This window comes from Oryctolagus cuniculus, chromosome 11, assembly GCF_051225735.1.
Source record: "Oryctolagus cuniculus isolate XC-2025 breed Fujian yellow rabbit chromosome 11, ASM5122573v1, whole genome shotgun sequence".
Lineage (NCBI taxonomy): Eukaryota > Metazoa > Chordata > Mammalia > Lagomorpha > Leporidae > Oryctolagus > Oryctolagus cuniculus.
Window position 1 is genome coordinate 58,657,564 of NC_142877.1, and position 118,504 is coordinate 58,776,067.

General features: G+C 49.2%; 6 protein-coding genes across 26 annotated transcripts; 4 read left to right on the forward strand and 2 right to left on the reverse strand.

Annotated features, from left to right (window-relative positions):
- The first annotated feature begins 16,414 nt into the window (after positions 1 to 16,414).
- On the forward strand, positions 16,415 to 18,779 carry LOC127489568 (heterogeneous nuclear ribonucleoprotein F). The gene has a single exon (XM_051841148.3). It carries the CDS (start codon positions 16,727 to 16,729, stop codon positions 17,972 to 17,974), a length of 1,248 nt encoding a protein of 415 aa, XP_051697108.3. The 5' UTR covers positions 16,415 to 16,726; the 3' UTR covers positions 17,975 to 18,779.
- Positions 18,780 to 26,010: 7,231 nt separating this feature from the next.
- On the reverse strand, positions 26,011 to 49,581 carry PYM1 (PYM1 exon junction complex associated factor). 5 transcript variants are annotated; one of them, XM_089308476.1, is made up of 5 exons: positions 49,403 to 49,581; positions 47,019 to 47,055; positions 46,452 to 46,504; positions 27,221 to 27,321; positions 26,011 to 26,934 (listed from the first exon to the last, which is right to left on the reverse strand). In XM_089308476.1, the coding sequence occupies exons 1-5, from the start codon at positions 49,437 to 49,439 to the stop codon at positions 26,929 to 26,931; spliced, it is 234 nt and encodes a 77-aa protein (XP_089164602.1). In that variant the 5' UTR covers positions 49,440 to 49,581; the 3' UTR covers positions 26,011 to 26,928. The 5 variants fall into 5 exon arrangements, with proteins under 5 accessions (XP_089164602.1, XP_089164599.1, XP_089164600.1 ...); XM_089308473.1 differs by having other exon boundaries at positions 27,228 to 27,321; positions 49,403 to 49,454; XM_089308474.1 differs by lacking the exon at positions 49,403 to 49,581 and adding an exon at positions 48,738 to 48,896 and having other exon boundaries at positions 27,228 to 27,321.
- A 3,085-nt stretch (positions 49,582 to 52,666) lies between these two features.
- DGKA (diacylglycerol kinase alpha) lies at positions 52,667 to 76,886 on the forward strand. 12 transcript variants are annotated; one of them, XM_089308478.1, is made up of 25 exons: positions 52,775 to 53,070; positions 54,995 to 55,218; positions 57,159 to 57,303; positions 57,696 to 57,769; positions 58,064 to 58,196; positions 58,434 to 58,508; positions 59,422 to 59,471; positions 59,758 to 59,832; positions 60,005 to 60,124; positions 60,238 to 60,352; positions 60,687 to 60,775; positions 60,908 to 61,027; positions 61,788 to 61,886; positions 62,092 to 62,175; positions 62,401 to 62,474; positions 62,630 to 62,704; positions 63,404 to 63,489; positions 63,574 to 63,663; positions 74,614 to 74,774; positions 75,022 to 75,086; positions 75,329 to 75,419; positions 75,722 to 75,920; positions 76,019 to 76,139; positions 76,240 to 76,300; positions 76,555 to 76,886. In XM_089308478.1, the coding sequence occupies exons 3-25, from the start codon at positions 57,240 to 57,242 to the stop codon at positions 76,636 to 76,638; spliced, it is 2,205 nt and encodes a 734-aa protein (XP_089164604.1). In that variant the 5' UTR covers positions 52,775 to 53,070; positions 54,995 to 55,218; positions 57,159 to 57,239; the 3' UTR covers positions 76,639 to 76,886. The 12 variants fall into 12 exon arrangements, 9 of the variants coding, with proteins under 9 accessions (XP_008254842.1, XP_089164605.1, XP_089164604.1 ...); XM_008256621.5 differs by lacking the exon at positions 52,775 to 53,070 and adding an exon at positions 53,540 to 53,670; XM_008256620.5 differs by lacking the exon at positions 54,995 to 55,218 and having other exon boundaries at positions 52,667 to 53,070.
- A 76-nt stretch (positions 76,887 to 76,962) lies between these two features.
- On the reverse strand, positions 76,963 to 86,586 carry PMEL (premelanosome protein). The gene is given in 11 exon segments (NM_001297728.1): positions 76,963 to 77,213; positions 77,991 to 78,078; positions 78,178 to 78,383; positions 78,464 to 78,548; positions 78,787 to 78,906; positions 79,605 to 80,306; positions 80,516 to 80,677; positions 81,052 to 81,186; positions 82,609 to 82,755; positions 83,505 to 83,615; positions 86,483 to 86,586. Coding segments are annotated over 11 exon segments (1,974 nt in total). The 5' UTR covers positions 86,559 to 86,586; the 3' UTR covers positions 76,963 to 77,071.
- Positions 86,587 to 87,312: 726 nt separating this feature from the next.
- CDK2 (cyclin dependent kinase 2) lies at positions 87,313 to 93,506 on the forward strand. Of its 5 annotated transcripts, none has more exons than XM_002711062.6 (8): positions 87,315 to 87,667; positions 88,354 to 88,431; positions 88,536 to 88,656; positions 89,892 to 90,062; positions 90,783 to 90,884; positions 91,440 to 91,583; positions 91,882 to 92,085; positions 92,308 to 93,506. In XM_002711062.6, exons 1-8 carry the CDS (start codon positions 87,552 to 87,554, stop codon positions 92,410 to 92,412), a joined length of 1,041 nt encoding a protein of 346 aa, XP_002711108.1. In that variant the 5' UTR covers positions 87,315 to 87,551; the 3' UTR covers positions 92,413 to 93,506. The 5 variants fall into 5 exon arrangements, with proteins under 5 accessions (XP_002711107.1, XP_002711108.1, XP_089164615.1 ...); XM_070052372.2 differs by having other exon boundaries at positions 87,372 to 87,770; XM_089308487.1 differs by lacking the exon at positions 87,315 to 87,667 and adding an exon at positions 87,754 to 87,880.
- A 1,200-nt stretch (positions 93,507 to 94,706) lies between these two features.
- Positions 94,707 to 115,888, forward strand: RAB5B (RAB5B, member RAS oncogene family). 2 transcript variants are annotated; one of them, XM_002711064.6, is made up of 6 exons: positions 94,707 to 94,768; positions 110,458 to 110,720; positions 112,829 to 112,980; positions 113,217 to 113,339; positions 113,896 to 113,989; positions 114,325 to 115,888. In XM_002711064.6, the coding sequence occupies exons 2-6, from the start codon at positions 110,558 to 110,560 to the stop codon at positions 114,438 to 114,440; spliced, it is 648 nt and encodes a 215-aa protein (XP_002711110.3). In that variant the 5' UTR covers positions 94,707 to 94,768; positions 110,458 to 110,557; the 3' UTR covers positions 114,441 to 115,888. The 2 variants fall into 2 exon arrangements, with proteins under 2 accessions (XP_002711110.3, XP_089164616.1); XM_089308490.1 differs by lacking the exon at positions 94,707 to 94,768 and adding an exon at positions 95,174 to 95,328.
- Positions 115,889 to 118,504: the final 2,616 nt, after the last annotated feature.

The window sequence follows — 118,504 nt, forward strand, 5'->3', positions numbered from 1 at the left end:
TCCCTGGCTGAGTGGGCTGGAGTTCTCCGAGCTGTTATCCTGGAAACCTCTGTTTTTAGGAGGACACCCCGCCCCGTGTGCATACGCACGCGCACACGCACACGCAGTTAGTCATGAGTTCCTAGAAGCCATATGGGAAGTATCGGCCAGGACGGCCTGCAGCTGGAACTGATTAGCGACCAGGGAAGTGGGAGGCGCTTGGGGATGACTCAGGACCTGCGCCAGCACATTCTGTTCCCGCGATGCCCCAGACTTCCTCAGCCCCTGTGGCCAACACTTCCTGGCGTTCCCACCTGCCCACTGCAGCTGCCGAGGGCTCCCGACTCTGGCACTGGCCTGCAGCAGCTCTGTCAAAAGAGCATCAGTCCCCAGCCACAAAGTTCTCCAGTCCCTGTCAAAGTGTAGGGGAGGCCACGACCCATTTGCTCCCCCCTCCAGTTTGTAGAAAAAGGTGCTAACCCCCAGGACTCCCCTAGAAGTTGCTGGAAGCTTCTGCTGGCAGCGGCTGCGCTGTGGCGCGTGCAGGGAGAAGTCCTAGCTCTGGGAGCAAGAAGAGGAGACGGGCAGAGCGTTTCGTTGTTGTCTCAGAAACTGGATCGTGGGGAAATGATGGCAGCACGGCGGGGTGTGCTTCTTCCACAAAGGGTAGATTTAACCAAAACCAAACTGATTTTTGTTGCTTTTAACAAGGGAGCTGAGATGTGAGAGGGCGCTTCAGCCTCCTGTCCTCGCTCTGTGACCCCAGGAAACGGATCTGCCCTGATGTTAGGGGACTCCCATGAGCCTGGAAAATCTGTGTGTGTGTGTGTGCGCCAGTTTTTTGTTGTTGTTGTTGTTGTTGTTGCTGGCAGAGGGCCTGTTAGGTGGTTGGCAAGGAAAAGAGCTGAGTGCCGACTTCCCCTTTGGAAGAGAGGGTTGGGAGTTGGATGGGAAAGACCAGCCCTGCTTCTGCCAGGCCGCCAACCACACAGGGGACTCTGGGGCCGAAAGAGCTGCCTGTCACGTGGATGAGACGAGGTTCCCTCCCACCCCCAAACGGCCCCTAACTGATGGATAACGGCCGTTCACCAGTACGGTTTGTTTTGTCTTTTGTTGTGCTTTGTTTTGTTTCAAGAGGTAGAGAGACAGATAGCGCCTGTCCACTAATTCAACTCCCCAACTGCCCACAGGACCAGGCTGGGCCAGGCCAAAACCAGGAGCCAGGAACTCAGTCCAGGCCTCCCATGGGAGAGGCAGGGCCCCAGCTCACCTGCTGCCTCCCAAGGTGCACACGAGCAGGAAGCTACTGGCAACAGCCAGAGCCAGGAATCCAACCCCAGGAGCTCTCCTGTGGGACACGGGCATCTTAATCAGCATTTTAACTGCTAAACACCCCCACACACACCCACACACACCCACACACACATATCAGTGTGTTTTTGGTTTTCTTAAACTGAGTCAAGAAAGTAGACCCTGAACACGGGGAGGAAGAGCAAGCAAAGGGTCGCAGAGTGCTGGAGGGGGCCCGTTCCAGTTTGAGAAGGAGCTGTGGCAGCTTGTCCTGGGTTCTTCTCCTCAGCAGGGAAAGCAGTTTTTGAGATGGGAAAGAGGAAAAAATAACTGGGAAAGAAGACCATCAGTCCTGGGGCCAACGCTGTGGCATAGTGGGTAAAAACTGCCACCTGCAGTGCCGGCATCCCATATGAGCGTCAGTTCGAGAGCCGGCGGCTCCACTTCCAATCCAGCTCTCTGCAATTGCCTGGGAAAGCAGTAGAAGATGGCGCAAGTCCTTGGGCTCCTGCACCCACATGGGAGACCGGGAAGAAGCTCCTGGCCCCGGGCTTCGGATTGGCCCAGCTCTGGCCACTTGGGTGGCAGGAACCCAAAACTCCACCCTAATGACCAATCTCATCACATCTCAAAGGCCCTACCTCTAAGCACCATAATTGGATTAAGTTTCCACCCTCTCAGAACATTCCTGAGTTCAGAGGTACAAATGCTGAAACTGTGGCACCACCCAAGGGGATTTTAGCTCTTTTGGCATCAAAGGTGATTTGTCACAGGTGCTGGCGCGTCACTTTGGTGGAGAAGCAATTTTCCTGTCTACCACGCCGCAGAGCAAGACCACTCTTCTCTTCCAGCGTCTAACACCCAGAATTTTGCCCACAAAGAAAACTGGAGGCCGGCGCTGCGGCTCACTAGGCTAATCCTCCGCCTAGCAGCGCCGGCACACCGGGTTCTAGTCCCGGTTGGGGTGTCAGATTCTGTCCCGGTTGCCCCTCTTCCAGGCCAGCTCTCTGCTGTGGCCTGGGAGTGCAGTGGAGGATGGCCCAAGTCCTTGGGTTCCTGCACCCGCATGGGAGACCTGGAAGAAGTGCCTGGCTCCTGGCTTTGGATCAGCTGAACTCCAGCCGTTGCAGCCATTTGGGGAGTGAACCATCGGATAGAAGACCTCTCTCTCTCTCTCTCTCTCTCTTTCTCTCTCTCTCTCTCTGCCTCTCTGTAATTCTACCTTTCAAATAAATAAATATTTTAAAAAAGAAAGAAACTTAAAATTAAGGCAGGTATTTGACCTAGCAGTTAAGACTTTTTTTTTTAATTTTTTTTTTTTTTTGACAGGCAGAGTTAGGCAGTGAGAGAGAGAGAGACAGAGAGAAAGGTCTTCCTTTTTCCGTTGGTTCACCCCCTAAGTGGCCACTACGGCCAGCGCGTTGCAGCCGGCGTGCTGCACCGATCTGAAGCCAGGAACCAGGTGCTTCTTCCTGGTCTCCCATGCGGGTGCAGGGCCCAAGGACCTGGGCCATCCTCCACTGCACTCCTGGGCCACAGCAGAGAGCTGGACTGGAAGAGGAGCAACTGGGACAGAACCCAGCGTGCTGGCGCCACAGGCAGAGGATTAGCCACGTGAGCAGCGGTGCTGGGCCACAGTTAAGACTCTTGCATCCCACATCAGAGTGCCTGTGTCCAATGCCCACTTCCAGTTCCTGACTCCGGTTCCGGCTTCTTGCTAATACAGACCCTGGGACATAGCAGTGATGGTTTAAGTAATTGGGTGGTAGTGCCCAGGTGAGAGACTTGGGTAGAGTTCCTGGCCTGGGGCCTTTGCAGGCTTTTGAAGTGTGACCCAGGAGACAGATTCTCTCTCTCTCTCTCTCTCTCTCTCTCTCTCTCTCTCTCTCCCCGTCTCCCTTTTATTTATTTATTTTTTTAAAAAAGATTTATTTATTTATTTGAAAGAGTTACAGAGAGAAAGAGAGAGAGAGAGAGGGCTGGTTCACTTCCCAAATGGCCACTTCAGCCGGAGCTACGCCGATGCGAAGCCAGGAGCCAGGAGATTCCTCCGAGTGTCCCACGTGGGTGCAGGGGCCCAAGGACTTGGGCCATCTTCTACTGCTTTCCCAGGCCATAGCAGAGAGCTGGATCGGAAGTGGAGCAGCCAGGACCTAAACTGGCACCCATATGGGATTCCAGCACTGCAGACTGGGGCTTTAACCCACTGCACCACAGCACTGGCCCCTCCCTCTCCCTTTTAAATAAATTTAAAAAATCGGAGGCTGGCACCTGTGGCACCGGCATCCCATATGGGCACTAGCTTGTGTCCCAGATGTTCCACTTCTGATCCAGCTCCCTGTTAATCATCTGGGATAAGGAGTGAAAGATGGCCTAAGTGTTTGAGCCCCTGCCACCCATGTAGGAGTCCTGGATGAAGCTCCTGGCTTTGGTCTGGTTTGGCCCTGGCCACTGCAGCTATCTGGGGAGTGAACCAGCAAATGGAAGCTCACTCGCTCGCTCTCTCTCTCTCTCTCTCCTTATTTCTCTGTAACCCTTTCAAAAATAATTATATATTTTAAAAAAAGATGCTCACATCCTGTATTGAAGTGCCTGGGTTCCATCCCTAGCTCTGGCTCACAATATGAGCTTCCCACCAATGAACACTCTGGGAGGCAGCAGGTGATGGCTCAAGTAATTGGGTCCCTGCCACCCACATGAGAGACGGGTGACATATGGTAGCTAGGGGGACAGTGAAATTTAGGTGAGCTGGAATTCTTACAACCCTGCATGGTAACGCCATTTCTTTGCCCACTTTCCCAGGAAGCACATGTCTCATCAGGAATAGTCACAGGAGTGGAAAAGCTAGAAAAGTCAAGTGTCAATTGAAGAGATTCACTGTCAGAAAAGGAAAACAGAGGAAAAAGAAGACTCTATTAAGTACATTTCAAAAATATTTCCCAGAACTGGGGGCCGGCGCCGTGGCTCAATTAGTTAATCCTCCGCCTGCGGTGCCAGCATCCCATATGGGCGCCGGGTTCTAGTTCTGGTTGCTCCTCTTCCAGGCCAGCTCTCTGCTGTGGCCTGGGAAGGCAGTGGAGGATGGCCCAAGTACTTGGGCCCCTGCATCCAAGTGAGAGACCAGGAGGAGGCACCTGGCTCCTGGCTTCAGATCAGCATAGCTCCAGCCGTAGCGACCATCTGAGGGGTGAACCAATGGAAGGAAGACATTTCTCTCTCTCTATCACTGTCTAACTCTGTCAAATAAAAAAAGAAAAAATTAAAAAAATTTCCCAGAACTGAAGGATGTTGTTACTCTCCAAATTAAAAAGGTCTACTAAGCCTCCAGAAAAATAAATCAGAAAAAAAAAAAAGAAAGAAACTAAAATATACCAATCCCACTATCAAATAAAGGGGTGGATCCCAGGGTTGGCAGTGTGATGTAGTGGGTAAAGTCACTGCCTGTGATGCCAGCATTCCATAGGAGTGCTGGTTCAAGTCCCGGCTGCTCCACTTCCGATCCCGCTCCCTGCTAATGGCCTGGGAAAAGCGGCAGAAGATGACCCAATTGCTTAGGCCCCTACTAGCCACAGGGAGACCTGGATGAAGCTCCTGGATATTGCAGACATTTGGGGGTGGGGGGTTAACCAGTAGATGGAAGACCTTTCTCTCTGTGTCTCTCCCTCTCTCTCTGTAACTCTACCTTTCAAATAAATAAGTAAATAAATCTTTAAAAGAGAGAGAGCGAGGATCCCAAAAGTTTTCACAAAGAAGATGCAGGTTACATGCAAAGCACTGCCAGTTAGAGGACACCTGTTTTCTCCACACACCAATGAAGCCAGAAGTAATGACGCAGTGTCACCACATTCTGAAGGAACTGATTCTCCTCCAAGTCAACACCCAGCCAAAATATGTGGGAGACGGGAGTAAACATACCTTCAGAAGCGCAAGTTTACATGCTGTTCACCTCCCATGTGCCTTTCCTCGGTACATGTAAGCCAAGGAGGAAGAATGGAGATCAAGGAAACCGTGCTGGACGTGTGAGACAGGGGAAGATCGTTCCGGGATGATGGCAAGGGGAAGGCCCAGGGTATCTCCCGCACAGCAGGCCCTGGAGAGCAGCAATCCAGGCTAAACGACCTCAGAGGGAAGTCACCAGGGGGCAGGAACTACACCTACACCTATGGGTTACGTAAGGACTGGCAGCGATGGCAGAGTTGGAAGTCCTGGGAACTTGTCTCCCTCCTCACTTCCTCGCCCTCCTCCCTCCTTGCACTGGAAGTCCCGCAGCTGTAACTGTCTTGGAAGTCTGGAGAGCAGAGATTTGCTGCTGAAAGCTTGGATTGCAAACTGCCATTCTTTCCAGTCAATTTCAGCTCTTAGCAAGTAGCAGCTACCCCTCCTCCACCTTTCAGGCCCTGGCACGCAGCTGCATGTCCGTTCCTGGAGCAGCTTCCACATAGCTTGCATGAGCCAAGGAAACTGTTCTCAAGACATCAGGGCCTTGTGCTCTGATTGCACGGTGCTGCTTCTAGGCACAGAGCTGCAGACCAACAGGCAGGAGGCCGCTGTGGCTCCTCTCTCCACTCTTGCAAGCCCCTCCTCCTTGGGTTGAAAGGGACTGCCAGGGGATTGAAGGAGCCAGCACCCTGTGGCCTCCCTTCATTTTTCTCTTCTCTCCTGTAAGCACCAGAAGTGAAAGACTAAGTCATTCAGAAACAAGTGCCGATGCCCGGGAAAAGCAGGAAGTGATCGTGCAGCGTCAGGTGTTGGTGTGCAGTGGGCGAGGCCGCCGCTGGCGAGCTCCACACCCCATACTGGAAAGCCAGTGGCATCCCAGCTGCTCTGCTTCCACCCTGCCACCCACGCTGGGGAACCCCGCTAGAGTTCCTGGCTCCTGGCTTCTGTCTGGTGCAGCTCTGGCTGTTACGACCATTTAGGGAGTGAATCAGTGGATGGAAGATCTCTGTGTCATTCTGCCTTTCAAAAAATTTTTTTAAAAAGAAAATAACTGTTCATGCCCAGAGAAAGGCTCAGAAAAGACCTGAGAAGACCTTAGGTTTTTTTTTGTTTTTTTTTTTTTGTTGTTGTTGTTTTTGTTTTTTTAAGATTTTATTTATTTGGCCGGCGTTGCGGCTCAATAGGCTAATCCTCCGCCTCCGGCACCAGCACTCCGGGTTCAAGTCCCGGTCGGGGCGCTGGATTCTGTCCCGGTTGCCCCTCTTCCAGTCCTGCTCTCTGCTGTGGCCTGGGAAGGCAGTGGAGGATGGCCCAGGTGCTTGGGCCCTGCACCCCATGGGAGACCAGGAGGAAGCACATGGCTCCTGGCTTCGAATCAGCACAGCGCGCCGTCCGTGGCAGCCATTTGGGGGAACCAACGGAAAAAGGAAGACATTTCTCTCTGTCTCTCTCTCTCTCTAACTCTGCCTGTCCAAAAAAAAAAAAAAAAAAAAAAGATTTTATTTATTTATTTGAGAAGTAGAGCCACAGACAGTGAGAAGGAGAGACAGAGAAAAAAATCCTCCATCCATTGGTCCACTCCCCAAATGGCTGCAACTGCCAGGACTGGGCCAATCTGAAGCCAGGAGTTTCTTCCGGGTCTCCCATGCAGATACAGGTGCCCAAGTGCCCAGGCCATCCTCCACTTCCCACTTAGGCCACAGCAGAGAGCTGGATTGGAAAAGGAGCAGCTGGGACTAGAATCAGCACCCATATGGGATGCCAGCGCTGCAGGTGGAGGATCAACCTACTGTGCCACAGCAGGCATACCCTCAGCACAGAGACAGCCTGCAACAATCAAAACAACACCAGAGGGGCCAGTGCTGTGGCATAGCCGGTAAAGTCGCTGCCAGCAGTTCCGGCATCCCATATGAGTGCTGGTTCGAGCCCTGGCTGCTCCACTTCCAATCCAGCTCTCTGCTATGGCCTGGGAAAGCAGCGGAAGATGGCCCAAGTGCTTGGGCGCCTGTACCCACATGGGAGACGGAAGAAGCTCCTGGCTCCTGGTTTTGGATCGGCACAGCTCCGGCCGTTGTGGCCATCTGGGGAGTGAACCAGTGGATGGAAGACCTCTCTGTCTCTCTCTCTGCCTCTGTTTCTCTCTGTGTAACTCTGACTTTAAAATGAATAACTAAATCTTTAAACAAACAAACAAACAAACAAAAAACCCAGAAAACAAAACAACACCAGCAAAACACAGCAAACTCTGGGAAATGGGGAGATTTTGATTTTCAGAGGCAACACATTATAAATTCAAATATCTAGTTTCCAACACACAATCAGAAGACATACAAAGAAACAGAAGACAGAACTGTCCCAGAAAAAGATCTGTTGGGAGATATTCTAGACAAAGACCTCAAAACACGTGTATCAGGGGACACTGTGTGGCACAGTGGGTACCGGGTGCTCCACTTCTGTTCCAGTTTCCTGCTAATGCACCTGGAAAAGCAGAAGCAGACGGCCCTGCTGCCAATTTCCACGCCGTGCTTGGCTGGAAACTGCGCCCTATGAAACGATCTCATCTCTGAAACTCTGGAGGATGCCTGCGTGACAGAAAGGAGGTGGGCAATGTCTTGCAGGTGTGATTTGGTTAAGGATCCTGAGATTCTGTTATCCCGGGTTACCTGCATGAGCTATAAACACATCGTGTGCATCCTTGTAAGACACACAGAGAGGAGAGGATGATGTGAGGACAAAGGTGGAGGCTGCGGTGATATAGCGACAGGCCCAGGAATGCTGGCAACCTCTGAAGCTGGGGAGGTGTGGATTGGATTCTCCCCTCACGTCTGGGGGAGAGCGCAGCTTTGCCAACACATTGATTTTTTCTCCAGCGGTACTGATTTTGGACTTCTGGCCTCCAGAACTTAGAAAACAGATTTTGCTATTTTTTAAAACTTCCTATTTTATGTATTTTTGAGATAGCATATTTGAAATTTATATTGTAGTCAAAGGCTTAGTGACTCCACTAAATTAAAAGCTTAGCGAGGCTGGCACCGCGGCTCACTTGGCTAATCCTCCGTCTGCGGCGCTGGCACCCCAGATTCTAGCCCCGGTTGGGGCGCCGGATTCTGTCTCGGTTGCCCCTCTTCCAGGCCAGCTCTCTGCTGTGGCCCGGGAGTGCAGTAGAGGATGGCCCAAGTGCTTGGACCCTGCACCCCATGGGAGACCAGGAGAAGCACCTGGCTCCTGGCTTCGGATTGGCATAGCGCGCCGGCCGCAGCGGCCATTGAAGGGTGAACCAACGGAAAAAGGAAGACCATTCTCTCTGTCTCTCTCTCTCACTGTCCACTCTGCCTGTCAAAAAAAAAAAAGTTTAGCAAATAAAAAGTCCAAAGTCCAGCAGGAAAGCAGGCAAGGGCTATAAACAATAATTGAACAAAAAAAATGTCCAACTTTACTCACATAAAGTTGGTTTTAAAATAGTTACAAAATCTTTAACGCTGTAGTAGTATGTAATTCATAGCAATTTGTTTGACAAATATTTAAAACGAAGTTTAACAAAACCCTGTATTTGGAGCAAAACTGATACACACAGACAGTTATTTTTTAAAAAATGTTGGGGGCCAGTGATGTGGCATAGTGGGTAAAGCTGCCACCTGCAGGCCGGCGCCGCGGCTCACTAGGCTAATCCTCTGCCTAGCGGCGCCGGCACACCGGGTTCTAGTCCCGGTCGGGGCGCCGGATTCTGTCCCAGTTGCCCCTCTTCCAGGCCAGCTCTCTGCTGTGGCCAGGGAGTGCAGTGGAGGATGGCCCAGGTGCTTGGGCCCTGCACCCCATGGGAGACCAGGAAAAGCACCTGGCTCCTGGCTCCTGCCATCGGATCAGCGCGGTGCGCCGGCCGCAGCGCGCCGGCCGTGGCGGCCATTGGAGGGTGAACCAACGGCAAAGGAAGACCTTTCTCTCTGTCTCTCTCTCTCACTGTCCACTCTGCCTGTCAAAAAAAAAAAAAAAAAAAAGCTGCCACTTGCAGTGCTAACATCCCATAATGGCACGGGTTCAACCCCCAGCTCTACCACATCTAATCCAGCTCTCTATTATGGCCTGGGAAAGCAGTAGAAGATGCCCATGTGTTTGGACCCCTGTACCCACATGGGAGAACCGGAAAAAGCTCCTGGCTGAAGATCAATTCAGCTCTGGTATTGCAGCCACGTCAGGAGTGAACCAGTGGATGGAAGACCAATCTCTCTCTCTCTCTCTCTCTCTCCTCTCTCTCTCTGCCTCTGTCTCTGTCTCTGTCTCTCCCTAACACTGCCTTTCAAATAAATAACTAAATCTTTAAAAAAAACTTTATTAATAATAATTCACTTTAGGGGCAGGCATTGTGGCAGAGCTGATTAAGCTGCCACTTGGGAGGCCTGCATCACATGCTGGAAAACCAGTTCAGGTCCTAGCGCCTTCACTTCTGATCCAGCTGCCTGTTACAGCAGTCTAGGAGACAGCAGATGATGGCTTGGACTCCTGGTTTGCCCCAGCCCCCAGCCCTGCTGTTGTGGGCATTTGGATGAGTCCCTCTCTCTCTCTCTCTCTCTCTCTCTCTCTCTATGTGTATATATATATATATATATATACACACACACACACACACACATATATACATATACATATATATGTATATAGAGATATATATTTCAAGTAGATAAAAGTAAATAAACATTGACAATAGTAATAATAAATTTTAAGAAAGGTCTCAAAAACTCTTCAAATTCATTATCTTATTTACTTCCTCTAACAATGTTAAAGACCAAGTTTTACAATTTCAATTTTTTATAGTGAAGGAAAGTAACATTTTTAATGTCCCAAAGATGCCACTGATGAAATATAATATGATCTGCGGCCAGCGCTGTAAGCGCAGCGGGTTAACGCCCTGGTCTGAAGCGTCAGCAGCCCACATGGGCGCCAGTTCAGTCCCAGCTGCTCCTCTTCCGATCCAGCTTTCTGCTATGGCCTGGGAAAGCAGTAGAAGATGGCCCAAGTGTTCGGGCCCCTGCACCCAGTGGGAGAACTGGAAGAAGCTCTTGGCTTCCATCTGGCCCAGCAGATGGCTGTGGCCATCTGGTAAGTGAACCAGCAGATGGAAGATCTCTCTCTCTCTCTCTCTCTCTCTCTCTTTGTAATTCTGACTTTCAAATAAATAAAAATACCACACTATTGTACATGTAATTTGAAGTACTGGAAAAGAGGGGGACAGAAAGAATATTTGAGAGCCACGTGCTGTGGCCTAGTGGGTTAGCTTTCAACACCCACGTCCCATATCAGGGAATCAGGTCGAATCCCAGCTGCTCCACTTTGGATCCAGCTCTCTGCTAATGCACTGGGAAGGCAGCAGAAAATCACCTGAGTTCTTGGGCTTCTGCTACCCACATGGGAGACCACGTGGAGTTACTGGCTCCTGACTTCAGCCTGGCCCAGCCCTGGTTGTTGCAGTCATTTGGGGAGTGAACCAGCAGATGGAAACTCTCTCTCGCCCTCTCTCTCTGTAACTCTGCCTTTCAAATAAACAAAATAAATATTGTTTTAAAAAGAATAAAGAGAACAGAAATGGCCGGCGCCACGGCTCACTAGGTTAATCCTCTGCCTTGTGGTGCCGGCACACCGGGTTCTAGTCCCAGTCGGGGTGCCGGATTCTGTCCCAGTTGCCCCTCTTCCAGGCCAGCTCTCTGCTGTGGCCTGGGAGTGCAGTGGAGGATGGCCCAAGTGCTTGGGCCCTGCACCCCATGGGAGACCAGGAAAAGCACCTGGCTCCTGCCATCGGATCAGCGCGGTGCGCCGGCCGAGGCGGCCCTTGGAGGGTGAACCAACGGCAAAAGGAAGACCTTTCTCTCTGTCTCTCCCTCTCACTGTCCACTCTGCCTGTCAAATAAATAAATAAATAAAAGCACAGAAATAACATATGGATAAATGTAAAAGATGTTTAAAAATTATCTAGGGGACCAGCACTGAGGCAAAGCAACTTAAGTCTCAGTCTGCAGCGCCGGCATCCCATATGGGCGCCAGTTCGAGTCCCCGCTGCTCCACTTCCAATCCAGCTCCCTGCTATGGCCTAGGAAAGCGGTAGAAGATGGCCCAGGTCCTTGGGCCCCTGCAGCCATGTGGGAGACACAGAGGAAGCTCCTGCCTCCTGGCTTCGGACTGACCCAGTTCCAGCCATTGCAGCCATTTGGGGAGTGAATCAGCAAACGGAAGACCTCCCCACCCTCTCTCTCTTTGTCTGTAGCTCTGCTTCTTTTAAAAAATTACCTAAAAGATAATTGAGTCTTGGGCTGAGCGTAGTGTCACCACAGGTGAAGCTACCTCACAGGATGCCTGCACCTGTGTGAGTGCAAGGGATCAAGCTTCCTGCTGTTCCTGCTACTGCATACCCTGGGGGGCGGCAGATGATGGCTCAAGTACTTGGGTCCCTGCCACCCATATGGGAGACCAGGATTAAGTTTTTTTTTTTTTTTTTTTTTTCCAAAGAAACCTTTTATTTAATGTAGGATTAAGTTCTTGTATCCCTAGTCTTGGCCATTACAGATACTTGGGGAGTGAGCCAGTGGATGGAGGATCCCCCTCTCCAACCCGCTGCCTCTCAAATTTTAAAAAAGAAAGGTATTTAATGGACTCACACAGTATAAAGTGTTTTTTTTTTTTTAAACCCTGTCTCAGGTTTATTTGTACAAACAGCACAGAAGGACACTAGCCCCATGCACACAGCAGCCTGGGAGTCACCAGGCCTTCTGCCCTTGCATTCGCCGGCAAAGGCTGTTACTACAGGGCTATCATAGGGGGGCTGGGCACCTCTAGGAGGAGCCTGAGCCGGAACTGGGGCTGCAGGTACAGCCTGGGCCTAGGGCTTGATTTGAGCCTTGGTCTTGGCCTTTGCCTTGGTCTTTGGCGGGGACAGCCTAAGACTCCTGGCAATGCAGGCACATGCACGTGTCCCAGGCTTGGGGTGGCAGGCTTGGGGTGGGTGATGTAGGCAAGTCGATGGAGCTCGCGGCTGACAGCCTTCGGGGCCGTGGGCTCAGCTTCCTTAGGCTTGACAAGGGCCATGATAGCTTCTGCACAGGCACTCACAGCCTCGGCCTTGTTGGCCTGCATCTTGTTTGGGCTCTTCTCGTGTGCTTCTTGGCAAACACATGTCCCTCAGGAACCCAGGGTCCACCCCTTTAATAGATTCATATCTTTGTGACTGGCGTTTCCTGGTGCCATTCCTGTGCCATTTCTGGGACTGGTTGTGTATGGTGTAGTTTTGTGGTTTTTTTTGTTTGTTTTTGTTTTTGTTTTTGACAGGCAGAGTGGACCGTGAGAGAGAGACAGAGAGAAAGGTCTTCCTTTTGCCGTTGGTTCACCCCGCAATGGCCGGGGCCGGCGCACCGCGCTGATCCGAAGGCAGGAGCCAGGTGCTTCTCCTAGTCTCCCATGGGGTGCAGAGCCCAAGTACTTGGGCCATCCTCTGCTGCACTCCCAGGCCACAGCAGAGAGCTGGCCTGGAAGAGGGGCAACTGGGACAGAATCCAGCGCCCCGACCAGGACTAGAACCTGGGGCGCCGGTGCCGCAGGCGGAGGATTAGCCTATTGAACTATGGCAGTGCCGGCCTGTTTGGTGTAGTTCTTGGACTTGGCCATGTCTGCACTGTAACCCACAGTTGCTGAAGTGCCTGGGACTGAAAAAAGAAGAGAACAGGGTATAAAGTTGAAAGAGTGATTTCAGAACCAGAATACGTGTGTGGATTACTCACCGGCAGGCTTTGGTCTCCACTGGGTAGATCAAAGGGAAATCATTCTTCAGCCAAGTGATACTATCCACATGGGGCCCTAGGCAGGCAACCCGGTTAAGATAAAAATGTTGAGAATATGCTGGGAAAATGAATAGTGTAGACAGATCTAATTTGGAGACCAGTGAATGAGATTTTGCAGTCATCCAGACAAGAAGTAATCAAGATACCCAAGATATATGATACTATAAAAATCCACAGCTTTCAGGCTAGCGCTGTGGCATAGTGGAAAAAGCCGCCACCTATGGCACCAGCATTTCATGTGGGCACCGGCTTGAGTCCCAGCTACTACACTTATGATCCAGCTTCCTGCTAGTGTGCCCGGGAAGGCATCGGAGGGTGGTCCAAATGCTCGGACCCCCGCACCCACACGGGAGACCCAGAAGAAGCTCCTGGCTCCTGGCTTCTGATCGGCCTGGCTCCAGCCACTGCAGCCATTTGGGGAGTGAACCAGTGGGTGGAAGATTCTCTTTCTCTCTCCCTCCCTCTCTCTCTCTTTGTAATTTCAAATAAATAAATGCATTTCAAATAAATAAATAAGTCTTTTAAAAATCATATTGAGAAGTACTTAAAAAAATCCATAGCCTCAGGCTTCTTTCAGTACTTGGAATTAGACAAGTTGGATTTGAAGCACCAACACCCAAATAGAAGATTTATTTTATTTAAGATGTATTTATTTGAAAGGCAGAGTTATAAACAGGCAGAGAGCGAGAGAGGTCTTCCGTCTGCTAGTTCACCCCCTAGATGGCCTCAGTGGCTAGAGCTGAACGTATCTGAAGCCAGGAGCCAGTTGCCTCTTTTGGGTCTTCCACATAGGTGCAGGGGTCCAAGGTCTTGGGCCATCTTCTACTGCTTTCCCAGGCCATAGCAGAGAGCTGGATTGGAAGTAGAGCAGCTGGGTCTTGAACCGGTGCCCATACAGGATGCCGGCAGTGCAGGCGGTGGCTTTACCTGCTACGCCACAGCGCTAACTCCAGATTTCTGATAGGCAAGTTTTTTTTTTTAACTTTTATTTAATGAATATAAATTTCCAAAGTACAGAATATGGATTACAATGGCTTCCCCCCAATAACGTCCCTCCAACCCGCAACCCTCCCCTTTCCCTCACCCTCCCCTTCCATTCACATCAAGATTCATTTTCGATTCTCTTTGTATACAGAAGATCAGTTTAGCATACATTAAGTAAAGATTTCAACAGTTTGCTCCCACACAGAAACATAAAGTGAAAAATACTGTTTGAGTACTAGTTATAGCATTAAATCTCAATGTACAGCACACTAAGGACAAAGATCCTACATGAGGAGTAAGTGCACAGTGACTCCTGTTGTTGACTTAACAAATTGACACTCTTGTTTATGGCATCAGTAATCAACCTAGGCTCTTGTCATGAGCTGCCAAGGCTATGGAAGCCCCCTGAGTTCACTGAATCTGATCATATTTAGACAAGGCCATGATCAAAGTGGAAGTTCTATCCTCCCTTCAGAGAAAGGTACCTCCTTCTTTGATGACCCATTCTTTCCACTGGGATCTCACTCGTGGAGATCTTTCATTTAGGTTTTTTTTTTCCCCCAGAGTGTCTTGGCTTTCCATGCCTGAAATATTCTCATGGGCATTTCAGCCGGATCCGCATGCCTTAAGGGCTGATTATGAGGCCAGAGTGCTGTTTAGGACATTTGCCATTCTATGGGTCTGCTGTGTATCTCACTTCCCATGTTGGATCATTCTCTCCCTTTTTTATTCTATCAGCTAGTATTTGCAGACACTATTCTTGTTTATGTGATCCCTTTGGTTCTTAGTCCTATCATTATGATCAATTGTGAACAGAAATTGATCACTGGGACTAGTGAGATGGCATTGGTACATGCCACGTCGATGGGATTGAATTTGAATCCCCTGGTATGTTTCTAACTCTACCGTTTGAGGTAAGTCAGCTTGAGCATGTCCTGAATTGCACATCTCTTCCCTCTCTTATTCCCACTCTTATATTTAACAGTGATCACTTTTCAGTTAAGTTTCAGCACTTAAGAAGAATTGTGTATTGATTACAGTATTCAACCAAAAGTATTAAGTAGAACAAACAAAAAAATACTAAGAGGGATAACATATTAAGCTGCTCATCAACAGTCAGGGTGAGGGCTGATCAAGTCACCGTTTCTCATAGTGTTCATTTCACTTTAACAGGTTTCCTTTTTGGTGCTCAGTTAGTTGTCACCTATCAAGGAGAACAAGTGGTATTTGTCCCTTTGGGATTGGCTTATTTCACTCAACATAATGTTTTCCAAATTCCTAACAGGGAATTCCAACAGCCTTTGTATACACAGACAATGCCATGGCTGAGAAAGAACTTCTAAGATCAATCCCATTCACAATAGCTACAAAAACAATCAAATACCTTGGAATAAACTTAACCAAGGACGTTAAAGATCTCTACGATGAAAATTACAAAACCTTAAAGAAAGAAATAGAAGAGGATACCAAGAAATGGAAAAATCTTCCATGCTCATGGATTGGAAGAATCAATATCATCAAAATGTCCATTCTCCCAAAAGCAATTTATAGATTCAATGCAATACCAATCAAGATACCGAAGACCTTCTTCTCAGATCTGGAAAAAATGGTGCTGAAATTTATATGGAGACACAGGAGACCTCGAATAGCTAAAGAAATCTTGTACAACAAAAACAAAGCTGGAGGCATCACAATACCAGATTTCGGGACATACTACAGGGCAGTTGTAATCAAAACAGCATGGTACTGGTACAGAAACAGATGGATAGACCAATGGAACAGAATTGAAACACCAGAAATCAATCCAAACATCTATAGCCAACTCGTATTTGATCAAGGATCCAAAACCAATCCCTGGAGTAAGGACAGTCTATTCAATAAATGGTGCTGGGAAAATTGGATTTCCACATGCAGAATCATGAAACAAGACCCCTACCTTTCACCTTACACAAAAATTCACTCAACATGGATTAAAGACTTAAATCTACGACCTGACACCATCAAATTATTAGAGAGCATTGGAGAAACCCTGCAAGATATAGGTACCGGCAATGACTTCTTGGAAAACACCCCAGAAGCACAGGCAGTCAAAGCCAAAATTAACGTTTGGGATTGCATCAAATTGAGAAGTTTCTGTACTGCAAAAGAAACAGTCAGGAAAGTGAAGAGACAACCGACAGAATGGGAAAATACATTTTCAAACTATGCAACAGATAAAGGGTTGATAACCAGAATCTACAAAGAAATCAAGAAACTCCACAACATCAAAACAAACAACCCACTTAAGAAATGGGCCAAGGACCTCAATAGACATTTTTCAAAAGAGGAAATCCAAATGGCCAACAGACACATGAAAAAATGTTCAAGATCACTAGCAATCAGGGAAATGCAAATCAAAACCACAATGAGGCGTCCTTCCGGCTCCGTCGTGGAAGCAGGATTGCGCCGCGTCTTCCTGAAGAAGGTTAAGAACAAAAAGATGCACCTGGAGTTTGCCTGGAGCCCTCTGCGCGTCTAAGCTCGGGTGGGATCTGGGGTCCTTCGCTGGAAGCCGCTCTTGCTGAATGCAAATAGAAACCAGGCCAGCTCTCCTCAGTGGACAGTTGGTTACCTACCAGAGGTGTCTCCTACTGAAGGTATCCTTGGCGATACTCTAAGCCATAAAAAGACAACTTGCACCCAAGTTTGTCTGACATCTACCCTGTCAAGTGTCCATGATGCTGGGTCCCGAGGGAGGTGAAGGCTTTGTGGTCAAGCTCCGTGGCCTGCCCTGGTCCTGCTCTATTGAGGACGTGCAGAACTTCCTGTCCGACTGCACGATTCATGATGGGGCCGCAGGCGTTCATTTTATCTACACTAGAGAAGGCAGGCAGAGTGGTGAGGCATTTGTCGAACTTGAATCAGAAGATGATGTCAAAATGGCCCTGAAAAAAGACAGGGAAAGCATGGGGCACCGGTACATTGAGGTGTTCAAGTCTCACAGAACCGAGATGGATTGGGTGTTGAAGCACAGCGGTCCAAACAGCGCTGACACCGCTAATGATGGCTTCGTGCGGCTTCGAGGACTCCCGTTTGGATGCACAAAGGAAGAAATTGTTCAGTTTTTCTCAGGGTTGGAAATCGTGCCAAACGGGATCACTTTGCCTGTGGACCCCGAGGGCAAGATTACAGGGGAGGCCTTCGTGCAGTTTGCCTCTCAGGAGCTAGCAGAGAAGGCGCTAGGGAAGCACAAGGAGAGAATAGGGCACAGATATATTGAGGTATTTAAGAGCAGTCAGGAAGAAGTGAGGTCATACTCAGATCCTCCTCTGAAGTTCATGTCTGTTCAGCGACCCGGGCCCTATGACAGGCCTGGCACAGCCCGGAGGTATATTGGCATTGTGAAGCAGGCAGGCTTGGAGAGAATGCGGCCTGGCGCCTACAGCGCTGGCTACGGGGGCTATGAGGAGTACAGTGGCCTCAGCGATGGCTACGGCTTCACCACTGATCTGTTCGGAAGAGACCTCAGCTACTGCCTCTCAGGAATGTACGACCACAGATACGGAGACAGCGAGTTCGCAGTGCAGAGCACCACCGGCCACTGCGTCCACATGAGAGGGCTGCCATACAAAGCGACCGAGAACGACATCTACAACTTCTTCTCTCCACTTAACCCGGTGAGAGTGCATATTGAGATCGGCCCAGATGGAAGAGTGACGGGCGAAGCTGATGTGGAGTTTGCCACCCATGAAGAAGCTGTGGCAGCGATGTCAAAAGATAGGGCCAATATGCAGCACAGATACATAGAACTCTTCTTGAATTCCACCACAGGGGCCAGCAACGGGGCCTACAGCAGCCAGGTGATGCAGGGCATGGGGGTGTCCGCGGCTCAGGCCACCTACAGTGGCCTGGAGAGCCAGTCAGTGAGCGGTTGTTATGGCGCTGGCTATAGTGGTCAGAACAGCATGGGTGGATATGATTAGTTTTGTAGAAGCATTTGAGTTAATTTCAATCAAATTTTCAGAGGCAGCCAGCAAGCAGTGAAAAAGCAGTTATTACCCTAGAGGAAGCTGTGGGACCCATTTTGCACCATGAGTTTGTGAAATCTGGATTAAAAAATTACCTCTTCAGTGTTTTCTCATGCAAACTTTTCTTCTAGCATGTGATATTGAGTAAACTAAAACTATTTTCCGCTTTTCTCGATTAACATTTTAGTAGTATCCTTCCGAGTGATGTTATCTGAGTTAAAGTAGTTTAAGTATGTTAAATTGTGGATCTTTTACACCACACCACAGTGAACACCTTGGGGAGATGTACTTTTTTGGAAAACTCAAAGGTGCTAGATCCCTAATTCAAAGAGAAACATTTCTCATGTTTGTTCATTCTAGTTTCTATTTTCATTTAAATCTTTTAGGTTAAGTTTAAGCTTTTTAAAAGTTAGTTTTGAGAATTGAGACACAATACTAATACTGTAGGAATTGGTGAGGCCTTGACTTAAAACTTTCTTTGTACTGTGATTTCCTTTGGGGTGTATTTTGCTAAGTGAAACTTGTTAAATTTTTTGTTAACTAAATTTTTTTCTTAAAATAAAGACTTTTTCACAATGACTGGCACAGATTATCTGCTAAGCAAAAAAGGTGGCAAAACTGGGTGGTTGAAAGGAATTCATTTTAATCGTAATGTATTTTGGTGTGAATTTAAATTTAGTAAATCTATGATCTCCCTTATATTCTTACAATGAGGCTAAAATAAAAGTCTAATAAAAGATTAAAAAAAAAAAAAAAAAAACCACAATGAGGTTCCACCTCACCCCAGTTAGAATGGCTCACATTCAGAAATCTACCAACAATAGATGCTGGAGAGGATGTGGGGAAAAAGGGACACTAACCCACTGTTGGTGGGAATGCAAACTGGTTAAGCCACTATGTAAGTCAGTCTGGAGATTCCTCAGAAATCTGAATATAACCCTACCATTCAACCCAGCCATACCACTCCTTGGAATTTACCCAAAGGAAATGAAATTGGCAAACAAACAAGCTGTCTGCACATTAATGTTTATTGCAGCTCAATTCACAATAGCTAAGACCTGGAACCAACCCAAATGCCCATCAACAGTAGACTGGATAAAGAAATTATGGGACATGTACTCTATCGAATACTATACAGCAGTCAAAAACAACGAAACTTGGTCATTTGCAACAAGATGGAGGAATTTGGAAAACATCATGCTGAGTGAATTAAGCCAGTCCCAAAGGGACAAATATCATATGTTCTCCCTGATTGGCGACAACTAACTGAGCACCAAAGGGGAAACTTGTTGAAGTGAAATGGACACTATGAGAAACAGTGACTTGATCAGCTCTTGTCCTGATGGTTGATGTACAATGTAATACTTTATCCATTTTAGTATTTTTTTTGTTCTAGTACCATTGGTTGAACTCTGTAATTAACACACAATTATTCTTAGGTGTTTAAATTTTAACTGATAGGCAAGTTTTAGAGACATGACTGGCTGATAGGGTTTTTTTTTAATTTTTATTGTATACACATTGTTAAATAAAGATTGGGTGTTTTTAATTTTTTTTATTTATTGAAAGTCGGAGAAAGAGAGAATGATCTTCTATCCGCTGGTTCACTCCCCAAATGCCTGCAACAGTTGAGGATGGGTCAAGCTGAAGCCAGAAGCTCAAAGTCCAATCTACAAGTCCCATGTGGGTGGCAGGAACCCAAGTACTTAAGCCAAAACCAGCTGCCTCCAGGGTGTGCATTAGCAGAAAGCTGGAGTCAGCAGTGGAGCCAGGACATCTAGACCAGGTAATTTATAAAGAAAAGAAATTTGCTTCTTAATGTTCTGAAGCCTCAAAAGTCCAAGGTCAAGGGGTTGGTGTTTGGTGCATTTCTTTGTGCTGTTTCATCCCCAGGTAGAAAGAGGAGAGACAAGAGAGCATGTGTGCAAGAAGCGGCACCCACATTTTGATAAGTAACCCACTTCCCCAGCGGTGGCTTTCCCTTCTGAAAGGTCAACACTGCAAGACCTGGCCACCTCTGAAACATCCCACGCTCAACGCTGTTGTATTGGAGATTAAATTTCCAACACACAGCTTTGTGGACGCATTCAAACCTTAGCCCCAAGGAAGGGATCCTTTAACACTTCCTCTCCCTTGGGGCTGGCATTGTGGCACAGCAGACTGAGCTGACACCTGCAACACTGCCATCCCATATCGGAGCACCAGTTCAGTTCCCTGCTGCTCTACTTCTGATCCAGCTACATGGGAAAACAGTGGAAGATGGCCCAAATTCTTAAGACCTTGCCACCCACATGGGAGGGAACCTAGATGGAGTTCCTGGATTCTGGCTTTAGCCTGGCCCAGTCCTAGCTGTTGTAGCCATTTGGGGAGTGAACCAGTGGATGGAAGAGAGAAAGCATACTCTGATACTGTGTCTGGCTGAAGCCAAGGGCACAGAACTCAATCAAGGGCTACCATGTGGGTAGCAGGGACCCAAACACTTGAGCCATCATCTGCTGCTTCCCAGGTGCCTTAGCAGGAAGCTGCATCTGAAGCCAAGGTGAGACTCCATCCAAGGCACTCTGGTATGGGATGCGAGTGTCAAAAGTGGCAGCTTAAGCCACTGCACCACAACACCTGCCCCTACCACCGTCTTTTACTCCCCAGGGGAGACTGGAATGCAAATGTACCCTCGTGATGCCAGATTCTCTAGCTTCCTCAATTTTTTTCACCTACAGTCTATTTAGGGAGGAAAGAGAGATCTCGATACCCTCTTCTCCAATGCTTGGGAGCTTAAAGAGAGATTGTGAAGCAGAAAAAACCTGTCGGCTACTCGGAAAACAAGTTGCAGTCTAGGGGCCGGGCACCTTGCCAACATTAGCTCCTCCTAGTTCCACCTAGTGGACAAGAAGAAACTGACACATGGGCTCCAAGCCAACCAAGGCACATCCAGATCCTTGGCATCTTTGCTGTTTGCACATTAGGAGCCCTTGTGCGCAATGAAGCTAGAAATGCCAGATAAATAACAGTACAGCCTCAATAATAGAAAAGAAAGCCAAGGGCTAATTTATGTCACCATAAGCTTCAAGTTAGTAATGAATATCCTTCTACCTCAACCATCCCAAATACAGGAACCAGGAGAATGTGTGATGCTGCAGCCCTTCCACGCTGATTGTATTAGTGGCTTTCAAAGGTGTTTTTTTTTTTTTTAAGAGATTTATTTATTTATTTGAAAGGCAGAGTTACAGAGAGGCAGAGAAAGAGAGAGACATCTTCCATATACTGGTTCACTTCCCAAATGGCCACAATGGCCAGAGCTGGGCCGATCTGAAGCCAGGAGCCAGGAGCTTCTTCCAGGTCTCCAATGTGGGTGCAGGGACCCAAGGACTTGGGCCATCCTCCACTGCTTTCCCAGGCCAGAGCAGAGAGCTGGATCGGAATTGGAGCAGCTGGGACTTGAATCAACCCCCATGTAGGTTGCTGGCACTGCAGGTGGTCACTTTACACACTATGCCACTGTGCATTCATATGGGTGCTGGTTCTAGTCCCGGCTGCTCCTTTTCCAGTCCAGCTCTCTGCTACGGCCTGGGAAAGCAGTGGAGGGTGGCCCAAGTCCTTGGGCCCCTGCACCCGCATGGGAGACCTGGAAGAAGTTCCTGGCTTCAGGTTGATGCAGCTCTGGCTGTTGTGGCCATCTAGGGAGTGAACCAGTGGATGGAAGCCCTATCTCTCTCTCTCTCTCCGCCTCTGTCACCGTAACTCTGCCTTTCAAATATTAAATGCTAAAGTCTTCCCCCATTTCCTCCATAACAGAACTTAGAGTACCAGCAAAGGGTGGTCTGACCCATGCTTCCCTGTAGGCTACGGATTTGGACACAAGCAGAGTGCGTGCGCCACCGGTACACATTCAAGTGGGGGGGGGGGGCAGGAAAGCAAAGACAGGCAATAGGACCTCTCCAAACTTGGAATGAGAGCGCAATCCCATTCCGTATTCTCCAGTCTTCTTCCTACTGACCTTCTCTGAAGGGCCCTAGCTCTGAAAACTGCAGGATGAGGAAACCCTTGCTGTTGTCAAATTCTAATTTCTCGTGTGCTGAGAATGGTAGGTCCACCTCAGCTCCCCTTCAGGGGAAGCAAACTAGCAGATCGGGGACAGTGGAAGTATGATCAGTAGATCTGGAGCGACAATGAACATCCGGGACCTGTCTCTGGTGCTGGGGTTTGTAATGCAAGGCTACTTTATCAGAGGTCCCCTCTAAGATGAAGTGTCGCCCAAATCCAAGCTCTCGGTACTACAGCGCTCCCACTCAGGGCTGTGCGCTACTCTCACCTCGCGTCCGTGTGAGCCACAGAGGCCACCATCCAAGCAAAGCAGACAAGGCAACTTTGTAAAGGTGCTGTGCTATCCACTTCCCAGATCATAGCTCATTCTCGCATGGTGGGGACGGAGCACCCTCACGCTCCAACTCAGGTCATCTCAGTGCCACAGGACAAAAGCAAAGTGAGCAGAAGCCGTCTGTAGCCCTTGCGACATCAGCACTTCTCAACTTGGGCTGCTCCTTGGCAAGTTTCAGTAAACAAGTAAGTCTTTAAAAAGAAATGGTAAGGAAGGACAGTACTTTAAAAGAGTATTTATCCTTGGGCCCTGCACCCCATGGGAGACCAGGAGAAGCACCTGGCTCCTGCCATCGGATCAGCGCGGTACGCCGGCCACAGCGCGCTGGCCACGGCGGCCATTGGAGGGTGAACCAACGGCAAAGGAAGACCTTTCTCTCTGTCTCTCTCTCTCACTGTCCACTCTGCCTGTCAAAAAAAAAAAAAAAAGTATTTATTTGAAAGGCAATGTGACAGAGAGCAAGAGCGAGCTTCCATTCACTGGCTATGCTCCCCCAAATGGCCCCAACAGCCAGGGCTAGGCCCAGCTAAAGCCAGGCGCCTGGCATTCCACCCAGATCTCCCACATGAGTAACGGGCCCAAGAACCTGAGCCATCTTCCACTGCTTTCTCAGGTGCATTGGCAGGAAGCTGGATCCCACGCGGACCAGAAGGGACTCCTATGGGACGGCCATGTCACAGGTAATGACTTAACTGCTGTAGTGCACCACCAGTTCCTCAACTGCAGTTTTTTACTGGACGTTTTGAGTTCTCCATTTCTCAGATTTGTTTGGCTCCTCTTCCAGATCTGTCAATGCCGTTATGCATTCATTCCCTAATTTCACTTAACCATCTGGAGTCTCTTGCATCTCCTTAAGGATCCTCATAGTCATTCTGTTTTATCAGGCCTTTCACAGTCTCGTCTTCATAGTCTCTACTAAAGCTTCACTGTGTTCCTTTGGGGACAGCACACTGCCTGGACGTCCACACTTGTGCCCCCTGTTGATTTCCCTGCAGCTGGCAGATCATTGTTTCTACCACTTTTTTTTTTTTTTTTTTTTTTTGACAGGCAGAGTGGACAGTGAGAGAGAGAGACAGAGAGAAAGGTCTTCCTTTGCCGTTGGTTCACCCTCCAATGGCCGCCGCGGCCGGCGCGCTGCGGCCGGCGCACCGCGCTGATCCGATGGCAGGAGCCAGGAGCCAGGTGCTTTTCCTGGTCTCCCATGGGGTGCAGGGCCCAAGCACCTGGGCCATCCTCCACTGCACTCCCGGGCCACAGCAGAGGGCTGGCCTGGAAGAGGGGCAACCGGGACAGAATCCGGCGCCCCGACCGGGACTAGAACCCGGTGTGCCGGCGCCGCTAGGCGGAGGATTAGCCTAGTGAGCCGCGGCGCCGGCATGTTTCTACCACTTTTTAACATCTGGCGTGTGTGGCCCGAAGGCCTTTTTCCAAAGTTGTGTCTTATGGGGTCAGTTTGGTAGGCTACTTTGGCGTTAGCTCCGGTTGGACTCTGCAGTCTTTGTAGAACACCTTTTTTGCTGTAGTGGATGGTAACAGTTCTGGAGCGCTAGGGCACTCATAGAGCCCTTTGTTTTGTTTTTAAAGATTTATTTATTTTGAAAAGCGGAGCAACAGAAAAAGAGAGAGGTTTTCCATCTGCTGATTTATTCCTCAAATGTCCCCAATGGCTGGGGCTGGGCCAGGATGAAGGCAGGGACCCAGAACTCCATCCAGGTCTCCCATGTGGGGGGCAGGGACTCAAGCACTTGGGCTATCATCTGCTACTTTCCCAAGCACATTAGCAGGAAGCTAGATCAGAAGTGGAGGTTGGACTTGAACCTAGACACTTTGATACAGGATGTGGGCATCCCAAGTGGTGACTTAAGCCCCCAGTGGGCTTCTGATCACATCTAGTTTCATGGAGTGCCACAATACCAGCCCTGAAATGAGGTTCCGTCTCCCTTCCACTAGAGGGTGCACTCTTGCCAGCAGCCTTGGGAGCCAGTAGGTTCCTAGGTGCTTTATCACGGGTCAGTTTGCAAGCAGTCTGCTTTGTACAAAACAGGGCATAGCGAGTGACTGCCTCTCTCTTTTGGCTGGAGCTCAGTGAGCTGGAGGCAACGCTGGAGTTGAAGTGCAACAGCCACACATGGCAGATGCAAGCACAATTCACTCTGAATCCTTTGGAGAGCTCACTCAGCCAGCTTGCCCTTCTCTTGCTCTCTACGTTAGCAGCTGGCTAGAAAGAAACACTACGGCCATTGAGGGTGCGCCAATCAGAGGGCACACAAAAGTTAAGGCTGTAAATCCCTCTCCCTGCATCGTTACTTTGCCCCCCACAGCCGCATCTTGCGTCTGTTTTTTAAGTTTTTAAGTTACCCATGTAGGTCAAGAGTATCATTAGGGACAAGCGTTTGGACTCACAGGTTAGGACACCTCTTAGGACACCTGCATCCCATAATCAAAGTGCTTGACTCAAGTCCGAGATCTGGGTGTCCTGGGGGGCAGCAGATGATGGCTCAAGTACTTGGGCCCCTGCCACCCCCATGGAAGGCTCAGACTGGGTTCCAGGCTCCGGGTTTTGGCTCAGCCCAGCCCTGGCCGTTGCATACATTTGAGGAGTGAACCAGTGGATGGAAGATCTATCTTTCAAGTAAAGTGAAAACAAATAAATAAAAAATTTTAATGTCTCTTCAGAAACAGTAAAGGCAGGCACAAGCATTGTTATGCAGCACATAGTAGTGACAACACGTATCAGGTAATATATCAAGTTAAATTTGTTCCAAATTTGATTATAACACATTTTTGTTTCCTGAGGTCTGAGCAAACAAGTATAGGAATCAGTGTTGCTAACTTGGTCAGACACTGATAACTTTTAAAAATTAAAAAGGAGGGGCCTGTATTGTGGCCACCACTGCAAGGCCAGCATCCCGTAACAGAGCACCAATTCAAGTCCCAGCTGTTTTGCTTCCAATCCAACTCCCTGCTCAAGTGCCTGAGAAAGCAGCGAGAAAATGGCCCAAAGTCCCTGGGCCCTGCCACCCACAAGGGAGACCTGGATGGAGTTCCTGGCTCCAGGCTTCAGCCTGGTTGTTGCAGCCGTTTGGGGGAATAAACCAGCAGATAGAAGATCTCTTTCTGTCTCTTTCTCTTTCTGTGTTACTCTGCCTTTCAAATAGATATATACAAACTTTTTTTTTTTTTTTAAGATTTATTTATTTATTTGAAAGTCAGAGTTACACAGAGAGAGGAGAAGCAGAGAGACAGAGAGGTCTTCCATCCGCTGGTTCACTCCCCAATTGGCCGCAACGGTCGGAGCTGGCTCCAGGAGCCAGGAGCTTCTTCCGGGTCTCCCACGCAGGCGCAGGGGCCCAAGGACTTGGGCTATCCTCTATTGCTTTTCCAGGCCATAGCAGAGGGCTGGATCGGAAGTGGAGCAGCCACAACTTGAACCAGCGCCCATATGGGATGCTGGCACATCAGGTCAGGGTGTTAACTCGCTGCGCCACAGCACCGGCCCCATGTATACAAACTTCAAAAATTAAAAAAGGAATTTTACTCCCAGTACTCTTCCTGTGCCAAACACAGGGGATAAAATACCTACTAGGAACAGAACAGAAAAAGGCAAAGCCAGACATGTTGTCTACTTGAGTTTATTCTTGTTCTTTAAAAAACAAAACAAAAAAGAGGTGAGGGATGGAGGGGGCTATAATCCATAAACACCTTGAACAGGAACCAGGACTCGGAGATTTGGGCATACTCCCTCTACCCACAACCTCAGTTCTCGGACAGACTCCCACCCACCCAATTTTCTTTTAAACAAGACACCCGAATCAGCAGCAGAGGTATCTGGGGGTAGTCACTGAGGTCTGGAACACTGGGAATGGGCGGGGGAAAAGTCCAAAAAACAGGAATTGGGAAGACAGGGGAAGGAATGAGGGAGAGGCTAGGTCCTGGGGGACAGGCGGAAGTGAGCCAGGACGGGGGCACCCTCCTGCCTGCTGCCACCAGCATTTCCCCAGACCGCACAGCGCCCCGTGGTTTGTTCTGCAGTCCGTTTCCCACTGCCCAGAGGCCTCACAGGCCAAGCTCCAAGTCCTCCAGCTCCTCCTCCAGCGCCCTCCTCCTCGCCAGCTTCTCCAGCTGCTCTCTGCTGGGCTGGCTGACCTCCCCAGCCTGGATTCGCTGCTGCAGCTCCTCCACCTGACGGAGCTTCTTCTTTAGGTTCTTTATCTTCTTGGCTTTCTCGGTGGTGGCAGCTGGGTCGGGCTGCTCAGAGGCAGCTGTGGGGGCTGCCTGGGAGCCCTGTGGAGCACTGGGGGGTCGGGGTGTGTCTCCCACGGACACCTTCTCAAGAGTCCGGCTCAAGGCCTCTGCATCTCCTTTTTCTTGTTGCTGCCGCCTCTTCTCCTTCCGCTTCAGGTTGCGCTTGGCTGTCTTAGAGAGGCCTGGCTCACCACCTTCAGGCCTGGACGGGGCGGCAGGAGCAGTGGCCTCAGGGCTCAGCCCTGGGGGCAGTTCTGGTTTACTCTTGAAAAACTTGACATACTTGTTTTCATAGCTGCAGGAAAAGGGAGGTGTCAGCAGTGCAGAGAATCCCAGACTCTCCTAACCCCCCTACTAACCCTCCCAGTCACCGCACTCCCACCACATTTCTGCTTCCTCCCGCTCTGGAGGCCCCCCTCATTTGGAGGATCTGATGGACAGAGATCACGGGAATAGGACTGAGCACTGTGACCCTCCCTCACCCCTGAATCCCCGGTCTGGAAGGAGTCGCCCTCCGTCCCTCCTTCTCCTTGCAGCTCCTTCAGTAGGGACCCCACCCAGCAGCCCTCCTCAAGCCTGACCACGCACACTGGGACCTCCTCCTGGGGCACGTAGCCTTCTTTGACCCTCCGCTGCTTGCGCCAGGTCCCGTCGGGTCGCTGTGTTGAGGCGATGTACTTGCCTGAAATGAGTGAAATTAAGATGGAGAGTTACTCTTTCTCACTTTTCAACACTGCCCCAAGATCACAGAACGCATGAACGTGCAGCCCTTCCCTCGGCTCAGCCATCCAGCACCTCTCCTCAGCATTCACTATTTCCTGAGTGTCTGCACACCGCACAACACACCTTCCGGCTCTCAACGGGCTTTTATTTTGATCATTTGGTTGGCAAGAAAGGAGAGACACAGATGAAGAATTTTTTTTTAAAACACAAGATGGCAGCAAGAAGACATTAATGAAGTAATGAACAAGAGGCTAAAAAGAGGCAAAACCAAGAACCATAGGGAGAAATGACCACAGATGATGCCATAGAGAACAGGAAATTTTATTTAGATGGACCCTGAAAACAGGTCAACTCCCAGGAATCCATACTACAGATATAAAAAGTACCAGTGCACAAGGATATATGTAAAGCAGGTTTGGCGATGCATTAACTGAATTAGCAAAAACCTGAAGGCAGCTTCAATGGCTATCCACAGTTGAATAACTATACAAATTTGGTTCATCCACACAATGGAGCACCTGCTGTTATTAAAAGAACAAGAGGGACTGGCACTGTGGCACAGTAGGTTAATCCTCTGCCTGTGGCGCTGGCATCCCATATGGGCGCCGGTTCTAGTCCTGGCTGCTCCTCTTCCCATCCAGCTCTCTGCTGTGACCTGGGAAAGCAGTAAAAGATTGTTCAAGTCCTTGTGCCCCTGCACTCACATGGGAGACCAGAAGATCCTGGCTCCTGGATCCGGATCGGCTCAGCTCTGGCCATTGCGGCCATTTAGGGAGTGAACCAGTGGATGGAAGACCTACCTCTCTCTCTGTCTCTCTCTGTAACTTTACCTATCAAATAAATAAAAATATTTTTAAAATGTATTAAAAAGAACAAGAGAGAAAAAGCACTGACATTGAATACTAGTCACGACATACCAAGTGGAAAAGTGAGTGGTGGGATAACGTATGGGGCCTTCAAGCTTTTCTGTTCCAGTACCTCTCTTACACTCTTATTCTGTAATACTGTGTATTTTGCTATGCAGTATCTTAAAAAAGGAGCATTTGTTAATCTTACCAGAACTGTCTGTAAGTACTGGAAAGCTGTCAAGGGCACAGTGGCAACTACAAGTTTTCCAAAATTCTAATTTTCAACTTGAGGGTTTGAATTTTATCATTGGCAACAAACTACCAGTTGTTTTCCTTGAAATGGCAAACTTAATTCCTGCACTTTCAGGAAAATTACCTTCAGATGCTGAGGTCTGAATTACCATAGTTTGTCAGTGTCCTTGCCAGTAAGGAAGATGTTCCATGGTAAGGAAGCTTATTGGGCTTGCGAACCTGACAGCGGTGCGAGGGCCTGTCCTTGAGACAACCCTCAGTGCGGTGGGCAGCACAGGTGTTTCATGCTTACTTTCCATTTAGTCGCAGAGAAGGTTAAAAAGAAGTGTACTCAGGGGCAGGGTTAATAAAACTAATCACTTCTGCTGCACCATCAATGACTTTTTTTAAAAAAAAGATTTAAGAGTCACAGAGAGAGCAGGAATGAGAGAGAGAGAGAGAGAGAGAGAGAGAGAGAGAGAGAGAGAGAGGAGCAATACCTTCCATCTGCTTGTTCACTCCCCAGATGGCTGCAACGGCCAGTGCTGGGCCAAGCTGAAGCCAGGAGCCAGGAACTTCATCCCAGTCTCCCAGATGGGTGGCAGGGGCCCAAGCACTTGGGTCATTCTCTGCTGTTTTTCCCGGGCCAGCATCCGAGAGCTGGATTGGAAGTGGAGCAGCCAGGACACGAACTGGTACCCATATGGGATACAGGAGTTGTAGACAACAGCTTTACCCCTTACAGCACAATACCAGCCCATCAGTGACATTCTTAAGTGAAATTCCAAGTGTGTGGCAGTGACGAGCACAATGACTGGTAGAGTCTGGTGCCGCCATCTTGCCAAAGGCATGCTGATGGGAGAGCAGTTTTACCCGCTATGTCTTTTGTAACATCGGTGCAGATGTCAACCCAATGAAAAAGGGAAATAAATCTGTTTTATTATAAAAACTGTTGTAGAACTCCTGAAATGCTCTTAGGAATACCCCAAGGGTCAGACAACCCTTTGAAAATTGCTAGTATAGCCCATGGTCCCCATTTTGTTGGCACAAGGGGCAGTGCCTAAAGGTCTAGTGTAGCTCAGACACAGGGACAAAGACAGAGGTATGGAAGGACATAGCAAGCCTCGAATGCTGGTTACTTTCAGAGGGACAACCTGGAACAACAGCTGATAGGAGCCACTAACATATATATGTTTTGGGGCCGGTGTTGTGGTGTAGCAGGTTAAGCCATTACCTGCAATGCCAGCATCCCATGTGGGCACTGGTTTGAGTCCCAGCTGCTCCACTTGTGATCCAGCTCTGCTATGCCCTGGGAAAGCAGTAGAAGATGGCCCAAGTCCTTAGGCCCTTGTACCCACATGGGAGACCTGGAAAAAGCTCCTGGCTTCTGCCTTTGGATCGGCCCATCTCCGGCCGTTGTGGCCATCTGGGGAGTGAACCAGCAGATAGAAGACTTCTCCTCTCTGTACCCTATCTCTTCTGTCTCTCCTGTACTCTCTCTGTAACTCTGCCTTTTAAATAAATAAAGCATTTTTTAAAAAACATATATATGTTTTGTACTACTCTTTTTTCTTTTGTGAAAATACAGAAAACAAGAGGTTTTTTTGTTTGCTTGTTTGTTTTTAAGTCACAGCAGGTGTTGCAGAATGGCAGGTTAAGCTCACTCCTTGGGATGCCCGTACAATACATCACAGCGCCTCATTCAAATCCAGTTTACTCCAGTCCAGTTTCCTGTTAATGCACCTGGAAAGACAACAGGTGACAGCCCAGTACTTGGGCCCCTCACACCTATATGGGAGACAGATGGAGCTTCTGGCTCCTGGCTTCATCAATCTGGCTGTTGTAGCTATTTGGAGAGTGAATCAGCAAATGGAAGATCGATCTCTCTTTCTCTCTCTCTCTGTCTCTCTCTGCCTTTCAAATAAACAAACACATAAATCTTTCTTAACAAGTAAAAAATAAAAGTTAGGGCTGGCATTGTGGCATAGCAGGTTAAGGTGCTGCCTGTGATGCCAGCATCCCATATGGGTGTGGGTTCCAGTCCTGGCTGCTCCACTTCCGATCTAGCTCCCTGCTAATGAGCCTAGGGAAGCAGTAGAAGACAGCCCAGTCCTTAAGCCCCCAGACCCACTTGGGAGACCCAGATGGAGTTCCAGGCCACTAGCTTTAGCCTGGCCCAGCCCCAGCTGTTGTGGCCATTTGGGAATAAACCAGCAGATGGAAGCTCTCTCTCCCTGTCTTTCCCTCCCTCTAACTCTGTTTTTTAAATAAATAAATCTTTTAAAAAGTTATAAAAATAAAAGTCAAGTACAGTACATCCCATGTGGATTATATAATCCACATTTATTAATATTAAATAAATTGGTATTCTTTGTTTAAAATGCAAATATCACTAATAAATTATAATAAAAATTCAATAATTATTCCCTTAATTCATTGTTTAAAACTCTCTTAGTTTATTTTCATTTTATTTTAAAGGCAGAGAGAAAGAGAGAAATCCTCCACCTGTTGGTTTACTTCCCGAATGCCCACAATAGCCAGGACTGTGCCAGGATGCAGCCAGGAGCCAGGAACACCGTCCTGGTCTCTCAGCTGGTGGCAGGGATCCAAGTAATTGAGTGATAACCCGTGTGCCCCCTTCACACACCATGGTGTTCATCAGCAGGAAGCTGGGTTGGAAGCAGAGCAGAATCTAACTCAGGCAATCCTATATGGGATGTAGGTTTCCAAGTGATACCTTAACCACTGCATGAAACGTCAGCCTCCAAAACAACAATAACAACAAAAATTGTTAAAGAAAATAGGCAAGATTTGACAGGTGGACAAGATGGAAGAAAGAAAAAAACATGAGCAAAGAAAGACACGGATGTGGGGATGGCATGGAACAGAGTGCAAAGGGTCAGGTGAAGAGTTCACCTTCGGAGTAGGAAGCCAGGCTGGAAATAAAAAAATGGGCCAGACCTAAGAAAACCTTGAAAACAAGGTCAAGAGGCCTGCACCTTCTCTGAACCACTGAGGGTACGCGGAGGACTTCTTACCCAGCAGTGGCAGTGCAGGGCAGCAGTGAAAACAAAGCATGCAGCAGCTGGCAGGCTGAGACTGGAGCTGGGCTGGAGGAAGACGGGTCAAATTACAGCAAATGAAAACATAATGCATTCAAAATAGAAGCCCATTTAAAAACAAAATTCCAGACATGGGAAGGTAGAGGGATGACACTCTCAGAGACGGAAAACAGGGCAGTCTGGCTGAGTCAGGGGAAGGACTGGTACAATGACTGGGAGGATGTTCAGACTCTCAGAGCCAGAGAAGGAGTTTCGAATCTGGCACATGCATGCAGCATGCAATAAATATTTGTCGTATGAATGACTCCTTTACCCAGAAGTTTTTGATAAATGAATGAATTCTATATCCAAAGCAATGTTTTAAGGGCAAATAATCTGTTAAGGTAAAAAGGCACATTGGAAAAAAAAAAATTGGGGACTGGGGAAGCAAGTTAGGAAAAAAAAAATATTGCAATAATCCTGGCTTGGAGAGGTAGACTGGTGGAAACAATGAAAATGAAAAGGACGAGACTGATGCCAGCTATACTGTCAAAGAACTGACAGCACATGGTAAGTAATACACTGACGAGGGGAAGGGTGAGAGGGCTAGATGTGAGCGATCATTCAAGACACTTTGTTTTAGTAATCCCAATCTTGAGAATTTAGTATAAATAGTTCCAACATGAAAAAAAAATTAAGGAAGAGATAATTATGTGAAAATTACAGCATTATCTATAAACAGCTAAAGAATTTTTTAAGATTTGTTTACTTATTTGAAATGCAGAACAACAGTCAGGGAGAGACAGAGAGCTTCCATCTGCTGGTTCACTCCCCAAAAGTCTGCAACAACCAGCAGTGGGCCAAGCCGAAGTCAGGAGTCAGGAACTCCATTCTGGTTTCCCACATGGGTGGCAGGGACCCAAGTACAAAGCCATCTTCCTCTGCCTTCCCAGACATATCAGCTGGAAGCTGGATTGAAAGTAGAAGAGCTGGGACTCAAACCAGCACTGTGATATGGGATGCCAGTGTTACAAGCAGAGGTTGTAACAATGCTGGCCTCCCTAAATGTTTTTAAAGCTGCATATCCAATTATACAAGAATGTCTAAATATATGTAATATGTCTGCTAGAAATGATGATAAAAAATCATGTAATATGATGTAATGCAAAACATAAAGAAAATATGTGCTTGTCTATCTACCATAATTTCAACTATTAAATATATTATGCATATTTGTAAGCTTAGAAAAGACTAAACAGGAAGTGTTCCGTTCTCACAGTAGTTAAGGCACTGTTCAGGAAGCCTTTATCCCATACTGGAGTGCCTGGATTCCAGTGGCAGCTAATGCACCCCCCAGGAGGCAGCACATGATGGCTCAAGTACCTGGGTCCCTGCCACACACATGGGAGACCTGGATTGAGGTCTGGGCTCCACTCCTGGCTTCAACCTGGCCAAGTCCTGGCTGTTGCAGGCATTTACAGAGTGAACTAGTAGATGGGAGACCTCTCTCTCTGTCAACTAAAATGAAAATAAATTCTTTTAAAAAAATAAAGAAATATGTATTAATGAAAATGTTATATTGAGCTCATAATTTTATACATAATTTTTCTTTTTAAAAATTCCCATTAATATTGTTATTTTACTGTGGATTGAGATTTCTCCTAAATGGCTTGAAAAACTACAGTTCTACAAAACAGAGTGGAATTATTGGAAGCTATGGTTAACCAGATGACTCACAAAGACTTTAAAAGGGACACAGTGTCTGTTGTTGTCCTTGGAATATGGGCAGGATGTAGACAGGTAGAGGTGGAGATGTGGTTGAGGAGAGAGGTGAGAGGGAAGGATTTCAGACATACAGAGATAAGCAAAGGAACAGGTAAGGCTGTTTATTTTAAGCAGACTATGCCTTCAGTGAAAATCCTTCCTGGATTCCAGCTGCCCTCAGAGTACTTACGTGGAGGATGGAGCTGCACACAGAGGCCTCCTTGACCTAGCTCTTCCTCATCTCCAGCCTCCTGGCACCCAGCCACACATGCTGCTCTAAGCCACAGAAATATTCACAAACCCCATGCAGACACAGGCTCTATTCTCCATGCCTTTTTGCTCTTGCTTCCCTTGGCCTGGAATAGACTTTCTTTGTTTCTTATCTTAGTTAATTCCTATTGGTCTTTAAAGGTCAAGTTCAAGTATAAACTCCCCACAACAGCCTTCCCTGACCTCTGCACACCCTTAGCCAGGTTAGGGGGTGACTTCTGTGTGCCCACAGCACCTATGTTAGCCTTCATCATGTTCTAATGTTTAACATAATTGTTTGCCTGCTCCATAGCAGGGACTTTGTCTTTGAACTCTGTAGTCAAGAGCCTGGCTCACAGGAGACAGCAAATACTGATTGAATTATTGAATGAGTAAATTTAACGATCATATTAGGGAACAGAAACAATCTAGCATGTTGGGCAAAAAGCATATTGAATGGGAAAAGAGACTAGAGGTAAATTCATGAAAATATGAAAGGTCCCCTATGTCCACTAAGTTTAGATTTAAGCCTCAGACTGTAGGAGAATATTAATAAGTGAGGACAGGTGATCAGCTCAAAGCAATGCTTTAAGATTAACCTGAAAACACATACAGCTGCCCCTAAGTATCCATGGAGACTGGTTCCAGGACCCCTTAGGGATATCAAAGTACCCTGCTCAAGTCCCTTATATAACAAGGCATAGTATTTGCATATTATCTATGCATATTCTTCCTAATACTTTTAGTCATCTCTAGACTACTTATAATACCTAATATGTTGTAAATTCCATGCAAAGAGTTGTTACACTGTGTTGTTTATGGAATAATGACAAGACAAAAAGTACTAATATGTTTAGTACAGACACAATTTTTTCCCCAAACATTCTCAGTCCACGGTTGGCTGAATCCATGGATGCAGAAACCACAGATACAAAGGGCTGCCTGTACCACAAACCAGAGGGAGAGGAAATGAAAGCAGTAGCTGCAACATGAGAAGACTTGACTGAGATGGTCTCTATGGTATTGAAAGGAAAATGAGCGAGGAATTTATCACAAAGGGTAAGTCAACAGGACCCAAAGACTGCCAAGATTTGAATTAGAGAGGAAAGAACTGAAACAATGCTATGGGACTTAATCTGATATTTACACATGTATTCTCTTACTTTTCACACCATATCTATGGGTAAGCAGGGCATATGGTAATAACATTTATTCACACATGAATTTTAAATGTTTATTGAGCACTTCCTGTTGTGCCAGGCATAGTATAACAGGAGCTGGGCATACAATAATGTGTAAAGCAAGATTCTTGCCTTCTTATAGCATACATTCTAGAAAGGAAGAAAGACAACAAATAAGTACACTAATTAAAGTATCACTCAAATCTGGAAACGTGGAAAAATAAAAACCACTAATATAAACAAAGTCCAGAAGAGAAGATAACTTTATGAAAACACTAATTCAATTCTAGACAAGTAGTGTTTTACATGGAATCAGGGAGAAAGGGATAATATCAGAAGCATACATTTAAGTTAATCGCATAGAGATTACAGTAGTACCCCCTTATCTGTGTGGGATACATCTGAAGACTCCCTCATGGATGCCTGAAACCACAGACAGTACCAAACCCTATATAGGTTGAGCATCCCTGATCCAAAAATCTGAAATTCCAAATGCTCCAAAATTCACAATTTATTGAGCACCAATATGATGCCACAAGTGGAAAATTCCACACCTGACTTCACGTAATGGGTTGCAGTCAAAACACAGGCACAATAAAAATTTTTATAAAATTATTTGCAGGCTATATGTTTAAGATGTATGAAATTTAAATGAATTTTGTATATGGAATTGGGTTCCATCCCCAAGATATCTCATTATGTATACACAAATAGTTTAAAACCTGAAACAATCTAAAGTCTCCACCTCTGGTCCCAAGCATTTCAGATTAGGCATACTCAACCTGTATATTAATTTTTCCTAAATATACATACCTATAATAGTTTAACTTATAAATCAGGTACTAAGAGATCAATAATAACTAATAATAGAATAATTAAACAATATATTATAATAAAAATTATGTGAACACGGTCTTTCTCTCAAACTATCTTATCATACTGTACCATATTTTTGGACCACAGTTGACTATAGATTAACTGAAACCGCAGAAAGTAAAACCATAGTAGCAAAACTGTGGATAAGGAAAGACTACTGTGTAACTGAAGGTTTGGGAGTAAAGACAGACTGTGAGGAAAGGCAGGGCAGAAGCGTCTTGAATGGCCATCCTGTGTGGAAGCCCTCAGAGATACAAACAGCCCCATGATCACAAAGGAGCACCTATTTTATGTTATCTTGGTTCCATCCTCTGGCCTTGATGGTATCCAAGGGTGAAGTCAAAAAGAAGGGAGAGGTTTGGCGATTCCCACCCCTAGAAATAAAAACCAAGGGCAGAATATCAGGACTTGCAGATAACATCTTTGAGGAGAAACTACAGCTCAGGGACTGCTACTATTAAAACTTTTAAGCTTCATCATTTCTCCACTACATTTGCCTAATGTTTTTTATAGTCTTCAATCTGTTTCCTTAAATCTACATTAACAACAAAATCTCTTTGAAATGAAAAGGGTCTTCTTATTTCCCGGGGTCACAGGAAGACAGTAAGGAGACAACACAGTGAGGGGTGGAGGAACTCCAAGGGACTGGGGGACGTGACTAGGAAAGGTGAGAGAGGTCTGCAACGTGGATCTAGAGCACCCTCAGGGCCAACGATCCTAAGATCTGGATGTAGCTTCTGATGTAGAGAAAACAGAAAAAGAGACAATAATTGGAGAAATGACCCGGGAAAACTGGTTGTCACCACATCCCTCAAGGAAGAAAAAGAACCACCAACAAGGGAAAGTGAGTCACAGGAAAGGAGAACCAGGATGGCTGGAGACCATGGAGATGAAAAGAGTGGTGAGTGAGGGTAGGTGATTGACAGTGTCAAACACTGCATTAAGGGGCAGGCAGTTAACAATATCAAATACTGCAGAGAGATCAAGGACAAGAAGAAACAAGAAAGGGGTAACTGTTTTTGGCAATTTGGAAATCTCTGGTTATTTCTGAGAACACAGCCTCAGAAAAATAGAGCGGTCAGATGCCAGATTACAAATTCATTAAATTGTATAAAGAAACATTTATTGAAAGCTTCTTACGAGAAAAGGACTATACTAAGTGGTACAGGGATTGCCAAGATGAGCAAGATGGTCCCTATTTTCAAGAAATGTACAGTCTTAAGTAAGGAGCAGGTAGGCAAATCACAGACACACAACCATTAAAAGTTTCAAGTCACACCCCATTTGGTAAGGGAAAGGGACGGGAAATTAGGACAACTTCAGGGACTTGACTTTAAAGACGAGGTAATAGTAACAACATATCAGCAGCCGACATTTCTGTGAGCAGAGAAAGGAAGAAGGGGAGTCAGAGAGGACCAAGAAACAAATCTATAGCAGTGAAAAACTACCCTATGTTAAGAACAAGTAGAAAACAGCATTTATGAAGAAGCCACATACAAGGAACTTGACATACACTGTGTTGCTGAATCTAGACAATGGGGAGACATTATCATTTACAGCTGAAGAGAGGTTAAAGACATGTCCAAGATCACAAAGGTAGCACATGGCTGTAACCCAACACCCCCAAATTCACACATCATCACACTGCTATTCCATCTATCTCATAGCCCAATTTCACCAGAAGTACAAGCAAAAATGTAGTATGTGATAACAGTACACTGAAAAGCAGTTTGTGCTCATATCAGAGACCAGGGCTTTGGATGCAGTCCATACATAAATTCAATAGTCAATTCTCAAAAAGTAATAGCAGCCACCCTTCATTGTTTGCTTGCCAAGAACACTGCTCAGTGTTTATATACATTATCTTAATTTAATTTTCACAACTCTATGCAATATTAATTCCATCTTTACAGATAAGAACTTTAATAACTTGTCCAAAGTTAGTAAACTTCATCAGAATTCAAACACGGGCTATGGGGCCAGTACTGCAGTACATATGGTTAAGCCAACATCTGTGACACTGGCTGGCATCCCATATGGGCTCCGGTTAGAGTCCCGGCTACTCTATTTCTTCTTCTTCTTTTTTTTCTTTTTTTAAAGATTTTATTTATTTGAGGGGTAGAGTTACAGACAGTGAGAGGGAGAGACAGAGAGAAAGGTCTTCCATCCACTAGCTCACACCCCAAATGGCCCCAACGGCCGGAGCTGCACCGATCCAAAACCAAGAACCAGGAGCTTCTTCCAGGCCTCCCACATGGGTGCAGGGGCCCAAGGACTTGGGCCATCTTCTACTGCTTTCCCAGGCTACAACAGAGAGCTCAATCTGAAGAGGAGCAGCTGGGATTAGAACCAGCACCCAAATGGGATTCTGACACCCAGGTGGAGCATTAACCCACTGCACCAAACCGGCCCCAAGGCTGCTCCACTTCTGATCCATCTCCCTGGTAATGGCCTGGGAAAAGCAGCAAAGATGGCCCAAGGATCTGTGCCCCTGCCTGGACCTGGGAGACCTGGATGAAGCACCTGGCTCTGGATGAGGGGACTGCAGTCATCTGGGGAGTGAACCAGGAGATAGATCTGTCTCCCTTTCTTTCCCTCTGTAACTCTTGCCTTTCAAGTGACAGATAAATCTCCAAAAAAAAAAAAAAAAAAAAAAAAAAGAAAGAAAGAAAGAAAGGAAAAAAAAAAACCATGAGGCTGGCATTGTGGCACAATTGGCTAAGCCACCATTGGCAGAGCCAGCATCCCATATGAACATTGGTTCAAACCCCAGCTGCTCCATTTTTTTTTTTTTTTTAAGATTTATTTATTTATTCGAAAGGCAGAAATACAGAGGGAGAAAGAGAGAGATCTTCCATCCACTGGCTCACTTCCCAAATGGCCACAACGGCCAGGGCTGGCCAGGCCAAAGCCAGGAATCAGGAGCTTCATCTAGGTCTTCCATATGAGTACAGGGGCCCAACCATTTGGGCCATCTTCTGCTACTTTCCCAAGAGCATTGTTAGGGAGCTGGATCAGAAGTGGAACAGCCAGGATTCGACTGGCACCTTATGGGATGCCAGCACTGCAGGTGGAGGCTTAACCTACGCCACAGCAACGGCCCCTGCTAAACTTCTGATCTAGCTCCCGGGAAAACAGTGGAAGATGACCCCAAGTGCACGGGCCCCTGCACCCATGTGGGAGACTCAGAAGAAGCTCCTGGCTTTGGCCTGGCCAGCCCCAGCCATTGCAGCCATTTGAGGAATGAACCAGTGAATAGAAGATCTTTCTTTCTCTCTCTCTCTTTCTCTCTCTCTCCTTCTCTACCTCTGTAACTCTGCCTTTCAAATAAATAAATTTATCTTAAAAAAAAAATCCAGGCTGTGAATTCCAAAGGTTGTATTCTTCATGCTATTATGTATTGTTATAAATGAAAGAATACATAACGGATCAACCTCACCAGTAAACAATGAAAACAGAAATTCAATGTCACTAGTAAACAAAGAAAATAGAAATTAAAACAATAAAACATCATTTTTTATCATTTTTATCCATCCCAGAATTTTTAAACATGAGGATACCAATGCACTCGAAGTGGTGAAATCAGCCTAGCAGTTGGCATACCAGGTAAAAGAGGACCACTTTCCACATCAGAGTACCCAGCTCCTGACCTGACCTCAGCTTTTTGCTAACACAGACCAGGGAAGGCAGCAGTGATAGTGAAAATAATTGGATTCCTGCCACCCACATGAGAGACCTGGACTCCAGTCCCAGCTCCATTCCGGATTCTAGCTTCCTGCTATTGTGTGCCCTGAGAAGGTAATGGCTCAAGTGGTAGAGACCCAGCCACCCATGTGAGAGACTCAGACGGAGTTCCTTGCTCCTGGCTTCAGCCTGGCCAGCACCAGCTGCTGTGGGCATTTGTGGAGTAAATCAGCAAATGGGAGATCTTTCTCTCTCTGTCTTTCAAATCAATAAAATCAATTCAAATTTTTAAACAAACAAAATATTACTTCTATAATACATTAACAGGAGTTACCCTAAAAAATTGCTAAATAAGTCTGCGAAATTCTGGGTAAAACACACACAAGAAAAGGTTTTGTTTGAAGATGCATGTATTTCTCTGAAAGGCAGACTTACTGACAGGGAGAGACAGAAATATCTTCCATCCACCAATTCTCTACCCAAATAGCTGCACACCAAGAGCCAGGATCTTCAACCTAGTCTCCCATGTGGGTGGCAGGAGCCCAGCTGGCTCCTTCCTCTTGGGCCATCTTCTTCTGCTTTCCCAGGCCTACGAGCAGGAAGCTAGATGGGAAGTGGTATCTGGGACTCGAATTGGCATCCAAATGGGATGCCAGCATTGCAGGCAACAGCTTAACCTGCTACATCACAACACCTATCCTTTGTTTTTGTTTTTAATAGCAAGGTTTAAATGAATGAATATGTTCATATTCCTGTGCATACACAAGATGGGAATATGGCTTACAGTAGTTCCCAAAGGTATCTGAGCACAGAAATCTTAGAGTTACTTGTTCTGGGGCACATCTCAGAGTACTACTAAGGGCTGAGGCTCTTATTTTGATATTCAGCCTTTCGGTATGATTCCATCCATGTTATTTTACATGTTAGCTATGTACATTAAAAGAAAAACTGCTAAACTCTATGTTCTGGAATTACCAGTTATGTTTGTGATCTATATTTTATTTTTATTATGAAAATATCTTTCAGGAGTGGGCATTTGGCCTAAAGTTTAAAATGCTGGACAGGGCCAGCACTATGGCATAGCAGGTAAAGCCACTGCCTGCAGCACTGGCATCCCTTATGGGATGAGACCTGGCTGCTCCACTTCCCATCCAGCTCTCTGCTATGGCCTGGGAAAGCAGTAGAAGATGGCCCAAGTCCTTGGGCCCTTGTACCCACATGGAAGACCTGGAAGAAGCTCCTGGCTCCTGGCTTCAGATCAGCGCAGCGCAGGTCGTTGAGCTGATTGGGGAGTAAACCAGAGGATGGAAGACCTCCCTCTCTCTCTCTGCCTCTCCTTCTCTCTCTATGTAATTCTTTCAAATAAATAAATAAATCTAAAAAAAAAAAGAAAGAAAGAAAAGAGTTGCAGGCTTTAAAAACAAAATGCTGGGGGTTGGCACTGTGGCGCACCGGGTTAATGCCTTAGCCCGAAGCTCTGGCATCCCATATGGGTGCTGGTTCTAGTCCCAGCTGCTCCTCTTCCAATCCAGCTCTCTGCTATGGTCTGGGAAAGCAGTAGAAGATGACCCAAGTCCTTGGGCCCCTGCACCCTTGTGGGAGACCTGGAAGAAGCTCCTGGCTCCTGGCTTCAGATCAGTGCAGCTCCGGCCATTGCGGCTACCTAGGGAGTGAACCATCGGATGGAAGACCTCTCTCTCTCTCTCTCTCTCTCTCTGCCTCTCCTCTTTCTGAGTAACTCTGACTTTCAAATAAAATAAATAAATCTTTTTTAAAAAAATGCTGGTTATGACATCCATGTCCCATATCAGAGTACATGGGTTCAACATCTGCCTCTAGCTTCCTGCTGAGACAGACCCTGGAACGCAGCACTGACGGCTGAAGTAACTGGTTTCCTGGGTGGTTTCCTGCCACCCATATAGGGCATTCTGATATGGGATGCAAGTGCCTTCAATCACATCCCAACTGCTGTACCAAATGCCTGTCCCCAGAGTTCCTGAAATAAAAATTTTAGAAACAATTCTAGTAACAGAAGAAACGTAAGATAGGGTACATGCACTAATAATAAAACACTCTGCCAGTATTTTAGAAAATGTTTACAATGCTTTTTATTTGAAATTCAGAGTTAGAGAGAGAGAAGAGAGATCTTCCATCCTCTGGTTCACTCCTCAGATGGCTATAACAGTTAGCACTGAGACAGGCCAAAGTCAGGATCCAAGAGCTTCTTCCAGGTCTCCCATGTGGGTACAGGGGCCAAGCACTTGAGCCATCTTCCATTGCCTTCCCAGGAACATTAGCAGGAAGCTGCACTGCAAGTGGAGCAGCTGGGACTTAAACCAGTACACGTATGGGATTCTGGCGTTGCAGACCAGCACCTACACCAGCACCTACAATGGGTTTTTTTGTTGTTGTTTTGGTTTGTTGTTTTTGTTTTTTGCCAAGAATATTATCTTTATTTTTTTATATGCAATTTCTTAAACTTTGATGTTTAATGAGTTTTAACAGATTCGATGTGATTTGTAGAACATAATGGTATTCCCTTCCTCCCTCCCTCCCTGCCCCTCTCCCACCTTCCTTCCTTACAACAGGTTTTTAATAGCAAGGAAAAATATGTCATAAGATTACATGGAGCATCCCATATGGCTGCTGATTTATGTACCGGCTGCTCCTCTTCCAATCCAGCTCTCTGCTTATGGCCTGGGAAAGCTGTGGAATATGTCTAAGTGCTTGGGCCACTGCCACCCACATGGGAGACCAGGAAGAAGCTCCCGGCTCCTGACTTCGGATGGGCTCAGCTCCGGCCATTGAGACCATTTGGGGAGTGAACCAGTGGATGGAATACCTTTGTCTCTGTCTTTCTGTAGCTCTGCCTCTCAAATGAATATTTTAAAAAAAAATCTTTAGGGCCGGCGCCGTGGCTCAATAGGCTAATCCTCCACCTTGCGGCGCCGGCACACCGGGTTCTAGTCCCGGTCGGGGCGCCGGATTCTGTCCCGGTTGCCCCTCTTCCAGGCCAGCTCTCTGCTATGGCCAGGGAGTGCAGTGGAGGATGGCCCAGGTGCTTGGGCCCTGCACCCCATGGGAGACCAGGAAAAGCACCTGGCTCCTGGCTCCTGGCTCCTGCCATTGGATCAGCGCGGTGCGCTGGCCGCAGCGCGCCGGCTGCGGCGGCCATTGGAGGGTGAACCAACGGCAAAGGAAGACCTTTCTCTCTGTCTCTCTCTCTCACTGTCCACTCTGCCTGTCAAAAATAAAAATAAAAATAAAAATAAAAAAAAATCTTTAAAAAATATAAATAAGGAGGGCGAGGCATTGTGGCACAGTAGGTTAAGCCTCTGCCTGCAGCGCCCACATCCCATATGGGTGCCGCTTTGTGTCCCAGCTGCTCCTCTTCCAATACAGCTCGCTGCTATGGCCTGGGAAAGCATTAGGAGATGGCCCAAGTGCTTTGGCCCCTGCACACACGTGGGAGACCTGAAAGAAGCTCCTGGCTCCTGGCTTTCTATTGGCCCAGCTCTGGCCATTGTGGCCTTTTGGAGAGTGAACCAGTAGATGGAATACCTTTCTCTATCTTTCCCTATCTATGTCACTATGCCTCTCAAATAAATAAATACATTTTTAAAAAATTATATGAAAAGGTAAGACATAAAAACATATTCTTGGGGCCAGCATTGTAGTACAGAGGGTTAAGCCGTTGCCTATGACCCAGCAGCCCACATCAGAATATCCATTAGAATCCTAGCTGCTCAACTTCTGGTCCAGCTCCATGTGAATGCATATGGGAATGCAGTGGAAGAGGACCCAAGTACCTGCAGCCCTGCCACCCAAGTAGGAGACCCAGATGGAGTTCTGGGCTCCTGGCTTCAATCTGGACCAGCACCAGACATTGTGGCCACTTGGGGAGTAAATGAACAGATGGAAGATCTCTCTCACTCTCACTCTCACTCTCACTCTCACTCTCACTCTCACTCTCACTCTCACTCTGTGTGTGTCTGTCTTTCCCTCTCTCAGTCACTTGTCAGATAAATAAATAAATAAATAAATAAATCTTTTAGAAAGTTAAAAAAGTGGGTGCCAGCATCCCATATGGGCGCCAATTCAAGTCCTGACTGCTCCACTTCCAATCCAGCTCTCTGCTATACCCTGGGAAAGCAGTAGAAGATGGCCCAAGTCGTTGGGCCCCTGCACCTATGTGGGAGACCTGAAAGAAGCTCCTGGCTCCTGGCCTCGGATTGGCGCAGCTCCAGCTGTTGCAGCCATTTGGGGTGTGAACCAGTAGATGAAAGACCTCTCTCTCTGCCTCTGCCTCTGCTTCTCTGTAACTCTGCCTTTCAAATAAATATTTTTTAAAAAGTTTAAAAGCATGTCATCTGATTCAGCAAGTTTTTAAAAATAAAGGAAAAAATGAGATGGGCATTTGGCCTAGCTGTTAAGATGCTGCTTGGGATGCCCACATCCCACACAGGAGTGCCTGGGTTCCAGTGCCTCTGGTCCTGCTTCCAGCTTCTTGCTTTTAGCAGGTGATGGCTCACGTAGTTAAGTTCCTGGCTCCTGGCTTCAGCCTAGCCCAGCCCCAGCCTTTGTAGGCATTTGGGGAGAGAACCAATGGATGGGAGCTCATTCTGTCTCTCTCTACCTTTCAAATAAACAAAACAAAACAAAAAAATAAACAAAAAAGGATAGAAGGATATGTACCAAACTGAACAGTAGACTCTGAAGTAAAAGAATTATATTGAGGGGCCGATGCTGTGATGTGGTGGGTAAAGCCGCTGCCTGCAGTGCCGGCATCCCATATGGGCAGTGGTTTGAGTCCTGGCTGCTCCTCTTCTGATCCAGCTCTCTGCTGTGGCCTGGGAAAGCAGTAGATGGCCCAAGTCCTTAGGCCCCTGCTCCCATGTGGGAGACCTGGAGGAAGCTCCTGGCTCCTGGCTTCAGATCGGTGCAGTTCCGGCCATTGCGGCCAACTGCCTCTCCTTCTCTCTCTGTGTAACTCTGACTTTCAAGTAAATAAATAAATCTTTTTAAAAAAATTATATTGAACAAAAATCACAGAACTACCAGAGCAGGCATTTGGGACCCCCACATCCCACAGCAGAGTGCCCAGATCAAGTCCCAGTTAGTCTGCTTCCAATCCAATGGGCACCCTGGGAGGCGGCAGTGAGGGCACATGTACTTGTGTCCCTCCCCCCTGACACTGGGTCAGAGACCTGGACTGAATTCCAGGTTCCTGGCACTGGGTTGGCTCAGCTCTGGCTATTGCAGTCATTTGGGGAATGAACCAGTAGATGGACAAACTCAATTTGTCTTTCAAAAAAAAATTTTTTTTATTTGTTTTTTAATTCAGAAAAGAAAAGATCAAGGTGAGCACTTGGTGGAGCACTGAAGTTGCTGCCTGGGACCCTGTGTCCCAGGTTGAAGTGCCTGGTTCAAATCCAGGTCCCTTTGCTTTCCATCCAGCTTCCTGCTTATGCACTTCCTGGGAGGAATCAGCAGATGGAAGGAGACTCTGCTTTTCAAATAAATAAAATAAATCTTAAAAAAAAAAGGCCGGCGCCGCGGCTCACTAGGCTAATCCTCCGCCTTGCGGCGCCGGCACACCAGGTTCTAGTCCCGGTCGGGGCGCCGGATTCGGTCCCGGTTGCCCCTCTTCCAGGCCAGCTCTCTGCTGTGGCCAGGGAGTGCAGTGGAGGATGGCCCAGGTGCTTGGGCCCTGCACCCCATGGGAGACCAGGAAAAGCACCCGGCTCCTGGCTCCTGCCATCGGATCAGCGCGGTGTGCTGGCCGCAGCGCGCTGGCCGCGGCGGCCATTGGAGGGTGAACCAACGGCAAAGGAAGACCTTTCTCACTGTCCACTCTGCCTGTCAAAAAATAATAAAAAAAAATAAGAAAGAAAGAAAGAAAGAAAGAAAGAAAGAAAGAAAGAAAGAAAGAAAGAAAGAAAGAAAGAAAGAAAGAAAAAGAGGGGCCGGTGCCATGGCTCACTTGGATAATCCTCCACCTGCGGCACTGGCATCCCATATGAGTGCCGGGTTCTAGTCCCAGTCGGGGCTCCGGTTCTGTCCCGGTTGCTCCTCTTCCAGTCTAGCTCTCGGCATGGCCCAGGAAGGCAGTGGAGGAGGGCCCAAGTTCTTGGGCCCTGTACCCACATGGGAGACCAGGAGGAAGCACCTGGCTCCTGGCTTCGGATCGGTGCAACGTCGGCCATAGTGGCCATTTAGGGGGTGAACCAGCAGAGGGAAGACCTTTCTCTCTGTCTCTCTCTTTCACTGTCTAACTCTGTCAAATAAAAAAATAAAAAAAAGAAAAAAAAAGATAAAAGAAAAAGATCTTCTAATCCATACAATAACCCTTCATAATTGTAGTAATTGCAAAATATATGTTGGACACTATGTGCCAGACATAGAAATCATTTAAGTTTTAATTCATACAATGGTCCTATGTTGTAGGAGCTGTTACTCCAGTTTCAGCAATGAGAAAACTAAGGCTTACATTCCCAAGGCTTAAAATTCCCAACACCATGTAACTAGCAAGTACTGACCGTGGACAAGGATAACAGCAGTATAAACACAAGAATGCTATTTCACTGTAGGGGGAGGGGAAAGAGTAGTAAAAGAGGATGCGCAAATATCCCAAAAGCAATGAAAACACCTAGTGCTCAGATGTTGGTTTTTAATACCATTTTTTAATAAAAACAAGTGCTTCTTGGAAAAACGGTTAGTTCTAGGACTGCAGCAGGAAATATATGAGCCCAAAACTTCTTCAAAAAGAAGGGAAGACAGCAAAGAAGACAAAACAACAACAAAAACCCTACCATGATATGGTACCTTGAAAGCATATAGGGGCAGGCTGGAGCTATGGCACAGCAGGTAAAGCCGCCGCCTTCGGCGCCGGCATCCCATATGGGCACCAGCTTGAGACCTACCTGCTCCACTGGGGATAGGCAACTCAGAAGAGTATGGTGCTAGAAACAATGACTGAAAAGAGTTAAGAAGCAGATAAGCAATAGGGAAATGGAAAGAACAGGTGTAGACCTGATATTCAAGAAACCTGGCTGCAAACAAGGAAGAGCAAGGACCTTGGTTTTTCAGTGAAATATAAAGTGAGGTTATCTGCCACAGGAACCAGAAAAGGCTGAGGAAATAGCCAAGGGACAATATAAGGAAAAAATAATTGGAAAGAAGCTGTGATCCTGGCAGAAGTTAACATGAACTTACTTTCTACTGAATCTGCTAGCTTCTGGACTTTTTCTCTCTCAATGTAGTATGGCCTAGAAGCCAAAAAAAAAGAGTTGAGAGTTGACAGGGATGATTCAAGATCATGGAAATGCTTGCTTAGTATAAAAGATCACAACTAATGAAAAGAGCAATGAGGATAGTAACAAAGTGGGTAGTCATACAGGGGTGGCTAGGTGGCGTCATAGTAGCCATGAGGTCCTGGCAAAGCCAACACAATGGAAGGGTCAAGAACCAGAGGAGCTAAGGAAGACAAAAAGCTGATTCTGTGGGTTCAGGATGGTGAAGAAGGTAGTGATAAGGAGGTGAAAGTGGTGGGGAACACCCAAAAGAAAAGCAGTGTCACAGGAGATGCAGGATGTAGTGATTCTGATGTGCAGCTGCTTTGGAAATTCAAAGCAAACTCCATGGTTTCACACTGAGGAACTATGAGATCAAAGTATCACACAGGTGCCTGAGACTCTGAGAATGATACCAAGAAAAAATATGCCATAGGTCTGGGCAGCACATGGAAGTCTTAGCGAAACTACTATAATTGCATAGCAATACCTTCCACAAGGATTAGCGCCAGTGGTAGGTCGACAACCTGGAAGTAGTAAAGAAAAGAAAAAAAAAAAAAAAAGCAGTTAACTCCCGCTTCTCTTCTACATAGTGACAGGGAACAGAAGATACCTCTTGGTGGCAGGATAGGGTGAGATGTAATAACTGTTTTATCTAATGAAAATCACAGTAACAATGAGAAGCAGGTATTGGGTGATTATAATATTTTTAAAGCATGCATTAAAAGTTGTTAGTTTAGGGGCCAGCGTTGTGGCACAGTGGGTTAATGCCCTGGCCTGAAGCGCTGGCATCCATATGGGCACCAATTTGAGACCGGGCTGCTCCACTTCTGATCCAGCTCTCTGCTATGGCCTGGGAAAGCAGTAGAAGACGGCCCAAGTCCTTGGGCCCCTGCACCCACGTGGGAGACCTGGCAGAGGCTCCTGGCTCCTGGCTTCAGATTGGCGCAGTTCCAGCCGTTGTGGCCAATTGGGGAGTGAACCAGCAGATGGAAGACCTCTCTCTCTCTCTCTGCCTCTCCTCTCTCTGTGTAACTCTGACTTTTAAATAAATAAATCAATCTAAGAAAAAAATAAAAATTGTTAGTTTATAAAGGACTTACTGAGGAGAAAGCAAAAGGAAAGACGCAGTACCATTTTAAACAGGAGCTTGAGAAGAAGTGACACCTTTATTTTCACTAGGTACCATAACATAGGTGGACTGAGGTGTAAGGAACGTGGAAACAGCAGAGAGAGAGGCATAAATGGCATTTTTCTAAACAGCCCGTATGTAGCACGCAGTGTCACCTCTAGAGAACACAAAAACCAACACCTTAACACTTGCACAGCACCTTGCAAACCACTTTCACGTATACTATCTTATTTGACCACTGGGGAGATATTACTACCATGCACATCTTGCTAAAGAGGGGGTCATTAGGGTGGGACAAAACCATGATGAAAGCCTTGATTCTCTTTCTCAAAACACCCGCCTCACATACACTAGCAAGACACTTCAATATCTCAGACACTCCAGGCAGAAGGCACAGTGGGCTCTACCAACCTGCCAAAGGGCTTGTCACCAGACACCTCCTGTTTGCCTTCTCCCACACTCAGACCCCTCACACTCTATTGCCATCATCTGAGAAGGCAGAGAAGGGTGGTGCCACCAAGAAAACTCAAACTGAAAGTTATTTTAGGTCCCTTTATACCTCGGGACCTCAGCGACCCAACAACTGAAGATGAGAAAGTGGAAAAAGCACCATATAGCAAGGAGGAGGTCTTCAGCAGACATAGCTTCGAGAAAAAGAATGAAAACGGGGCTAGGGTAGGGCAGAAAGCAGGCACAGCTAAGAGAGGGGGGGAGGGGGAAAGGAGGAGGGCAGGAATTGGAGGGAACTGAGAGTGCAGGAGCCCCCAAGGCTGGAGAACCCAAAAGAGATACGGGTGCTCCAACTGCCGGAGAGCAGCTGATGGCCCACGAGGGTCCTGGAATAGAAACAAGCATTGAAGGACCCCCAGGTTTGAGTGACCGGAAGCAGAGACCCCCAAACAAGAGACCAGAAGGGGGCGCAGGTGACACCCCGGAGAAGAGAATGAATGGGGAAGGCGGTCCGGAGGGCGGGGCAAAGGAGGGGCCCCGGGATGGGCGGGGCACAGACCCCTTTCCAAGTTCGAACCCCTGCCCCGAGAGCCCGGGGAGAAGCGGTTCCGCGCCTCCCGCACTCACCGCCGGTCTCGTCAGTTACATAGGGAGTCGCCATCTTGAAAACGCAAACCACTTCCGGCGTGAGCGGGCTGGGGTCCCGCCCCCCTCCCCACCGGAAGTGGAGTCCTGATCGCAGCAAGCCACCATTTTAGTCTTAAAGGGAGAGCGCACCATTTCGTGGGTGGAGGTGGAGGAGAAGAGGGGAGAAGCTGAAGCAGTTAATAAAATAAAGCCCTGGGCTCTTTTACTGCCACCGATGCCATCACTGAGCGCCTGCTGCGTGTAACACAGTTCTCTGGGTGCCGAGAGAAATTCCGAGGCACAGTCCCTGTCATGCCAGGCGTTCCTCCACGTCCAAGACCTGCGAGGGAAAAGGGCCCACAAAGCGCACCTCCACCCGGAAAGCGGGGGTCTGCGGGTAGGGGGAGAGCTGATAGTAAGAAAACGATTTGGTGGCCTGCATCCAGGTTCCCGAAGCGGCTCGGTGACAAGGGGCGGGCAAACTCCTGAAACGCACGGGGCGCGCGAAGGTTGCCGGGGACGAACGAAGACCCCAGCTAACCCTCTCTAAGCAGCTGGGGACAGCGAATTCGCCTGCCGAGAGCGCTCGGCCGCCCAGCTCAACTCTCCCGACAGAGACCCGCGAGAGGGGCGTGCGAGGCGGAGCGCGCCGCGGGGTCGGTCACCTGTCCCCGCAGCCTCGGGCTTGCCGGCAGCTTCCATGACCGAGGAGGAGGCGGGCGGGTGGGGCGGGCCGTCCGGCCCTGGCTCTGCCCCTGGGGCGGCCCGCGGAGTGACGAGGGCCCGAGTCCCTGCTGGCCTGCGCTGGCCCCAGGGTCAGAGGGCAGGGTGAAGACTCATGGGCGGATCCAGTTAGTATTTTAATGAACCTCGTCCTAGTCTCCTAGGGCTGGGGATCGAAAGCAGTAATATGGGCCCTGTGTGGTCACTGCCTTTGCAGTCCTGCCCTGGCCGGAGCCGCCCTGTTCTTCAGATGAACCACATGTGCACCCTCCCTTCTCCCTCTTCAGCAACTGTTGTTCCTCCAGGGCTAAGAAGTCCTGTTGAACTTGTTTCTCCTATAACCTAGCAGGGACCGCCAGCAGGTTCCCCTCCTCCGGTGCTAACTCTGCCCTCCTTCACTCCTGTGTGGCTTTTTGCCTATCCACCCTTTGACCCTCCTCCATCTCTCCCATTTTAGCTTAATGCCCAGCAGTAACTGGAACCAGGGAGGACAAGAATATTACTGACAACCTCCGACAATAGGCTGCATACCCCATTTAAAAAGCAAAACAGGCATCTGCCGTCTATGCCGGCATCCCCTATGAGCCCCGCTCCCTGCTAATGTGCCTGGGCCAAGCATTTGGGCCCCTGCCGCTCACATGGGAGGTCCAGATGGAGTTGCAGGCTCCTGGCTTCTGCCTGGTCTAGCCCCAGACCTGCGGCATTGGGGGGGGGGGGGTGTTAAAGAGATCTCTCTCTCTCTTTTCCTCTCTCTCTAACTGCCTTTCATTTTAAAATCTTTTAAAAATAAATAAAAACAAAAACTGAGCAAGTTTGACTAGGAATTTTACAAATGAAGCCTCCAAACTCTTCTGGAGGCTACAGTTTGCCTTCCTCCCCGTTCTCTGTCTCCACGGATCTCAAAAAGACAGGAACAGGTGTTTGCCACAGACTAAGCCCCCACTAGGGACACCCACAACCCGTATGGAAGTGCCTGGATCCCTGCTGTGGCTCTTCCACTTCCCATTCAGCTTCCTGCTAATGCACAATCTTGGAAGTGATAGATGATGGCTCAAACACCGGTCCCTGGTCCCTGCCACGTGGAAGATCTGGATTGAGTCCCCAGCTCCTGGGTGTTGCAGGTGTTTGGGGAGTAGGGGAGTGGGGGAGTGGGGGAGAGTGCACCAGTAGAAAAGAGCATCTTGTCTGTCTTTCTTCCTTTCAAATAAATACAATTTAATTAATTTTTGAAGCCTAGCATCCCGTCCTGTTATAAATGATAAGAGGTGAGAGTGTGGGATCAAGCTTGTAAACCTAGTAGGGTGCAGTGGTGTTGACTGCAGAGACGGGAGGAGTGGTGTCTGCAGCTTCCAGATGGTCCCACAAGGGGCAACCCTAAGGTGGACTGCTTGCCACCACACCCAAGCCCCGCTTCTGCGCCCCCAGATATCCTGTCCTCGCTCTGGAGCTGACAGGAAGTGAAACTTGATAGTCTGCTTAGCAGACCAGCCTGGGACCCAGCCCTGGGCCCCGGATGTGGCCCCCCCACCCTGAGGAGGAAGAGAGGAGAGAAGGGGCCCGGGGAGAAGACGCTGCTGTTTTTTCCTTTCCCTTTGTTCATTGCGGTTTCTTTCTTTCTGACTTCTGTGATGTGGCTGATGAAAGCAATGAGCACCTGGAGCCCTAGGCAACAGACGCTTCTTCCTCCCTATATGTTTCTTGGCCTTTCTTCCACCACCCCTACCAGTAACTGACTTAGGCTGTAATCCAGCTCAGAGCCTAAGAAGACACCAGGCGAGACTGTGATGGCTTCACTTTATTCTTTATTAGACAGATAAATGCAAACCCTACCTTGAAGTCCCAAAAAATGTCTTAAAGGAAGAATTTTTTAACTGTCTTTTAACTTCGTGTATTTCCGAAAATGAAGGAGTGAAATAAAACACAGACTACAGAGCTGGTGTTATGGGGTAGTGAGTAAAGCCACTGCCTGCAATGCCAGCATCCCATTTGGGCGCCGGTTCATATCCTGGCTGCTCCTCTTCTGATCCAGCTCTGCTGTGGCTTGGGAAAGCAGTGGAGCATGGCTCTGGTGCTTGGGCCCCTGCATTCATATGGGGTACCCAGAGGAGGCTCTGCTTTGGATTGGCCCAGCTCCGGCTGTTGTGACCATTTGGGGAGTGAACCAGTAGTTGGAATACTTTTCTCTCTGTCTCTCCCTCTCTGTCTGTGAATCTGCCAATCAAATAAATAAATAAAATCTTAAAAAAAAAAAAAAAAACCCACAGTGGAAGATGGCCCAAGTGCTTAGGCCCCTGCACTCATGCGGGAGATCCAGATGGGCCAGTGCTAGCCATTGTGGCCATCTGGGGAGTGAACCAGCAGATAGAAGATCTCTGTGTGTGTGTGTGTGTGTGTGTGTGTGTCCCCCTCTCTATAACTCTTTCAAATAAATAAATCCATCTTTTTGAAAAAGCAGGCTATACATAAGGTGTCACTGCAAGTGTTTTAAAGAAAACTGCAAAAGATCCATATCATTCCAGGATTTCTAGAGAGGCCCAGGGGCAAGAAACTAATTGGAAGAGGGTTTGGAGATCTATGTTTGCTTACATCGTGTGTCTTTATTGGGTGGATCAGAGCAGGAAGGCTTTACACACATCAAAGGACTCTGGTGCCCAGTCTGAACTGGGCTGTGTCTTGGCCTGCCCTGCAGAATGCAGTGCGGAACCTGGTGTGGAGCAGGCCTGCAGCAGTGTCTGTTGACTATGACTAAGAGGCCTAAGAGGCCGTAAAGGGAGGGGAGACAACGCTTTGAGAACAGTGGAGAAAACATCCTATGGATGAAGGCTAAGGAGTGGCAGGGCCATTGTCTCTAAAGCTGGGAGTGACAGGGTGAGACCTGGAGGGGGCACAGGAGCAGGGGGACAGATCCTCTGCAATCGCTACCCAGATCTCCAGCTTAGATTCAGCAGCAACACTCCCAAACCCTATTACTCAGCATCTCTATTTCTGATGAAAGTGGGGGAATCTCTCCCAGTAAGCCTATTTTGAAACCATCAGTAACTGCTTAGATCCCTCTGTTTCCACCAGAGGGCATCATGCATTCATTCCCTTTCTTCTCCAACACCCCCACCATATGTGTGTGTGTGTGTGTGTGTATATAGCTCACAAACACACCCTTCCCCTTTGCACCTCCAGGTGTAAAAGAGAGTGTTCCAGGAACCCAAGTCTTCACTACTCTGCCCTACTTCAATGAAGGGTAGGAGGGAGTTAGACAGGGTTTGGGGTGGGGCCAGGGAGCAGGCTGCCTAGGTCTATCAGTAAGTTCCAAGGCTTCTGTGTGTCTCTCTGCTTGCTCTACCACCATCCATGCTGCCCAAGAACCTCGAAAACGCCTGAGTAGATGCCAGGCAGGAGAAACTGAAAATATACCCTTTCCTCTCGCTCTACTCTGGCCCAGGGCCTCTGCAACACCACCAAGGTCAGCAGGTACAGTGGGTGGGTCAGGACCTGCAGAAGGTCTGGAAGCAGACCAGAGAACTTTGCACTCAGAGTCTACCCTAGAAGTGAGAGGCGGATGAGTGCTGAGATAAGCTGTCCTTAGAAAAAGGAAGAAAACAGGCCTGAAAGGGAGGTGAGGAACCTGGAGGGGAAGGTGGGTGGGTGGGCTCAAGCAGTGGGGGGGTGGGGGAGTCTGTACCTCGGGCCTCCCACTGTGGGACCTCCTGAGCATAGAGTCAACTTGGGTGGAAAGGAGTTGGCGGGGGAAGTCTAGGGTGGCAGCTGTTTAGACGTTGGCGGGGTATCAGCGGCCAGGCACCCCCATCTTGGCCTTTCAGGTTTGGGATGAGGAGAGAAGCTGTGAGTGATTAGAAATAATAAGGGAAAATAGAAGCAGAGCCTGCCCAGGCGCGGGAAGAAAACACGAGCGCAGGAAGTGGAGAGAAGTGGCACGGACCGAGTCCTGCAGACATTCCGGGGAGGAGGGAGCAGGTTACGGGCAACTGGAAGCCTGGACGCCGAGGTCCTCTCCAGCCTCGAGGTGCTGGGAGCCGGGGACGCCGGGCGCGGGCGCGGGCGGGCCGGCTGGGGTGGGGGGCGGGCAGCTGTGTCGTCAGGAGCGGGGCGGCCCCGCGGCGGCCGCGTCTGCCTGGCCCGTCCCCTCCAGCCTGGCTCGGGCTCCAGCTCCAGCGCCGGCGCTTCAGCTCCCACCACACGCCCTCCCCCAGGCAAGGTAGAGACCCCGCGAGCCCCGCCGCCTCCCAGCGCTGCCTTCGGGGCAAGAGGGGGCCGCGGAAGGGGCCACCCCGCGGGCTGGGTGCGGGCTGCTGGGGCGGGACAGCTGGAGCGGTACTGGCAGGGTTTGAGCTGGGGCGCAGGGGCAGAGGAGGGCTGGGCCAGGGCCGGGAGGCAGCGTTTCTCCCTCCATCCCTGGGGCCACCTCGCAGGGAGGGTGAAGCGCCGCCGCTCCTAGGGACCCGACCCGGAGGAAAGTCCCTTCTGGAACCTGTACAGCGCCGCACGGGTGGGGATGGGTTCTTGTTTGGCCTCCTGAACCCTAACTTACCATCCCCATCCTTTCCACACCTGTCACCGGGAAGTTTCTGAAAATGGGAGTCTGAATCTCACTTTCCACCTTGTACCAGGAGAATGAGCTGTAGGAGACAGAAATGCAAATGTTTTGGGGCATCTCAGAATGTACAAGCCCACATCCCCCCACCATGCCAACACTGTAACTTCCTCCTGAACTATGCAAGGTCACCCTGCACACACGGGCAGGCACACGTGCCACCCCCGACCCAGGCAGCACATGTCCTGCACACTGGTGGATGCTGGCTGAATTCTGAACCCTTCTCAGGGACCACCAGCTTGTAGCAGTGGTGGACCGGGGTGGGGGGAACACAGACATCCCCCAGGTTCCCAGTGTGAGTAAAGGGATCGGCAGGCAGTCCAGGTAATCAAGTCTGGGCCCTCAAGCTAGGAGTGCCTGCCCCGTGGGGTGTCTTGCTGGGACCGCTTGGATGTCCTGGGGGCATGGGTATATCCTTGAGGGATGGTCAGTTTTTGTGACTTAGGATGCAAGCATAAAAGGAAACTTTTAATGTTGGCACTGGCTTTGGAGAGGACATTGATCTCTTGGCTACCAGCAATTTTAGTATTTGATGTTTAAGATTAGATCTAGAGAATGAGAGGCACTACCATTCGGCGTAACGGACTAAGTGACACAAGTCACTTTCTCTGGGCCTCAGTTTCCTCCTCTGAAAAATGGGAGGGTTGGTGACCCTCAGTTCTGAAGATGTTCTAGGATTCTCTGCCTTCAAGTGAACTTCCTTTCTCACCCCACGTCGAGGCGGGTAGGGAAACCAGGAGGGAAGGGAAGGGTGAGTCACAATAGCTGGCAGGCGGGCAGCAGACCCCACCCTGCCAGGCCTGGCATTGGCCTGGACTAGCCCAGGTTGTAGCTCCAAGGTTGGGATGCAGCTGGAAGACAAAATGAGACGCGGGCCAGGTCTTTAAGATCACAGGGTCCTGCAGCTTGCTGCACTTCTGCTCCACAGCCACGCTTTCAGCGGGAGAAGTCGAGAGGACAGATGAATAGATCCCAGGTCCCAACCCAGGGATGCCCTTGGACCCTGACTGTCTAGTTTCCAACCACCTCATCACCCTCCCAGAGGCCGAGTTCAGGATCCTGATACTATTGCACCTGACGTACATGGAAAGGAGGGAAGTGTGCAACTAGGCTGCTGGGAGATCTTAGGATTTGTGTTTTCCCGGATCAAAGGTATCATTTTTTTCTGACCCCTAGATATGTGTTTCTCTAGGTATCACCTTGTATAGTAATAAGAATAAGAATGGCTAATGCTTATTGAATTCTTGTTCTGTGCTATGCAGTTTGCTAAGTACATTGCATGTGTTTTCTTACTTAAACCCCACGTCGTGACTGACGTCTCCAGGTACCCTTTTACCACTGACAAAATTGAGGTTATGAGTCATTTAACTGACTCATCCAAGACCTAGGAGTCTAATCCCATGCCTAATTGAAAAGTTCATATTCTTCACCTCTACTGTAAGAGTATACAACGGCTCCAGGTTCAAAATCTGGAGAGACAGAAAGGGCAAGAAAGTGTTGAATCATGGTGACCACAGAAGGGAGGAATGTCTTGCCCGCTCTCCTTTTCATCGGCTCTTGTTTGTGCTTACTCGCTCTGTCACTTTTCCCCTCAGATTCCATTTCCTAGAACTTTGGAGTCATCTAAGAATCCCCAGGGGTAATTAGAGAAGCTAATTAAGCCATGCAGGCCCTATTTGCTGTAAGACTGTTATGCACTCATTAGATCTGTCGGCAGCAGACATTAGATTATAGTCATTGAAAACAGCCAGATCCTTTCTCCAGGATGTTGATGTCTTCGAACCTCCTTCCAAGTGCTCCCGGGGAGAGCAGGAATGGGGCGCCGTGCAGAGGTGGACAGCAGAGATGTCCCAAGGGCAGGGGTTGCAGAGAAGGTTCTGGGCTAACTGCCTTCCTGAGCCTGACCCAGCAGGTCCTAAATGAGTGGGTGGGAAGAATGTTAGCATCACCTACTCATTGAAGAGGTCTTCATTTAGCACCTACTGTTTTGTCTTCTGGGATTTGATTGTAATTATTAATGAAATAATAACGACTGTTTCTTGTGTTGGGCGCCTACATGACAGGCGTTATACAAGGGACTTTTCATGTTTCCTGTCACTTAAACCTCCCAGCTGGGAAAGAGACTCATTCTCCCCAGTCTACAGATGTCACTTGCTGGGTCACACAGTGCTATCACAGCTAAGAATGGAACCCAGATGTGACTGGCCCTGGTTCTTTATGACCCCAAGTCCTTGCAAAGCCAGAATTATAATGTAAGATATTTTGTTGTTGCTGCTGCTACTATGAGAGCCTCCACACAAGTCACCCCCACCCCCACCCGGAGACGTGGTCGGGCCCCGGCCCGTCGGTGGTCTGCAGGATCCTCCTCCTCCATCCCTCGGTCTGACAACCCAAGGCCAGGGCTCTCGAAATACCTTCGGTGGAAGGAAGCCCCCGACATCCGAGCCTCCAGCCAGAGGCCCAGAGCCTTCCCCCCACCCCTACCCTGACCTCCTCCCAGCCCTGAGCTCTCTCATGGGGGTCCCCGCCCTTCCCCAGCTGAGCTCAGCGGGACGCTGGCGAGGCGGGGCCCAGCTAGGGACCCAGCCGGAGATGGTTCTGTGTCGCGCGTCAGAAGCGCTAGAGGTCGTTGCAGGGCGTGGGTGGCCCGTGTAGTGGGCTGGGGGGCGGGGGCGGGCTGGAGGCGGAGCGAGATGGGGTCGTGGCCCGGGCACCGTGCCAACGCTGTAAGAGCCCCCTGCAGGCCTGCAGCTGCTGGGGGAACTGCAGAGCCTGGGGCGGCAGAAGATCGGTCTGGACCCGCTGCCAAAACATAGACAGACTGGGGACAGCGCGGGCGGAGGGCGGGGAGGTGACGGTGGTCAAGAGGAATCAAGACAGACTGGGCAGAAGGATCCAGAAATGGAGGAGAGAAAGCCAGAGATGAGTCAGAGACACAGAGACAGAGGACTGACGCTGTCATGGCGAGCGCAGACCTGGGGGCGAGCAGATTCCGAGAGCAGGAAAGAGCAGCGTGATCGTGGGAGTGGAGGCTGCATGGAGCAGACTGGCTGGCCCTTATCCCATGCGGGGCCTGTCCTCCTCTTCCTCAGACCTACCCTCTGAAGAGGACCAAGCGCCAGAGGTACTACTACGAAGCTGCCTTTCTGGCCATCCTCAAGAAAAACAGAAAGATGGCCAAGGAGCGGGGCCTAATAAGCCCCGAAGATTTTGCCCAGCTGCAAAAGTACATGGAATGTGAGTCGTCCTCCCAGCTGTCGGGTCCTAGAGATCCCACCCCGTCCCAACCCTCCTCCCTCATTATATTCTCCCCTCCCAGCACCCACTGTATTTGTGCCCCCCCCCCCAAGCCCTTGCCTAGGAACGGCAGGGAGGAGACCACCCTCCCTGTACCTGGGCTGCTCACTGCAGGTCTCAGAGAAGAGGAGTAGAGACCAGTGCCATGTTGGAGCCTCGGAAATGCTTTTCCCTCAGTCTTTCCATGCATCTCCTTGGGATTTCTTCTTTCTTCATCTCATCTGATTTTTTTTTTTTTTTCCACCTGGTGGACGTCGGGGTGGGGGGTCTTGGCAGAAGGCAGGATGGCTGGGGCTGTGCTAATGCCCTTCTTTCACTTCCTTCCCACCTAGACTCCACCAAAAAGGTCAGCGACGTTCTAAAGCTCTTCGAGGAAGACAAGATGGCTCAGTACGTCCAGGGAGATGTGAGTGGCCGCCGGGCCATGGGACGTCCTCTCCAAGACCAGCTCCTCCCATCAACTTTTAAGGATTACTGTGGGCCTGCCCTTCTCCCTAGATGCCCTGGTGTCCATCGTCACAGCAGACATTGTATAGGACAAAACAAGAGATTCTGCCAACTCAGAACTTGGCTCCATCTTTCTGCCGCAGATGCTGCTCTGCCCTGTGCTTCCTGTCTCTGTCTCCGCTGCTCCCCCCGTCTCCCAACCCCCAGCTCCCACCCTGCACACTCCCCAGGGTGATGCTCACTCTCATCCTAGGCCATCGGATACGAAGGATTCCAGCAATTTCTGAAAGTCTATCTGGACGTGGATGAAGTTCCCGGCCCCCTAAGTCTGGCACTGTTTCAATCCTTCCAGACTGGCGACTCCGTAAACAGTACTGTGACAAAAGGTATGGTCAGCAGGGAGGACTGGACTGGGCCTCTGGAAGAGAAGTCAAAGCAGTGTGGGCTTGGGCATGAGAGTTCTTGACCTGTGGCCAGGTCAGGAGAGAGAGGTGGACGGTGGTAGGGCCGGGCTAAGAGCCAGAGGGAGGGAAGTTAACGGGGAGAGTTGGAACAAAAGAGAAGAGAGGAACCAAAGCAGGGGGACCCCTGACCGCAGAGCCGCTGTGCCTTTTTGTAAGCAGATGTGGTGTGTCTCAGCGATGTCTCCTGCTACTTTTCCCTTCTGGAGGGTGGCCGGCCGGAAGACAAGCTAGAATGTGAGTTGCCTTGCTGGACCGGGAGAGGAGGAGAAGGGTGAAGGGAGACAGAAGTGATCCCCAGCCTCTCTTCCCTCATCCTTCCAGGATTCCTATAGGCTGACAGGGCCAGACAAAGGTGGGGCCGGAGAATGGGCCCATTCCCTCTGTCCGCCCCCCCCCCCACTACTTATCCCTAACCCGCCCACCATGGTCACCGCAGCTCCCGTGTCTTATATGAGCATCCTTCCAAAGGTTCATGGAAAATGGGATGGAGAGAGATGTTTAGGGTTGGGACGCTGGTATTCCATGTCAGAGCGCCTAGGTTCAAGTTTTTGCTGTGCTCCTCATGCTGCCTCCTGGGAATTGCTCTCTGGGAAGTAGCAGGTGATGGCTCAAGTGAGTGGGTTCCTGCCATCCTTGTGGGAGACTTGGAGTGAGTTCCCAGCTCTCCGGTATGCCCTGGCACAGCCCTAGCCATTGCAAGCATTTGGAGAGTGGACCCCAAAAATTATATATATATATAAATGCAAAAAAACTTTGAAGTCCATGCAAATGAAGGGGTCTTTTAAAAAAAAGTTTATGGGAAATACATATCATAAAAAAAACTATGCTTGGATTTCAAACATTTATTTGCACCACAGTAAACTCATCTTTTAATTTCACCTCATTTGCTATGAACTTTTTGCAATGCCCTAGTCTGTTCTCAGGTAGGCGGCCTGGGGTGTTGTTGGGGTATGGGAGTGTGTGCTGTCTCCCCGCTCAGAGCTTCGGCATGCCTGCTTCCTGTTTTCCCTCCCTTTTGGTCTCCTTTGGTCCCACCCCAATCTCCATGTTCTTCACCCAAAAGCTCTCCCCATCTCTGTTTTCCCTGTATGAATCCTCTGCGTATCTCTCACAAAATGACCTTGGCACCCCTAAAACACCCCCACAGTCACCTTCAAGCTGTACGACACGGACAGAAATGGGATCCTGGACAGCTCAGTGAGTTGGGGGACCTGGATGCGGGGCAAGGGAGTGTGTGTCTGTTTGTCTGTGCCCTCCTGCATCAACTCTCCCAGGGTCTTAGGAAGCAGAAGAGGCTGGGAGGAGACATCGAGTCCTCCAGGACCAAATTAGGGAATAGGTTCCAAACTCTTGACCCCTCAGAGAGGGGGCTGCCTCACAAGCATACAATGGGGGGGTGGATCCAGGAGCCCTGATTTCTGGAGGAGAGTGGATGCTGGCAGTGAGGGGGCTCTTGCTGTTACTCTTACCCTCTTTGCCACAGGAAGTGGAAAAAATCATCCTACAGATGATGCGAATGGCTGAGTATCTGGACTGGGATGTGTCTGAGCTGAGGCCGGTAAGGCGGTCCCTCCTTCACGGCCTCTCTCGTACCTTCTGCCCCAGGGAGTCCTGCAGCTGCCTCGCCCCATCTCAGACAGGCAGCCCGCCTCCCCAGGCTGGGTTGTCCTCAGAGGCGGTGGAGAGGTATGAGGTCAGAGTGGCACCCAAAAGTCCATTCGCACTTTCAGATTCTTCAGGACATGATGAAGGAGATTGACTACGACGGCAGTGGCTCTGTCTCCCTGGCCGAGTGGGTCCGGGCCGGAGCCACCACGGTACCACTGCTGGTGCTGCTGGGTCTGGAGATGGTAAGCGGGCCAGATCTGGGAGGATGGGTCACACAGCTGCCTTGGGGAGCACGCGCCGGAGGTTGGCCCTCGGAGGGCTCACACACTCCTGGCGTCTGTCTGTGCCCTCCCAGACTCTGAAAGATGACGGCCAACATATGTGGAGACCCAAGAGGTTCCCCAGACCGGTCTACTGCAACCTGTGCGAGTCATGCATTGGTCTAGGCAAACAGGGGCTGAGCTGTAACCGTGAGTGACGGGACCGGGAAGCCTGGCACAGGAAGAGAGCCCAGCCCTCTGGGGTTGGAGAGATCTGGGTGTGAATCTTGGCTTGCAGCTCAGCTCCTGCCTGACACATGGACAGGGGACAGGCAGGGGAGAGCAGTTGCTCTCTTAGGAGGAAGGTTGAGACAAAGGCACAGGTCTTGGAGATGAGACACTCACACCTTTAATTCTCTGCCACACTCTAAAAGCAAGCGTTTACGTGTCCTCTTCCAGTTAACGATCTTCTCTCACCCCCAAGTAAGCAGGAAGGAGGGAGAGGGGCTGCAGCTAGGGCTCTGACCTTCTCCCCTCTCCTCAGTGTGCAAGTACACTGTCCACGACCATTGCACCATGAAGGCCCTGCCGTGCGAAGTCAGCACCTATGCCAAGTCCCGGAAAGACATTGGTGTGAGTGGTCCTAGACTCACCACCGCCATCGTGGCCCTGGCCCTTGACCCCTTGCTACCTTCAGCCCCTCTCTCCCCCAGCCCCAGTCTCTGCTTAGACCCTCCCAGACAAGGAGCTGCCTTTCTCCCCAAGGTCCAAGCACACGTGTGGGTGCGAGGAGGCTGCGAGTCCGGCCGCTGTGACCGCTGTCAGAAAAAGATCCGCATCTACCACAGTCTAACGGGGCTGCATTGTGTGTGGTGCCACCTAGAGGTCAGTTTGGGAGTTAGCTTTGCAGGCTCTGCCTAGGGCCAGGAACACTCCGCAGGCAGTCCTCTTCTCGCACTGTCCCTCTCACCTTTTTTTTTTTTTTTTTTTTTTTTAAGATTTATTTCACTGAGGCCGGCGCTATGGTATAGTAGGTTAAGCCTCCAACTGCAGCACCAGCAACCTATATGGGTGCTGGTTCAAGTCCTAGCTACTCACACTTTCGATAGAGCTTTCTTCTGATGTGCCTGGGAAAGCAGTAGAAGATGGCCTAAGAGCTTGGGCCCCTGAACCTATTTGGGAGACCCAGAAAAAGCTCCTGGCTCCTGGCTTTCATCTGGGCCAGCTCTGGTCATTGCAGCCATTTGGGGAGTAGACTGGCAGATGGAAGACCTTTCTCTCCGTCTCTCAGATCATCATTTGCTAGTTCATCCCCATATGATTGCAATAGTTAGAGCTGGGCCAGACCAAAACCAGGAGCCAGGAACCTCTTCTGGGTCTCCCACATAGGGGCAGGGGCCCGAGCACTTAGGCCATCTTCCACTGCTTTCCTAGGCACATTATCAGGGAGCTGGATTGGAGGTGGAGCAGCCAGGGCTTGACCCAGAGCCCATATCCGGAATACTTGCTACTGCTCAAAGCAGGCCCCTTCATGTCCTCTTTAGGGCCATAGTGGCCCTATTCCCAAAGGTTCTCTTTCCAGTCCACACTTACAAGTTGAGAGGTGGCAGGGTACCCTCTGATCTGTCTGTATCTTGTCTTTCAGATCCATGATGACTGCCTGCAAGCAGTGGGCCAGGAATGTGACTGTGGGCTGCTCCGAGATCACATTCTCCCTCCATCTTCCATCTATCCTAGTGTGCTGGTAAGACCCTCAGGCAGCAGCCGGGAGGGGACAGGAGTGCCACCCCTTTCTCTCTCTCTCTCTCTCTCTCTCTCTCTCTCTCTCACACACACACACACACACACACACACACACGATGCCATCTAGAACACAGAGCCCATCTGTTGCAGGATTCATGTGCAATCCCACTCTAACTTCCTTTCCTTGCCTTTCTTCCCACTCCCAGGTCTCTGGACAGGATCGGAAACAAAGCAAAGTCAGCCAGAAGAACGCGGATGATTTAAATTTGAGCACCTCTGAGGCTTTGCGGGTACAGGGCTGAGAACTTGGGCTTCACAGCAGGGGTGTTTTGCGCCTGGAGGGGATGCTGAAATGGAAAAGCCTGCGGTGGGGGGGGGGGGTGCCTCCTCCCTGGGATCACCACTGTGGTGAGGGAGAGGAGGGGAGGGAGGGGACGCATCTTGGGGGAACCCCGTCCACCTTCACTCTGACAAAATCCTACTGTCTTTGTCCCTATGCTCTTCCCCTAATGCAGATCGACCCTGTTTCTAACACCCACCCACTCCTAGTCTTCGTCAATCCCAAGAGTGGCGGGAAGCAGGGGCAGAGGTGAGGACAGACGCGCTGGGTCTTCTGAGATGGGCAGGAGGGAGTGTGTGGGAATGGAGGGGGCGCACCTCGAGGAGCTCAAGAGAGGGTGTACGTCACGTCCACACCCCCGGCGCCCTGTACCTGCCACCAGCTTTCCTTTTTCCCTCACACAGGGTGTTTTGGAAGTTCCAGTACATACTAAACCCTCGACAAGTATTCAACCTTGTAAAGGATGGTCCTGAGGCAGGGTGAGTATAGGACAGGGACTGTGGATTGTGTCTTAAGACTTAGCTATTTATTTGAGGGAGATAGAGAGAGAGGGACAGAGATCTTCCCTCTGCTGGTTCATTCCCCAAATGCCGGCAATAGCCAGGGCTGGGCTAGGCTGAAGCCGGGAGCCCAGAACTCAATCGGAGACTCCCACCTGGGTAGCAGAAACCCAGGCACTGGTGCCATCATCTGCCGCCCCCGGGCGGATTAGCAGGAGGCTGGATGGGAAGTGGAGGAGCTGGGACTCACATTGGCACTCTGCTACGGGACGTGGGGTGTCCCAAGCAGCAGCTTCAATGGCTATCTCACAACACCAGCCCCTATCACAGTGTGCCCTCGGGGCTGTGGCACTGCGCATGTGCGGGAGGAGCAGGACACAGTGCATGCCGGGAAAAGAGGGCACCCCAGGAAATCAGTCTGCATCTAGGGGCCCTGGTCGCCCTGTCCTCTGAGCACTCGAGGCTGTCTCTGTCCTGCTTTCAGTGCATGAGAGCAGTTTCCCCCAACCACTGCACAGCGACTACAACTTTCCCCAATATCCTAATAGGATATTACTACCCTTAATAAAAATGCAGGTTTCCTGACGCCGGAGAGACAAGAGCAAATCTCCTGCCCGGGAGTTGGGAAGCCTCAGGGCTCCTGCCTCTCTTCATCTCCTACCCCATCTTTTGTCTTAGGCTCCGATTCTTCAAGGACGTTCCCGACTTCCGGATTTTGGTGTGCGGTGGAGACGGCACCGTAGGCTGGATTCTAGACACCATTGGTCAGTGCAGGAGAGGCCCCGGGTGGGCGACTGGAGCCTTCTGGAGCTAACACCCTCCCTCTGTCCCTTCACCTGCCCCCTCAGATAAAGCCAACTTGCCCGTTGCCCCTCCGGTCGCTGTGCTGCCCCTGGGCACTGGAAATGACCTGGCTCGTTGCTTACGATGGGGAGGAGGTAAGGGGTTGCCGGTGGCTGGGGGAAATTGAGCAGGAAGGGAAAGGCAGCCAGGGAAGAGCCTGGGCATCTGATAGAGAGAGGGCTGGGGAGGAAGAGAGGCACAAATGTCCAAATATAAGAGCGCAGGGACTGCAGTCAGAACCCAGGAGGGCCGGGGGTGACAGTCTTCTTCCCTCTAGACCTGAACATGTTTATCTGTCTCCTAACTAACCCGTGGGGCTAGGGGTGGTGGCAATGTGGTTCTGTGAGAGCCAAGCGAGGTGCTGAGTGACAAAACTAACAGGGAGCCTTGGCTGTGATGCATTCATTTATTCTGACAGTTAACCATCCATCCATTCATTCATTATCATTTCTTTCCTTCTTTTTTTTTTAAGATTTTATTTATTTATTTCAGAGGTAGATACTCTGGTTTCTCTTCAGATCATATAAATTTTTCGCCTATTTCAGAGGTAGAGTTACAGGAAGAGACAGAGAAAGGTCTATCCACTGGTTCACTCCACAAATGGCTGCAATGCCCAGAGCTGGACTGATCCCGAGCGAGGAACCAAGAGCTTTCTCGTGGTCTCCCATGAGTGCAGGGGCCCAAGCACTTAGGCCATCTTCTACTGCTTTCCCAGGCCATAGCAGAGAGCTGGATCCGAAGTGGAGCAGCCGGGACTCAGACTGGTGCCCATGTGGGATGTCGGCACTGCAGGTGGCAGCTTTACCTGCTGTGCCACAGTGTTGCCTCCTCACTTTTTTTTTTATTTATTTATTTTTATTTTTGACAGGCAGAGTGGACAGTGAGAGAGAGAGACAGAGAGAGAAAGGTTTTTCCTTTGCCGTTGGTTCACCCTCCAATGGCCGCCGCTGCAGCCGGCGCACCGCGCTGATCCGATGGCAGGAGCCAGGAGCCAGGTGCTTTTCCTGGTCTCCCATGGGGTGCAGGGCCCAAGCACCTGGGCCATCCTCCACTGCACTCCCTGGCCATAGCAGAGAGCTGGCCTGGAAGAGGGGCAACCGGGACAGAATCCGGCGCCCCGACCGGGACTAGAACCCAGTGTGCCGGCGCCGCAAGGTGGAGGATTAGCCTATTGAGCCACGGCGCTGGCTGCCTCCTCACTTGACTCTTTAACTACTGAAGCATTTGTGTGTGTAATCCTTGATCCATGGGAGAACTTTTTCTTCAAATTTTTTATTTGAGAGAGAAAAACAGACAGCTCTCATCCAGTTTACTTCCCAAACGCCCACAACAGCCAAAACTGGGCTGAGGTCAAAGGGAGGAGCCAGGAAATCAGTCCAGGTCTCTCATGTGGGTAGCAGGAACTCAATTACTTGAGTCATCACCACTGCCTCCCAGGGTCAGCATTAGCAGAAAGCTGGAGGCAGGAGCCAGGACCAGGCATCGAACCTTGGTACTCCGGTGTGGGACACCACGCTAGGCCAAGCGCCCACTCCACATAGAGGAACTCTTGATGCAACTAAAGATGTAACTTGAAGAACAAATAGGAAAAAGTGTCTCTGGATGTATGTTATAACTTAAGTCTAACACATGGACATGGACATAGGAGCAATTTTTGGACCAGGTTTCAAATGTCTTTTTCATTTATAGAATTAGAAACTGAAATTATGTATTTCAGGCCTTTGCTTTTTATTCTGCAAACAAGACTCTCCAAGACTCTCACAGTACTTTCCTTCCTTCTTCCTTCCTTCCTTCCTTCCTTCCTTCCTTTCTTTCTTTCTTTCTTTTCTTTTTTTTTTTTTTTTAGATTTATTTATTTGAAAGGCAGAGTTACAGAGAGGCAGGGAGAAAGAGAGAGAAGTCTTCCATCTGCTGATTCACTCTCTAAATGGCCACAATGGCCATAGTGGAGCTGATCCAAAGCCAGGAGCCAGGAGCTTCTTCTGGGTCTCCCACGGGGGTGCAGGGGCCCAAGGACTTGGGCCATCTTCCACTGTTTTCCCAGGCCATAGCAAAGAGCTGAATCAGAAGTATAACAGCCTGGACTTGAACCAGTGCCCTTATGGGATGCCGGCACCGCAGGTGGCAGCTTTACCCACTATACCACAGTGCCAGCCCCTCCCACAGTACTTCCCTGCCCACTCAGCCTGAATTGTGATAATAAGGACAAATACAACATTAATAAAAGTTTGACACTGAAAGAAAGTCCTAAGATTTGAAGAGGGAAAATGAGAGGCCTATCACTAATATCACTCTGGGAGCTCTGTGGAGGAGGGGTCGGAGTAAGCAGACAGCTAAGAAACCACTGAGGAGACGGAGGGACATACAAGCAAGGAGAGCAGCACTGGAGTTAATGAGGTAGAAATCACAGCACTTGATACTGACTGATAGGCTGTGGTGGAGGAGACAGACAGCAAGTTAGGACGCTTTCTAATATTATGGACTGAATAGATGGGGGTGCCAGTTATTAAAATGAGGAGTGCCGGGGCAGATGTCTGGCTTAGCAGTTAAGACACCGGTTAAAATTTAGGGTTCAGGGGCCAGTGCTGTGGTATAGCGGGTGAAGCCACTGCCTGCAGTGCCAACATCCCTTATGGGTACTGGTTCGTGTCCTGGCTGCTCCACTTCCGATCCAGCTCTCTGCTATGGCCTGGGAAAGCAGTAGAAGATGGCACAAGTCTTTGGGCCCCTACAACCATGTGGGAGACTGGGAATAATCTCCTGGCTCCTGGCTTCAGATAGGTGCAGCTCTGGCTATTGCGACCATCTGGAGAGTGAACCAGCGAATGGAAGACTCTCTCTCTCTCTCTCTCTCTCTGCCTTTCCTTCTCTCTCTGTGTAATTCTTTCAAGTAAATAAATAAATCTTAAAAAAAAAAAATCTAGGCCGGCGCCGCGGCTCAGTAGGCTAATCCTCCGCCTGCGCGCCAGCACCCCAGGTTCTAGCCCCAGTCGGGGCGCCGGATTCTGTCCCCATTGCTCCTCTTCCAGTCCAGCTCTCTGCTGTGGCCTGGGAGTACAGTGGAGGATGGCCCAAGTGCTTGGGCCCTGCACCCGCATGGGAGACCAGGAGAAGCACCTGGCTCCTGGCTTCGGATCAGCACAGTGCACTGGCCTCAGTGGCCATTGGGGAGTGAACCAATGGCAAAGGAAGATCTTTCTCTCTGTCTCTCTCTCTCACTGTCCACTCTGCCTGTCAAAAAAAAAAAAAATCTAGGGTCTAGGGCTGGCACTGTGGCACAGAACGTTAAGTCACAGCCTGCAGTGCTACCAGCCCATATGGCTGCCAGTTCCTGCCCCAGCTGCTCCACTTCCCATCCAGCTCCCTTCTAACGCACTTGGGAAAGCAGCAGCAGATGGCCCAAGTCCTCAGGCCCCTGTAACCATGTGGGAGACCCAGAAGAAGCTCCTGGCTCCTGGCTTCAGCCTGCCACAGCCCGGCTATTACGGTCATTTGGGGAGTGAACCAGTGGATGGAAGATCTCTGTCTCTCTTTCTCTCTCTGTAACTCTGCCTTTCAAATAAATAAATAAATCTTAAAAAAAAAAAAAAAAAACCTCCATTTCAATGCTCAGCTCCAGCTCCTAATTCCAGCTTCCTGCTAATGTAGACCCTGTGATGTAGTGGTGATGGCTAAAGTAACTGGGTCCCCACCACCTACATGGGAGAACTGGATTGAGTTCTGACTCTCTACATTGGCCAGCCCGCCCTCAGCTGTTGTGGGCATCTGGGGGATGAACTGTGGGTGGGAGAGAGCTCTGTATGTCTTGTCTAATTCTCTCTGGCTTTTTGCCTCTGAAATAAATTTTTAAAAGGTTTATTTGTTTTTAAGAACATATATATCCTTATGAGAGAGAGAGAGAGATCGTCCGTCTGCTGATTCAGTACCCAAATGGCCACAACTAGGACTGGGCCAGGCCAAAGCCAGGAGCCAAGAACTTCATCTGGGTCTTCCATATGTGTGGTCCAAGCACTTGGACCATCTTCTGCTGCTTTCCCAGCTCGTTAGCAGGGAATTAGATTGAAGTGGAACATCTGGGATGTGACTAATGCCACATGAGATACTGGCCTTGCAGGCAGTGGCTTAACCTGCTGCACCACAACGCTGGCCCCTGAAATACATTTTTTTAAAGATTGATTCATTTGAAAGGAGAGTTAACAGAGAAAGAGGGAGAGATGAAGATCTTCCATCCACTGGTTCATTCTCCAAGTGGCTGCAACCATGGGGGCTGGGCCTATCTGAAGCCAGGAGCCAATAACTTTTTCCCAGTCTCCCCGTGGGTGCAGGGACCCAAGCACTTGGGCCATCCTCTGCTGGCTTCCCAAGCACATTAGTAGGGAGCTGAATAGGAAGTAGAGTAACCAGGACATGAACTGGCACCCATACAGGATGCTGGCGCCACAAGTGGTGGCTTTACCTGCTACACCACAGCGCCAGCCCCTTGAAACACATTTTTTAAAAAGATACTTGAGTAATACAGAAGGAAAACTACTTTAAAGAAGAACAGCTAAGCCGGCGCCGCGGCTCACTAGGCTAATCCTCCGCCTAGCGGCGCCGGCACACCGGTTCTAGTCCCGGTCGGGGCGCCAGATTCTGTCCCGGTTGCCCCTCTTCCAGGCCAGCTCTCTGCTATGGCCAGGGAGTGCAGTGGAGGATGGCCCAGGTGCTTGGGCCCTGCACCCCATGGGAGACCAGGAAAAGCACCTGGTTCCTGGCTCCTGCCATCGGATCAGCGCGGTGCACCGGCCGCAGCGCGCCGGCCGCGGCGGCCATTGGAGGGTGAACCAACGGCAAAAGGAAGACCTTTCTCTCTGTCTCTCTCTCACTGTCCACTCTGCCTGTCAAAAAAATAAAAAAAAAAAAAAATTAAAAAAAAAAAAAAAGAAGAACAGCTGATTCAGGTTTGAACATGTTGAACTGTCAGTAGAGCAACCAGGTTGACATGTTGTGGTGAGATGTTAGAAATAGGCATTAGGGGCCGGCGCCGCGGCTCACTAGGCTAATCCTCCGCCTAGTGGCGCCGGCACACTGGGTTCTAGTCCCGGTCGGGGCGCCGGATTCTGTCCCGGTTGCCCCTCTTCCAGGCCAGCTCTCTGCTATGGCCAGGGAGTGCAGTGGAGGATGGCCCAGGTGCTTGGGCCCTGCACCCCATGGGAGACCAGGAAAAGCACCTGGCTCCTGGCTCCTGCCATCGGATCAGTGCAGTGCGCCGGTTGCAGTGCACCGGCCGCGGCGGCCATTGGAGGGTGAACCAACGGCAAAAGGAAGACCTTTCTCTCTGTCTCTCTCTCTCACTGTCCACTCTGCCTGTCAAAAAAAAAAAAAAAGAAAAAAGAAAAAAGAAAAAAAAAAAAGAAAAAAAGAAATAGGCATTAGGAATTTAGAAGAAAAATCAGAGCTGGAAACATATGTTGGAGAGTCATCTACTCCTAGGTGGCAGCTGACATCCCGAGAGTAGACGAGATTGCCTGGGGGAAGAGGCAGGAGTAGGTGCCCAGGCACAGCAAGACCCTGGTAAGCACCATGTGTGAGTGCTGAGTAGGGACAGAGGGGTTACTAAGGGTGCCTGCATTATTGCTGACGGCTGGCTGCCGTAACGAATCACCAGGGACTATGGCTTTAACACAGTGCGAGTTTGTTGTCTTGGGGTTCTGGAGGTCAGAAGTCCAAAATGGGGCCGGCGCCGAGCTCAATAGGCTAATCCTCCACCTAGCGGCGCCGGCACACCGGGTTCTAGTCCCAGTTGGGGCACCGGATTCTGTCCCGGTTGCCCCTCTTCCAGGCCAGCTCTCTGCTGTGGCCAGGGAGTGCAGTGGAGGATGGCCCAAGTACTTGGGCCTTGCACCCCATGGGAGAGCAGGAGAAGCACCTGGCTCCTGGCTTCAGATCAGCACATCTCTGTCTCTCTCTCTCACTATCCACTCTGCCTGTCAAAAAAAAAAAGTCCAAAATGGGTCTTGCTGAGCTTTTAAAGTCAAGGTGTTGCTGGGCTGGGTGATCGAAGGTTCCAAGGGAGGAGGCTGGCACTTGGCTCTCCCGGTTTCCAGAGGCCACCTGCTTTCTATGGCTCGCGGCCTCCCTTCTCACAGGCAGTGTCCTCCCTTCAGACTCTGCTTGCCTCGTGGCATCTCCTTCCGTGGCTCTTTGCTCCTCCCTCCCTTTTCTGCTTGTGTGGGTGGCAGCGTGCTCACACCGGGACCGAGCCGGTGGCCAGGGTAATCCCCCACTTCAGACGCTTTCATTTCGTCTCTTCTGCCACGGAGGGCAACGTTCTCGCAGGTTCTTGAGAGTAGGGTGTGGGTAGCATGGGAGGAGGTGAATTGTTCTGCTTACCACAAGAAAACAAGAAGGAACAGTGAGCCAGGGTCCTCTGTAGCCGGGAGAGTGAGACGGCAGAGGCTAAGTGACGAGTTTTAGGAGCTGAAAGAGAACTAAAAACAAACTGGGTGTTGGCAGGAAGCACTGGCGATCCTTGCCAATGGTTTCAGCAGGGTGGAATCAGTGAAAGCAAATGACAGTGGGTTGAGCCATCAGTGGAATGTGGGAAGTGGAGACTTATTTTTTTAACCTTTTTTCCTCCTGATGACGAAAATAATACGTGGTTGTTGTAAAAAATAATTCAAATACTTCAGATATACATGCCAAGAAAGTGAAAGTTCCCTGTAATCTCTCAAAAGTTTTGAGGCCTTTTCCTCCATGTTTTTTTTTTTTTTTATTTAAAATTTTTGGCACCAGAAATAAATGTTTTTTTAATCCCATTTTCCATGAACTTGGAAATAGTTATTTTATTTGAAAGTCAGAGAGAGGCAGAGAGACAAATATCTCCCACCCACTGGTTCACACTCCAGATGCCTGACACAGCAGGGCTGCACCAAGCAGCAATCAGGAGCCAGAGACTCATTCTGGATCTTCCATGTGGGTGAATGGCAGAGGCCCAGTTCCTTTTTTTTTTTTTTTTTTTTTAGGATTTATTTTATTTGTGTAAAAAGCAGAGTTAGAGAGAAAGGGAGAGACATAAAAGCAAACAGAGATCTTCCATTGCAATGGCTGGGCCTGGGCTAGGCCCCCATGGGTGGCAGGGGCCTAGGCACTGCTTTTCCAGGCATGTGCAGGGAGCTGGATTGGAAGCAGAGCAGCCAGGATCTGAAGTGGTGCCTGTATGGGCTGCCAGCATCCCAGGCAGCCCATCTCAGCCCCTGGGCCTAGGTACTAGAGCCATCAGCCGCTCCTCCCAGGGTTCACATTAGCAGGAAGCTGGAATTGGGAGCAGAGCAGGGTTTTGAAACCAGGCCCTCCAATATAGAATACAGGTATCCAAAGTGGCTTTTTAACAGTTAGGCCAGATACCTCCATGAACTTTTCAAAGTACCCTCATATGTAGTTAAACAACAATGTGATTATTTAATAAATGCTTTTCTTATTTTTTTAACTGAACAATGCATATTGGTTATCAATGTATTTCCATACGAATGGGCTTGCTTCACTCTTTTTGGGACTGACAGCATTGTGTTGTGTGATTGTGTAGTAATTTACTTAACCAGGCCCCTGTTGATGGACATTTATGTAGTGTTCAGTTTGGTGCAATTAAAACCCACGTCTATCTCTGCACACAACATGAACATTTCTCTAGAGATGTTTCTAGACTTGCTGCCCCCAAAGGAATGGACATTTTACTAGTTATTTTCTTTTATAAAATCACACAAATAATGCATCAGTACATCACCTAGGTAAAAGATTTAAAGACTCTTCACATAGAGATGGCCTCTTCCCTGCCCCCACCAAATTTTCCGTGTTCTTCCTCAGAGAAAACTGGTTTCCTGTGTACACTCATTTTTCAGATTTTGCACGCACATGTGCATGTGCACACAGGCACACACAACATTTTAGCCAGTATAAATGGGAATGTACTAGACAGATTTTTCTGGGACTTCTTTTTTTTTCATTGAAAAAATGCTCTGTATCCAAGAGCTGTAATTAAGAGTTTTCATGAGCCGGCACCGTGGCTCAATTAGCCTGCGGTGCCGGCACACCGGGTTCTAGTCCCAGTCGGGGCACCGAATTCTGTCCCGGTTGCTCTTCTTCCAGTCCAGCTCTCTTATGTGGCCCAGGAGTGCAGTGGAGGATGGTCCAGGTCCTTGGACCCTGCACCCACATGGGAGACCAGGAGAAGCACCTGGCTCCTGGCTTCGGATCAGCGCTGATGCGCCGGCCGCAGTGCGCCGGCCGCGGCGACCATTGGAAGGTGAACCAATGGCAAAGGAAGACCTTTCTGTCTGTCTGTCTCTCTCACTGTCCACTCTGCCTGTCCAAAAAAAAAAAAAAAAAAAAAAAAAAAGAGAAAAGAGTTCATGGCTTGGATTTTCTGTACCTCATAGAATCTTCCCCTGTTGCTGGACATATAGATCATTTCCAGTTTTGTTTTGTTTTGTTTTATTGTTTCAGAATACTTTAATAAATATCCTTCTACATCCATCTCTGTGTACACAACTTGTGTTAGCTTCTGTAAGGGAAATTCCTAAAAGTGGAATTGCTGCGTCAAAGGATATGTTTTGACAAAGTTTGGCAACAGTTTGATAAAAATTGTAAACTGCCTTCCAAAAATGAGTTATCTATGTATGCTCCAACTAACAGCAAACCAGAGTGCCAGTTTATCCATAAGCTCATTAACACTTTGTTTTCTCCAACTTGTGCTTTCTCACTCTGTTAGGCAACAAAAGGTTAACTAATAGTTTTTTTTGTTTGTTTGTTTGTTTGTTTAAGATTTATTTACTTATTTGAATGGTAGAGTTCCAGAGAGGCAGAGGCAGAGAGAGAGAGAGAGGTCTTTCATCCACTGGTTCACTACCCAGATGACCACAACGGCCGAAGTGGGGCCAATCTGAAGTCAGGAGCCAGGAGCTTCTTCCCAGTCTCCCACGTGGTTGCGGGGCTCAAGGACTTGGGCCATCTTCTACTGCTTTCCCAGGCCATAGCAGAGAGCTGGGTTGGAAATAGAGCAGCCGGGACCTGAACTGGTGCCCATATGGGATGCCAGCACTACAGACCGTGGCTTTACCGGCTATGCCACAGCACTGGCCCCTAGTTTTTCATTCTTTTAGTTTTTAACAATATTGAACATCTTTCATATGCCATCTTGGTCATTTGTTTTGCTTCTTTTGTGACAGGCTTGTTTGTATCATTTGCCCTTTTTTTTTTTTTTTTTTTACAGGCAGAGTGGACAGTGAGAGAGAGAGACAGAGAGAAAGGTCTTCCTTTTGCCGTTGGTTCACCCTCCAATGGCCGCCGCGGCCGGTGCGCTGCGGCCGGCGCACCGCGCTGATCCGATGGCAGGAGCCAGGAGCCAGGTGCTTTTCCTGGTCTCCCATGGGGTGCAGGGCCCAAGCACCTGGGCCATCCTCCACTGCACTCCCTGGCCACAGCAGAGAGCTGGCCTGGAAGAGGGGCAACCGGGACAGAATCTGGCGCCCCGACCGGGACTAGAACCGGTGTGCCGGCGCCGCTAGGCGGAGGATTAGCCTAGTGAGCCGCGGCGCCGGCCGTATCATTTGCCCATTGTTCTATTGATGTTTTAAATAGTGATCTGAAATCTTTTTTCTTTTTTAAGATTTATTTGTTTTATTTGAGAGGCCAAGTTACAGAGAGGTCTTCCATCTGCTGATTCACTCCCCACATAGCTGTAAAAGCCAGAGCTGGGCTGATCTGAAACCAGGAGCTAGGAGCTCCCTCCAGCTCTTCCCACATGGGTACAGGAGCCCAAGGACTTGGGCCATCTTCTACTGTTTTCCCAGCCATAACAGAGAGCTGGATCACAAGTGGAGCAGCCAGGACTCAAACCAGCGTCCATATGGGATGCCAGGACTGCAGGCCGTGGCTTTACCCGATACACCACAGCACCGGCAATATGTGCATTTTTAAATACTTATTTTATTTATTTGAAAGGCAGAGGGAGAGAGAGAGAGAAAATATCTTCTGTCCACGGGTTTACTTCCCAAATGGCCTCGGTGACAGGGGCTGGGCAAGGCTGAAGCCTGGAGCCTGGAACACCATCCACATGGGTGGCAGGGGTCCAAGAATTTGGGCCATCTTCTGTTGCTTTCCCATGTCCATTATCAGGGAGCTGGATTGGAAGTGGAGCCACTGGGGTTCAAACTGGTGCTCTGACATGGGATGCAGGCATTGCAGACAATGGTCTAACTTGCCACAAGACCAACACCTATATGAGTATTTTTTTCTATTTTTAAAAATTTTTAAGGTGTATGTTTATTTATATAACCATACAGAATTTTAAAATTTTCATATAATCCTATATATTCCTCTTTGTGGCTCCTACCTCTATATTTTGCTCTAGAAAGGTCTTTTCCACCCAAAGACTCTGAAAGTATTCACTTATGTTTTTGTCTTATGCAAATTCCACTTAATATTTTTCATTTAAATTCTTTGCTCCATCTTGAATTGGTCCCAGTATAAGTAGTGATATTTACACCTGGTGTCATTCATAGACTAATCCACTTTTGCCCACTTATTTGAAATGTCATCATATGCTGAATTTGCATGCGTGCTTGAGTCTATTTTGGGGCACTCTGTTTCTTTGCTCTTGAACTTTTTGCTCTATTCACTGTGTCAGCGTCACACTACGTAGGCATGATTGCTTTATCCTGCATCTATCCCATGGAGTGGAGTGAGACAGCATCAGGGGTGGGGACGAGAGACAGATGATCCCTGCTTTGTCACACATCTCTGTCAGCGCTTTCCCTGCCATTCTCTCCAACATTCCAGATGCACCTGGGAGTCGTTTTCAGATGTGCACACACAGTTGGGAGCATTTCACCTTCTGCCGTAGAGTGGAGCAGAGACTCAGCAAGAGGCTGCCCCTGAGAGAGGCTGTGGGAGCCTTGACTGAGCGCCCTGCCCTTTCGCTGGCAAAGCTGGGAGGTTCTCCTGAACCAGACATGTGTGGTGGTGGGACCCAGGGCTCAGGGCTAACCTGACTTCTCCTCCACCTCCAGGGTACGAGGGACAGAACTTGGCGAAGATCCTCAAGGATTTAGAGATGAGTAAGGTGGTGCATATAGATCGATGGTCCATAGAGGTGATACCTCAACAGACGGAAGAAAAGAGCGACCCAGTCCCCTTCCAGATCATCAATAACTACTTCTCCATCGGTGTGGTCAGTGGATGGGCGAACGGGGAAGGGAGGGCCTGGGGTGAAGCTTGCAGAGGTTGGAGGAGGGCAGAAGGGGAAGGCAGAAACTAAGAGAACTGTGGAGCTGGGACATGGGGCATGCAGTACACTGGTGTGGATGGTGAAAAGAAGACCTTGGGACGTGCTGCACCCATCCTGGGGAGGGGGGGGTGGAAGCTCTGAGCTGAGGCAGAAGGCAGGCCTCTGGTCCAACACACCTCGAACTCCCCAGGATGCCTCCATTGCTCACCGATTCCACACCATGCGAGAGAAATATCCTGAGAAGTTCAACAGCAGGTAAGCACAAGGACGGGGGCTGCAGGCTCACCCAGCACTAGGGATCAGATTGTGACCACCTGTGACTCGGGATTCTTAGTTGGGCAGTGACACTGCCAGGAAGGGCCCCCAAGCGAAGCCACCCTTGTCTCCTGTGGAGTTGGGGTCGACACCCTTCCCTGTCACCTACCCGTGTCTGCCTTCGATGTGTGACCTGTGCCCCCTCCCCTTCCCTGCTGGGCCTTGTATGGGGGCTGACCCAGAATGAAGAACAAGCTGTGGTACTTCGAATTCGCCACCTCTGAATCCATCTTCTCAACGTGCAAAAAGCTGGAGGAGTCTCTGACCGTGGAGGTGTGTGTAATGAGACCCAAGCTGACTTCGTTCGCAGCTTCCTGTAGCCGAGTTTCTCCTTTGGCAGGCGCCCTCACGAGCCTCCCATGTTCTTGAACCTGTCCTTCTCTGACCTCCCAGCTCTCCAACCTTGGTTCCCACATCCTCAAGATACACTAGTCCCTATTTCCCTTGCTCTTGCAAACCTCCAAATCCTGGCCTTCCCAGTCTGCCATCTGGTGGAGGGAGCGGTCACAGCTGTGACTATGCCGTGAGGTGAGGATCTGTGCTCTCCCCTCCTGGGGCTGTGCCCCTCCCCTCAGATCTGTGGGAAACCGCTGGATCTGAGCAGCCTGTCCCTAGAAGGCATCGCAGTGCTCAACATTCCTAGCATGCACGGTGGCTCCAACCTCTGGGGTGATACCAGGAGACCTCATGGAGATCTCTATGGGATCAACCAGGCCTTAGGCAATACAGCTAAAGTCATCACTGACCCTGATATCCTGAAAACCTGTGTACCAGGTGAGAGGGACAGCCCTCGGAGCTGGCTGGGTGGGACCAGGATGAAGCTGTGACTCCCTCTGGGGGCAACCAGCTGCTACTCTACTCTTCACCCCCAGACCTCAGCGACAAGCGACTGGAAGTCGTGGGGCTGGAGGGTGCCATTGAGATGGGCCAGATCTACACCAAACTCAAGAGTGCTGGACATCGGCTAGCCAAGTGCTCTGAGATCACTTTTCGGTAAGGGCCCTGAGGGAAGGAGCGGGCCGCCTGAGAAGCAGAGGTTGTGGTGTGCGGGTGGTAAGGACAGCTCCACTAACACCCCTTGGCCTCCCCGCAGCACCACAAAAACCCTCCCCATGCAAATCGACGGGGAGCCCTGGATGCAGACGCCCTGCACAGTGAGTGCCGCCTGTGCCTGCCAGACACGGAGCCCTCGGGCTCCACGGGTCATAAAGCTCCATTCCACAGCTTCCTTGCTTTCTCCCGAAGCCCAAAACTTCCCCCTGCACACCATTCCTCCCATACCCTGAATTCTCAGCCTCTGGCCTCAGCGTCGTGGCCTCTCCCTGTAGATTCACCCCCAAATCCCGGATGCTTTAGAACCAAGGTGCCAGGAGCTGCCTCTGAACGTGTGCCCCCTCTTCCCTTGCAGATCAAGATCACGCACAAGAACCAGATGCCCATGCTCATGGGCCCACCCCCCCGCTCCTCCAATTTCTTTGGCTTCTTGAGCTGAGGGGGACACCTGCAGCCCCCAAGCCAGTCTTGAGCCCGCCTCCCAGGGTTTGGACTCCACCCCCAAAGCTCTGTACATTGCTGCCACACCCTCCTGCCCGCTCAGGAGCATGTTCCTTCATCCTCACAGTATTTATTGTCCTGCCCCACCTCACTGTTACACACACACACACACACACACCCCACATACGTTGAAAGTGCCTCATCAGAATAAAATGACTTTTTCTCCCCACCGGGATATACTGCTAAGTAAGTGGTACGCCTTCTTTGATACCTTCACCCCTTAAAAGACAGATTTCTCCCAAGAAGCAAAGGAACCATAGCACCAGGTTCTCGGTATTTATTTCGGGTCATGGCTGCCTCTGAAGGAAGACTGCAGAACCCACAGGCATTGCTGTCAACCCCAGAGAGATCAAGGCGTCACGTGGGGGCGCTCAGACCTGCTGTCCACCGAGGAGGGGGCTGTTCTCACCAGCAGGGCAAGCACGGAAGACCCGCGGCAGACGCAGCCAGTGGGTGCCGCGGGGTGGCAGCTGGGGAGTGGGGAGAGCCGAGCCCTGCTTCATTAGTCTGCGCCTGACATTGGGCAAAGAAGGGAGCAACTGGTCAGCAGTGGACAAAGACAGTCCAAAGAAGGGGACACACCCATGTCCCCGGTCACTCACTCCAGGGCCCATGCCTCTGTTCATGTGCCGATATCTCTCCATTTCCCTGTTTTTTAGACCTTGGCCCTCCAGATCAGGGGTTCTGCTCAGTTCACCCAAACTGCCTCATTATTAATATATATTTTTTTCTTTAAGTTTTATTTATATGAGAGACAGAGAGCTCCCATCTGCTGGTTCACTCCCCAGAAGCCCTCAGCGGTGGGCCAGGCCCAAGCTGGAAACCAGGAACTCGATCTTGGTCTCCCATGTGATTGGCAGGGGCCCAACTACTTGAGCCATAACCTGCTGACATTAGCAGGAAGCTGGGATCGGGGGATGCAGCTGGGACTGAACCCAGGCATTCTGATGTGGAAAGTGGGCATCCACCCCTCCCCCGCAGGGACTTAGAGGCTGCCCAGCTGCCCAGCCCGCTCTTGAGATTGTTGAGAACCAGTCAGTGCCACCGTCAGTGACTGCATTCTTGCTTCATAGTCAGCTGATTACCCACAGTCTAAGGCTTGCAACAGCCCCTCTGGGCAGACACTCGCTCGCCTTCTCAGAGGCTCACAAAGCTTAATCTGCTTCCCCAAGGTCCCGCAGGCAAGACTTAAGCCCAGGCCTGTCTGGACTCGTGCCCGGTCATCTGAGCAAGAGTACATAGTGTCGTTGAGGAGCACACGGGTCTGAACAGGATGGTGGGGGTACTCACCTGTATATCAGACAGGCAAGCCCCACGGCCATCAACCCCAGCAAGATCCCGACAAACAGAGGAGCCTGTCCCAGGCCTGCCTCTTGACCTGTAAGCAGAATCCCAGGTGCTGCTTCAGTGCCTGCCCCCAGCCTGCTGGTCTCTGCCCACTCCCCCTTTTCATCCCAGCTCTGGTCCAGGTACCTACCAGGCATGACAAGCTGGGTGCTGACCACTGCCAGGCTGTTGGCGTCAGCCAAGGACACATTGAGGCAGTAGGTCCCTGAGCCGCCATTCAGTACCTGGTGCAGAACCAGCTGGCAGGCTGGGCTGGGCGGCACAGGCTGGCACAGCCGCTGGGCAGGGGGCTGGCACCCTGGTGATGAGATGTCCATACAAGCTTCCTGGGGCAGCCTGGAGGAGGTGTCAGTTCACATCAGGGGATCCAGGAAGGGATGGAACACCAGAGGGGAGGGCAGGAATGGGACACTCACCCGCCTTGGCAGGAGACAGTCAGCTCAAATGCATCCCCCTCACTGGATGGCACAGCCTGCAGGATCTCAGCATTCTCAATGCCCTCTGCAGAGGTGCAAGGTTAAAGACTGGGGTTCCCCTACCAGGTCTCCCCAAAAGCACACGGACAGGAATGCCCTTAGGCTGCTCCACAGTCCCCACCCGCATGTTTTTAAACGAGGATCTTGGCACTCGGGGATTCCTCCTGTCCAGCTCAGTAATTCCTCCCCAGGTATGCTCCCACTGGCCAGCCCTAGGCAGCACATGCCTCCCTCCGTCGGCCCCCAAAGTAGGCGAGACTCACGGACAATGTCGAGGGTGAGGGAGTAGGAACCGTATCGATAGAGCACACAGTCCAGAGGCACTTGTCTCTTCACCAGCGTTAACGAGGCTGTGCCATCCAGCAGGGGGCTGCCCAGGGAGCCTGGCAGAGGAGTATTGAGGAGGTGGGGTCAAAAACAGATGACTCATCTGGAGGCAGAGGCCAAGCAGGTATTTTTCCAGGTAGACCCAGAGCTAGTGGATCCTCAAGTCACTGGCTTAGAAATCAGACAAGACCTGGGAAATCTCCCTTTATACTCATAGAAAAGGGAACTGATTCTCCAAAGAAGAAAATTACTGCTACCATCACAGAGTTACAGGCAGAGTTGGAGTTTTTCAAGAATCCCAAATGTTTATCACACCCCACCCTGTGCCAGGTCCTGGGCTAGACACTCAGCATATGTTAACTCACTTAAGCACCACTATCTCATTCCTCCCTTTTGGCTCTGGGATAAGAATCCAGGGATCAGAGACTTGGAACCTGGGGAAGATTTCTCTGCATTTATGCTTAAAGAGAAAATGAGATATACATATCATGTAAATGATCACTTGCATTCCCTGGCCTCCCTGGCAGTTCTCCTCTGGGGCAGAGAAGCAACAAGCTCTCTTTTCATGGCCTTGGGGACTAACTGATCTATCCCTTGTCATCAAGAGAGACTTGAGGGCTTTATAGCCAGTAAGAGTTTTGGGTGGGCGATGGTGCTATGTAAAGGTATCGTCTGGGTCCTGGGTAAGGTGTTCAGAGGAGGGTGGTAACAAATTCTCCACCTCAATGAACCTCATTCACCCTGAACTTCTTACCTGTAATGACTTCTGTAGGCATGAATGGGCTGGCATCTGGAGCCTCAGGCTCAGGGGTGGGTAATTCTCCAGCTGGCGTGTCTACCAGCTCTGTAGCTGTGACCTGCGCAAGTGTGGCTCCAGAGAGCTCTCCAGTGAACACCTCTGCAGGAGTCGTACCCATAGCCTCAGTAGTTGACATGTCTGCAGATGTGGTGACTGTGCCCTGGGAGGTTGACAGCTGCTTGGGTGTGGTATCTGTGCCCTGTGTAGTTGGCACCTGCACAGGTGCAGTACTTATGGCTGCTGTGGTTCCAGAGGGCTCTGTAGTTGACACCTGACCAGGTGTGGTACTTAGGACTTCTGAAGTAGGCCCTTGCCCAGCTGTGGTGCCAGGGGCACCTGACGTTGGCAAGTACCCATCTGTGGTGCCTGGAACTGGGGAGGAGCCACAGGAGATGAGAGGGATGGCCGCCTGCAGCACCACCTGGGCAGTGACGGGGCCAGGCTCCAGGTAAGTGTGAGTGACCACAAGAGCCCGAGAGATCAGGGTTCCAGTCCCGTCTCCGAAGTCCCAGGTGTAGGAGAGGTCAGCCCCATCCAGATAGCCACTGGGGTCATGGAGCTGGATGGCAAAAGTCAGAGGCTGGTTTCTCAGGAAGCGCTTGTTCCCTCCATCCAAGGCCTGCAGCTGGGACACACTCACAGAGAAGGGCACCTGGTCTGGGATTGGAGCCAGAAAAGGTGAGAGCCCGGCCCAAGCCACAGCGTCCCCTTTCACAGGTGCACCCTGTAGCCCCAAGCCGACTTACATTCCTCTGCCCAGATCTCCCCAGCCCTGCACACCATTACCCCTCCCCCTTTTTCTGGTCCTGCCAAGCCTCCCGCTTCTCCTAGCCCTGTGACTGGCCTTGTCCCTTCCAAATCCTTACCAGTCACTGTGAAGGCTGAGCTGGAGTGAGCAAGGGGCACATAGCTCCGGGGCCCCCGGCGGTGGTAGACAGTCACCTCCATGGTGTGTGTGCCCAGCATCGCCTGGGCTGTCCCAATGCTCAGCCTGGACACTGGGCCCCCTAGAACTTGCCAGTATTGGCCTGAGGTTTTTGGAAAGAAAGCAGGGAGGAGAAGGTTACTGGCCGTAAGGGACTGAGGGGTAGAGTTAGAAATGGGGCAGCAGAGAAGTGTGGTCAGGAGTGATGTTGAAAATGACTACTTCAGGGGGATTCGGAAGTCTGGGGCCAGGGAAGGGATCCTAGTGGAGGGTCCCTGGGGGTGGGATTGAACTTGAGGATGGGAGCCCAGAAAACACTATGCCACAGTTGAAGGGGGATAGGTGCTACGGGAGAGGAAGGAGCCAAGAGGGGAACAAAGAATAGAGAAAATCAAGAACGGGCCCAAAAGGAAAGGAGAGCGGTGAGAAGCAGTGAGTACAAGTGAGGATGACAGGTGAGGGAAGGGAGTCCCTCACCCCAGGTCTTCCAGACGTAAACGAAGCTCCTCCTCTGAGACAAAGGGCCAAGTGGGCAGGGGCCACCATCAGGGAAGACACAGCCATCATCAGGCTCCTGGGGATACACTGGCTGTCCTCCCCACACCTGGCTCCCTGAAAGGCAAACACAGAGGCACCCTCAAAACCTGGCTTCCTTTTCTATGTAAAACTGGTCCCTAGGGGATCAGGGAGTACAGTGTCCAAGGTACAACCCACTGGGAATGGTAGTTGGGGGCAAGGGGGTATGGAAACCACAACCAAGATTCATGTATGTATATAATATGTATAACATACATGAATATAAGATTCATATATATACATAAGAAAGAGATTGGAGGGCCATATATCAGAATGTTTAAAGTGGTTTGCTCTAGTTAGTGATATTAGAAAAAATAATAGCCCGAGAGAACATTTGTTGAGACTTAACTGTAAGCGAGAGCAGATACTGCGCTAACTGCTTTACTTATTATCACACTTTAATCTTTACAGCACCTCTCAAAGAAGGCACCATCCTCATTTTACAGATCAGGAGAGGGCACACAAAGCAGTCAAGTAACTTGCCCACAGCCACATACTAATGCCAAATTCAAATCTAGGTCTGTCTAACTTCTAGGTCCACTGGATTCTAGTCTCCCATTTTAGGGATTCTGACTTTCTTTTCTTTTTGCTTTATCTGCATTTTCAAATTTTATTTCTTTTTTTAAGATTTATTTATTTATTTGAAAGTCAGAGCTACACAGAGAGAGGAGAGGCAGAGAGAGACAGAGGTCTTCCATCCGTTGGTTCACTCCCCAATTGGTCACAACAGCTGGAGCTGCACCGATCTGAAGCCAGGAGCCAGGAGCTTCTTCCAGGTCTCCCACATGGGAGCAGGGGCCCAAGTCCTTGGGCCATCTTCTACTGCTTTCCCAGACCATAGCAGAGAGCTGGATTGGAAGTGGAGCAGTGGGGACTTGAACCAGCGTCCATATGGGATGCAGGCACTGCAGGCCAGGGCATTAACCCGCTGCACTACAGCACCAGCCCCTCTAATTTTATTTTTTATTTTATTTTATTTTATTTTATTTTATTTTATTTTATTTTATTTTTTTGACAGGCAGAGTGGACAGTGAGAGACAGAGAGAAAGGTCTTCCTTTGCCGTTGGTTCACCCTCCAATGGCCGCAGCGGCTGGCGGGCTGTGGCCGGCGCACCGCGCTGATCCAAAACCAGGAGCCAGGTGCAGGGCCCAAGCACCTGGGCCATCCTCCTCTGCCTTCCCGGGCCACAGCAGAGAGCTGGACTGGAAGAGGAGCGACCGGGACAGAATCCGGCGCCCCGACCGGGACTAGAACCTGGTGTGCTGGCGCCGCAGGCGGAGGATTAGCCTATTGAGCCACGGCGCCGGCCCTAATTTTATTTCAATGTGTGTGTGTGTGTGTTACATATATAACATTTGTTACAAAGAGAGGGGGAAGGGGGCTTTCCCTGAGCTCCCTGGGAATAACCAGGAAATCTGAGCTGGAGGCAGAGGGACCTGGAGTAGACAGGCACTCACCGTTGAGAGTGGTGTTGTTGGCCCAGACAATTTGCCCATCTGGCAGTACCTTTTGGCTTTCAGGAAAGTGCAGGGCGATGGAGAAGGACGCGTTTGCACCAATCAGTGTAGGCCCATCATTGCTGACCTTCAGGGACACCTGGCCACCTGGGAGGGGACGCCACATCAGCTGGGAGTCCTCAGCTTCTCTCCCCATTCACCTTTCCCGTTCTATCTTCTCAAGTTACATACAACCCAGTTCTTTTTTTTTTTTTTAATGGTTTATTGATTTGAAAGGCAGAGAGAGAGATGGAGAGAGAGAGAGAGATCTTCCATCTGCTGGTTCACTCCCCAAATGGCCACAAAGGTCAGGGCCGGGCCAGGCAAAGTCAGGAGCCTGAACTCCATCCAAGTCTCCCATATGGAAGTCAGGGGCCCGAGGATTTGAGCCATCTTCTGCTGCTTTCCCAGATGCAGGGAGCTGGATCACAGGCAGAGCAACTGGGACTCCAGCTGGTACTCCAATATGGTATGATAGCATTGGAAGCAGTGGCTTAATCCACTGAGCCACAATGCCGGCATGCCTGACCCCCACCCCACCTTTTTTTAAATTAATTAATTAATTAATTTTAAGGGCAGATAGATGGGGGTAGGGTGAGGGAAAGAGAAAGAGAGAGATTCCATCTGCTGGTTCATTTCCCAAATGTTTGCAACATTTGGAAGGCCAAGCCAAGGACTCCATCCAGGACTCCTACATGGGTGGCGGGGAACCAAGAACTCAGGCCATTATCTGCTGCGTTAGTAGGAAAGTGGATCAGAAGCAGAGGAGCCCAGACTCAAAGCGGCACTCAGTGCTCACCCCCAACATCTCAGTTTTTGTTCTTCTTCCATCCCAGTCCCATCAGGTTCCCTCCTACCTCTCCAACAGTCAGACCTCTGGGCTTCTGTCCACTCTGGGTACAGCTGCCTGTTCCACGCTTTAGCTCTGAGCTTCCTTGAGGCACCAAGCCAGTCCCGGTCTGTGGATCCTAAAGGGAATTCACCATGAATCCTCACCCATTCCTTCTCTCTCTTTTTTTAGAGTGGACAGTGAGAGAGAGAGAGACAGAGAGAAAGGTCTTCCTTTGCCATTGGTTCACCCTCCAATGGCCGCCGCAGTCAGCGCTGTGGCAGGCGCACTGCGCTGATCCAAAACCAGGAGCCAGGTGCTTCTCCTGGTCTCCCATGGGGTGCAGGGCCCAAGCACTTGGGCCATCCTCCACTGCACTCCCGGGCCACAGCAGAGAGCTGGCCTGGAAGAGGGGCAACCGGGACAGAATCCGGCGCCCTGACCGGGACTAGAACCCGGTGTGCCAGCGCTGCAAGGCAGAGGATTAGCCTATTGAGCCACGGTGCCGGCTACCCATTCCTTCTCAGAGATAGCACTTTATTCCATGTCACCCCAGTCATTCTCACATTCAAATTGCATTTTCATTGGCACCATGTACTAGACACTGTTCTAGGCACAAAGATTTATTTACTTATTTGAAAGGGAGAGTGACAGAGGAGACAGAAAGAAACAGATCTTCCATCTGCGGGTTCACCCCCAGATGGCAGCAACAGCCAGAGCTTTGGGCCAGGAAGAAGCCAGGAGCCAGGAACTCCATCCTGGTCTCCCACATAGGTGGTGGGGACTCAAGTACTTGAGCCACTATCCGCTGCTTCCCATGCACGCCAGCGGGGAGCTGGATGTGGAGCATGGGATACCATTATTCCAACCGGCACTCCCACATGGGAGCAGGTGTCCGAAATAGCGGCTTAACCTGCTCTACCACAATAGCTTCCCAAGAGGCACAAAGAACTTAAGAAACGAATAAGATACGGCTCTGAAAGAATTTAGAGTGAAATGTAGGAATGGACACATACATAAATTACTGTAATGGCAAGCTTTATTTATTTATTTATTTATTTATTTTGTTTATTTATTTATTTTTGAGCAGCAGAGAAACAGAGCAAGAGCCACCATCTGCTGATTCACGACCCAACAGTTCCCAGCTGGGGCCAAAGTTAGGCGCTGGGAAATCGACCCAGATCTTTCATGTGGGTAACAGAAACCTAATCACTGGAGCCATCTCTGTTGCTTCCCAGGGTCTGCTTCCCAGGTGGGAAGCTGGAGGCGGGAGCAGATCTGGTGTCAAACCCAGGCCCTTTGATGCCGACAGCAGGCATTGCAACCACGAGGCCCAATGCCACCCCGGTGGTACTGTTCAGTATGTGCCACAACAGACACAAAGGTCGTACAGAAGGATGCCATACCGAACAAATGAATTCCACGCTAGTGCTGGGGTGTTGGGAAAGGCTTCAACGAGGTGCTGCCCTAGGACCACAAGCAAGGGTGCACTCCCATGGGCTGAGGGGATGTGTGGGGCCGTGGGGTACCAGGCTGAGGGGTTTGGTCTTTATCCTATAGTCATGGCCACTTTTGAAGGTTTGTCTTTTTTTTTTTTTTTTTACTTTGTTTTGTTTCACATTGAAACATAAGTCACTTAACATAAAATTTATCCTTCAGAAGCTGTTTGAATGTAATCAAAAATGTGTGATTTAGAAAGATCACTAGGGCAAGAAATGAGGAGGAGGGGTTAGGGGCTGGCAGAGATTGGAGGTGGGGACAGAGCAATCAAATCTGTACCTGACCAAGAAAGTGTCTGAGTGGAAACAAGCATGGGATGGACCTCCATATTCCCTCACCCAGATCCAACAACTACCAACATTCTGCTGCGTTGGCTTTAGTTACCTTACCTGGCTGCTGTTCTTGCATTTGGCTAACATATCTCAAAAAAAAAAAAATGTTTTGTTATTTAACTCTACAAATTCAATACGTATATGGAAAAAATTTTTCTTTCATAAATGCAATGTCATTTGACACTGGACAAAATGATCAAGCCCAGGCCATGTAAAATTCCAAGAATATTTACGAAAAAAAAAAGTCTTCTCATGATTTTCAAAAGCAAGATCCAAGATGTTAGCACCATCTCCCAAGAGCCTCAGGTGTGTGGGTGAGTAGAATGTTTCCAGCATACATAAAGGAACATAGTGAAAGGAGAGGACTAAAACTGCAGCAGGAAAGAGGGAAGTCGGATTCAGGAGAACTTCCGAGAAGCAGTGAGCCCAGGGATGGAGAGAGGGAAAGCAAGTGGTCGGGATATGAGGGGCTTATTTTAGCACAGTAGAAAGCATTCTCACCCCATTTCTGGGGTGCTGGGGGAAGATCTGGAGTTATCTCTTGAGCATCATGCCACCAGACAAAGAAAAGTCATAAGATGCTCTGTTCTTTCTCGAACTCCAACCCCCCCCTCCTCGGAGCAGCACGGGACATTCCAGACCCTCTCACCCTCCCTCTCTTGCTCCCGTCACGAGGTCCCAATCCCCCAGAGCCCTTGCATGTGATGTTCAGCTGAGACCCCTCTGCCAGAACAAAAGGTCTGGGCTGTGTTCACTCATCCCCATCCAAAAGGGGACGGTGGTGCCCATTGAGCCTTCTGATCCAACGCTACACTCTCTTACTTCCCACTTTAAATCCCCTACTCCAAAGTGTCTGAGACATTACCTACAAGAGTCCCCCCCCCACCAATTTCACCCCTTAGAGTCCTTGCTGCAGTTCACCACCCAAGGGGTGTCTGAATTTGTGCTGCAAAGACCCACTATCCTCTGTCCCTCCAAGGAGATGGATTATTTTCATACTCAATCCCAAATCTCCTTGGAGGGAGGGGGCTCAGGTACTCTCATGTCCTCACCAAACCAAATACATGGGAGAAGTATGAAGTGTTGCTGGCATCTCCCACCAGGAGGCGGGGAAACCAGAGAAGGTGTGCGTCCTCAAATTCACACCTGCTCCTGTCCTTGCACCCACACTCACCTTCTGCGCCCCCTGCAGCCAGCAGGACACTCATCCCAGCCAAGTGGAGAAGGCACCCTCTCAGCACCAGGTCCATCCTGTTCTTCTCTCCAGCAACCAAAGGCGCTGGGGGGCCGGCCCAAGCCCCTATATAAGAAAGGGGTGCACATTTGCATAGCCCTTCCTCCTTTCTCTCCAGGGGAGGCCTGGGAGGGGCAGGAGGACTGGAGGGGGGGTGGGCAGAACCGGCTAGGGACCCCGGTCCCTGGCTGGACCTTCCTTCCCCACCCTGCTACACAAAGACAGTTTCTGGTTTCACTGGGTCGCTGTCATCTCTATCCTCCATCCCCTGGGGAAGAGTTGGCTGCAAAGCAGCTACAGAGCACACATGCGACACACACCATTCATCGTGGAAGAGCTAATGCACCGGTTCTATCAGACTAGGAACCCCGGCGTCCAAAAACAAAGGGAGACACTATCTGGGCAGGCTGAGGGGCGCGGGCAACGACACCTCCGAGGCCCAGAAATCCTCTACGGCGAGAATCCGAAGCTTCCTTGCTTTTCAAAGGAGTCTCCCTAGACCAGTTGGAATTTTTAATCCACACATTTTCCCAAGGGGCGAGGTGAAAATAGTGAGAGGTCAGAGAATCCCTACTACCGCCTGGAGACGGGACTACAGCCAGGTGCTTGGGAACAGGGGCTCAACCATGCCACGGAGACAGACACCAGTCTCCGCCCTTGGAACCAAACTTGCGCGGGGCGGGGTCCTCGGCGGCGCGGAGAGCGGGCCCGGCCCCTCCCCTTCTTACGCCCGCCAATCGGAAAGGGAGGGGGCGGGGCCAGGGAAACGCGGGAAGGAGAGGCGGGGCCTCTGGTGGCGGTCGGGAACGGGGGGGTGGAGGCGGCAACATTGTTTCAAGTTGGACAAATTGACAAGAGCGAGGGATACACAGCGTTCCATCGCGCCCTGGGGCCTCGGTGCTGGGTCCTGTTTCCCGCCCCTCCGCCCACGAGAGCCCGGGCCCGCTTTCTGCAGGGTTCCCAGGCCCCCCGGCTCCAGGGCCGGGCGGACCCGGCTCGCTGGCGCTTCATGGAGAACTTCCAAAAGGTGGAAAAGATCGGAGAGGGCACGTACGGAGTGGTGTACAAAGCCAAAAACAAGCTGACGGGAGAAGTGGTGGCGCTCAAGAAAATCCGCCTGGACACGTGAGTGGCCTCCGTAGCCGCGACCCTTAGCCGGGGCGCGCCGGGACGCCCCCCGCCCCCACCGCGCGCCCCCACAGGCGTGGAGCCGTCCAGGGACCGGAAGGTAGCAGGGTGGGCCGCCTTTTGAAGTGAGACAGCGTACGGAGTTTCGCCAGGGAGAGTGTAGGGTGGCGTAGAGTCTGTGGAAAGCCTCCTCCCGACACTCAGCCGGAGGTGTGGGGGGTGGATGCCCCCAAAATGTGCAACCAGAAAGACTCCGGGGGCAAGAAAGGAGGCCCCCGGGATTGGGGAGGGCGGGTGTCTAGGAGCCCCCTTGGCGCAGGGTTATGCGGGACCTAATGAGCACTTTTCAGAGTTACTAGCCCTCCGCGCTGCCTCAGCTCCACTCTCACTTTAGAATTCTCTCCCTCCAAAGAATGGCAGTTGAGCCCCACTGGCCCCTCTGGGGAGGCTGGGTGCCACTGCTACGTATTTTGTTCTGTCACCTCCCTGGCTCACCTTCACCAGGGAGGCTTTACTTATATAGCCCTGGGAAAGGAGGAACTAAGGATCTGAATGGATCTGAAAGCCACACCCTGACTACCCAGAAATTATCTTTACTTTTCTTAGGGGGGGCCTTTTGGGGCTGGGGGGATGGGAGCGGTATTTGTAACCATATTCGAGTCTGCTTTCTCAACCTTTCCAAGTGAGACTGAAGGTGTACCCAGCACTGCCATCCGGGAGATCTCTCTGCTTAAGGAGCTTAACCACCCCAATATTGTCAAGTAAGTGTGCGTCTGGGAGGTGATCACAGCAAAGGAGGTTGAACCTCTCTGTGGTCTGGGTGGTCTCTGCTGCCCTTCCACTTCCTGGGTCTTCCTTTCCCTAGGCTGCTGGATGTCATCCACACCGAAAACAAACTTTACCTCGTTTTTGAATTCCTGCACCAAGATCTCAAGAAATTCATGGATGCCTCTGCTCTCACTGGCATTCCTCTTCCCCTCATCAAGGTGATCCTTCTGAGTGATTGTTATCTTGGCCTTCTGCAGAGCCCTCATCACCCTCCCCCACCAACCCCCACACTCCTAGTACTTTTTGTCTCTTTCCCTGCTCATTATACTCATTAACCCTAGGGCTGGGCTGGAGAATCAAAGTTGAAACTTAGTGACTCAACCCCGTGGCTCAGGTGGGAGGTCAGATGAAACTCAGATAAATGGGATTTGTGAGCTCTTGGTAGATCCCTTCAAAAAGCCCTTTTGTCTTTTTAGTGGGAGAAATAGTCAAGGAATCTCTGTTGTCTGTTGTAGAACTGGATTCTTCACTCCCAGAGTGACTTTCCATCTATCAACAAGTGTTTCTTTTTTTTTTTTTTTAAAGATTTATTTATCTATCTGAAAGAGTTAGAGAAGGGGAGGGGGGGGGTCTTCCATCCGATTTCCCACTCCCCAGTTGGCTGCAACGGCTGGAGCTGTGCCAATCCGAAGCCAGGAGCCAGGAGCTTCTTCCAGGTCTCCCACATGGGAGCAGGGGCCCAAGTCCTTGGGCCATCTTCTACTGCTTTCCCAGGCCATAACAGAGAGCTGGATTGGAAGAGGAGCAGCCGGGACTAGAACCGGTGCCCATATGGGATGCTGGTGCTTCAGGCCAGAGCGTTAACCCGCTGTGCCACCGTGCCAGCTCCGAGATTTATTTATTTATCTAAAAGAGTTACACAGAGAAGGAGAGGCAGAGACAGTAAGGTCTTCCATCCCCTGGTTTACTCCCCAGTTGACTGCAACGGCCAGAGCTGGGCCAATCTGAAGCCAGGAACCAGGAGCCGGGAGCTTCTTCCTGGTCTCCCATGTGGTTGCAGGGGCCCAAGGACTTGGGCCATCTTCTACTGCTTTCCCAGGCCATAGCAGAGTGCTGGATCGGAAGTGGTGCAGCTGGGACTCAAACTGGCATTCATACAGGATGCTGGCACTGCTGCAGCAGCTTTACCTGCTACGCCACAGCGCTGGCCCCCAACTAGTGTTTCTTGAATGCATGTGTATTAAACCTTCAACCTGTAGCTACAGGGCATGAAAGAGATACAAATCTGCTTAAGACCTGGTCCTGATCTTCCTGGGACTGGGAGTCCTACTAGCAAAAATAGCTTGTAACTACAAAATAACATAGTAAAGACTTTAGTGGAGCTCTGTGGGCAAAGAGCAAACTGATGTGCTTGTTGTGATTGAACAACAATCCCCTCTCTTCCCCCTGTCAGAGCTATCTGTTCCAGCTGCTCCAAGGCCTAGCGTTCTGCCATTCTCATCGGGTCCTGCACCGAGATCTAAAACCTCAGAATCTACTTATCAATGCAGAGGGCTCCATCAAGTTAGCCGACTTTGGACTAGCCAGAGCCTTTGGAGTGCCTGTTCGTACTTACACCCACGAGGTGAGTCCACAAACCCCTCCACCCCCCGCCTTGCTTTTCTTCTCTGAGCTCCCCAGGAGGGGTTAACAAGGGCATTCACAAAGTTACTAGAAATATTTGGCCAACAGTTTCTCTTACTATATGAAAAGAATCTCTGAGACCCTAAGGGGTCTTAGGGTATGCACACAGTTCCTTCTGTGGTGCTAACTGGGATTTTTCTTTTTAAAGGTTAATTCTACTTATTTGAAAGGTGGAGAGACAGAGAAAGAGAGATCTTGCACCTCTTGGTTCACTCCCCAAATGGACACAACAGCCAGAGCTGGGTCAGGCTCCTGCGTGGGTGGGCCATCATTCACTGCTTTTCTAGGCACATTAACAGACAGCTGGATCAGAAGTGGAGCAGCTAAGACTTGAACCAGCACTCCCATGTGAGATGCAGTTGTCGCTGGCAATGGGCTTTTCCTAAGCCAGGACAGCTGGATGGGACACCACTAAAATTAGGACCGTTTGTCGCAAGTTTTCCAGGAAAGTCCCAGCTTGGAGGTTCAGAAGATATGGCCCCTATGTGGACTAGGCTAACTCTGAGCTAAGAAGTTGTGTGTAATCGCTTCTCACAGGGAGATCAGAGGAGGGGGAGGATGGAGGAGAGAAACATCTTGTTTTAAGGCTAAGAGTTAGCAGAGTGGAGCTGAGAGGTGAGGGCCCTGGAAGCCAGCTCTCATTCCTCTTCTTGTCTCCCAGGTGGTGACCCTGTGGTACCGAGCCCCTGAGATCCTCCTGGGCTGCAAATACTACTCCACAGCCGTGGACATCTGGAGCCTGGGCTGCATCTTTGCCGAGATGGTACGGAGGCTTGTCCCAAGTTCCACCCAGCCCGTTCCTCCCCACGTCTAAGAACAACAGGACTGTTTCTTGGCCTGGGCCCGTGGCCCTTCTTTCAAAGGGTTCTCTCCAGCAGCATCAAGGCGGGTGTGGGGAAAGGATAGGACGTGGCCCCCGAGCAGGCTTAGTGTCCCTCTTCACCCTGAAATGGGTAAATCATTTGTGCAGCTGTTTTACTGTTGGTCTGCGTATATTAGAGGGAATGCCTTCCAGGGAGCCGCTCCTTCATTTGGCCGGTAGACTTCATTTGCCAGGAATGGAGTAAGCCAACCGGGATCCCTTTACCCACACCCTTCACACAATCTGCAGGCTTCAATCACGTCCCCTCCCCCCTATCTCCCCATAACGGAACCGTGGAGTAGGCCGAATCTTCCAATCCAGCAGCAATAAGTTTTATGGTCCTTTACGTGGGTTGCCACTGGGGACTAGGAGACAATAGCCTATACATCGTCCCCAGTGCATTACCTTGCAGTTGCCCATATTCTGCTCTCAATTCATTAAAAAATATCTGTTAAGCACCTAGTGTGTGCCCAGCACCATGCTGGGTGCTGTGGGGAACACAGAAGAAATGGAAGACACAGTCTCTGCCCGCTGTGCTCCTATCTAGAAGTGGCCGCATCCCAAGGAGGGGGGATGACCGCAGTGTCTACCCCACATCCCGTGAGTGGCTTGGGATCCCTTTGCTACGTGTCAGCGGCACCCCAGACATTCAGCCCCTCCCAGCCCCACCCAGCCTTGGGGGTCTGTAAAGCCATGGATGGGGGAAGGAAGGAGGGGTGAGGAGCCAGATGAAGGGACTTCATTGTCTCAGGCTGTGTGTGACTGACCCCATGGCAGGCCCTGGGGAGGGAGTCATGGGGCCCTGCTGACCTTCCACTGCCTGTGGGAACCTCTTCTGTGCGGGGGACAGCTGTGACTGACGTCAGTGTGGGTCTTTGCCTCCCCTCCCCCTTTTCAGGTGACCCGCCGGGCCCTGTTCCCTGGTGATTCTGAGATTGACCAGCTCTTCCGGATCTTCCGGACTCTGGGGACCCCAGATGAGGTGGTTTGGCCAGGAGTTACTTCAATGCCCGATTACAAGCCGAGTTTCCCCAAGTGGGCCCGGCAGGATTTTAGCAAAGTCGTGCCTCCCCTGGATGAAGATGGACGGAGCTTGTTATCGGTGAGAGTGGGCATCTGTTTCCCCTTGCTCGTGCCCTGTCCGCGGGAAGGGCTTGCCTACGATGGAGGAAGATGAGCCCCTGACCCGGGGGTCTCCGCCTTTGCACTTCTCTCCCCGTCGGCTGGCTCAGAGAGGGGAGGGGGGCAGTGAGAACTCTGTCTTGGGAACCAGGAGTCCTGGTTTCCTGATTTCACTGAAGTCCGCATCCGTCTCTCCCTCCAGCAAATGTTGCACTATGACCCCAACAAGCGGATTTCGGCAAAGGCAGCTCTGGCTCACCCCTTCTTCCAGGATGTGACCAAGCCAGTACCCCATCTCCGACTCTGACATCGTGGCCCAAGTTCCTCGCCCCCCCCCCCCCGCCCCGGGTGTCACCCACTCCTCCCAGTATGGGCTTGATCCGGCGTGGCCCTCCCCGCTGTTTGGGCGCAGGTGGAGGCCCTCTGATCCTGTCCGGCAACTGTGACACTCCCCTGCCCCTGCTGGCCTGCCGACGCTGGGCACAGAAGGGTTGAGGGAGGAATGGGTGAGAATGAGAGGAAGTTGCAGTGTTCCGTGCACTTACGTCAGTGTCCACCACCCGCTCCCCTCCTCATAGTCCTTGCTGAGAAGGGCTCGTCTTGGAAAATACCAGAGCTGACTGTTCTCTCCCAGACTCTGAATGCCCCATAATTATTATCCCATGTGTTTGGGCCCCCAAGCCTCCTGTGGCCACTAGTTTTGTAAAGGTCAACTACTAACAGGGTTGGCTAAGCTGGAACTTTGGAGAAAGGAGCAGGAAGAACACCACAGGGAGGAAGTGTTCTTAAAGAATTCAGTTAAAACCACTCGTGGGTTGCTGTTTCACCTCACCTGACAAGTGGGCAGACCCAAGACTAGGCCCCGGGGGGGCCTGCAGGAGAAATGGCAGCCCCTAGCCCCTCTGTCTGCCCCGGCTGTGGGCCAGAGGACTTGAAGGCTCTTAACACAGGCACTGTGCCTCCCTCCCATCCATTCTCCACGGCCTTAGAGGCAGGTGAGAGAGTTTGGATTTTTCTCTGCCCTCGGGATTCTTAGTTGTTCAGCTACCATGGATCCCTGCTCCTGTCTTTTCTGAGGGCCACCCCTGCCCCCTAGGAGAGGAAGTTAGGGTTTAGACATCCTTTTGAGAATGCTGACACTTCCAGGGATGACATTGGGAAAATATATTTCTTTAAAAGAAGGATGAACAATTATATTTATATTTCAGGTTATGGTTTTTAAACAGGAGCGGGTGGATTTTTTGCCATGTGCACCTTGGGGTTTTGTAATGGAAATGTTAAAAATGTTTTCCTTTTTTTATCATTCTGGCTCTTTTTCTTCCACCTCTTGAACTTGAGTGCCCTTACTATTAACGTTATTTGTAATTTAGTTTGTAATTCATTAAAAAAAAAAAGTTCCTAGTTTTGTAGTTATTTTGTTCCTCCTATTATTCACGGGAAGAATGGTGTGAGAGAGACCAGGCAGGCGAAATTGTGGTGACTGGTTTTAGGCCTCTCTAGGCAGGGATACCCTCTCACTCTGTTTTGGTCTCTAAGATGCACTTGGAATTGGGATAGGACCCAGGGTGAGTAACGTGGGTATTAGACCCATTTTACAGCCAGGGAAGCTGAGGCCCTGTCATTTCCTCCTTCACTTTCCCCACACAGCAAGTCCTACCTCCCCCCACCCCACCACCCCCACACACACAGCGACCATTCCAGAATCTGCAGTAGGGTTGGAAGTAGGTTCCAGAAGAATCCATCCACCTGTACACCGCCTTTCCCAGTAAGCCGCGTTGATTTTCCTTTCTGTTGCTTATCACACACGGCAGAGTTTCTGAAGATTATCTTATTCACATTTACATACAATTCAAAAAATACCCACTGAGTATAGAAAATTACTACCACGGCGTCTCCAGCTACTGCTTTTTGTAGTTGCCATTGTCTCCATCAAAAAAACATCTCAGATCGCCCGCAGGCCACGCCGAAAACGCACGTCCTCTGAACCCTCGCTAAAAGGAAGAGCGCTGAGGCGCGTCTCTCAAATTCCCAGGCGCCGGGTCCCCTCAGAGGTATTTCCCTTTACGCCCGCGAATTTGTCATAGAGGGCGGGGCCCCGAGTCAGCCCCCGCCAAATCCAGGGGGAGGAGCGAAGGTCAGTAACGGCCTCCCTCAGGCTTCCTTCAACCCCGCCTTGCCTGCCAGTCAAGTCCCGAATTTCCGCAGCACTGGCTAAAGTCTCACTTGGACCCGCCTCCATCACTCACCTGATTAGATGTTTATGAGTCAAAAGGCGGGGGTCATGGGGTGTCGAGGTTTTATTGGCTGGTACGCACGTCTATCAACGACGTACCGCCCCCTGTCTCCGGGAGCTCGCTCTTTAACGGCCCATCACCTCGTCCGTCTTCCAGGTTTCTCTCCCTGTATTGGCTTATGACCCTGCCTGTCCAGTCCCTTGCTCGTACTCGTTGGCGACAACACCCCAAGAGTCCCGCCTTTCTCCAGAGGATTGGCGGATGAGTGCACATACAGCCCACCCTCGATGGTAGGCGGGTAATCATGCTATTGGCTGGGGCCCCCGCCCCAGGGCGAGGAGGAGGAGGAGGGGCAGGAGGTTTGGTTGAGTTGCAGCTGTTTGTCTGTTCGACACAGGCTTGGGCCCGACGGGGGAGACGGAGCCCCAGGTACCGAGCTGATGGAGCCCACAAGGGCAGAGGCAGAGGCGCCGGGAGATGAGAGCGGCCTGGCCTGAGAGCGCAGTCGGGTCTGGGCCTAGGCGAGGGGTTAGAGAGTGGCCCAGTGGAGAGGGGAGAAGGGGGCCGGGCCCCGGCAGGCCTAGTGGGGGCGCTGAGGAGGGGACCGGGCGGGCTGGGAGGCTGAAGTTGGGGAGGCGGCTGGATCCCGGCGGCCGGGAGCCGGAGGCCGTGCGAGGGTAGGGGAAGGCCTCATTACTCATGGAGAGGGAGGAGCTGGGGAAAGGGACGGGGCAGCGGGTGAGGTAAGCCCATTTGCCTGGCGGTGAGAAGGTCAGAGCTGACGCCCGGGCCCCGGGGGTAGCCGGGGCCGGGTCTCTTGGAGGGCTGTCTTAACTGGGAGGGCCCGAGAAGGGCTCTTAGGTTGGCTAAGAGGCATTCTTTTTGAGGGGAAGTGGCTGCCGTGAAGAGACTGGGGGTGCTGTGATGTGAAGCCGAGAGGATTTCTGTTCAGGGAGACGAGGGCAGCTCTGCTCGTCTGGAAGACTGAGGTAGTTGAGGGCACGGAAGCAGGGCCTGGTGTCCCTTGCCGGGGCTTCTGGGGCTGTGCTGCAGGGTGGGCTGGACGCTGAGCCTCGGGAGAACCCGTTCTTTTGTTCCCCTTAGCGTCTCGCTGGGGCAGTGGGAAGGTTTTTGATAGTCCCAGGGTAGGGAACGGAGAAAGAAGTGAGTTTACTTTTTTCCCCATGACTGTTGACTGCTCCTGGTTCAGCCCCTGCACTTTCTCTCTGGGTCTGGTCTTAGACTGCAGTTCTTCTCTTCCCTACCACGGATTCCTGTCTGGCGAAAGAAGTTGGTAACTTGGCGATGTTTTGTTCAGTTCTTTCCCACTTAATAATGTGGTCTTCAGCCTAGAAATGGGCAATGATCTCATTATTTACCCAGAAAGGAACTTAGGGATCCCTGGCCATCAAGAGATAGTCTGAGGGTAGTTGGTGGAAACTTTTGTGGGACTTAGACTTGGGGCGTTCCTGGTCAGGTACTGAAGTTAACCAGGCCTGGAATTAAGAGGTGATACCAGTGAGGAAGAGATTTGGAGAAGGAGAAATTCCATTGCAGAAGGTTGGCATCACCACCTTGTTCTTTGTCCACTTCCTCAGGAGCCCAGGTTTCTGTGCTATTAGGAAGTTGAGTCGAACCATCAGGTATTTGAGGAATGGAGGAATAGAGAAAAAAGAAGGCAGAGGATTGGAATCCTGTTCTCTCCATTTTTAATGGTCTGCTGACCTAGTCCCTGATAAATGGGAGCCTATTTGATTTTCCCTGGCTGTACTTCCTCCTTTTTCCCTTCTATACTGATGTATTTTATCAATGCATTCCTGAGTTACAAAATATCCACATGTTTTTAAGTACTTTTACTTGTGCTGTACAGAAGTACACAGTGCAAGTCCTCCTTCACATACCTCCTGTTTGACTCAGGGAGGTCGAGACCAGACTGATCTAACTGGGGGATGTGCCATCAAAAGCAATTCTGTTTTTGTGTTATCAGACTGTCATCTGTCATTTCTTTACCTTTTCGGTGTTAGTCTGTTATTCTTTCACTGGCCATTTTATTTTCCACCAAATTCAGACAACCAAGGGAGGGGTGTGTTTTAGGTTATCGTTTGTTTCCTGCAGTACACACACACATCCCAGTTGTGCACTAGAGACCCTAAGAAATGTTCAGGTAGAGGGAGAAAATTTTTTTCTGTTTTATCGGCAAGAAAGAAACATTAAGGTGAATCAGACCATTTTGTCTAGGATAATTATTGGCATGTCTGAAAGTGAAGAATTTAAGACTTCTGTCTTCTGGTTCATGGTCTCTGCATATTCACATCACTTAACCATCCATTCCTTATCCTGGAAAATGAGAATGATTTTCCTAAGAGGCCCCTTGTATCTCTCTTTCTAAAGGGATCTGAGAAGCTTCCAAGTTTCTCTAGACTTGAAATTGGTTTTCTTCTAAATCGGAGTTGAGTGTATGGCTAGGGCATTTCTTCCTCTCTTCTCCCCTCCCCTCCTATGTCTTTAATGTCTGTTTATTTTCCTCTGCTTGACAGAGCAACAGAGAAAAAGAAATTGATCTGCTGGTTTACTCCCCCAAATGCACATAACAGGCAGAGCTAGGCCAGGCTGCCTGGAGCCTGGAACTCCATCCTGGCCTCCCACCTGGGTGGCAGAGCCCCCAAGCACTTGGGCCGTCATCTTCTGCCTCTCAGGATACAGTAGCAGGAAGTTGGGTAAGAAATTGAATAGCAGAGCTTGAATGGGGGACTCTGATATGGGATGCAGGTGTTCCAAGTGCAGCTTAACCTGCTGTGCCCCAAAGCCACCCCATAGCTAGAGCATTTCATACTACTACCCTGTTACTTTAATTTGTCCTTACTGGCTTTATAGAATCCTTCTAATATGTCCTGCCTTTACATTGCCCATCAGAAATGATGCTTATTGTTCCCTATTTAAAGAACTTTTCTCACCTGCCAAGCCAGTTCTTGAGAAAATTGTATAGCGGAATGTATGTTTTAACCCTGTCCATTCTGCCATTTTCTGAACCCTCATCATATCCCATCTCCTCATCATATCCTGTTTCTGCTCTATGTTCCTTTGTGTTTTTTTTTATCTACTTTACCCTTCATCAAAACTTACCTTCATAGAAGAATCTGGAATTGTTCCGTATTAAAGTGTAAGTAACACACAGTCATTTAAAGTATTGAGTCTTTCAAGGACTTGTGCACCTTAAGAGGGAGCTACGGAGTGGAATTATCAATGTGAATTTCAAACATGGACCTGGAGTTGCAAGACTATATTTGGAGAAGAGGGCTCTTCTGTTGTCCCATGTCATCATAACCTTGTATCATCTAATTCTTTGCCTAGCAGCAAGGGTTGCTCTTCTCTGTTTTGCTTGTGTGCACTGACGTGAAGTAGACTGCTGAAAACAAGGCTCAAAGTAGGAGGAGCAGTTATATAGCCCACTCCCTAATCCTAAAGCGTTTCCGATGAGAAAGTAGCCAAAGTGTGAAACAGTGAGCTTGAAATAAGGAAATATAGCAGCCCTCTGAGAGGAAGGGCACCATAAACTCCCTGCACGTTATACTCCTACTTCCCAGGAGTGTTCTAGGAAACAGCATTCACTGAACAGCAACTGAGCTGAATAAGGGAGTTGCTCAGAGGGGCAGCTTGTGTGCAGACTTCTGGGCTACATTGTAGCTTTAGGAGCAATGGGGACCTCTGGAGTGGTAGGAATTACTTTTTAAACTTTGTTTCTCAAGTTCATGAATTTAGTAGATAATGACCCCAGACTTTTTTGTTTTTAAACTATTTAACATCAAGGGCAAATTCAGGGAACTTTGTTTTTAGCCACAGTTGCTTCAGTGTTGGGGTGGGAGGGCTGCATATAGAGTGTGATTAGGCCATCTAAGGCACAGTCACGGGTGACAGGAAAAGCAGTTAGCCCATGTGAGTTGCAACAGTACCTTGTGGGCTGAGTCCCGGGGGCCCTCCATCCAAGGGAGATCACAAAGGGACCAGGTAGTGAATTGGTTTTTCAGGCCTATTAAAAATGTGCCCAAACGGAACTGAGTAAGATCTACCCAGATGACACAGAAGTGGAGAGTTGATTGGGGAAGGGAAGCAGAATTACTTTGGTCATAATTAATTTAGGGAACATTCAGTGAGCACCTACCAGGGGCCAGTCATTGTGCCCTGCTGTGCAGATTTACAGTGACATGAAAAATGGTCTCGCTTTTTCAGAAGTTCAGGTTTTAGCAGAGCAAACAGACACAACTCTTACAACGTGGTAAATACTGTGACAGAAACACAATCTTAACACTGAGAGACCCAGTGGGACAACAGTGGTAGCAATGATGAATTCTACTTGGGAGCTAATTAAGCAGTCTCACAGAGAAGGTGACATTCGAGCTTTGCCTTATGAGATACATTAGGATTTTGCTAGGCAGAGTGAGGAAGGGCATTACAGTCTTTCCTAGGTCAATAATAGGCAGTTAGTACTACCATGCTGATACAAAATAAGTATACTTTCTACCTCTTAGAGAAATATAAGGGAAAAGGTGGGGGAAGTAAAAGGGCTTTCATTTTAGTCAGTGACTCATTGAATAACATTGGATTAACACAATGAAAGAGCTGAACCAAGTAGTGTATAAAACTCTCAGTTCAAGATTTTGGTGATTTGAGTCCAAATAAAGTTGGAAAGGAGAGGAAAGTATTTACTGGCTTCTGCTAAAACTTAGTAAAATTTTTTTTTTGAGACTACTTATTTGCCACATGGCAAAGTTAGAGAGGGAGAAACAGAGAGAGATGTTCCACCTGCTGGTGCAATCCCCACATGGCTGCAACTGCCAGGCTAGACCAGCCTGAAGCCAGGAGCCAGGAACACCAACCATTCTGGGTCTCCCACATGGATGGCAGAGGCCCAAGTATTTGGGCCATCTTCCACTGTTTTTCCAGGTGCATTAGCAAGGAGCTGTATCAGAAGTGGAACAGCCAGAACTCAAACTCATGCTCACATGAGATGCTGGCATTGCAAGTGGTGGCTTAACCCACTGCACCACAATGATGGCTGCTACTTAGTAAATTTCCAGTATTAATCCCAATTCCATTGAGTCTTGTAAAAGTTATGTTTGTTTTCTTTTTGCTTCCCGTTGAATTTCTTTTATTCTAACTCTCCTGGCAAGAATTGATCAGGACCTTACAGAAAGGAGTAGTGACAAATCAGTCCTCTGTCAGAAGGGTACAGAACTGGACCCCATGTTAGGAAAGGCCTTGGTCTTCCTAGCTTGTTTTAAATTCCAATGCAAATACTTACCTGAATGGAATACAGACAGAAACCTTATCCCATCTAAGCTCTTATTCCTGTTCTGGAGCCTTCAGAGTTCAGCATTTCCTACTTCCTTAAGAGGTATCATGCATGTGCTGGCATCCCACATGGGCAGCACTTTGAACCCCAGCTGCTCCACTTCCAATCCAGCTCCCTGCTAATGTGCCTGGGAAAACAGCGGAGGGTGGCCCAAGTATTTGGGTCCCTGCCACCACTGTGGGAGACCTGGGTGGAGTTCCTGGCTCCTGGTTGTTGCAGCCATTTGGGGTATGAACCAGGGTGTGGAAGATCCCCCCTCCTTTTTGTGACTCTACCTTCCAAATAAATAAATCAAAAAAAGAGAGAGACAGGAGTACCTGACTAGAAGTCCTACATTTGTTACTCAGCAGTTGTTTGATAGCTGACCATAGTAACAGCAAACAAGTTGTCTTGTGTGTACCTCAGTTTCCTCACCTACGCAGACTGAACTAGTGACCTCCAGACTGGCTTTTACCTGGCTGATGGACCTTATAGGTCTGATTTTGGATTGAACTAGATTCCTGTAGTTGTATACTAGCTCTGTCTCTTTTGGTAAGTGATAAGTTTCTAGAGCCTTCATATATATTTAATAGAGGAACTTGAAGCCAGCAAGTAGAAGGATGCCTGAAAAATAGTCTTTTTTTTTTTTCTTCAAAATTATTTATTTGGAAGAGTTACACAGAGAGAGAAGGAGAGGTCTTCCATCCGCTGGTTCACTCCCCAATTGGCCACAATGGCTGCGCCAATGTGAAGCCAGGAGCCAGGAGCTTCCTCTGGGTCTTCCCAAGCAGGTGCAGGGGCCCAAACACTTGGGCCATCTTCTGCTGCTTTCCCAGGCCACAGCAGAGAGCTGGATCGGAAGCGGATAAGCTGGGACTCAACTAGTGCCCATATGGGATGCCGGCACTGCAGGCAGTGGCTTTATCTGCTATGCCACAGCACCGGCCATGAGAAATGGAGTCTTATTGTAGCTAGTATCGGCAAGTTAGAAACCTTTCCTGTTATGCCTACTTTCTTATGTAGCTTGGAGAGCTGCCCACACTAAAGAACATCCTCCACTCCCACCCCTCCAGTGCTGTCCTTGGTGGGCTGGCCGATGGTTAATCTCAGTCCTCCCTACTTAAGGATTCATTTGGTAAACTGTTCCTATGGAGTGGCACTAAGAAATGTTAAATCTGATTTATTTTGTTATGAGCTGTAAACATTGAAGGGAAGAATAACCTGCTCCTTCAGCCCCCTTCTTTTTTGGCACCTCAAATTTGGAGGTAATAATCATAACAGCATTGGCTAGTTTTCTTTGGTTTATTTTTTTGCCTTTGAGTGTATCATTTGTTCATTGTCAACTTTTTTTTTTTTTTTTTTTTTTTTTTTTTTTTTTGGACAGGCAGAGTGGACAGTGAGAGAGAGAAAAAGAAAGAGGGTGCTGTTGGTTCACCCTCCAATGGCTGCCACGGCTGGTGCGCTGCAGCCAGCGTACCACGCTGATCCGAAGGCAAGAGCCAGGTGCTTCTCCTGGTCTCCCATGGGGTGCAGGGCCCAAGCACTTGGGCCATCCTCCACTGCCTTCCCGGGCCACAGCACAGAGCTGGCCTGGAAGAGGAGCAACCGGGACAGAACCCGGTGTGCCGGCGCTGCAAGGCAGAGGATTAGTCTATTGAGCCGCGGCGCTGGCCAACTTTTTTTTTTTTTTTTAAGATTTATTTGTTTATTCGAAAGGCAGGAATAGAGAGAGATGGATCTTCCATCTGCTGGTTCACTCTCCAAAAGGCCGCAACAGCCCAGGCTGGGCCAGGCCAAAGCTAGGAGCCAGGAGCTTCTTTTGGGTCTCCCACATGAGTTTAGGTTCCCAAGAACTTGAACCACCTTCCGCTTCTTTCTCATGTGCATTAACAGGGAACTGGATTGGAAGTGGAGCAGCCAGAACTCAAACCAGTGCTCATGAGATGCCAGTGTCACAGGCAGCTGTGTAACCTGCTGTACTACAATACCAGCCCCTCAACTGAATCTTAATTGTATTATTTCTAGTTCTCTGGTCTTTTTTTTTTTAAGATTTATTTATTTGAAAGTCAAAAGTTACACAGAGAGATAAGGAGAGGCAGAAAGAGAGAGAATGAGATCTTCCATCTGCTGGTTCACTCTCCAACTGGCCACAATGGCTAGAGCTGCACCCATCCGAAGCCAGGAGCTTCTAGGTCTCCCATGCAGATGCAGGGCCCCAAGCACTTGGGCCATCTTCCACTGCTTTCCCAGGCCATAGCAGAGAGCTGGATCAGAAGTGGAGCAGCCGGGACTCAAACCGGCGCCCATGTGGGATGCCAGCACCACAGGCAGCGGCTTTACCAACTATGCCTCTGTGCCGGCCCTTGTCTCAGTCTTTCAAGAAGAAGGAAATACCCTCCTCCCCAAAATGTTGCTAACCAATTCTTGGACTTGAGGAAGCCCACAACAGTGGGGGGTTAGAAGGTTAAAAGAGTTTGCTTCTTTTTTGTTTTTTAAAATTTATTTTATTTATTTGAAAGAGTTACAGAGCGAGGTAGAACCAGAGAGAGAGGTCTTTCATCCGCTGGTTTACTCTCCAAATGGCTGCAATGGCCAGAGCTGAGTTTATCCAAAGCCAGGAGCCAACAGCTTCTTCCAAGTCTCCCATGTGGGTGCAGGGGCCCAAGCACTTGGGCCATCTTCCACTGCTTTCCTAGGCCATAGCAGAGAGCTGGATTGGAAGTGGAGCAGCCAGGACTCGAACCAGTGCCCATATGAGATGCCGGCACTGTGGGCCAGGGCTCTGACTTGCTGCACCACAACGCCAGCCCCAAAAGAGTTTTTAAAAAATGTAATACCTTCACCAATAAGACTAAAGATCAAAATTTATTGTGAACAGGGAAGGGATGACATGTCCTTGAGGTTACATTTTGGAGTAGAAGGTAATCTTTTCTAACCCAGTAGTTATTAATCTGTGACAATCCAAGGCTGTGCTTACTAGAAAGAAGGCTTGCTGACCCTATCTGGGATCTGACTTGATTCCTGTCTACAGGGGTTACTGACAAGGACTTTGAAACCCTCATGTGCCTGTGACTCCTTCCTATCTTCACACTCCCCCATTCCTCTGCTGTTTTCCCAGGCCTAGAGTGATATGTCTGGCCGTGAGAATTCAGTCCATTCTAACTCCCATTTTTTCATATTGTGGAGTAGTAACATTGAGTCTTAATGTTCCTTGCCTTGGATCACATGCTTTGAAATAGATAAAAATGTGAAGAATCACAGAAACTAGTAACTTTTCCTTTCTTGAGAATCTGTGTGTACACCTGAAGGAAGCTTGATCAGTTTATCATTTGTATCTTTCTTTTTTTTCCATATTGTGCCATCGGTTTTGTTTTAAAGTTTAGGGTTATGGTGGCCTATTCTCTTTTTCCATGAGACAATGTATGCGAAGTTCTATATAAATTTAAGATATTTTGGAAATAATTCATCTACACAATTAGCTTAAGAATAGCCAGTTTCTTCAATATATACAGTAATTTGAAAGTGAATTCAAATTCTGCCTTTTGCTACTTTTACCAATCCCCTTCTCTCCTGAAGATCCTTATAGATAAGAAAGCTGAGGTTCAGAGAGGTGAAAGGAATGAGTAGCCTAAGATGCAATGTGATGCAGCACATTGAAGCAGAGAACAGAACTCAGGCTTGCCTGATATCAAAGCCCTTGCTGCTACCCAGGACTTCCTTGGTCTAGGTTGGCACACCCCACTGCCATGAAAGTTCTGCAACTTCTTTTTTTCTTTTAAGATTTATTTCTTTTTTTGAAAGGTAGAGTGGGGGCCAGTGCTGTCACATAGCAGGTAAAGCTGCAGCCAGTAGTGCCGGCATCCCATATAGGTGCTAGTTCGAGTCCTGGCTGCTCCACTTCCAATCCAGCTCTCTGCTGTGGCCTGGGAAAGCAGTAGAAGATGGCCCAAGTCCTGAGCCCCTGCACCCACGTGGGAGACCTGGAAGAAGCTCCTGGCTCCTGGCTTCAGATCGGCGCATCTCTGGCCTTTGTGGCCATCTGGGGAGTGAACCAGCGGATGGAAGACCTCTCTCTCTCTGCCCCTCCTTCTCTCTGTGTAACTCTTTCAAATAAGTAAATAAATCTTTAAAAAAAAAAAAATAAAAAGGTAGAGTGACAGAGGTGTCTTTCATCTGCTGGTTCACTGCCCAAGTGCCCACAAAATCCAGGGGTTTGGTGGGTCAAAGCCAGAACCAGAAATTCTATCCTAGTCTCCCCCATGGGTGACAGGAACCCAAGCACTTAGGTTATTATCCAGTGCTTCCCAGGTGCAGTAGAGAAAAGCTGAATCAGAAATGCAGAGTAGTAGAGACTTGAACCAAGTACTCTGATATGGGATGCCAGTGTCTTAAGCAGTGGCTTAACCTGCTGTGCCACAGTGTCTGCCTCTGCTTTGCTGCCTTAGTAGAGGGGTTTGGAATCCTCTGATAGAGCTGTGTATTCAGCTTCATCATAATTTCATGTAGATATGTGTTAGTAGTAGCCATAGTTATCAGCTATCCAGAGACTAAATTTCCTTGCATCCCTACTTAACCAGTTTGTCAGTGTCAGGCTTCTCCAAAGGAGTGTTTGTAAAACATTTTTTATCATGATTCATTGTAAACAGACCAATTTTACATTAAATTCACTGTGTATAAAATACATATACACAAAGGAAAATATTTTCACAAAATTATGTAATTTTTATGGTATACATGATATTTCTTGTTTTGTATATTTTTATTCTAAGATTTATTTATCTGAAAGGCAGAGTGTTGGAGAGGGAGAGACAGAATCCAGTGACTGATTCATTCCAACTTCCAGGGCTGAGCCAGGCCATAGCCAGGAGCCAGGAACTTATCCATCCTGGTCTCTTCATATGGGTAGCAGAATCCAGGTACTTGGGCCATCATCCATTGCCTCTCAGGCATATTAGCAGAAAATTGGATCAGAAGTGAATTAGCTGGAACTTGAACCAGCATCCTGATACTGGGATGTGGGAAGTTTCCAAGCATCAACTTAACCAACTGTACCACAATACCCACTCGCTCCCTTTTTTTTTTTTTTTTTTAAATAACTGATCATCCAGCAAGTTCCTGCTTGCTTTCAAGATTTATTTATTTATTGGAAAGGTAGAGTTACAGTGAGACAGAAGGAGAGACAGAGAGATCTTCCATCCACTGGTTTACACCTCAAATGGCCAATGCCAGGAGCTTCTGGTTCTCCCCATATGGACACAGGGACCCAAGGACTTGACCCATCTATTGATTTTCCAGGCATATTAGGGACCTGGATCGGAGGTGGAGCAGCCAGGACATGAATTAGTGCTTTTATGGGATGGTGGCGCTGCAGGTCACATCTTAACCTGCTATGCCACAGCACTGGCCCCAAGTGATTTCTTTTTTAAAAAGTACTTATTGGGATTGGTGTTGTGGCAGAGAAGGTTAAGCCTCTGCCTGCGATGCTGGCATCCCATATGGATGCTGGCTTGAGCCCCTTGTGTTCCACTTCCGATCCAGCTCCCTGATAAAGCGCCTGGGAAAGTAGTGGAGGATGGCCCAAGCCCTTGGGCTCCTGCACCCATGTGAGAGACCCAGAAGAAGCTCTGGGCTCCTGGCTTCCACCTGGCCATTGTGACAATTTGGAGAGTGAACCAGTGGGTGGAAGATCTATGTGTCTCCTCCTCTTTCTGTAACTCTACCTTTCAAATAAAAGTAAAAAATATTTTTAAAAATATATTTACTTATTTATTTGAAAAGCAGAGTGACAAATAAAAAGTAGAGACAGAGATCTTTCATCGGCTTATTTACTCTCCAAATGGCCACAATAGCCATGGCTGAGCCAGGTCCAAATGACGAGCTAGGAATTCCATCCTGGTCTCCCACATGAGTGATGGGTATGAATACTTGGGCCATCATCCACTGCTTTCCTAAGTACATTAGCAGGGAGCTTGATTGCAAATGGAACAGCCATTACTCAAGCATATAGAATGTATGATACAGGATGCCAGCATCGCAAACAGGAAGTTAACCCATTGCACCACCACACTGACCCCACAGCAGGTGATTTCAAGATCAACATTAGCTTACAGCCTACATTTCTAAAAGTAATTGTTTCTTATTCTGAGACTTATTCATTTGAAAGGTAGAGCAACAGGGAGGAATAGAGAAAGATAGGTCTTCAATCTGCTGGTTCACTACCCAAAATAGCTGCAACAGCCAGGGCTGGGCCATGCCAAAGCCAGGACCTCCATCCTGATCTCCCCCACATGAGTGGCAGGGCCCCAAGAACTTGGACCATCCTCTGCTGCTTTCTCAAGGCACGTTAGCAGAAAGCTGGATCAGAAGAGGAGTGCCATGATTCCAGCCAGCACTCTAATACAGGATGCCAGTGTCACAAGTGGCATTTTAACCTGCTGTGCCACAATGCTTGTCCCTACAGCCCACAGATTAAGAAACACTGCCTTAAAGGTTTGAGGATAAAAACAGCAACTATGACCAAGGGTTGAGAAGGTAATTAGACTGATTCTTGTAATAGTTCACGGAATTTTGGATGGGCCAGTTAATTTAAATTTGGGATTTTTTTATTTTTCCTTTAGAAAAATATATCAACTGTTTAAAAAGAGGTAGGCAAAGAGGGGTTAAGATGTGACTTGAGATGCTCTGCATCCATATTGGACTGGGTTTGAGTCCCTGCTCCACTTCCAATTCTAGCTTCGTGCTAATGCACACCCTGGGAAGCAGCAGTGATAGCTCAAGTAATTAAGTCCATGCTGCCCACATGGGAGACTTGGCTTGAGTTCCTGGCTCTTTGGATTTGGTCTCACCCAGCCCTGGCTGTGATGAATAGTTGACGAGTCAGCCAGAGGATGGGAGAAATCTGTCTCTCTCTGCCTTTCAAAAACTAAAATTAAAGAAAGAAATTGTGGGGCCAGTGTTGTGGTACAACAGGTTAAGACATTGCTGGCATCCCATATGAACGCCAGTTCAAGTCCCAGCTGTTCCCCTTCCAATCCATCTCCCTTTTAATGTGCCTGGGAAGGTAGTGGAAGATAGCCCAAGTACTTGGGCCCCTGCCACCCGTGTTAGAGACCTGGATGGAGTTCCAAGGTCTTGGCTTTGGTTGGCCCAGGCCCAGCTGTTGGGGCCATTTGGGGAGTGAACTTTTGGATGGAAGACTTTCCTCTCTTCTCCTCTCCCCTCCCCTCCCCTCCCCTCCCCTCCCTTCCCCTCCCCTCCCCTCCTCTCTCTCTCTCTCTCTCTACCTTTCAAATAAATAAGTAGATCTTAAAAAAGAAAAAAATCTGTTTAGAATGAAAAGAATCCCTCACATACTGCCTACCTCAATCTCACTTTCCTCAAAGGTAGTTGTACTCTCCATGCCTTTCTCTGTGGAATTTTGTTTTGTTTCATAGAAACAGGATCCAACCATGGGTTTTGTCCTGTTCTTCCAGAGAAAAATGTTAATAATAAGGCAAGAAGGGCCAGTGCTGTGGCCTAGCGGGTTAAGCCTCCACCTGCGATGCCAGCATCCCTCATGGGCACTGGTTTGAGATCCGGCTGCTCCACTTCTGATCTACCTCCCTGCTAATACACCTGGGAAAGCAGTGGAAGATGGCCCAGGTGCCTAGGCCATTGCACCCATATGGGAAACCTGGAAGAACTTCTGGGCTTCTGGCTTAGGCATTGCATAGTTGGGACATCGCAGCCATTTGGGGAGTGAACCAGCAAATGGAAGATCTCCTCCCCTCCCCTCTCCCCTCCCCTCCCCTCCCCTCTCCTCTCCCCTCCCCTCCTCTCCTCTCCCCTCTCCTCTCCCCTCCCCTCCCCTTCCCTCCCCTCCCCTTCCCTCCCCTCCCCTCCCCTCTCCTCCTCCTCCTCCCCTCCCCTCCCTTCTCCTCTCCTCTCCCCTCCCCTCCCCTCCCCTCTCCCCTCCTCCCCTCTCCTCTCCTCTCCTCCCACCTCCACTCCCCTGTCTTCTCTCTCTTCTTTCTTTCTCTGTCTCCCTCTTCCTCCCTCCTGCCCTGTAACTCTGCCTTTCAAATAAACAAAAATAAATTTAAAAAAATAATAATTGTGTCCTAGGAGGTAGGATCTGAGTAATCTAGTCTACTTTGGGACTTGAGGTTCTCACCAGTGTCTCAGTCCTCTACTGAATTCCTCTTACCCTTTTGTTTTTTCTCTTTCTCTACATGTTTTGTACTATGGTTGCTTTTTAGGAATGTGTTGATAACAACTAATAGTGACATATACTTTTAATATATTAACCTTTTCTGGGTCACCAAAAGCAGGGCCACTATAGCGGTGGAAGGTAAGACAGAGAACTAGGGAAATTTACTTGATGTCATTTTGATAATGATTAGTATAAAGCTTAATATTTATTGAGCTCTTAGTTTATGTCAGATACTTATGTAAGTTCTTTGTATGTATTAGCTCATTTAAGCCTTACTACAATCTTATGAAGTAGGTGCATATAAGGCCTATTATTCTGTTTTACAGAAATGAATGCATACATCTGCAAGGGTACTTCAGAATTAAAAATGGAATTAAAAGATAGGTTTCTTTTGGTGCAAAAAAAAAAAATCTTGAAATTCATGCATATAAGTCTTCAGTCACTTGCCCCAAGGTTGACAGCTAATAAGTAGAAGTGGAAAACAAACCCCGAGAATCACATTCCAGAGCCTCTGTTCTGTTGCCTCCTGTATGATTTTCTGTCTACTATCTAGTAAGTAGGATGTTTAAGATTTTTTTTTTATCCTAGTTGAACTTCAAAAACCCCAAATGGGGCCTGCTCCGCAGCTCAATAGGCTAATCCTCCGCCTGTGGCGCTGGCATACCGGGTTCTAGTCCTGGTCGGGGCACCAGATTCTGTCCTGGTTGCCCCTCTTCCAGGCCAGCTCTCTGCTATGGCCCGGGAGTGCAGTGGAGGATGGCCCAAGTCCTTGGACCCTGCACCCACATGGGAGACCAGGAGAAGCACCTGGCTCCTGGCTTCGGATCAGCGCGGTGCGCCGGTCGCAGCACACTGGCTGTGGCGGCCATTGGAGGGTGAACCAACGGCAAATGGAAGACCTTTCTCTCTGTCTCTCTCTCTCTCTCACTGTCCACTCTTCCTGTCAAAAAAAAAAAAAAAAAGAATATTAAAAAAAAATGAACTTCAAAACCATTCACTATAGTGACAAAATAACGTCTTCTCACATCTGCCACAGAGTATGATGTCTGTCTACCTAGGATCTACCTATGGCATCTCTACCTAGGCCACAAGGAGTAGAAGATATATTTGAACAAGTGAAGTACCACTCAGTTCTTAGGTTTTTGGAGCGAGTTTTCGCCTGCTCTGCCCATGCTACCTCCTTTTCAGATTTTGTAGTCCCTTCCTTTCCCTTCAAGTCAGGATGATGAAATAAACTCAGGATTAGATGATTAGAATCTCAAAGTGCCAACTTTTCTCTTTCTGTCCCCTCCCCTCTACCAGCTCTCTTAGCCCTTTTAGATGGCAGTAAAGTTGATTCAATGTATTCTTTCATCAAATATTGATTGCTTGAAGACTTACCCCTATACCTCCTCTGGAGACTCCTGCGGGTGTTTAGAAGGTGTATCTCTGTCTGCCGCTAACTGGAGGGCTACAGTGATCAGGCCCCTTTGGTGGAGAGGGTTATCTAACCCCAGGCACCAGCAGGACAGCTGCCAAGTGGGGTGTACTGACTCCCAGACTTGCCAGACTCTCAGACTTGGAGAAGGGGCAGAGACAAAGTGAGGGTAAAGTGATCTGTTGGTTGTGTTTCCTCAACTTGGATCAAAAAGGAGAAAGGAAGATTTTCTAACATTAGGACCCCAACTAGATATTCAGAAAGACTTCTTGTTATCAAGAAGACTGGTCAGATACGCAGGAAGTTACTTCTTGCCCTTAGGAGAGGCAACTACCCCACACCCTTAGAGTAAATCTCTTACTTTGAGAGCCAGGAGAATGAAAAGTAAGAAGAAAAGCATCTTCATGCCGGCGCCGCAGCTCACTAGGCTAATACTCCACCTAGCGGCGCCAGCACACCGGGTTCTAGTCCCGGTTGGGGCGCCGGATTCTGTCCTGGTTGCCCCTCTTCCAGGCCAGCTCTCTGCTGTGGCCAGGGTGTGCAGTGGAGGATGGCCCAGGTGCTTGGGCCCTGCACCCCATGGGAGACCAGGAAAAGCACCTGGCTCCTGGCTCCTGCCATTGGATCAGCGCGGTGCGCCGGCCGCAGCGCACCGGCCGCGGTGGCCATTGGAGGGTGAACCAACGGCAAAGGAAGACCTTTCTCTCTGTCTCTCTCTCTCACTGTCCACTCTGCCTGTCAAAAAATTAAAAAAAAAAAAAAGAAAAGCATCTTCATGATACCAAGGAGATAGTAGGGGTCTAGGGTGCCTGTTAGTGGATCAATTTAAGGTTAACCAATTAGCTGTGACTCCAAAAAACCCTGATGACCTGGTGGGGAATTAATGGATGATTAAGAACTTCTCTCAGTTTTCAGTCTCTCCATTTGTGCTCCCTTGGCAGTTGGAGATTTTGTGATAGGGCAAATTGCTTCAGAAGCAGTTCTTATTTACCGTTCCCCAGTCTTTTTTACTACTGAGTATCAATGCCTGGGACCTTCTCAGAGGTGGAAACTTCCAATGGTGAATGATTGCAAGAGCTAAGGCGTCATAGGAGTAAAGAAATCAAGAGATTCTGTCTTTAAAAAGTGATTAGGGTTACAGTGCACCCATGTCTAATTTTACTCCCTTTTTTTCTTTACAGGACTGTTGAAGTCTGGAAGTCCCTTCCCCTCCCCCCTCCCCCCTTTGCCGCTTTGTGGCATCCCCCTCCCTCTACCCTTTCCCACTCTGATAATCTGGCCATGACTAGCAGAAGCACAGCCAGGCCCAATGGGCAGCCTCAAGCCAGCAAAATATGCCAATTCAAATTGGTCCTGCTGGGGGAATCTGCGGTGGGAAAATCTAGTCTGGTATTACGATTTGTCAAAGGGCAATTCCACGAATATCAGGAGAGTACCATTGGAGGTGAGTATCTGAGGGAAAGAAGAAATTGAATGTCTAGTGAGGCTTTTGAAGGAAAGGCTACGACCTGATTATGGAGCTGGCCCTCTTAATCACATTCTTTCCCCAGAACTGGAAAACCTTTATACAGACAGAAAAATAATTGTTATAGTACCAGAAATGGATCGTCTTCTTGCTTTCTAGAAGCACACCAAGAAAATGACTAATTTTTATGTTTTCCTTCTCCTACTCTGTCTTAATCCTGTGAGCTTGCATCAGTGATTCATAATCAAAGATGTACATCAGATTTATCTAGGGTGCATTTTCAACCTATGCATTGCATGCCTGGGCTGAGACCTCCATTTTATTCTCCTTTTCACTAGTCACCTTAGAAATATGGTATTCTTGGGAGAGGCATTGGCTCAACCACTAAGATGCCAGCATTCCATACTGGAGTGCGGGGTTTTACTTCTGGCTCTTGCTCTGCCTCCTGATTCCAGCTCCCTACTATTGCAGATCCTGAGAGGCAGTAGTGACAGTTCAAGCAGGTGTGTCCCTGCCACCCACATAGGAGACCTGGCTTGAGTTTTAGGCTCCTAACTTCTGCCTAACCCAGCCTTGGCTGTTGTAGGCATTTGGGAAGTAACCCAACACATGGTAAAATCTCTATATGTCTCTCTCTGCCTTTAAGATAAATGAAAATTAAGAAAAGTTTTTAAAATATGAATAAAATTATTAAATTTGAAAGGATTAAACTTTGAAATTTGATGGCAAGTCCCACCATCATTAGCATTATTTGGCTGTTACTTTTTCATATAACCTCTGCAGATCCAGGAACACCACATTTCTTTTCCTTCATTTTATTTGAGAGGCACAGAAACAGAAAGATACATGAGATACAGGTGTCCCAAGTGGCAGCTTAACTGTTGAACACAATTCTTTTGATTTTTTTAAACATTCACTTAATTTATCTGGAAGGCAGAGTTAGAGAGAGAGAGGTCTTCCATCTACTGGTTCACTCCCCAAATGGCCACAACAGCCGAAGTCAGGCAGGAGCTTCTTCTGGGTCTTCCACATGGGTGCATGGGCCCAAGCACTTGGGCCATCTTCCTCTGCTTTCCCAGGTGCATCAGCAGGGAGCTGGATCAGAAGCAGAACAGCTGGAACTCAACCAGGTGCCCATATAGGATGCCAGCATTGCAGATGGTGGCTTTACCCGCTGTGCCACTATGCCAACCCCAGTTCTTTTGATTTTTATTTTCATTTTTATTTGAATAACAGAGACATACAGTCACAGATCTTCCATCCACTAGTTCACTCTCCAAATGCTTACAACATCTGGGGCTGGGCCAAGCCAAAACCAGGAGCCTGAAATCCAATCTGGGGTCTCCCACTGGGTGGCAGGGACCCAAATTGGGCTGTCATCTGCTGTTTCCCAGGGACTCAAACCCAAGCACTCAGATATGAGATGCAGGCATTCCAAGTGGTGTTTTAACCACTGCTCCTATGTCCATCCTTCTAATTAATTCTTGATGAGACTTTTATCTGAAACTTGATGTCTCCATCATTATTTGTTATTCCAGTTTTGATTAGTAGAGGCACAACTGGTATAAGTACTAGTTCTCTTTTCCTTATAGTTTATGATGTGCCCCTGTTCATCAGCCAGAGAAACTTCTGACTAGAAGGACTTAAGCAAAGGCAGCAGTCTGTTTTTTTTTGGTTTTTTTGGTTTTTTTTTTTTTTAAGCAAGATTTATTTACGTCAGAGACCTCCTGGCAGAGTTGCCAGTAGGTGGGCTCCAAGAGAGGCAAAACCCGGAGGGTTAGTGGTTTTTAAGCACAATTTTGGGGGAAAACAAAACAAAACAACAAACCCTTGACAGTCAGTAACATGGTGGGAACAAAACCCATCAAAAGATCTGATCTGTAGTCCTATTTGCCTTCTCTGGCCTGTGCATGATAAAGCAAAAAATGGCAAAGGCAGTCTTAATCCGGCTCTAGGAGAAAGCCAGGCCTTTTCCTGTAGCTGAGTAGCTTCAGTGGTCTTAGGGTAGAGATATTTTGAAGGGGGCTTGTGTGTTTCCATTCGTCCTCCCACTTACAACTGTTTTCCTTGTGTTCTCTCATCTGTAGCGGCCTTCCTCACCCAGTCTGTTTGTCTAGATGATACAACAGTCAAGTTTGAGATCTGGGACACAGCTGGGCAAGAGCGATACCACAGCTTAGCTCCCATGTACTACAGGGGTGCCCAAGCTGCGATTGTTGTTTATGACATTACTAATCAGGTAAGTGGGCTGAGAACACTTAGGTGGGCGAGACAAAAGAGCTTCCTGATATAGCAAAATACGAGTACAAATTATGCTTCCAAGCGCCAAAAACGTTGGAAGGAATGACTTAGCAGAGACCCATACTTTTAGTGAGAGAAGGTTCCTAGAAGAGGTGACTTTTGAGACTGTTTTAAAGGTTATGGATGTGGACTGGCAGTCATTCCAGCACACTCATTCTCTTCTTGTTTTCCTAGGAAACATTTGCCCGAGCAAAGACATGGGTAAAGGAACTACAGAGGCAGGCCAGTCCTAGCATCGTTATTGCCCTGGCGGGGAACAAAGCTGACCTGGCCAACAAGCGCATGGTGGAGTATGAAGTAAGATGGCCTGCAGAGTCCCCTCTAACACACTTGCTGTATACCTGGGGCCTCTCCTTCCCAAGCCAGCTCTCTCTGAAAACCTTATCTAAGGACATTCATTGTCTCATTCCTCTGTTCCTCATTAAGTTACATACAACAACACTATAACACTGATGACAACCAGGGGATTGTAAGAGTCAGAAGAAAATTCCAGAGCACAGTGTGTTAGGGAAGTAACAAGCTGTGGGGGTACCAGTGTGAAAACAGGAAAGAGGGAGCCACTGAATTTTATGTAAAGGACTGTTCAAGTGTCAGAATCCAAAAATCCCCAACCAAATTATCCTCTCCCCTGTAATTAAGCTTCCTGGCATCTGTTTGTTGAACTGAGTGGACATGGGTTTATCTTGAGGGAGTCACCACCAAATTATGGGTCCAGGGCCAGTTGGTACAAAGGGGCATTAATTAAGGGGAGGGAACCTAGAATATTGCCTAACTCTGGTGCTACAAGAGAGCAGAAGGGCAACACTTGTTCCCACCTTACATTCTGAGCACCAATACACCCCACCCCTTGCAGGAGGCCCAGGCATATGCAGATGACAACAGCTTATTGTTTATGGAGACTTCAGCCAAGACGGCTATGAACGTGAACGATCTCTTCCTGGCAATAGGTAAGGTCAGAGCAGCCTCAGGCCCTCCTGTCTTTTCCCCTTCTCTGTAGGTAAAATCATCACTAGTTCAAAACAAGGATAGGTGGGAATGTCTCCTCTTACAAAAATCCTGGGTATGGAAATACCTTAGCTTTCTGTTATGACCTCTATCTTCTGGCTGCAGATTTAGCCCCTTGTCTTTAATGTAGTTTGCAAACAGTGAGCCCTTCCTCTTCAAAACATTCCTTTAATCTCTAGAATTCCCCCTTTCCCACCCAGTAGCCTTTTGGGGTGGGGTGGGGGTGGGGTTTGAGTAAAATCTACCATACTTTGTTCCCTTCTCTTTTTATCTCTAGCTAAGAAGTTGCCAAAGAGTGAACCCCAGAATCTGGGGGGTGCAGCAGGCCGAAGCCGGGGCGTGGATCTTCATGAGCAGTCCCAGCAGAACAAGAGCCAGTGTTGTAGCAACTGAGGGGGTGGCTAGCAGCAAAGAAGTATGGAGCTAGCACGAGAGCTAAGAAATAACCTCCATCCCCACCCCTCAGCACACAGCCCCTACGGTAACAGCACACTGAGCCCTGGCTCCCAAGGGCTGCCTCCTGACAGCTCCGTCATGGCACTTTTTAACGCTTCAGCAACCAACACCAGGCAGCTGTTGCCACTGGCCTCCTACCCCTCACTGTGGGGGTCAGAGGTCAAATCCCCCAGGACTTACCTTCCAAAACAAACTTTCTTCACTTTGTATTATAGGTGCAAGACAGAGACCTACTTATCTTTCCTTCTCCTCCCCAGTGTTCTTTCCCATCTTTTCAGAAAACACTTTTGTCTCCTGCCCTTCCCCCTTTTGCTTTTGAGAATCCCTGTTCTTAATCCTGTTTTTCTCCTCTGCCCAAGATGGAGAAGGTGGTTAACCCAGGAACTGAGGAAGAAGGTTTCTATTTAAGTCACATCAAGGGCCCTGGGGGAGAACAAGGCCCAGAACAGAAGGGAGTAAGGAAACACTTCCTTTTTGTTTCAGTTTGGTTGGAGTTTCATATTTGAACGCAGAGCAGTATCCACGGGCTGGCCTTGTGGAGATGGTCCTGGGGAGAGATGAGAATGGGAGATAAACTCTTAGGTTTTGGAGGGAGTCAGGTTGTTAACTGGACAGAGGAGGAGGTGCAAGGTTGTCTCTGGCTCTGGGCTCTTCCAGGCCCAGGTTGCCCTCACCAAGTCTCCTGGGTAGCATCTCTCTAACAATGGGGATCAAAACCCAGAGTCCTCCAAAGAATCTTCACTGGTTGCCTGCATCTTTGACTCTGCTGTCATTTAATTGGGGGGGAGGGGTGGCCACCAGTTCTGACACCCATCCTCTGACTGATACATCAGCATTTTCCCCTCCCTTTGGCCTTTGGATGGCCTCAGCCCCAACGACCACAACCCCCTGCCGTTTGCACTTTAATTGGTGGTAGTTCAGTGGATACTTGTTTTGTGGGGGGAGTTACTGATCACCTGTCCTTCTACCTTTTTGTTTTTAGTGAGGTTCAATTTTATTCATCATAAAATACTTGCACCTCTTCTTCCAGGAGGGGCTCCTCAGGTTCTTAGGTAAGACAAGTAACTGAATTGCCATTATAGACATTGAGGGCCTGAGAAACCTTTGCAACTGTCTGATAAAGCAAGTCCTGGGAGGCATCGCGGAGAACTCCTTTCAGCTTGAAGGACCAGTCTGTCTGCTGGTTACTGACAAGTCTCCAAGGGTTGGTCTTTTTCAAGTGAATATCAATGTTTTTGTCATCTCCATATTTGATCATTTCACGAGTGGAGTCATCAGTGGGGTTGACATGGACAAGTGTATGACATTGCTTGTTACCAGTCGTAGACCACTTCATTTGAGTAGGTTTCAGCTCCCAAATTAAATTACAAGCTGCTTGTGGGCAATGACTGTGCCTTTTATCTCTCTGGAATCCCCTTCCATACAATATCCAGAACAGTGCCCCTTACAGAACAGGTACTCAAGAAATGGCGTGTGGTGGTGGATGGTCATGGCTTGAAGTCAGAAGGTGGCTGAATCTCCTTATGTGGGTCTGTCTGCGGTCACACGCAAGGCAGTGACTGTAACTGAAGCAACACACACCTGGCACATGACCTGAGTGTCCCAGGCCCAGTCACTGGGCTGTGTGGCTATTTACATGGTCCTACCTTTTTAATTAAATGGAATCTGCAGAGTATATGTGGTTTTGGAAGGAGGTGTAGAGAACAGTACCAGTGGCAGCTACTCAAGCCCAGCCTCCACTGCTAGCTTCCTCCAACTCATTAACAACCTGTCTTGCAAACCTAGCTCAGGAGTGTGTGTGTGTGTACATACATATATACGTACATACTCTTGAAAACATATATATCTTTTCCCTGGAGAATTAATTAAGCAACTGGGGAATGGTGTCAGGATAGCATAGATCAAGGTAAGGGAGAAAAGAGGGGTCCGACAAAAGGGAGGAGTTTTCTGTCCTTTCCAAGGGTTCACATTCAATTTGATTTCCATTACCATGTCTTTTCTACTTTTCTGTAAATAGGTCTGATCTTTATTCCCACTGTATAGTCTGTTCAGTCTCCTGCCTCTCATCTGGCCCTGTTTTTCTCCTTTGTTTCTATCTTGAGTTCAGTTCCTCTGTCCTTATCCCCAGTCCCTCTTCCTAACAGGTGGTTTAATTTGTGAGCCACTAGGGACTGATACCACAGCAGCCTACTTGTGGTCCCTTCGTGTACCACCTGTTCCTGTGGACAGGGAATGACTAGTACTGAAGGCACCTCACAGCTGTCTCACATCATCAGAGGACACTGGTCCTTTCTAAATATCCAGCCTCTCGTCAGGTGTTTTAGGACATCGGGGGGAAGCCATTACAGCAAGAAAAAACTCCCAAGTTCCTTCTTGTTCTAGCCCAGAGTTTTGGGAAAATTAGGGGAAGAAAGATAGGAAAAGCTGTTTTCACCTAGAATTGGAAATTTTCTGGCCCATCTGGCTTGCAGACTGCCTTGTATCCCAGAGCAGCTGAGAAATCCATGAAGCTGAGGCCTACATTCTCTTCCTCTTCCGGGGGCAGCCTTAGTTCTCATGGCCCTGAAACATGTGTCCATTTCTCCCTTCCTTTCCCAGGACCCACTAGCCTCTCAACGCACCCAGTACATTCTTTTTACATGTGGAAGAACTGGGATGGCTCTCTTGAGTCTCTCAGAAATGAAATTCTTTGTGCAGCTTTCCCCAAGGAGCAAGAGTGAAGATGTTTTATTGCCTTGGGGCTGGGAGACCGTCTCCTTGGGCCGCTTCTCCCTGCTCCGCCCCTTAGGAACAGTATTGGCCTTAGCTTCTGGGCCTATTTGCTGCCGTCCCTCTACTCCCACCAGCTCTTCTGCCTTCCTTTAAGCTCTGTTGAGCTTGGGGGTCTTAGTTTTTTATTTCCCACCTCTTCATTTTTTTTTCTTATCAGTTTTTTAGAGGAGGAGGGTGTCTTCCCCTTCTTCTAAGAAAGCATTTGCCTTTCTTTCCTTTTCTTCCTCTCCCAACATAACAATCGTGGTAACAGAATGCGACTGCTGATTTACCGATGTATTTAATGTAAGTAAAAAAGGAAAAAAAAAGTGCATTGGAGTGTTGCTTCATTTTTTGCTATTTTGTCTGGCACTAGAAATTTGGAAGAAGGTATACCCAATAATCTTTTATTGATTCAGAAATATACGTTGCCTGCATCTTGGTGTATCTCTTTATTCCCTTTAATCTTTCATAAACTAAAAGAATCCGATTTGGAAAGTAGCTCTTTTATTGCTAACTAATCACCCCCATTCTCAGAACCAGATAGCTCATCAAATATGACCCCTATTTTATGTTTTTAGAATCTCTGAAACCATGGAAATAGTCGAGGGAGGGATGCTATTTGTGAATCCCTTATATAATATGCAAAAAGTTCATGTGCCTTTTTCTAGAATCTCTTGCTAAATTACTTTCTCAAAGGGGGCCATTACCCAAAGGTTAAACAAATAAATCCCTGAATTAGCTTTTTTTTGATTGGTCATGCGCCTTCCATCCCAAGAAGAAAATCTCCATAGACCTACTGCTCTCCACTGCTGCTGCACTCAAGTCCTTCAGTCCCCGGGGGAGAGTGAAGCAGGGAAGATTAGGTGTGACTGCAGCAGTAGTGTTAAATTCCAAAGATTCTGAAGGAGAACAGGAGAGGATGGTGGTGCCAGTCCTGGCCGTTGCCTTGGTCAAGCTAGCTAGACCCAGCATCAGGCCTCTCCAATGACTTCATTGTACACCAGCTGGAAACTTCTCCAAAAATTTAAGAACCAAGCTGAACTTTTCACTGTCGGCCCTTTTGCCGTCTCTCTCTGTAGCACTCTGCGCAGGCTCCTTGGTAACCTGGTAAAATCTCTGGAAAGCAGGAAGGGAGGGAAATGATCGAGCAATTTAAGGGTGAAGACCTTCCCCCGAACCGACTGGCGCTGTAGCTCCGCTTTCCGGCCTCTAGGGGGCAGTGTACAGATAGGTTTGCGCCAGGATCC

Coding starts and splice junctions, on each gene's coding strand:
- LOC127489568 (XM_051841148.3), top strand. CDS start 16,727: ATGATGCTGGGTCCCGAGGGAGGTGAAGGCTTTGTGGTCAAGCTCCGT.
- PYM1 (XM_089308473.1), bottom strand. CDS start 49,439: ATGGAAGCTGCCGGCAAGCCCGAGGCTGCGGGGACAG. Junction 46,505..47,018: donor GGCGCTAATCCTTGTGGAAG/GTATTGCTATGC, acceptor TTTGGCTTCTAG/GCCATACTACATTGAGAGAG. Junction 26,935..27,227: donor CCCCAGGAGGAGGTCCCAGT/GTGCGTGGTCAG, acceptor CTTTTCCTGCAG/CTATGAAAACAAGTATGTCA.
- DGKA (XM_089308477.1), top strand. CDS start 57,240: ATGGCCAAGGAGCGGGGCCTAATAAGCCCCGAAGATTTTGCCCAGCTG. Junction 60,353..60,686: donor ACAGGGGCTGAGCTGTAACC/GTGAGTGACGGG, acceptor CCCTCTCCTCAG/TGTGCAAGTACACTGTCCAC. Junction 63,664..74,613: donor TTGCTTACGATGGGGAGGAG/GTAAGGGGTTGC, acceptor CTCCACCTCCAG/GGTACGAGGGACAGAACTTG.
- CDK2 (XM_002711062.6), top strand. CDS start 87,552: ATGGAGAACTTCCAAAAGGTGGAAAAGATCGGAGAGGGCACGTACGGA. Junction 88,432..88,535: donor AACCACCCCAATATTGTCAA/GTAAGTGTGCGT, acceptor TCCTTTCCCTAG/GCTGCTGGATGTCATCCACA. Junction 90,063..90,782: donor TTCGTACTTACACCCACGAG/GTGAGTCCACAA, acceptor CTTGTCTCCCAG/GTGGTGACCCTGTGGTACCG.
- RAB5B (XM_002711064.6), top strand. CDS start 110,558: ATGACTAGCAGAAGCACAGCCAGGCCCAATGGGCAGCCTCAAGCCAGC. Junction 112,981..113,216: donor TTTATGACATTACTAATCAG/GTAAGTGGGCTG, acceptor TTGTTTTCCTAG/GAAACATTTGCCCGAGCAAA. Junction 113,990..114,324: donor CGATCTCTTCCTGGCAATAG/GTAAGGTCAGAG, acceptor TTTTATCTCTAG/CTAAGAAGTTGCCAAAGAGT.